The 144,179-nt window shown below is 43.8% G+C and overlaps 1 protein-coding gene across 1 annotated transcript; it reads left to right on the top strand.

The window, feature by feature from the left end:
* Positions 1 to 9,977: 9,977 nt before the first annotated feature.
* znf462 (zinc finger protein 462) lies at positions 9,978 to 101,642 on the top strand. The gene is made up of 13 exons (XM_084159569.1): positions 9,978 to 10,123; positions 47,321 to 47,574; positions 48,683 to 54,006; positions 54,284 to 54,421; positions 71,724 to 72,127; positions 78,727 to 78,845; positions 87,197 to 87,421; positions 95,206 to 95,470; positions 95,753 to 95,889; positions 96,193 to 96,416; positions 97,036 to 97,276; positions 97,855 to 97,984; positions 98,244 to 101,642. Exons 2-13 carry the CDS (start codon positions 47,352 to 47,354, stop codon positions 98,470 to 98,472), a joined length of 7,659 nt encoding a protein of 2,552 aa, XP_084015695.1. The 5' UTR covers positions 9,978 to 10,123; positions 47,321 to 47,351; the 3' UTR covers positions 98,473 to 101,642.
* The last annotated feature ends 42,537 nt before the right edge of the window (positions 101,643 to 144,179 follow it).

Below are 144,179 nucleotides of genomic sequence, written 5' to 3' on the forward strand. Positions count from 1 at the left end.
TCGGGAAAGGGCACAACCTCGGGGCATTATGAATACCTGGTGATGCCCTACGGTTTGATGAATGCTCCATCCGTTTTCCAGTCCTTTGTGAACGAGGTGTTTCGGGACATGCTTGGTCGTGGTGTGGTGGTCTACATCAATGACATCCTGGTGTATTCCGCTACGTGCGACGAGCATGTGTCCCTGGTTCGCAAAGTACTGGTCCGACTGCTGGAAAATGATCTTTATGCCAAGGCAGAGAAGTGTGAGTTTTGCCAGCAGTCAATCTCCTTCCTCGGATATCGCATTACCACCACAGGTGTGGAGATGGAGGGAGACCACATTGCAGCCGTGCGTAATTGGCCGACTCCAACCACAGTAAAGGAGGTGCAGAGCTTCCTTGGCTTTGCCAACTATTATTGAAGGTTTATTTGGGGTTTTGGCAAGGTCGCAGCTCCCATTACCTCCTTGTTGAAGGGTGAGCCATCCCAGCTCCGCTGGTCTGCTGAGGCTGATTTGGCATTCAGTAGATTGCGGGGTCTGTTCACCTCAGCCCGGTACTGGCTCACCCCGATACATCACTACCGTTCGTAGTGGAGGTGGATGCATCCGAGGTAGGGATAGAAGCTGTCTTATCCCAACGCTCGGGCACGCCACCCAAGCTCCGCCCCTGTGCCTTCTTGTCTAAGAAGCTCAGCTCAGCGGAGCAGAACTACGGCGTTGGTGATCTGGAGCTGTTGGCTGTTGTCCGAGCTTTGACGGTGTGGAGACATTGGCTCAAAGGGGCGAAACACCCTTTCCTCGTCTGGACAGACCACCGTAACCTGGAGTACATTCAGGTAGCGAGGAGGCTGAATCCTCACCAGGCCAGGTGGGCCCACTTCTTCACCCGGTTTGATTTCACACTCTCATACATTCCGGGTATGAAGAACGTGAAGGCAGACGCACTGTCTCGGCTGTAAGACACAGAGGAGAGGCCCAGAGACAACACCCCCATACTCCCGGCCTCATGCATTGTGGCACCGGTAGTATGGGCGATGGACGCAGATATAGCGCAGGCATTACGCACAGATCCATCTCCACCGTAGTGTCCAGCTGGGATGCAGTACGTGCCTGCGCTTATCCGTGATCGTCTGATCTACTGGGCACACACGTCACCCTCCTCTGGTCATCCAGGTATCGGTCGTACAATGTGCTGCCTGACCGAGAAGTACTGGTGGCCTACCTTGGCTAAGGACGTGAGGGTGTATGTTTCCTCATGCTCAGTGTGCTCCCAGAGTAAGGCACCTAGGCACCTCCCATCGGGTAAGCTACAACCTTTACCAGTTCCACAATGACCATGGTCTCACCTGAGTATTGATTTTCTCACTGATCTTCCCTCCTCCCAAGGTAACACCACGATCCTGGTCATTGTGGACCGCTTTTCAAAGTCCTGCCGCCTCCTTCCTCTGCCCAGTCTCCCCACGGCCCTACAAACTGCGGAGGCTCTGTTTACTCATGTCTTCCGGCACTACGGAGTACCAGAGAATATAGTGTCCGACCGAGGTCCCCAGTTCACGTCTAGAGTATGGAAGGCGTTCATGGAACTTCTGGGGGTCTCGGTCAGCCTGACCTCTGGTTTTCACCCCGAGTGCAATGGGCAGGTGGAAAGCATGAATCAAGATGTGGGTAGGTTCCTGTGGACCTACTGTCAGGACCGGCCGGAGGAGTGGTCGGTGTTCCTGCCATGGGCAGAATATGCTCAGAATTCTCTCCGCCACTCCTCCACTAACCTAACACCCTTCCAATGTGTTTTGGGGTACCAACCGGTCCTGGCACCGTGGCACCAGAGCCAGACCGAGGCTCCCGCGGTGAATGACTGGTTTCGGCGCGCGGAGGAGACTTGGGACGCTGCCCACGTTCGCCTCCAGCGCACCGTGCATCGTCAGAAGGCCAACGCTGACCACCTCCGCAGGGAGGCCCCAGTGTTCGTATCGGGGGATCGTGTCTGGCTCTCGACCCGGAATCTGAGCCTGTGGTTTGTGGGGCCGTTTAAAGTCCTGAGGAGAATAAACGAGGTGACATACAGGTTGTTACTCCCCCCTGATTACCGTATTAACCCCTCGTTTCATGTGTCTCTCCTAAGGCCGGTGGTAGATGGTCTGCTCCAGGAGTCTGAGGTACGGGAGGTTCCTCCACCTCCTCTGGACATTGAGGGGGCCCTCCCTGTTGAGGGACTTCCACTGTCGCCATCCGACTCGCCCTGCTCCGCGTCTTCCTGGCCGAGGCCAGGGTCGAGGCGGGACATTCTCGATCCCTCCCTGTTGAGGGACTTCCACTGTCGCCATCCGACTCGCCCTGCTCCGCGTCTTCCTGGCCGAGGCCAGGGTCGACGCACTGCTGGAGCAGCGCGTCGGGGGGGGGGGGGGGGGGGGGGGGGGGTACTGTCACAACTTCCGCCGAGGCTGCCCTCCCTCCTGGTTCGGGCAGGCTTCGGCATTCGTCGTCACCGGAGTACTAGCTACTGCCGATCCCATTCTCATCACTCCACTTGTCATGTCTTGTCAATCACACACACCTGGTGCTCATTCCCCTAATTATTAGGTGTATAAGTGTTCCCTCTGTTCCCCTTGTCTTTGTGAGTGATTGTTTTGTTGTGAGAGCGTGTAGCTTGGTTGAGCTACATTTCACTGTGTTATTGCCAAGGTGGATGTTTTCCCTTGTACAGTTTCGTTTGACGCTTGGGGCGTTTGATATATGCAAACGGATTAAACTCTGGACTTCGGTATTTTACTTCCTGCGCCTGACTCCTTCTTTCACACCTCATCACAGTTAGAAAGATATACTGTAGTTATATTGAGATATATATTCTGTATACCCCCCTACCTTGTCACAACACAACTGATTGGCTCAAACACATTAACCTCTACGGGATCGCATTAAGAAGGAAAGAAATTCCACAAATTAACTTTTAAGAAGGCACACCTGTTAATTGAAATGCATTCCAGGTGACTATCTCATAAAGCTGGTTGAGAGAATGACAAGAGCGTGCAAAGCTGTCATCAAGGCAAAGGGTGGCAATTTGAAGAATCTCAAATGTAAAATATATTTTGATTTGTTTAACACTTTTTTGGTTACATATGTGTTATTTCATAGTTCTGATGTCTTCACTACTATTCTACAATGTAAAAAATAGTACAAATAAAGAAAAACCCTTGAATGAGTAGGTGGGTCCAAAATGTTGACTGGTAGAGTAGTTCATATAATTACGTCTCTGTTTTATCAACAATGTATTTTTCCTCCAATGTTCTGCCCCAAAATCCAGTAAGAAATCCTTAACTAAGTAAAAATCCCATTTAATCCAGCTGTGAGAAATTAAATAAGAATTGATTTGACCAGTTTAGTTGCATAGTTCAGTATAGTAATCCAAAGGAAATAGTCCACAGAGCAAAAATCCCAACATATATAAGTGGGCCTTAGAAATAGCCTCCCACCCATTGGTCATTAGAAGTCAATAGTCCAAAATAGGAAACTTCTTTTGATTATCAATATACTTTACAAATCTTTGACAAAGTTCTCACCTGTATTACATGAGAAAACCTGGCCTTTAAAGCCCCTATGCAGTCTTTTTAAATTACATGTTTTAATCATCACTGTACGTCTAATAAATCACTGTGTGTGTTTATTAGACATTATTAAAATATATTTTTTATAATTTATTTCCCTGAGCCTCTTTGTGAAGATATTTACATACACAGCCCTGATTGGCTGATATGATGGTCTAGAGCCCACCCGCTTACCCAGATTGTCACGTTCGTATATAGACGGGACGGACCAAGGTGCAGCGTGATATGCATACATGTTTATTAACGAATAAACACAACGACAAAACAATAAATGAAACGATACGTGAAGTCCAAGGCAGCACAACACAACATACCTTAACACGGAACAAGATCCCACAACTAACTAGTGCTAAAAGGCTGCCTAAGTATGGTCCCCAATCAGAGACAACGAGCGACAGCTGCCTCTGATTGGGAACCACACCGGCCAACATAGAAATAGACATACTAGATACTACACCATAGAACAAACACAACACGGAATATACACACCCTGACTCAACAAATAAACGTCCCCTGAGTCAGGGCGTGACAGTACCCCCCCCCCCCCAAAGGTGCGGACTCCGACCGCGCCACATAAACATAACAGGGTAGGGGCCGGGTGGGCATTCCGCCTCGGAGGCAGATCCGGCTCCGGGCATGACCACCACCTATTATCCGCCTCCCTGTTGCACCCCTGGTCAGGTCTGGACCTCGGCGCGCTGCTTCCCCTCTCCTTCCTCCCACGAAGTACCAAGCCCTGTCTGGACCCTGGTGTGGGAGACCCCGAACCTGGAGAGAGGCTGACGTCTGGGTCTGGACTGGAACCGCTGACTGGAGCTGGACCCGACGACGGTGGAGCGAACTACTCTGGCTCCGGAGTGGAGCCGCTGACCGGAGCTGGATTAGGCAACGGTGGAGCGGACTGCTCTGGCTCCGGAGTAGAGCCGCTGACCGGAGCTGGACTGGACCCCGGTGGAGCGGATTGCTCTGGCTCCGGAGTGGAGCAGCTGACCGGAGCTGAACTGGGCACCGGTGGAGCGGACTGCTCTGGCTCCGGAGTGGATCCGCTGACCGGAGCTGGACTGGACCCCGGTGGAGCGGATTGCTCTGGCTCCGGAGTGGAGCAGCAGACCGGAGCTGAACTGGGCACCGGTGGAGCGGACTGCTCTGGCTCCGGAGTGGAGCAGCTGACCGGTGCCGGACCAGGCACCGGTGGAACAGGCACGGGCCATGCCGGACTGGACACACGCACCACTGGCTTGGTGCGAGGGGCAGGAACAGGCCGGGCCGGGCTGGCGACGTGCACCACTGGCTTGGTGCGAGGGACAGGAACAGGCCGGACCGGGCTGGCGACGCGCACCACTGGCTTGGTGCGAGGGGCAGGAACGGGCCGGACTGGGCTGACGACGCGCACCACTGGCTTGATGCGAGGGACAGGAACAGGCCGTACCGGACTGGCGACGCGCACCACTGGCCTGGTGCGGGGAGCAGGAACAGGCCGGGCCGGGCTGGCGACGCACACCACTGGCTTGGTGCGAGGAGCAGGAACAGGCCGGGCCGGGCTGGCGACGCGCACCACTGGCTTGATGCGAGGAGCAGGAACGGGCCGGACCGGACTGCGAAGGCGGACTGGAGGTCTGGAGCAGAGAGCTGGCACAACCCGTCCTGGCTGGCTGCCCACTTTCGCACTACACATGCGGGGCGCTGGCACAGGACGCACTGGGCTGTGCACGCGCACTGGCGATACAGCTCGTAGAACAGGCACAGGATATGCGGGACCGAGGAGGCGTACTGGAGACCAGGAGCGTTGAGCCGGCACACCCCGTCCTGGCTGAATGCCCATCTTCGCACGACACGTGCGTGGTGCTAGCACAGGACGTACAGGACTGTGACGGAACACTGGCGACACAGTACGTAGCTCCGCATAACACGGAGCCTGCCCAGTCACACTCCTCCTCGCGTGAGTACGGGGAGTTGGCTCTGCTCTACCTCTAGGCTCCGCCAACCACCCTTTTAGCCCCCCCAAAAAAAATTATTGGGGCTGTCTCTCGGGCTTCTTCCTCGGCCGGCGCCTTCCGCGTTGCCGCTGCTCCTCTCTATATCGCGCCTCCACTGTCTCCTCCCAAGGACGGCGATCCATCCCGGCCTGAATCTCCTCCCAATTTTCAGGATCCCTTACCGTCCAGGATCTCCTCCCAGGTCCAGGCTGTCTGCTCCTGGACACGCTGCTTGGTCCTCGTTTGGTGGGATCTTCTGTCACGTTCGTATATAGACGGGACGGACCAAGGCGCAGCGTGATATGCATACATGTTTATTAACGAATAAACACAACGACAAAACAATAAATGAAACGATACGTGAAGTCCAAGGCAGCACAACACAACATACCTTAACACGGAACAAGATCCCACAACTAACTAGTGCCAAAAGGCTGCCTAAGTATGGTCCCCAATCAGAGACAACGAGCGACAGCTGCCTCTGATTGGGAACCACACCGGCCAACATAGAAATAGACATACTAGATACTACACCATAGAACAAACACAACACGGAATATACACACCCTGACTCAACAAATAAACGTTCCCTGAGTCAGGGCGTGACACAGATGAACGGTCATTGGTCTATTATAATCAGATCAGATTGTGACGTCAGAATCTGGGTCGAAAACTCCATCCCACCTGAACAGGCTGAAATTCCAGCCTTTGCACAAAAAGGGCATTATAATCATTTTCACATTTTCAGAGTGTTATTTCGACTTCATAGTATGGAAATACATTTTTAAAAACAGTAAAACCACATTTTTAACTGCACTGCCCCTTTAAACTATCAATGTTTCTTAAACTGTGTTCATAACATTGAGTAAATTCGTAAATACCTGCATATGACTGGGAAAAATCCATTTAAATGCCTCTCCAACTCGTAATTAATAGTGGGAAACTCGTCTATCATCTCTGAGCTCCGACTTCTCCCACATGCTGAACTCTGATGTCACATACCAAGGAAATTACCTTGATAACAGCATTTTTGGCAGTTAAATGCAACAACAAAACTATCTATTAATATGTATTTCGAACACTATTATTTGTTTACAAGCATGATAGTTGTAATTTTTGTTTATGGTTGACAAAGCTGGTTTGCCATTAGCCGATCAGTGTTCTCAACGAGTTCAAAGCATGTGAATGCACACAACTCTTTGTGTTTCCCACTTGTTATGAATGCAGCTTAGGTCACACTTTTTTTTAACAAGATGGAGTCAAGATAGATCCCCCCATTTCCTGGCACACACACTCCCTAAATCAAGTCAAACCAGGTAGTGACTATGGGTGGGGCTAGGGAGTGCCCAAGGTGGAGCCCACAGCCTATACACATCTCAAGGGGTGAATCTCAATCTTATTTTCTTGATTCCTTATGTCCTCTCTCCTTGCCTACTTCTCCAAACACATTGGAGGAGATGGTTCGAATTGAGGAATCTCAGATCGTCTCCTCTAATGCGTTTTACAAAGGAGGCGAGGAGAGAGGACATGAGGAATCAAGAAAAGACAATTGAGACTCACCCAAGGAATCATATAAACCTTGTGGGTTACAATCAGATCCCACCTGTCACCTGATAGATAAGAAGAAAATATATCCTACTCTTGTATCTGCGTATCAGCTGTCAAGGTGCCATTTATTAGTCACTGGATTTTCTGGCATCATCTTGAAATTATTCCAGTCAGGCGCTGTAACATGACATGAATAGCATATTGAATGATGCACAAAGTGAGAGACAGACTGGAATATAATTTCCAGTGTGAATTATTCAATTCTATTCTGTATACAAAATACTGTATGTACAGCATATTTCATAACTCATGAATGACATGAACACATTTCAAACCAAACTTAATGAATTAGAGGTTCAAGCAGCGAAGCCGGGTGAAACCCTATTGTACTTGTTTGGCGTTCATTATTATTCTCCTTCCAGCGATTTGGTGGAAAAAATGCAAACTCTCGTGAGATGGTAAGGCCCAGGAGGGTGCAACTTTGCAAGATGGTAAAGGGCCAAGGAACACACCCTAACATGCAATGCCATGCTATTTGGCCACATAGTGGCGCTATAATAAGCAATTGAAAATGCTAACTGAAATTTGGTACATAGGTCCCTCTCCTCACAAGCAACACATTTGCCTGAAGGACCCCTAAGGTCCACCATGATGGATTTTCCGCCATTTTGAATTTTGTGAAAAACACTTAAAACGCTACTCCTCTTGCACCGAATGACCGATCTACACAAAACTTGATACATGGCATCTATGGACCAAGCTCTCACAGATTATGTTTTTTCCAGAATAGCATCTCAAACAACATGGCCAATGACCAATAAACATTCACGTGGGATTGGTCTGGCACGTAAATGCATATAAATCAGACACGGTTATTCGTATTGAAACAAAACTTGATACACAGGTTCTAAACACTGTCAAGACATAACATATGCAAGAATAATCCGATCCACCTCAATGTGGTGCTATAACAGGCATATATTTATATATCTTGATCTGTTTGACTCAGAGTCATGGAATTTGGCACACATGCTCAGCAATGTGAGTCTAGCTAACCTGTAGAGTATGGTTCAGTTTGGCCTCATGGTGGTGCTGTTGGAGAGGAAAAAAACATTCATGCAAGCTCATTGGCTTATTATTGTTAGAACTAGAGTCTTGAGTTCTGATATTTGGCAAGCGTGGTAAGGAGTACAGAAGTCACTCATCCTAGGTGGATGTGTCCAATTTGTCTTGATTGTGGCACAGTGGGCCCACAGCTTGAACCCTGGCATTAAACAACATAACTTTATGCACATGCTTTATGCACAGTAACAAGTAAATAAAATACTTTATTACATAATGAGAAGAAATTATTAATTACACAGTAATGAGAACACATAATTGTTTTAGGCTTTTGTTGTTTATTATATTGATATTTAACTGCTTGCTACACTATTACTGTACATTTATATTAGTAGCTGGGGGCTCTGACACAACTTGGAACACGATATTGTAACTGAAGCAATAAAAAAGCAGGACAGATTTACTTAGATGAGCTTCACTTTTCTTTGCGTTCCCTTCAACTGGGGACATAGTTCCCCCTCGTTATCTCTCCCTCTCTCTCTCTCTCTCTCTCTCTCTCTCTCTCTCTCTCTCTCTCTCTCTCTCTCTCTCTCTCTCTCTCTCTCTCTCCCTCCCAATATAGAATCAAAACAGGATGTCCCAATCCTTTTGTCCTGGGGAGATTCTCAATTCGGATAAAAGGCTGTCCTCTCCTCGACTCCTCCGTCCTCCTCTTCTCCGTGACCCAGAAACTGAGAAGTGGTTGAGGAGCGTGTCAATTTGTTTGCAGGCGAACAGAGGAGTGTGCTCCCCTCTTTGATTACCTACTTCGGCAGAGGATGCACAAGAGTATCTTCAAGGTGGCTAGCGTGGAAGTGTTTAAAATGATATGCTACTCATCCTTTTATCTGTAAAATGTATTGCGCAACCTAGCTAAATTTGTTTTGATCACTTTACACATTTATTTTGGGATTCCACCCCTGTAAATGTAATTTGCCTGATGACGCGCGAGTGGAGAGAGTCTCCTTTCATACAAGCTCATTTGTTTCCACGTTTCTTCTCCTCGTCTCTGCTCCTCGATTACGTTTGACCTTTTTCAAAAGCAGGCGAGGAGAGGACAGAGAAGAGGATGCTAGGAGTCGAGCAACCAATTGAGATTCTCCCCTGGGCTTTCCCTTTGTTACCATCTTGATGGAGCAGCATTGACTAGATAGCAAGGGAGTAGACTACTAGGCTATGGGTATCATTATGGACCTCATTAGTCATAATCTATCTGCTGTTACTTTTTTATTTTCTCTTGAATCTGTATATTAAACCAGTATATACTTTATTACACAATTATAACACAATGAGATAAAGAAAGGGTGATGGATAAGCCAGTATTCTATTATATTCTGCCTGTCTAATCGATTTTCATGTCTTTCTGTCTGTCGCTTTGTCTGGTCTGTCTATCTAGTATGTATGTTTGTCAGGTTGGATGTGGGGATATTGTACACAGCATCATTACTAAGGTTCAGTCTGTGAACTGCAGATAACCCTAATGACGTGTGCATATGGATATAATACTTCTATATCCACGCAGTCGAGATGTTAACGACATCCATTCAGTCTGACTGTAGCCTACTGGGGTTTAATTGGACTCAATGGAGGATGAGTTCCTCTGGGGATACACACGTTGATCATCATCTTGCTGTTCCTGCTCCTGCTTCTTTCCTGTCGTCTCATAGCAAACTCTTGTGCACCCTCTGGTGCTTGCTAGTCTCCAAAACTTATTTGTGTTGCCTGCTTTGCAGATTGTCTTCCTTGTCTCTGTGGTTGCTCATTATTCAGAGACAGGCGGATCTCAGGTCATCTGCAGCTGCAGCAACGGAGAAGCAGGAAAGATGGCGATCATCCATTAGACCGGACGCACGCATGAAATACAGGACAACTTTTAGGAAGAAGATCGCTTCTCCACCAGAAGAAGACATACCTGTGAGTTTATAACGCAATTTACCAGTTTGTTCAAGATCACGGCTCGCTTGGCTTCGTGGTTCAGGAGCACGTCGTTGTTTGGTAGATGGAATACATTTGGAGACAGAGAGAGTGAGCGCCTCGTGAATGACCTGCAAAGAGCTCATCTCATTTTCTTAGTGTAGGACCAGACGTGGTGATTTGAGATAGCCAGCCGGTGCGAGCGAGAATAAACGGGTGAACGAACGAATAAAGCTTGAGCTGGCGCTGGCGCTGGCACCCATGGTATTCAAAGTCATCAAGGTTCTTCTACCTACTCATAAAATTCTACCAACCTTCCATTCGTTTAGCTTTCTATCTATCCGTCTTTCGTTTAGCGTTTTGTTGAACTAGTCAAACTGGACAAGGAGGAAATAAGAGAGCCGAGGTTGTGAGCTGCGTGTTTCAGCACTAGGTTGGGAGAGTTTTATTTTGGCATGTCTGGTCAGGGGATTTAGCGTCGGTCCCTGGGCAGTGTTGTGCGATTGCTTCAAGGAGAAGCCATTGCACGGATTGCGCTACCTCCTCTTCTAGCCCAGCCAGCAAACCAGCCAGCCAGAGCGGAGAGAGAGAGTCCAGCCTCCATTAGCGACAGTCTGGCTGGCATAGCCCTGGTACACTTCCAGACATTCACTAAAAAGCCATAGCTTGTTCCCTCAATTAAAATGTAATCTGCTGGGGATTTCATATGGTTCTCCTTACGATTTGATCTATCTAGCTACCAGGCAGCTTCATGGATGAATTGGCACCTTTTTATTTTCAGTTTTCAGTTTAGACTTTTTATTTATTCTCTGAGTCTGATCACCCGGGCTCTTGCTCTGGCGCTGTGAGCAGAGCTGTTTTGGATGCGTATGCTGTCAGCCAGGGCTCTGAAGTCAGGTATGTCATTGTGGGGCTTCACCATAAAATGGAGGAAGGCAGATGACTCTCAGAGAAGAGCCTGGAGTCAGACAGGAGCCCTCACGGAAGAACAAAGGTTGACTTTTCCCCCCTGTACAGCAGCCAGTTTTGGGTTGTTATATTCAGTAGTTTGAAAGTCTTTATGGATACTTCCAAAATGGTTTGTTTTATATATAGTGATTTATGAGAACTAGTCAAGGTGAAGTTTATTTTATTTGTTCAATCTTCAGTAATTTTATTTATTTTCCTTTCCACCTGTTACATTATTGCCATTGATGTTAGGGAGAAATGGAGGGTGTTATAGGAGTGTTATTATTGGGGTCCCAGTGGTAGGACAGTGTGATGGCTTGGAGCTGACAATGAGATGGTGAGAGGACAGTCAGACACACATGGATGATATGGGGATTTTAATGCCCCCGATGAGGAGTATGAAGTTGGGCTAGCTCAGGAAAGTTCTTGAGAGTAAAGTAGACAACTTTGAAAAGCAGTTTGCTACATCTCAACCATCTCACAATTTAGGCTACTGTAAATTACATAGACAGAGCTCTCCAAAAGGTAACAATTTACATGCTTTATTACACATATTGTTTTGAGATTTAGAGTTGATTTCAAATGTATTACACGTTTTGAGATTTAGAGTTTGAATACAAAGTGATAGTTGGGCTATTAGTAGTTTGTTAATCGATTTGTTATTTATGTACTTGTTCTCAGCATGTAAAGTAAATGTACTTCTCTTCAACTCCAGTTTAACTGTGATGTATACTCTAACCTATCACTGAAGGAATGGCATTCCTTGTCACTCAGTCAGAAGAAAGCAAGGTGTGTTCCTCCTTGTGCACCTGCCTGCCTTGTGTGCCTGCCTGCGTGCTCCTGCTCTTCTGCAGACTCACTCACTCTGGCCACGGTGAAATCTCGCTGACAAGGAGACTGAGCTAGACACACTCTGCGACAACTGTGAGCTAGGAGGCAATCAAAATGGTGGCGCTAGTCTCAGTCTCTCATGTCATGTCAAGGGAACCAGGTTCTCAAGGAGGAGCTAGCTGGATGTTTGGACTGAAAATATGTAGGCTAGTGGTTGAGAAATGTGTTTCTCAGATAGCTTCAGAGCAGGTTTTGGTGTTTGCTGGGAAATTATGTTCTTGCTAGATATCTTGTTAGACTTCATACTGTAGTTCCTGTGTGATCTTTTACAGATACATCTTGTGCAATGCATAATCACTTCCTCCCTGAAGGATACTGTTACAGCCCAAGTTACCTGCGTTATAATACACTATGATCACAATTCATCACTGCGCTAAACAACTTGTAATTTCAGTCCACTAACAACATGTTTTCTTAGTATTACTCCCGCTAGATTCTTCTTGGATTTCCACAAGAACTAAAATATAATAGATAAAAAAACTTCTGTATTTTCCACCTTTCTTTAAATAACATCTTCTTCCTGGTCTATAATTCAAAGGCTAACTGATAAAACATCTCTTTGAAGTAAACTTCATGTCAATTTTTTACTCACAACTCTCACTTTATTACACAGTACTACTACTAGCCCAACTGGTGGTTTGTTCAAGACCTTCACAGGTTGTGTGTTTAGTCTACAACTATAGAGGTCAGAGGGCATGCCATTATTGAAGTGGATAGGATATTTTGGTTTTTCTTCAGCGTTAATACTGATATATTTTGTTCCTCATTGTACTCATTACTAATAGTACAATGTTTAGTTCAAATATTTGTGGACTGCTGTAGCAAGGATAAGGATTAAGCCACAGAAAGCGCTACAAAGTCTCTCCAAATTAAACAAGTCAACTTTTAGTTCTTATACAAATATTGATATTACCTAGTGTTTTATCCCCATTTAGTTGTAAGCAGAGCCATTTATTTAGAGAGTTAGGCCAACTTTTAGAACAACCGCCATGTTCGCACCTTTGAACATTCCATTCATCCATGCATTATCAGTATTTCTACAACGGGTTGGTCAAAACAAGCATTGATTGGTTGAGACGCGTTTGTTTGACCTGACGAAGATCCGTTTTGGATGGAAACGTTGTCAATAAAGCGGTGAATTGGGAGCTTAAAGAGTGTGCGGGCCTTCCTGTTCTTTACTGAGACGTGTTCTAAGCCATACTAAAAAACCTCTTTAGCACGGGTAAGCCTATGACGCAAAAATGGGAATCTTGTTTTCTGTTACATCTGAGAAATCCCTGCGCATCCAGCATCCCCTTGCTTCTAGCCTAACATTTGATTTGCAACAACGGGGGTTTGTACAAACGTTGCTGTCTGTCTCTCGACATTTGCAACATTGTTTCAATATAAACATTTGATCTCCAGTGTCCTATTGACAATTAACGTGTCAGGACGAGACAGGCATCTTTTCTCAGCCAGTCGAAATCATGAATCAGCATCATTTTTATGGATATATACAAAGAAATGTAAATACAAAAACAGGTCAAACGAAATGAAATGCAGCAACTTTGCTGTTATTCTAGTTGCACTGTTTGGCCTGACCATGTTAGCCGTAGTTGGCTAGCTAGCAAGTAAGGGATAAGTGCATTGCCAGCCAGCATGGCAACGGAACATTTAGAACGAACGACTGGGTCACGTCCATAGATATAGAACAAAAACACTTCACTACTGGGTCGCGTTTCTGGCAACCAAACTGATAGAATGAACGGCCAGCTGGCTTGGCTAGCAACCAGAGATGTGTCGGGACTAGGCCTATATTTTAATTGAGGGATGAAATAGTAGCCTATGAATACATTTATCAAAATTACATTTTTGATTTACATCATTTAGCAGACGCTCTTATCCAGAGCGACTTACAGTTAGTGAATACATATATTTTTTTTTATACTGGCCGCCCGTGGGAATCGAACCCACAACCCTGGCGTTGCAAACGCCATGCTCTATCAACTGAGCTACATCCCTGCCGGCCATTCCCTCCCCTACCCTGGGCCAATTGTGCGCCGCCCATGAGTCTCCCGGTCGCGGCTGGCTGCGACAGAGCCTGGATTCGAACCAGGATCTCTAGTGGCACAGTTAGCACTGCGATGCAGTGCCTTAGACCACTGCGCCACTCAGGAGTAATTGGTAACCCGTTGTAGAAAAGCAATCGTGTACAATTGCTTTATTGGAATCTTGTGCATAGCATTGTTGACATTCTGTGAACTGCTATTGGTCAATATTGCCCATGGGGAGCTAACATGGCTGCCATGGAATGTAGTGTCATGTAAAGACATCATAATGCAGAAACCTCAATGTCCCAACTCTCTAAACACATGGCTCTGGTTGTAAGGGATCTACTGTTGTGAACATTAGTCCAGTTCTTATAACAATAAGATATGCAACATAAAGAAGGATGTTAGAGAACAGCTCAGATACTTTTTAAAATTGCACAACAGGATTTTAAGGTTAGGTATTTAAGGATTACGTCAAAAAGTCTCCATTTATACTGAACAAAAATATAAACGCAACATGAGCTGAAATAAATGATTCCAGAAATGTTCCATACTCACAAAAAGCTTAGTTCTCAGAAATTGTGTGCACAAATTTGTCAAGATAATCCATCCACCTGACAGGTGTGGCATATCAATAAGCTGATTAAACAGCATGATCATTACACAGGTGCACCATGTGCTGGGGACAATAAAAGGCCACTCTAAAATTTACAGTTTGGTCACACAACACAATGCCACAGATGTGTCAAGTTTTGAGGGCGCGTGCAATTGGCATGCTGACTGCAGGAATGTCCACCAGAGCTGTTGCCAGAGAATTGAATGTTCATTTCTCTACCATTTCTCTACCAATGTTGTTTTAGAGAATTTGGCAGTACGTACAAATGGCCTCACAACCGCAGACCACGTGTAACCACACCAGCCCAGGACCTCCACATCCGGCTTCTTCACCTGCGGGATCGTCTGATACCAGCAACCCGGACAGCTGATGGAACTGTGGGTTTGCACAACCGAAGACTTTCTGCACAAACTGTCAGAAACCGTCTCAGGGAAGCTCATCTGAGTGCTCGTCATCCTCACCAGGGTATTGACCTGACTGCAGTTTAGCATCGTAACCGACTTCAGTGGGCAAATTCTCACCTTCGGTGGCCACTGGCACGCTGGAGAAGTGTGCACTTCACAGATTAATTCTGGTTTCAGCTGTAATAATAATAATATAATAATATGCCATTTAGCAGACGCTTTTATCCAAAGTGACTTACAGTCATGTGCGCATACATTTTTACGTATGGGGGGTCCCGGGGATCGAACCCACTACCCTGGCGTTACAAGAGCCATGCTCTACCAATTGAGCTACAGAGGACCACTGTACCGGACAGTTGGCAGACAGCGTGTATTGCGTTGTGTGGGCGAGCGGTTTGCTGATGTCAACGTTGTGAACAGAGTGCCCCATGGTGACGGTGGGGTTATGGTATGGGCAGGCATAAGCTATGGACAACGAACACAATCACATTTGATTGATGGCAATTTGAATGCACAGTGACACCGTGACGACATCCTGATGCCCATTGTCGTGCCATTCATCCGCCGCCATCATCTCATGTTTCAGCATGATAATGCAATGCCCTATGTCGCAAGGATCTGTATTCAAATCCTGGAAGCTGAAAATGTCCCAGTTCTTCCATGGCTTGCATACTCACCAGACATGTCACCCACTGAGCATGTTTGGGATGCTCTGGATCGACATGTACGACAGCATGTTCCAGTTCCCGCCAATATCCAGAAACTTCGCACAGCCATTGAAGAAGAGTGGGACAACATTCCAAAGGCCACAATCAACAGCCTGATCAACTATATGCAAAGGAGATGTGTCGCGCTACATAAGGCAAATGGTGGTCACAGCAGATACTGTCTGGTTTTCTGATCCACGCCCCTACCTTTTTTTTTCTCCATATCTGTGACCAACAGATGCATATCTGTATTCCCAGTCATGTGAAATCCATAGATTAGGGCCTAATGAATTAATTTCAATTGACTGATTTCCTTATATTAACTGTAACTCAGTAAAATCTTTGAAATTGTTGCATTTCTATTTTTGTTCAGTGTATTCTTTTTTAAAGGGGAAGAATTAGACAACAATAATGAATGTGACCTCTTAGTTCAGTGATTGTTTGGAAATGGAGGAGGTAGGAAATGGAGCTCACACAAGTGGTAGAATGATGCACTCTATACTGTAGGTACCTGGGGCAGAAGTAGAAAGCCATCTAAAATGGTCCAGTGAGTGCTTTCTTGACATGATGCATTGGCTCACATTTTTATATAGTAGGCTACATGGCCCTATTTCAGAAGGGCCCCTATGTGTCAATATTGGACATTGGGTGCGTTTTGACTTCTCAAAACACAGCTTCCTGCTTGCTGATTAACTTTCATTTTAATCAAACACTAGCTCACATTACAGCTATACCTATTTTTAACTTAATTTTGTCTTTAGATGAATGGGCACAGATAATGGTAGAAGAAATTAAACTGGATAATGAAGTGGTTTTCTTGTGGAAATGACATTCTGGTTACTGTTGCCATGTTTCGCTTCAGTGCCAATGGCGTCTTCTCACTCTGTATGCTAACTTTGGAAGGGGTTATGAAATAACTTTGCTAAACAGTTTTTTTTATATTTGATAATATTTACTTTGCATTATAGTAGTCCCGTGTAGCTCAGTTGGTAGAGGGTTGTGGGTTAGTTTCCCACGGGGGACCAGTATGAAAAAATACAATAAAAAATGTATGCACTAACTGTAAGTCGCTTTGGATAAGAGCGTCTGCTAAATGACGAAAATGTAAAATTATAAAATACATTAGGGCCAGGGAGGTTTCCCTGGTTACACCAGCTTGTGGAAGGAGCTTCTGTGTTCTATCTGTACAAACCTCTGGACACTATATCCTTTTGTGTGAAATGTTTTAAGCATTTGGCTTTACAGTATGTGACGACTGCACTTACTTACACTTATATTTTGAAATGATGAGGCACGGAAACAAGACACAATGTCCAGGGCCCATCATGGCACATCTATGCTACTCCCTATGGACATCTAGGTCTATTTTGACCCAAATGGAAGAAGACCCATTGTGTGTGTCGATGCTAAGTCGTCTAACAAGTTACCATATTTAATCAGACTGACATATGCTAGCCACCAGCTTTAGCTTTAGCCCATAGGTTAGCTAGTCTGGTTAGTCTCATCCACAACGCTTCATAAGCTTCTCAAACAAGACACAGTATTACTAACTCTGTCAGCTAACTCTGAGCTACTTCCAAGCTGCCTGTGGTGGAAAGAGAGAGACGCCTGGAGACGCTTGTTCCTGAGGCAGTCTGGTGGCAGGGGACAAGGCCCTCTTTGAGAGGGAACAGGAGTGGTCTTGTAGAGGGGATCCACTGGCCCCAGCGTACGGAGCAATGAAGCTGTCCAACGCATATTAAATATTTAAGGAGTTAGAAAGGAGGTCCCACTGGTAAGTTAATATTAATGGGTCTCTCATCTTACCATCACAACTTGTGTTGCTCTTCAAGAGGGGGGTTTGGCTCACCTGAAGAGGGAACTTTAGGCTACGTCTCTACAAGTAAGAGAGACACAAAAAGCAGAAAATGTTTAAAAGACGTTCCAAAAGTTCCAGTCTAGAAAGTCATACTTCTTTTAGGCTTTCCAGTTTCCACCAGTAGGATCTGTGTCTATGTCCCTCTCTGGTCACATCAAGACCTCTGGATCAGCTTGTAACCTCACCCACACATTGTAACTGTAGTATCTGCTATGTCAAGGTTACAAGGAAGACGACGGTAATGGTGAATGTTTTGGCAGACATACACAGAGACATTTGGCCTACACCTCATAGTCCCCTGGAGCTCAGTTGGTAGAGCATGGTGCTTGCAATGCCAGGGTTGTGGGTTTGTTTCCCACGGGGGGCCAGTATGAAAATGTATGCACTCACTAACTGTAAGTCGCTCTGGATAAGAGCGTCTGCTAAATGACGTAAATGTAAAAAGCAATAATGTTTTAAGATTAGTCATGCTCTTGTTTATCTTTAAATTTAGCAGCTATATTAAAGGATTAAAGAAAAAGAGAAGGAGAGATAATTTACAGACCCTGGTCTCAAAATACTTCTGGTGATGACCATCACTGAAGGAAGGTAGAAGAACCATGCACTTATTGAATGGTTTGATTCTTGAGATGACAGCTCTGAACGTAGTGGGCATACCACAACACGTGGAGAGAGAGAGCGAGCTGATGTAATCTTGTAGTAATCTTGTAGTGGGCTAATCTTGTTACAACCTATTCACAACCTTTGTTTCACACCTATGTGGGAGTCTGTCATCAGAGACCAATGATAGTCACGCTTTGTGTACTATGTGTGATCTCTCAAGGGAGAAATGAAATCCATGTGCCTCAAATCTATTTTGAATCGGACACATTGGTAGATTCAGATTGGCTTTGTAGTTTCAGAATGGCTTTGTAACATTGGAAAATGGTGCCAACCAGAGATGGTTTATGGACTGGCTGCATGGTTGCATTGTGGAATGCTGAATGCATCATGAGCTATGGGCCCTGGTCAAAAGTAGTGCACTATATAGGGAATAGGGTACTATTTGAGACACAGACATAGTTTCCTTTCCTGAAGTAATTGTCTTTGTGGAAAAACACTTCCTGGTTACGCTCCAAGACTGTCCTTGGACATCCTTCTTCAGTTTTATGTTTCTTTAACTCCACTTATTAATCCTTGACCCAGCACATTCCTTTGGTAAATACAAAATGAGCCATTTTGAAAGTAGAGCCCTAACTTGAGTTGTGCTTGAATTTGCTTGAGTTTGGGCTTTGCTTTAACCAGACCAAGGGTTTGAGTCTTCTCTCAATTGGTCACTAAATCTAGAATCTTGTTTTAAGGTCTGTGATTACTAGTAATCATTTAAAGTACTCATACGTTTGTTAATGGGCACATAAGTGTTGCCATTTGCTCCGCTTGTTTGTTTTTATACAAACCTTTTGGCCTGGGTCCTTGACCTTGAGGCCTTTCGAAAATCAGACCTTTTGATTGAGATTTCTGGATTTTGTGAGATTTCTTATGACTTTATAATGGTAATTTCCACAGCCTTGTGGTGCTGAGCAGCTGTCAGTTGGGTAAGATAATGGAAATTCCACAATGTGAGATGACCATTTAATTGAGTACTAAAGTGATGGTTTTATGGTAATGGTTTTAGATGTGGGAGGCAGATATTGTTTCATATTGGCCTTGCATACGGCTGGTCTGAGTGATTGCAGAATGGTTGTTTCTTGAGACAGTTGGTGTGTTGGATGTTTTTTGCAACTCTAGTGCACACCGTTTTCCCTTTATTATGTATTACTGAATTTCAAGCAATTACTGTAGCTAGTGAGAGCGTTGAGAAATTGGATACAAATTATGAAATTCTGACACTATGCCAAGCAAAGCATTGGCAGGATATGGCCTCAAGGATTATATTCAATTAATGACATTTTAACAAAATATTATTTAACACTGTGACATCTTGATGGTGCTTAGCCTACCTGTACACCTGTGGATCCCTTTCCGTTGCAATTTAACACTCAAGAGCAGGTGTTTTGAGCAGGAGCAACATCAAAGTAAAGCGAGGTTTGCATCATCTGAGAAGTTGCTTAGGTGCATGTCTCAGCTCAGACCATGGAGAATACTCATTTTAGTCATTTAGCAGACGCTCTTATCCAGAGCAATTAGGGTTAAGTGCCTTGCTTAAGGGCACATCACCTAGTCAGCTCGGGGATTAGAACCAGCAACCTTTTGGTTACTGGCACAACGCTCTTACCCACTAAACTACCTGCCACCAACCCAAAGGGTGGAGAAACCTAGTGAGAAATACCTCCACCTATTTTGTTCATAATAAAATTATAAAAATAATCATGTTCAAGGCTTGCAATTAGTCTTTGCACTTAATAATTTTTTGGGATGCCATATTTAATTAACCTTGTTTCTGTGAGCCTAAAAGCATGAGTTTTGTCAGTTTCTATCAGAAATAGAAACAAATTACCTAAATGTGAAGCACTGCAAATGTGGTCCATTAAACACAAAACGTGGAGTCACCTAGGTAGATTGGTCTATATGTGTGTTACATTGTGTTATCAGTAAACCTTCTCATGGCCTTTCTCATGGCCTCTCATGGCCCTTCTCATGGCTTCTCATGGCCCTTCTCATGGCCTTCTCATGGCCTTTCTCATGGCCTTTCATGGCCCTTCTCAAGTTCCATATGTGGTGGCAGTGTGCACTATGATCCTCAAATCTCTTGAGATCTGTCTGTCTGAAGAAGACCTTGTGGTGATCATGCGTCCACCGACCAAAAAACAACTTCTCCATTCACTGGCAGCTATGACAGCAGAAAACGAGAAAGGAAACTGGTCCAGGTCTTTGCTCTTAGCTAAACAGTCCTATCTGTGTAACAAGAAAGTAGGGTAAAGGCAGCCAGGCAGCAGGGTAGGGAGGGGGAATGGGTTGCCAATGCAGACCTTGAGGATCATAAAATGGTGGATGACCGTCCAATGCCACTGAGCCACTGATACTTCCCTGTTCTCTCTCTTCTGCTCTGCAGTGGGCTGGGACTCGGCTGTGAAATGGAGTCCTCTCTCTGTCTCTGTGTAGCTAGCTCTGTTCTGTCTATGTGTAGCTAGCTCTGTTCACCAAGCCTCTGCTCTGCTGCCCTCTGTGATGCAGAAGATAATTCTGTCAGGCCAGAGGGAACAGCAAGCCAAGTGAGGTGACTCTGCTTAAAACAGGTTGAGCAATAGTCTGATGAGACACCACTGAACCCTAGCCATGCATGGCAGGAAGGATCCTGAGTACTGAGACTCTTATCTAGCCTAGCTGCCATCAAACCAAACCTACAGGGTTTTAAGGATTTACTAAGCCATGTTTTGTTGCTTTTGTTGATTGCTTTTTGCAGTTTGAAGGTCACACAGTCAGTTGGTGAAATGATAATGGCTTCCCTTTGGATTAATCCAGAAATGTTTGTTATTAATATTGAATGTTGTCTATGTTTGCTTCAGCAGGAAATGTTAATGTTAGGAGAATATTAAACTAGCACATTGATCTATGAGTAGATCGTAGCAGCCTTGTCTTTAAGGCTTTATACCATGATGAAATACATTGCTAGCTAAATGACATGAGAGGGACAGCTATGGAGGAGCACTCTTCTTTCTTGAGCTGCAGTTCCATTATCTTCTGCTTGTGCAAGAGGGGCCATTGCTCTTGAGTGCTCTGTGTCACAACCACCCTTTTTAGAAGCAGTGCAGCAACACTATAAGCTTTCTGTAAGAGACAAATGCTACCCTCGGAGCAAGGTTGTACTGTGCCATGACGTGCTCTTTTGATTCAACCCTCTGAACCATGGAGTGGCTTTGATGGAAAGTGGAAATGGGAAATGGTTTGGTTGGCAGGCAGGCAGGCAGGCAGGCAGGCAGGCAGGCAGGCAGGCAGGCAGGCAGGCAGGCAGGCAGGCAGCTCAGACCCCATAAAGAAGAAAAAAGCGATGTGGCGATGTTAAGTACTAAACGCTAGTGAGCGGTAGCTAGCTCGGTTGATGTCAGGTAACCATCTGTCATCTGAGGATGACTGTCGGACAAGGCTCCTTTCTGAACTTGCAGGACTATGGATTCCCAAACATCAAATAGCAAATTATAATTTCTCACAGTGGATTAGCATAACATTGTGCCTAGCTATCCTAATGGTGTTTTTTGAAGTGAAGTCTTGCTTCAAGCTCTCAGTCAGCAGAACAAGTCTTTGAGGTCCAAAGATCAAAATCCTCTTGCTCTATTTATTGTCCTGCATTAATACTGAAGCCATACAGGTCTAGTACAAGCATTTACATTTTTTATGAATTAATAAGCTTATTATTACTCTGAGAGCTATTAAAATGGAGAAGATCAAGATAATTATTTTAGAGAAGAAGCTGTTGCTACCATGTTTACATCTCCATAGTAAACACGGTAATTTTCTGTGAATACCCTGCTGTGACCAGTCTGCATCTCCACTCCCTCAGTCAGATTGTGGTATTAACGAAGGTCAGTCACACAGTGAAACATCTGCCTGTGTAGATGCAGGGCTTAAGTTGGGTGTTAGGTGTTCTCTGTCTGAGAAGATTCGTGTTAGTTGGTTAATGGTTGACCTAGTTCAACTCGGCTGCCATATGCTTCCTGGAACACATTTCATCTAAAAGAAAAAAATGTTTTGTGGTGGACTGTGGTGTAGATTGAAGAAGATTACTGTAATGTACAATCATCTCATTTAGTAGTGTTTCAAGCCAAGGTGTCATAATATTAAAAGATGTTGCAACTAATTTAGAAAACATTGTAAAATATTGGATTATTAGGATCCTGATCCATCCATGCTGGTTGATTGATTAATTATCGTCACAGTGGTCTGCAGTGGGCTAAATCAGTGTCACACATAATGTTTATTGGTAGTCTTAAACAAATCTACTTTGAAATAAAAGTATACGCCTCACACACATGGTTATGGGTTTAAAAAAAAGAAGACACCTGTACCATATCAATTTTGAGTTTGCATCCCAATATTACACTTTATATAGATCACAGAAGACTGAAATATAACAAAACCGTTTGACTTAGAAACACCGGATTTTCAGCAATAGAAACACCTGATCTTTGGCGTAAAAAAATTACAAAGAATGATTATTAATTAAAAATATTAATAACAATCCACCCATGAGGCCACTAGAGGGAGATTTGGTCATTTGACTGCAGGAAAGGGCTACAATCAGCCAGATTAAGACCTTTTATAAATACCTTTTTTACTCAAGTGGTTAACTACTTACACTACATGACCAAAAGTATGTGGACACCTACTCGTCGATCATCTCATTCCAAAATCATGGGCATTAATATGGAGTTGGTCCCCCCTTTGCTGCTATAACAGCCTCCACTCTTCTGGGAAGGCTTTCCACTAGATGTTGGAACATTGCTGCGGGGACATGCTTCCATTCAGCCACAAGAGTATTAGTGAGGTCGGGCACTGATGTTGGGCGATTAGGCCTGGCTCGCTGTCAGCGTTCCATTTCATCACAAAGTTGTTTGATGGGGTTGAGGTCAGGGCTCTGTGCAGGCCTTACACACCGAGCAAGCTTTACACCACTCTAGCCGACGCTTGGCATTGCGCATGGGGATCGTAGGCTTGTGTGCGGCTGCTCAGTTTGGAACTCGGCAGTGAGTGTTGCAACCGAGGACAGACAATTTTTACGTGCTATTTTTTGGCGGTCCCTTTCTGTGAGCTTTTGTGGCCTACCACTTCGCGGTTGAGCCGTTGTTGCTCCTAGTCGTTTCCACTTCACAATAACAGCAGTTACAGTTGACAGGGGCAGCTCTAGCAGGGCAGAACTTTGATGAACTGACTTGTTGGAAAGGTGGCATCCTATGACGGTGCCACGTTGAAAGTCACTGAACTCTTTAGTAAGGCCATTCTACTGCCAATGTTTACCTATGGAGATTGCATAGCTGTGTGCTCGATTTTATACGCCTGTCAGCAACGGGTGTGGCTGAAATAGCTGAATCCACTAATTTGAAAGGGTGTCCACATACTTTTGTATATGTAGTGTATGTCACCACATTTTGGACTACTGAGGAGACATCTCATACTCCCAGCCTGTGTTGATGTCACCACTCACCATGCCTAGCAGCTGCCCCACTAGGCAGGGACTCACTGGAAGATGACTGGCTGATGTAACCTCAAATGGCCCATGATACCAGCAGGGTGACTCTGAAATGGCACCCTATTCCCTATGCAGTGCATTGCTTTTGACCATGTCGCTACCCAATATACCAGGGCTGTGTCTGAAATGACACCCTGTTCCCTAAAGCGCACTACTTTTGTCCAGAGCCATATGGCACCCTATTCCCTATGTAGTGCACTTCTTTGGCCACAGAGCTCTGGTCAAATTAGGCTGCGTTTAGACAAGCAGCCCAATTCAGATTTTTTTCTCACTGATTGGTCACATCAGATCTTTTCACATCAGATCATTTTCAGATCTGATCTGATTGGTCAAAAGACCTTAGTGAAAACAAGATCAGAATTGGGCTGCCTGTCTAAACCAGGGGAGAATGATCCCCCTCTCATTGAAGCCACGGAGGTTCAAGGCAGACACTGAGCTAGCCTGCAACGTCACTTCCTAGAGTAGCTCAAACTGCGCATGTTATGTCTCCATGAGACGCCATCTTAACCGACTTCATTTGGCTTCATGGTGTCATGTGATCGATGGCTTTGTCCATTCAAATATACAGTCATTGGTCTAAACGCAGCCTTAAAGGCGCTGCATGGTCGATCTGACGTCTGCATTGGCCGTGCAGCATTTACGATGATACAGAGGGCATTCATACTTCTTGCGCTTCGCGGAGCAGCACAGAGCTGTTGAGCAGAGCTGTTGTGAAGGAAGTGAGTTTGTGTTTATACAAGACCTTCCGCCCCCCACCTACCGTCAACCAATCATGTCGATGCGGAGCTATATGGAGCCCTCTGCATTGTTACAACATTTGGGAGGCGCACGGCGATGCGGTACGGTGCGCAATTTGGCCTCTGTATGCCTCCAGAAGCTCTGCAATTGCGTCACACCCTCTACAGTTAATTCGGAAAGAATAAGGCTTGTTACGTTACAGCCTTATTCTAAAATTGATTAAATTGTTGTTGTTTTTCCTTATAAATCTACACACAATACTCCATAATGGCAAATCCAAAACAGGTTTTTTGAAATGTTTGCAAATGTATAAAAAAAAAGAAACAGAAATATCACATTTACATAAGTATTCAGACCCTTTACTCAGTACTTTGTTGAAGCACCTTTGGCAGCGATTACAGCCTTGAGTCTTCTTGGGTATGATGCTACAAGCTTGTCACACCTGTATTTGGGGAGTTTCTCCCATTCTTCTCTGCAGATCCTCTCAAGCTCTGTCGGGTTGGATGGGGAGCGTTACTGCACAGCTATTTTCAGGTCTCTCCAGAGATGTTCGATTGGGTTCAAGTCCAGGCTCTGGCTGGGCCACTCAAGGACATTCAGAGACTTGTCCCGAAGCCACTCCTGCGTTGTCTTGGCTGTGTACTTAGGGTCGTTGTCCTGTTGGAACTTGAACCTTCGACCCCAGTCTGAGGTCCTGAGCGCTCTGGAGCAAGTTTTCATCAAGGATCTCTCTGTACTTTGCTCCATTCATCTTTCCCTCGATCCTGACTAGTCTCCCAGTCCCTGCCACTGAAAAACATCCCCACAGCATGATGCTGCCACCACCATGCTTCACCGTAGGGATGGTGCCAGGTTTTTTCCAGACGTGACACTTGGCATTCAGGCCAAAGAGTTCAATCTTGTTTTCATCAGACCAGAGAATCTTGTTTCTCATGGTCTGAGTCCTTTAGGTGCCTTTTGGCAAACTCCAAGCGGGCTGTCACGCCAAGGTTCTCCCATCTTCACAGAGGAAGAGTGACCATCGGGTTCTTGGTCACCTCCCTGACGAAGGCCCTTCTCCCCGATTGCTCAGTTTGGCCGGGCGGCCAGCTCTAGGAAGAGTCTTGGTTGTTCCAAACTTCTTCCATTTAAGAATGATGGAGGCCACTGTGTTCTTGGGGACCTTCAATGCTGCAGAAATGTTTTGGTACCCTTTTCCCGGATCTGTGCCTCTACACTGTCTCGGAGCTCTACGGACAATTCCTTAGAGCTCATGGCTTAGTTTTTACTCTGACATGCACTGTCAACTGTGGGACCTTATATAGACAGGTGTGTGCCTTTCCAAATAATGTCCAATCAATTGAATTTACCACAGGTGGACTCCAATCAAGTTGTAGAAACATCTCAAGGATGATCAATGGAAACAGGATGTACCTGAGCTCAATTTCGAGTCTCATAGCAAAGGGTCTGAATACTTGTGTAAAAAGATATTTCTGTTTTCTATTTTTAATACATTTGCAAACATTTCTAAAAACCTGTTTTCACTTTGTCATGATGGGGTATTTTGTGTAGATTGATGAGGGGAAAATAACATTTTAGCCATTTTTGAATAAGGCTGTAACGTAACAAAATGTGTAAAAAGTCAAGGGGTCTGAATACTTTTCCAATGCAATGTATATCGACCCTCCGACCACATTTTCGGATCAAGCATAAATTGGCTTTTAGTAAACTACATAGGGAATAGGGTGCCATTTCAGACACACACCAGTTGATATCTGATTAATCTTATGATATGGTACCTATTCTAACTGCAGACTATTGATTTATGTCCTCTGTTTTGAATTTGACTCATCGATCAGCCAGGTGGAATCAATGCTTCATCTCTGTTTTTTAGACACTTCCTCAAATGAGTAGAGCCACACGATCAAATAATTTAAGTTTTCTCCTCTTATCACAATGAGTGAATAGAGGTAATAGAAGAGAATAGATGATGGATCATAAAATAGATTCAGCTGCGGGCCGATTTTTTCTTGATCTCATGGTCAGGGGGCAGGAACATAATTACAAATAATTTGTGGACTGCAAATTAACCCTAAGAAGCCCAAACATATATGATATTTGACTAAAACATGATCATTTCAAACATTGCTTACATTTGTAAATAATCACATACCATTCTATTATGCGTGGGAATACTTTGGAACAGATTTCCAGAATTAAAATAACTTGGAGCTGATTTGTTGGTGTTTTTGCAGTTTTATGTTCCCATTTTCTTTAAATAAAAATGTACACTTTTGTTTTTGCTCTGAAAACTTGGGCGGCCAAATAAAATCACCCGCAGGCCGCAAGTTGGGAACCCTGGAATAGATGGTCATTGTTTTCCTCACATTTGTCTGGGGTAAAAAGTGTTTAGAGGCTCATCTCGGGAAATGTGGAATATTGATAAATGAATATAGGAGAACAATGTGTATATCATGTTTGTTTATTTTGCAGTTACGTACGTTTTTGTGTCAAAACAGTCTACCTTCTCAACAATTCCAGGAAGGATTCAGTATGCACAGATATACATGATTTATACAGTGAGGGAAAAAAGTATTTGATCCCCTGCTGATTTTGTACGTTTGCCCACTGACAAAGACATGATCAGTCTATAATTTTAATGGTAGGTTTATTTGAACAGTGAGAGACAGAATAACAACAAAAGAATCCAGTAAAACACGTCAAAAATGTTATAAATTGATTTGCATTTTAATGAGGGAAATAAGTATTTGACCCCTCTGCAAAACAGGACTTAGTACTTGGTGGCAAAACCCTTGTTGGCAATCACAGAGGTCAGACATTTCTTGTAGTTGGCCACCAGGTTTGCACACAGCTCAGGAGGGATTTTGTTCCACTCCTCTTTGCAGATCTTCTCCAAGTCATTAAGGTTTCGAGGCTGACGTTTGGCAACTCAAACCTTCAACTCCCTCCACAGATTTTCTATGGGATTAAGGTCTGGAGACTGGCTAGGCCACTCCAGGACCTTAATGTGCTTCTTCTTGAGCCACTCCTTTGTTGCCTTGGCCGTGTGTTTCGGGTCATTGTCATGCTGGAATACCCATCCACAACCGATTTTCAATGCCCTGGCTGAGGGAAGGAGGTTCTCACTCAAGACTTGACGGTACATGGCCCCGTCCATCGTCCCTTTGATGCGGTGAAGTTGTCCTGTCCCCTTAGCAGAAAAACACCCCCAAAGCATAATGTTTCCACCTCCATGTTTAACGGTGGGGATGGTGTTTCTTGGGGTCATTGGCAGCATTCATCCTCCTCCAAACACGGCGAGTTGAGTTGATGCCAAAGAGCTCGATTTTGGCCTCATCTGACCACAACACTTTCACCCAGTTCTCCTCTGAATCATTCAGATGTTCATTGGCAAACTTCAGACGGGCCTGTATATGTGCTTTCTTGAGCAGGGGGACCTTGCGGGCGCTGCAGGATTTCAGTCCTTCACGGCATAGTGTGTTACCAATTGTTTTCTTGGTGACTATGGTCCCAGCTGCCTTGAGATCATTGACAAGATCCTCCCGTGTAGTTCTGGGCTGATTCCTCACCGTTCTCATGATCATTGCAACTCCACAAGGTGAGATCTTGCATGGAGCCCCAGGCCGAGGGAGATTGACAGTTATTTTGTGTTTCTTCCATTTGCGAATAATCTCACCAACTGTTGTCACCTTCTCACCAAGCTGCTTGGCGATGGTCTTGTAGCCCATTCCAGCCTTGTGTAGGTCTACAATCTTGTCCCTGACATCATTGGAGAGCTCTTTGGTCTTGGCCATGGTGGAGAGTTTGGAATCTGATTGATTGATTGCTTCTGTGGACAGGTGTCTTTTATACAGGTAACAAGATGAGATTAGGAGCACTCCCTTTAAGAGTGTGCTCCTAATCTCAGCTCGTTACCTGTATAAAAGACACCTGGGAGCCAGAAATCTTTCTGATTGAGAGGGGGTCAAATACTTATTTCCCTCATTAAAATGCAAATCAATTTATAACATTTTTGACATGCATTTTTCTAGATTATTTTGTTGTTATTCTGTCTCTCAGTGTTCAAATAAACCTACCATTAAAATTATAGACTGATAATTTCTTTGTCAGTGGGCAAACGTACAAAATCAGCAGGGGATCAAATACTTTTTTCCCTCACTGTACATTGTGAGTAACAGTTGAATTTGGAAACTATTATCTATTTAATTCCTCTGTCTTGTGTCTAATTTACTCATTGCATGGACCCAGATGAGAATCTCTGGTTCTGAATCTTTATGCTCTACTGTTGACAAGTACCCAACTCATTCATGGGTTTTTGTTTATTTTTATTATTTTCTACATTGTTGAATAATAGTGAAGACTTCAAAACGATGAAATACTACATATGGAATCGTGTAGTAACCAAAAAAGTGTTAAACAAATCAAAATATATGTGTGTGCAAAGCTGTCATCAAGGCAAAGGGTGGCTACTTTGAAGAATCTAAAATCTAAAATATATTTTGATTTGTTTAATACTTTTTTGGTTACTACATGATTCCATATGTGTTATTTGAATATGGAACATGAAAAAATATTTCTGCCGAGGCGCACTTTGAAGATGCTAGAACATGAGAGATTACATTTTTAGTTGAGCAAGACTAGTGGCAACCAGGGAATGTGTTTGGGGAAAGAATGTTGACACAAAGTAGTTTCTGTGAGAAGTACAGGCGTTTTACCCTGGGTGGTGAATTTCACCACAGTACTGTACCCTACAGGTAGGCCTACATTATATTCACTGTATTTATGCATGTTTTGGGGGACATAAAATGTATCAATAGGATGCTAACTAGTTAAAATATCACATTTGGGATCTAGCTAATGATTATGACATTTACATTTGAGTCATTTAGCAGACGCTCTTATCCAGAGCGACTTACAGTTAGTGAGTGCATACATTATTTTACATACTGGCCCCCCGTGGGAATTGAACCCACAACCCTGGCGTTGCAAACGCCATGCTCTACCAACTGATCTCCCGGTCGCGGCCGGCTACGACAGAGCCTGGATTCGAACCAGGATCTCTAGTGGCACAGCTAGCACTGCGATGCAGTGCCTTAGACCACTGCGCCACTCGGGAGGCCCATCCATTTCGTATGATATGTTACATCCTGCCAAAATGTTTTATATATACAGTGCCTTCAAAAAGTATTCACACCCCTTGACTTTTTCCACATTTTGTTGTGTTACATCCTGAATTTAAAATGGATTACATTTTTATTTTTTTGTAACTGGCCTACACACAATACCCCATCATGTCAAAGTGGAATTATGTTTTTAGACATTTTTACAAATGAATAAAAAATGAAAGCTGAAATGTCTTGAGTCAATAAGTATTCTACCCCTTTGTTATGGCAAGCCTAAATAAGTTCAAAAGTAAACATTTGCTTAACAAGTCACATAATAGTTGCACGAACTCAGTCTGTGTGCAATAATAGTGATTTTTGAATGACTACCTCATCTCGATACCCCACACATACAATTATCTGTAAGGTTCGTAAGTGAAGCAGTGAATTTCAACCACAGATTCAACCACAAAGACCAAGGAGCTTTTCCAATGTCTCGCAAAGAAGGGTACCAATTGGTAGATGGGTAAAAAAAAGGAGACATTGAATATCCCTTTGAGCATGGTGAAGTTATTAATTACACTTTGGATGGTGTAGCAATACACCCAGTCACGACAAAGATACAGGCGTCCTTCCTAACTCAGTTGCTGGAGAGGAAGGGAACCGCTCAGGGAATTCACCATGAGGCCAATGACATTAACACAGTTACAGAGTTTACTGGCTGTGATAGGAGAAAACTGAGGATGGATCAACATTGTACTTACTCCACAATACTAACCTCATTGACAGAGTGAAAAGAAGGAAGCCGGTTCAGAATAAAAATATTCCAAAACATGCATCCTGTTTGTAACAAAGCACTAAAGTAATACTGCAAAAAATGTGGCAAAGCAATTAACTTTTTGTCCTAAATACAAAGTGTTATGTTTGGGAAAATCCAATACAACACATTACTGAATACCACTCTCCATATATTCAAGCATAGTGGTGGCTGCATCATGTTATGGGTATGCTTGTAATCGTTAAGGACTGGGGAGTTTTTCAGGATAAAAAAGAAATGGAGCTAAACACAGGCAAATTCCTAGAAGAAAACCTAGTTCAGTCTGCTTTCCACCATACACTGGGAGATGTATTCACCTTTCAGCAGGACAATAACCTAAAACACAAGGCCAAATCTACACTGGAGGAGCTTACGAAGAAGACATGGAATGTTCCTGAATGGCCGAGTTACAGTCTTGACTTAAATCTACTTGAATATCTATGGCAAGTCCGCAGCTATAATCGCTGCCTGGATTGACTCAGGGTTGTGAATACTTATGTAAATGAGATATGTCTGTATTTCATTTTCAATAAATGTTCAACATTTTTCAATTTAATCCATTCTGAATTCAGGCTCTACCACAACAAAATGTGGAATAAATCAAGGGGTATGAATACTTTCTGAAGGCACTGTATATATATTTATTTGTAATTTTGATGATATGTTATAAATCCCATTCGTACAATATGTTACAAATTTGTTGTGCTTAAGATCCCAGACTGCATCTTTAACTACTGATGTCATCCACTACGAGCAGATCGAAAAGATCAACTAGACTCCAGAAAGGTTCTAATCTACACAACCAACCCCAACTGTTGGCGAATTAGACAACTGTGTTGTATACAGTGCATGTAGCTGAAACGATCACTTTGAACTAGAGATAGTTATTTTGGTTGCTTGCATAACCTTTGTGTGCACAGTGGGGGTACCAGTCCCAATTTAAACCAAAATAACTCCCAAAGCATGCATTAGGAAATTCTTTGGAGATCCTTTTTAGGTAATGGGCCTTCCTATGAACTTTGTGTGGAACCTGTATAGCTACTAGACCTGGGTCAAATACTAACAAATATTTGAGGTGCGCTTGATTTTACTTGCCCGCTATAATGGAACCAATAGAATAATGTAATGTAAACTCCACTCACCCTGCATGCCCAAGATGCATTAGCTGCCCTTTTTGGCCAGGTCTCCCTTGGGAAAGAGGTGTTCAGACCTCAATGGGACTAAATCAAGCACAACTCAAGTATTTGAAAGCATTTCACACGTACTGTATTTGACCCAGTTGTGATAGCTTAGCCATCTATACTGTCTTATTTTACCTCACTGGGGCCTTGGGTTGGAGGTTAAGGCTGGAACAGCAGCACCAGCAGGAGCAGCCCTATGTCTGATAGTCTGGTCTGTTCAACATAAATAATACATGGGAATGTGATTCTAATTATATCAAGAATGTAAGTGGTCAAGTATGAAACATGTCATCCCATGCCACAACCACCAGCCAACACAACACATTGGAGATGATTCACTGTGATGCATAATCTATGCCCTCCCCTCTTACCTCTCTTATCTCCGTATGACACCAGGGACATCTCTGACACTATAGGCTAGGTCTATCTAATGGGCGTTTGGGCAGTTGTCATAAAAGCTGTGCAGTTTTATATGCATTTAGGCTTACGTTCTTACAGTTTTATATGTACACTATATATACACTACCAGTCAAACGTTTGGACACACCTACTCATTCAAGGGTTTTTATTTATTTGTTTTATTTTTTACATTGTAGAATAATAGTGAAGACATCAAAACTATGAAATAACACATATGGAATCATGTAGTAACCAAAAAAGTGTTAAACAAATCTAAACATATTTTATATTTGAGATTCTTCAAATAGCCACCTTTTGACTTGATGACAGCTTTGAACAGTCTTGGCATTCTCTCAACCAGTTTCATGAGGTAGTCGCCTGGAATGCATTTCAATTAACAGGTGTGCCTTCTTAAAAGTTAATTTGTGGAATTCCTTTCCTTCTTAATGTGTTTGAGCCAATCAGTTGTGTTGTGACAAGGTAGGGGTGGTATACAGAAGATAGCCCTATTTGGTAAAAGACCAAGTCCATATTATGGCAAGAACAGCTCAAATAAGCAAAGAGAAACGACAGTCCATCATTACTTTAAGACATGAAGGTCAGTCAATACGGAACATTTCAAGAACTTTGAAAGTTTCTTCAAGTGCAGTCGCAAAAACCATCAAGTGCTATGATGAAACTGGTTCTCATGAGGACCGCCACAGGAAAGGAAGACCCAGATTTACTTCTGCTGCAGAGGATAAGTTCATTAGAGTTATCAGCCTCAGAAATTGCAGCCCAAAGAAATGCTTCACAGAGTTCAAGTAACAGACATATCTCAACATCAACTGTTCAGAGGGGACTGTGTGAATCAGGCCTTCATGGTTGAATTGCTGCAAAGAAACCACTACTAAAGGACACCAATAATATGAAGAGACCTGCTTGGGCCAAGAAACACGAGCAATGTACATTAGACCGGTGGAAATTTGTCCTTTGGTCTGGGAGTCCAAATTGGAGATTTATGGTTCCAACCGCCATGTCTTTGTGAGACGCGGTGTGGTTGAACGGATGATCTCCGCATGTGTAGTTCCCACTGTAAAGCATGGAGGAGGAGGTGTTATGATGTGGGGGTGCTTTGCTGGTGAAGCTGTCTGTGATTTATTTAGAATTCAAGGCACACTTAACCAGCATGGCTACCACAGCATTCTGCAGCGATACACCCTCCCATCTGGTTTGGGCTTAGAGGGACTATAATTTGTTTTTCAACAGGACAATGACCCAACACAACTCCTGGCTGTCTAAATGCTATATGGTTTGGGATGAGTCGGACCGCAGAGTGAAGGAAAAGCAGCCAACAAGTGCTCAGCATATGTGGGAACTCCTTCAAGACTGTTGGAAAAGCATTCCAGGTGAAGCTGGTTGAGAGAATGCCAAGAGTGTGCAAAGCTGTCATCAAGGCAAAGGGTGGCTATTTGAAGAATCTCAGATATTAAATATAGTTTGATTTGTTTAACACTTTTTTGGTTACTACATGATTCCATATGTGTTATTTCATAGTTTTGATGTTCTCACTATTATTCTACAATGTAGAAAATAGTAAAAATAAAGATAAACCTTTGAATGAGTAGGTGTCCAAACTTTTGACTGGTACTGTATATATACACAAAAATATGTGGACACCTCTTAAAATTAGTTCATTCGGCTATTTCAGCCACACCCGTTGCTGACAGGTGTATACAATCAAACACACAGCCATGCAATCTCCATAGACAAACATTTGCAGTAGAATGGCCTTACTGAAGAGCTCAACGATTTTCAACGTGGCACTGTCATAGGAAGTGGTAGGCCACAAAAGCTCACTGAACGGGACCGCAGAGTGCTGAAGCGTGTAGTGCGTAAAAATCATCTGTCCTCGGGAAATTAGGCCTGGCTCTCAGTCTGCGTTCCAATTCATCCCAAAGGTGTTCGATGAAGTTGAGTTCAGGCCTCTGTGCAGGCCAGTCAAGTTCTTCCAAACTGATCTCAACAAACCATTTCTGTATGGACCTTGCTTTGTGCACAGGGACATTGTCATGCTGAAAAGGAAAGGGCCTTCCCCAAACTGTTGCCACAAAGTTGGAAGTACAGAATCATCTAGAATGTCATTGTATGCTGTAGCGTTAAGATTTCCCTTCACTGGAACTAAGGGGCCTAGCCCGAACCATGAAAAACAGCCCCAGACCATTATTCCTTCTCCACTAAACTTTACAGTTGGCACTATGCATTGGGGCAGGTAGCATTCTCCTGGCATCTGCCAAACCCAGATTCGTCCGTCGGACTGCCAGATGGTGAAGAGTGATTAATCACTCCAGAGAACGCGTTTCCACTGCTCCAGAGTCCAATGGCGGCAAGCTTTACACCACTCCAGCCGACACTTGGCATTGCGCATGGTGATCTACAATGTGATTTTCTGGATTTTTTTTTCTCATTTTGTCTGTCATAGTTGACGTGTACCTATGATGAAAATTACAGGCCTCTCTCATCTTTTTAAGTGGGAGAACTTGCACAATTGGTGGCTGACTAAATACTTTTTTTCTCCACTGTATGTCGCACATGCAGCTAACAAAAAACATATGGAAATGTCTGCTCTACCCAAAATTACAACCAAATAAGTGCAGGATTACCGCAAAAATGGAAGAGGAAAGTGGAAGGGGGAAAAAAGTAAGGAACTTGTCTGTCGGCCCTTCATTAAAGAACATAATTGGTTAAAGAAAATAATAAAGTATACCAGTTTCATTTAAGGACCAAAGGATTGACAGCCGTTCCATATAGATTGCAAAATAGTTGGGAAGAGATTTTTGACCTACCGATTCCATGGCATAGTGTTTATGAACTGATGCGCAAAACGACGCCGGATTTCAATTTAAATTATTATATAAAATTCTTGCTACTAATATAATGGTATTTATATGGGGGATACAGTCTTCCCAGCTCTGCAGATTTTGCTGCGAAGAGACAGAATCATTAGATACTTTTTTTTGGGTACTGTCCATTTGTAGCTTGTTTTTGGACACAGGTCCAGGAATGGCTAAAGGATTGCAATATTTACCTGGAGCTAACCCTGCAGATAGCACTACTGGGTGATCTGAAAAGTCATAGTCAATCGATCAATAATATAACAATACTTTTAGCAAAAATGTTTATTTTCAATTTACAATTTGTAGAAACAATGAGAATAGAAGGGTTCAGAACTTTTGTAAAACATCACAGTACAGTTGAAAAATATATGGTAAATAGAAATCCAATGTGGATGGTGTTACGATATAGATGGGTGGTGTTGAATGGAGTTGAAGGATGGGACTAATAACAACTAACAACAACAAGATAACTAATGTAAAGCATACTGTGTCCATAATAAGTATATAGGTTATAGGTTGAGAGCTTTTGTGAAAGAGCACATTTAGAAAGATATGGCATATAGAAGCAAACCGGATGGACATCATGAAAATGATCGGAGAGGTTGAGGGTAGAGGAAGTTCATGAGTAAAAACAAACAAAATAGAATTATTGTAAAATTGACTGTGTCCATAAAATGTATATAGTATGTATACGCTGGAAGTAGAGGCCTAAGCATTGTTGTTCACTAGTTTACTCCAATTAGGGAAGGGGTGGTGGGGTTGGAAAGTAATAAAGGGAAATATATTTTGTGTATATATATATATATGTATGTATGTGTATTTATATGTACAGTTGAAGTGGGAAGTTTACATACACCTTAGTCAAATACATGTAAACTCAGTTTTTCACAATTCCTGACATTTAATCCTAGTAAAACGTCCTTGTATTAGTTCAGTTAGGATCACCACTTTATTTTAAGAATGTGAAATGTCAGAATAATAGTAGAGATAATTATTTATTTCAGCTTTTATTTATTTCATCACAATCCCAGTGGGTCAGAAGTTTACATACAATCAATTATTATTTGGTAGCATTGCCTTTAAATTGTTTAACTTGGGTAAAACATTTTGGGTAGCCTTCCACAAGCTTCCCACAATAAGTTGGGTGAAGTTTGGCCCATTCCTCCTGACAGAGTGTCACGATCGTCGTATTGAATAGACATAGGCGCAGCGTGATGAACGAACATGGTTAAACTTTATTATCTTTAGTGATAATAGACAACAATAAACAAAACAAGAAACGACTCGTGAAGTCCACGGTAACAATGACCAACACGGAACAAAAACCCACAAACACAAAGGGAAAACAGACAGTTTAAATATGGCTCCCAATCAGAGACAACCAATGACAGCTGACACTCGTTACCTCTGATTGGGAGTCACTCTAGCCAACATAGAAATAAACACAACAGAATGAACACACCCTGGCTCAACATATAGAGTCCCAGAGCCAGGGTGTGACAGTACCCCCCCCTAAAGGCGCGGACTGCGACCGCGCCTCAACTTGAACAAAACAGGGGAGGGCTGGGTGGGCATACCTCCTCGGCGGCGGTTCTGGCTCCGGCCTTGCCACCCACCCTCCAATAAACCCCCCATAGCGCCCCTGGTCCAGTCTGGCCCCGCTGGCTGGAGCTGAACTGGACTTAGCAGGAGCGGTTAGCTTCAGCTCCATAGTGGAGCAGTTGACCGGTGCCTGGTGGCCCAGGCACGGGTTGTGCTGGACTGACGACGCGCACCCCGGGCTTAGTGCGTGGAGGAGGAACGGGCCTTACCAGGCTGACGACGCGCACCCCTGGCCTGGTGCGTGGAGGAGGAACGGGCCTTACCAGGCTGACGACTCGCACCCCTGGCTTGGTGCGTGGAGGAGGAACGGGCCTTACCAGGCTGACGACTCGCACCCCTGGCTTGGTGCGAGGAGGAGGAACGGGCCTTACCAGGCTGACGTCTCGCACCCCTGGCTTAGTGCGAGTGGCAGGAACAGGCCGGGCCGGGCTGGCGACGCGCACCGTAGACTTGGTGCGAGTGGCAGGAACAGGCCGGGCCGGGCTGGCGACGCGCACCGTATACTTGGTGCGAGTGGCAGGAACAGGCCGGGCCGGGCTGGCGACGCGCACCGTAGACTTGGTGCGAGTGGCAGGAACAGGCCGGGCCGGGCTGGCGACGCGCACCGTAGACTTGGTGCGTGGAGCAGGGACAGGCCGGGCCGGGCTGGCGACGCGCACCGTAGACTTGGTGCGAGTGGCAGGAACAGGCCGGGCCGGGCTGGCGACGCGCACCGTATACTTGGTGCGAGTGGCAGGAACAGGCCGGGCCGGGCTGGCGACGCGCACCGTATACTTGGTGCGAGTGGCAGGAACAGGCCGGGCCGGGCTGGCGACGCGCACCGTAGACTTGGTGCGTGGAGCAGGGACAGGCCGGACTGGGCTGGCGACGCACCCCGTAGGCTTGGTGCGTGGAGCAGGGACAGGCCGAACCGGGCTGTGGAGACGGATAGGAGACCTGGAGTGAAGAGCGGCCACAACCCGTCCTGGCTGAATGCCTACCCTCACACACTCTGTGTGAGGCATCCGCACAGGACGTACAGGGCGGTGTACCCGTAACCTGGTGGCCTTCTGAATCCGCCCCTTTTCTGCCTCCGTCAACCCCGTCGTCCATGCCGTGTGCCCCCCCCTAAAAAATGTCTGGGGTTGCCTCTCGCCTGTCCGACGTTGACACTGCTGACGCCGCTGCTCCTCTTTCGCCAGGGCCTCTCCCGGCGCTTCCTCCCATGTCCAGTCCAAGTTCTGCCCCGGGACACGCTGCTTGGTCCTTACTTGGTGGGTTTTTCTGTCACGATCGTCGTATTGAATAGACCAAGGCGCAGCGTGATGAACGAACATGGTTAAACTTTATTATCTTTAGTGATAATAGACAACAATAAACAAAACAAGAAACGACTCGTGAAGTCCACGGTAACAATGACCAACACGGAACAAAAACCCACAAACACAAAGGGAAAACAGACAGTTTAAATATGGCTCCCAATCAGAGACAACCAACGACAGCTGACACTCGTTGCCTCTGATTGGGAGTCACTCTAGCCAACATAGAAATAAACACAACAGAATGAACACACCCTGGCTCAACATATAGAGTCCCAGAGCCAGGGTGTGACACAGAGCTTGTGTAACTGAGTCAGGTTTGTAGGGCTCCTTGCTCGCACACGCTTTTTCAGTTCTGCCCACACATTTTTCTATAGGATTGAGGTCAGGGCTTTGTGATGGCCACTCCAATACCTTGACTTTGTTGTCCTTAAGCCATTTTGCCACAACTTTGGAAGTATCCTTGGGGTCATTGTCCATTTGGAAGACTCATTTGTGACCAAGCTTTAACTTCCTGACTGATGTCTTGAGATGTTGCTTCAATATATCCACATAATTTTCCTTCCTCATGATGCCATCTATTTTGTGAAGTGCACCAGTCCCTCCTGCAGCAAAGCACCCCCACAGCATGATGCTGCCACCCCCGTGCTTAACGTTGGGGAGGGTGTTCTTCGGCTTGCAAGCATTCCCCTTTTTCCTCCAAACATAACGATGGTCATTATGGCCAAACCGTTCTATTTTTGTTTCATCAGACTAGAGGACATTTCTCCAAAAAGTACGATCTTTGTCCCCATGTGCAGTTGCAAACCGTAGTCTGGCTGAGCGGCTTTTCAGGTTATGTCGATATAGGCCTCGTTTTACTGTGGATATAGATAATTTTGTACCTGTTTCCTCCAGCATCTTCACAAGGTCCTTTGCTATTGTTCTGTGATTGATTTGCACTTTTCGCACCAAAGTACGTTCATCTCTAGGAGACAGAACGCGTCTCCTTCCTGAGCGGTATGACGGCTGCGTGGTCCCATGGTGTTTATACTTGCGTACTATTGTTTGTACAGATGAACGTGGTACTTTCAGGCGTTTGGAAATTGCTCCCAAGGAAGAACCAGACTTGTGGAGGTTTACAAATTTTTTTCTGAGGTCTTCGCTGATTTCTTTTGATTTTCCCATGATATCAAGCAAAGAGGCACTGTGTTTGAAGGTAGGCCTTGAAATGCATCCACAGGTACACCTCCAATTGACTCAAATGATGTCAATTAGCCTATCAGAAGCTTCTAAAGCCATGACATCATTTTCTGGAATATTCCAAGCTGTTTAAATGCACAGTCGACTTAGTGTATGTAAACTTCTGACCCACTGGAATTGTGATACAGTGAATTATAAGTGAAATAATTGTTGGAAAAAGTACTTGTGTCATGCACAAAATAGATGTCCTAACCGACTTGCCAAAATTATAGTTTGTTAACAAGATATTTGTGGAGTGGTTGAAAAACGAGTTTTAATGACTCCAACCTAAGTGTATGTAAACTTCCAACTTCAACTGTATGTATGTGTATATGTATGTGTATGTATGTATATACAGTGGGGAGAACAAGTATTTGATACACTGCCGATTTTGCAGGTTTTCCTACTTACAGAGCATGTAGAGGTCTGTAATTTTTATCATAGGTACACTTCAACTGTGAGAGACGGAATCTAAAACAAAAATCCAGAAAATTACATTGTATGATTTTTAAGTAATTAATTTGCATTTTATTGCATGACATAAGTATTTGATCACCTACCAACCAGTAAGAATTCCGGCTCTCACAGACCTGTTAGTTTTTCTTTAAGAAGCCCTCCTGTTCTCCACTCATTACCTGTATTAACTGCACCTGTTTCAACTCGTTACCTGTATAAAAGACACCTGTCCACACACTCAATCAAACAGACTCCAACCTCTCCACAATGGCCAAGAACAGAGAGCTGTGTAAGGACATTAGGGATAAAATTGTAGACCTGCACAAGGCTAGGATGGGCTACAGGACAGTAGGCAAGCAGCTTGGTGAGAAGGCAACAGCTGTTGGCGCAATTATTAGAAAATTGAAGAAGTTCAAGATGACGGTCAATCACCCTCGGTCTGGGGCTCCATGCAAGATCTCACCTCGTGGGGCATCAATGATCATGAGGAAGGTGAGGGATCAGCCCAGAACTACACGGTAGGACCTGGTCAATGACCTGAAGAGAGCTGGGACCACAGTCTCAAAGAAACCATTAGAAACACACTACGCCGTCATGGATTAAAATCCTGCAGCGCACGCAAGGTCCCCCTGCTCAAGCCAGTGCATGTCCAGGCCCGTCTGAAGTTTGCCAATGACCATCTGGATGATCCAGAGGAGGAATGGGAGAAGGTCATGTGGTCTGATGAGACAAAAATAGAGCTTTTTGGTCTAAACTCCACTCGCCGTGTTTGGAGAAAGAAGAAGGATGAGTACAACCCCAAGAACACCATCCCAACCGTGAAGCATGGAGGTGGAAACATCATTCTTTGGGGATGCTTTTCTGCAAAGGGGACAGGACGACCATATTGAGGGGAGGATGGATGGGGCCATGTATCGCGAGATCTTGGCCAATTACCTCCTTCCCTCACTAAGAGCATTGAAGATGGGTCGTGGCTGGGTCTTCCAGCATGACAACGACCCGAAACACACAGCCAGGGCAACTAAGGAGTGGTTCCTTAAGAAGCATCTCAAGGTCCTGGAGTGGCCTAGCCAGTCTCCAGACCTGAACCCAATAGAAAATCTTTGAAGGGAGCTGAAAGTCCGTATTGCCCAGCGACAGCCCCGAAACCTGAAGGATCTGGAGAAGGTCTGTATGGAGGAGTGGGCCAAAATCCCTGCTGCAGTGTGTGCAAACCTGGTCAAGACCTACAGGAAACGTATGATCTCTGTAATTGCAAACAAAGGTTTCTGTACCAAATATTAAGTTCTGCTTTTCTGATGTATCAAATACTTATGTCATGCAATAAAATGCTAATGAATCACTTAAAAATCATACAATGTGATTTTCTGGATTTTTGTTTTAGATTCCGTCTCTCACAGTTGAAGTGTACCTATGATAAAAATTACAGACCTCTACATGCTTTGTAAGTAGGAAAACCTGCAAAATCGGCAGTGTATCAAATACTTGTTCTCTCCACTGTATATATAATATATATACAGTGAGGGAAAAAAGTATTTGATCCCCTGCTGATTTTGTACGTTTGCCCACTGACAAAGAAATGATCAGTCTATCATTTTAATGGTAAGTTTATTTGAACAGTGAGAGACAGAATAACAACAAAAAAATCCAGAAAAACGCATGTCAAAAATGTTATAAATTGATTTGCATTTTAATGAGGGAAATAAGTATTTTACCCCCTCTCAATCAGAAAGATTTCTGGCTCCCAGGTGTCTTTTATACAGGTAACGAGCTGAGATTAGGAGCACACTCTTAAAGGGAGTGCTCCTAATCTCAGCTTGTTACCTGTATAAAAGACACCTGTCCACAGAAGCAATCAATCAATCAGATTCCAAACTCTCCACCATGGCCAAGACCAAAGACCTCTCCAAGGATGTCAGGGACAAGATTGTAGACCTACACAAGGCTAGAATGGGCTACAAGACCATCGCCAAGCAGCTTGGTGAGAAGGTGACAACAGTTGGTGCGATTATTCGCAAATGGATGAAACACAAAATAACTGTCAATCTCCCTCGTCCTGGGGCTCCATACAAGATCTCACCTCGTGGAGTTGCAATGATCATGAGAACGTTGAGGAATCAGCCCAGAACTACACGGGAGGAGCTTGTCAATGATCTCAAGGCAGCTGGGACCATAGTCACCACACCTCACTACGCCGTGAAGGACTGAAATCCTGCAGCGCCCGCAAGGTCCCCCTGCTCAAGAAAGCACATATACAGGCCCGTCTGAAGTTTGCCGATGAACATCTGAATGATTCAGAGGAGAACTGGGTGAAAGTGTTGTGGTCAGATGAGACCAAAATGGAGCTCTTTGGCATCAACTCAACTCGCCGTGTTTGGATGAGGAGGAATGCTGCCTATGACCCCAAGAACACCATCCCTACCGTCAAACATGGAGGTGGAAACATTATGCTTTGGGGGTGTTTTTCTGCTAAGGGGACAGGACAACTTCACCGCATCAAAGGGACGATGGACGGGGCATTGAAAATGGGTCGTGGATGGGTATTCCAGCATGACAATGACCCAAAACACACGGCCAAGGCAACAAAAGAGTGGCTCAAGAAGAAGCACATTAAGGTCCTGGAGTGGCCTAGCCAGTCTCCAGACCTTAATCCCATAGAAAATCTGTGGAGGGAGCTGAAGGTTCGAGTTGCCAAACGTCAGCCTCGAAACCTTAATGACTTGGAGAAGATCTGCAAAGAGGAGTGGGACAAAATCCCTCCTGAGATGTGTGCAAACCTGATGGCCAACTACAAGAAACGTCTGACCTCTGTGATTGCCAACAAGGGTTTTGCCACCAAGTACTAAGTCATGTTTTGCAGAGGGGTCAAATACTTATTTCCCTCATTAAAATGCAAATCAATGTATACAATTTTTGACATACATTTTTCTGGATTTTGTTGTTGTTATTCTGTCTCTCACTGTTCAAATAAACCTACCATTAAAATTATAGACTGATCATGTCTTTGTCAGTGGGCAAACGTACAAAATCAGCAGGGGATCAAATACTTTTTTCCCTCACTGTATACCAGTAGATTTGAGTGACAACCTCGGCTAATTGTAAGAGTGTGGTGGAAATAATTCCACTTCATTCCATTGATGATTCGGCACTGGCTTTTAGGTTGTAGTCTCGTTTTGTTTGTTCCATATTCATTCTAAAAGCCATGATGAAGGCCATTGATTAAGGCCGAAAGGTCAAGCTTTTAATAGCTGCTTAAATAATATATTGTTTTTATTTGTTAGCGAGCGCTGCGCCTTTTACTTTTCAAAAACCATGATTTAAGAAATATGAATGGGCAACATGTTGACTCATTAAGTCTGAAGTCTGAAGTGCCTGAGATGGAGCTGTCCAGTGGTAGTCTAATTTCTTCCATATTCATTATGAAAGGCATATTTTATATATGAAAGGGACAACAGGTCTGAAGAATCTAGATCTGTCCACTGTTGACATAGACGAAGTGACAGAGAGCTGTTGGAGTTTCCATCTTGATCTCCCTCTCTTTTATCTTCTGTTTGTGCAAGAGGCCAACAGAAGAGGCTCACTGCTTGGTGACGCAACCTCCCCTCTGCTGTTGGGACAATAGAAGCTTTCTACTATGACTTCCACTGGCACAAGACTAGAGGTAGGCTATAGTCCCTGTGGGTACAGTCAAAATCTGGTTTTATGTTTGTAATTTCTAGCCTAAACCTTTTCAAATATGGAATAACAGGCAACTTTATTGATTTCTCTCTGGTGGTGTGTTGTGTGTCATCTCTCATGGACAACAATAGATTTCTGGTGGATTGTAGGCCGCTATTATTACTTGTTTATAAAAGGTTGATGTTCTCAATCAATCAAGCATGAATAATTGAGGATCTCTACACGTTCACAACATGTGTCCAATACTCCCAATCCATGTTATCAGATGAATCTGTGTCCCCACCGTGGTCACATAATATAATCTGTGGCCTCCCTCTCCTGTATACTACATGAGATGGTGGACTGGAGCGACCAGCCCGACTAACGGTTAAGGACAAAACCTCTGTACTCTTAATCAGCTTATTGCTGGCTTATTCAAAGGCCCTCTTTCAGACAGAGCAGCTGCTGCCGCCGGGCCGGGCCCAGTTTGAGTAGAGGGTGTGACTGCTGGCAGGCCTCGCCGATGCAGAGAGACCGGTTGGTGATTAACAAATGTCAGTAGACTTTGGAATCTGGGGAGCCGAGTCAGATGGCATTGTCCTCTGTGCTCAGAGGAAGGTCTCCCAGGTGGCCGGGTCATGCTGGCATGCCTTTCCTCACCCCTCCTCTCTGATATTCAAGCCCAAGGCTGCAGATTTTTGAAAAAGGAAGTTCAGGCATGCTTTGCATTATTAGACCCCTTGTGGAGCTTAGAAGGCAATTCCTAAAATTACTTTTTTTTATCTTCCTGATTGTTAAAGAAGCTGGGGTTGTGTCACTCCAAACGTCTGACCCTCTCGATTTTTTGGGTACAGTAATTTTATAAATCCCAAAGTATAAAATATATTGTCCCCAATAAATGAAATTGCTGTCAGGAAGGCTGGCAAAGTGCGAGGTGGTTTTGCTGAGCTATGCAGGCCATGCCGAGGCAGGCAGGCTGAAGGACTTGGGTACAGGACATCGGGCAGATAGATTTCTGTCAGCAGCTCTCCAGTCACTGTCTGGGCTGTGTCAGGCCCCTATTGTAGTGCACTACTTTTGACCAGGGCCCATAGGAGATAAGGTGCCATTTGGGACACAGCCTCACTGTGAGGAGGATCTGATCCATGGGTCCATGTTGTGCAGTGAGAGCACTGGCTGAACACCTAAGCACACATAGCTGGCTGGCTCCTAAAATGGCTGCCCTTGAAGCTCAAAGGATCTGCTGCACAGCTCATTGCCTGACTGTCAAAGCCCAGATAGAGCAGATGAAAGCATTACAAATACCGTGCATTAACTTGGTTAGGCTGACATGTAGTCACTAAACTGACACCAAGGGAAATAGTAGTAGTAAATTCAGGTTGAGGCTGTTTTCTCCTTTCTTTTTTTACCTCAAGGATTCTTCTTGATATCCATGTCAAAGAACCTAGCTTTAGAATGCAACTTTGTTCTGATGAGAGAGCTGCCAACAGATCAGGGATGGGCCTTTCATGGAGCAGTAACCTGACCCTGGACAACAATGGGGAGCAGGGCTAGCTTCTCAGGGACACACTTGGCAGGCAGCAAGTGCTGTTCCAGTGGAGGTTGACTGGTTGCTGAACGTCAACTGTAATGGTTTAAGTCCAGAGGTCTGCAGCCCAAAAATAACTATCTATGATAGGAGTAATACCAAAACAAATGGACATATAACTCAGTTTCTTCCCTTTCTACCAGAGCTCTGTTGGTTTGTATTTTTGAGCTCTGCAACAGGTTGTATACCATGTTTAACAATGTTTTACCTTTGTATGGTGAACATGTACAGGACCAGGCAAAGGGAGATAATGTGCTCAACTAAAATTTCCATTTAGAGGACACCATTTTGTCCAGAGGTCTGTTGGTTAGCTATAGGTGAGGAAGGCTCATGTCATGTGGCTTTCGAGCTCTGCAACATGTTGTTGTTAAGCTAATTTTACCTTCTGTATAGTGAAACTGGTAGGCTACATTTAGAGGACACCATTTTGCCACAGGTGCAGGAGCTTCAGTATTTCAGGAGGAGACCCAGATGCAGACAGTGTCGAAGTAACAAAAGTTTATTACAAAAACAGGGTGCAGGCAAACGACAGGTCAAGGGCAGGCAGAGGTCAGTAATCCAGATCAGAGTCCAACAGGTACAGAACGGCAGGCAGTCTCAGGGTCAGGGCAGGCAAAGGTCAATAATCCAGGGTGGTGTGACAAGGTACAGAACGGCAGGCAGGCTCAGGGCAGGCAGAATGGTCAAAACCCGGGAAACCAGGAACTTGCGAAAGCCAGACGCAAGGGGGAAAATCACAGGTCAGCTTGACGAAACAAAACAAACTGGCAACAGACAAACAGAGAACACAGATAAAAATACACTGGGGATAATGGGGAAGATGGGCGACACCTGGAGGGGGGTGGAGACAATCACAAAGACAGGTGAAACAGATCAGGGTGTGACGTTCAGATAATCAGGAAATACTAGACCTTATGGTGATAGCGCAAATGCTTCTCCTAGGAAGGGAATGCTGGTGGATGGCTATGTAAGATAGGAACACGAGTGAAATAACAGGGTTTCTAAAATGCAACAGTTTGTAAGCTCTCTACTTTCTATTTTTCTGAACAGTGTAGCCTATATTTTAATTGTAGCTGTCTGGCGCTGATTTTATAGGCCATTGCCATAAGGGCTGGTCAAATCCTATAGACATCTTACCAATAAATGACCCCAGAATGTTATGTTGTGATTTTTCATTGGGCTACACTGTGCTAGTAGTGTGAAGCATTAATCCTCTTTGAAAACCTGCAAATATTAATGTCCTTGGCCTAGACAAATGCACAGCACAGATGACCTCTGGCAAATGTATGGCAAATGTATTAAATATTGCCTCTGCTTCTGCTTTCTGCAGAATTAGACCTAGTGTTTTAGATAAGCTTAAAGAAATGTTAAATCCAATAAAATAATATAAAAAAGAGTGCACATTGCATCGTGAACAGTTTAAATGCTAATGAGTTACGTTTCAAGGTAATGCCGTGTGTCGCTCTGTGTCATCGCACAAAGAAGGGTGGACAAGAGGAGAAAACCATTTGATGAAAAAACTGTCATAACTGCCACATAAACAGCCATTTTATGCCCCAGTCATTTTTCACTCTGTCAGTTTTATTAATGCGTTGAAATATATTTTTCCTTTTTAACTGACACTGAATAGAAACTGAGATGGGTAATTAAGATCTTTTTTTTATGCTCTAAAAACTGGCCTGTTTTATTTTACCAATGTATTTGTTTAGCATACTGTACATACTGTATTTGTGGAAACATATTTTAGAATGGAAAGGTTACCATTTGGATTGTTTGTGGTTCCACACAAGTTCTGGATTTATGTTTGTTTCACAACAAGAATACATATGTGGCATTGGTCTACATGAAAACCTATCCATTTGAAACAGAAATATGAATGAGGTGGCTATATATCTGGTGGCTATGAGTAAGTACTGGAAGTCAGTTTGACTAACAAGCAATGCCATTGGTTAGTTAGAATGTCAAGGTCAGAGGTGACAGGTCATACTAGCTCGAAAGTGATGGTGACATTATCATCAGTTGTGTGTTTCATCAAGGAACAGAATAGCACTGTAGTCACAAAGCTTCCTCTCTCTGTCAGTGGATTCATTCAATCTTATTTGAGAGGGAGCTAGGGCTTGATGCAATCTGAGGGAATTGTTTGTATGTGTGATGTAGATACTGGGATGCAGTCTGACGGTTCTGCGTATCAAATTGCACCCTAGTCCCTATAAAGTGCACTTCTTTTGACCAGAGCCCTATGGGCCCTGGTCAAAAGTAGTGCAATAAATAGGGAATGGGGTGCCTTTTGGGATGCAGTCTGATGGTGCTGCACTCCAGCTGTGGCTTATCCCAAGGTAATAAAAATGGAACAAATCAACTCAGTAATCCTTCCTCAGCTCGCCATTGTTCTTGGAACCATGCAACAACAACAAAAAACAGATCTTCTTCTTAGTATGCAATGCAGTAATGTCAGAGCTGAAGAATCCAGCCTTCTCTCAATGTCTCTAATGTCACATTTCTATCACAGGGTTTTAGCCTACACTGGTGCTAGGCCTAAAGACTCAGACCTTTGGGTTTCCACTCCTGAGGCCTAAATGTGACATGTTATTGTGTGAGACTGAGACTGAGGCCTCACCCATTCTCTCTTGTCTTTTTCTCACCAGGTTTCCCTGATTTTCCAGGGAGTCCTCAGCGATGGAGGTGCTACAGTGCGATGGCTGTGACTTCCGTGCTGAGTCGTACGACGACCTCAAGACCCACATCCAGGATGTACACACAGCCTTCCTGCAGCCCACGGATGTCGGAGACGGAGAGGGGGACGGGAGTCCCTGCCAGTCCAGGTCAGACTCTCTGAACTCCCTCAACCAGACAGAGGGGGATGAGGAAGAGCAGAATAAATCTCCACAAACTGAAACGGGTAAGAGCACTGCATCAACTGTGATGTTTATGGATAAATTATTATGATTAAGGTTAGGATTATTATGCTAAAGATAATGATTGTTATTATTATTAATGATATTGATATAATATGTATAGACATATGTCTTATACTTTGCATACAGTGCCTTCAGAAAGTATTCATACCCCTTGACTTATTGCCAATTTTTTTGTGTTACAGCCTGACTTCAAAATGGATCAATTAGATGTATTTTCTCACCCATCTACACACAATACCCCATAATGACAAAGTGAAAACATGTTTTTAGACCTTTTAGCAAATGTATTGAAAATGAAATACAGAAATATGTAATTTACATAAGTATTCACATCCCAATCAATACTTAGTAGTTTTTCTAGATAAAAAAGAAAACTACCTCAAAATCTGGGGGCTCCCGAGTGGCGCAGCGGTCTAAGGCACTGCATTGCAGTGCTTGAGGCGTCACTACAGACCCGGGTTCGATCCCAGACTGTGTCGCAGCCGGCTGCGACCATGAGGCGGCGCTCAATTGGCCGGGTTAGGGGAGGGTCATGTTTTGGAGGACACATGGCTCTCGACCTTTGCCTCTCCCGAGTCCGTACAGGAGTTGCAGCGATGGAACAAGACCGTAACTACCAATTGAGGAGAAAAAGGGGTAAAAAGTAAAACATCTATATAAAAACATCTATGGCAAGACCGGAAAATGTCTAGCAATGATCAACAACCAATTTGACAGACCTTAAAAATAATGAGCAAATGTTGCACAATCCAGTTGTGGAAAGCTCTTAGAGACTTACCCAGAAAGACACAGCTGTAATCGCTGCCAAAGGTCCTTCTACAAATTATTGACTCAGGGGGGTGATTTCTTATGTAAATGAGATATTTCTACAAACATGTTTTTACTTTGTCATTATGCGGTATTGTGTGTAGATGGATGAGGAAAACAATCAATTTTGAATTAAGGCCGTAACACAACAAAATGTGGAATAAGTCAAGGGGTATGAATACTTTTAGATATTTTAATTAACATTGATATTAATATTTAAGGAAAGACTGTTTTAACATCTATTTTTTCCTATTTTTTTCATTGGCCACTCCTTTGAAACAGACTTTTCAAGTTCGAACCAAATGCCATACAACAAGTCAGCAAACCATCCCAACAAAACTGCAAACCAGTTATTCCAGTGCAAGATCTGTGTCCGTTACTTCAGATCAAAATCTTTGTTGTCTGAACACACCAAGAAGGTACATGGAACCTCACTAAGTGGCGGGAACTCACCAGCCTCCCAGACGTCCAAACAGTCCAACTATAACATCCTTATCCATGACAGTATTGGGAAAGTGTTCTCCTGCCATTATTGTACATACAAGTCTCCACGCAAAGCCAGGATCCTGAAGCACCAGAAGATGTATCATAAAGGAAATCTGGACCCCCCAGAATCTCTGTCTGAGGCTGTTGATGACTCTGAGGCATTATCGTCAGAGGAACCCAGTGAGGAACTAGCAGAGGATGTGGTAGAGTGTGGTATCCTAGAGTCCATGGTTAAACCTCTCGGGAAGTCAAGGGGAAACCAAACGCTTCGAAGAGAGTGGTGTAACAACATGATGAAAAAGCACCGCAACATGGTGAAAATGATTTCAACCATCCAGCCGGGTGGAGAAGGAGAAGGAAGCACAGGCTCTTCTAAATCTGATTCCCCCTCCTCCCCCAGAAGCCCTTCTAACTCCAAAATGGTTTTCAATGACCTGAGTGGCAATGAAGCCTCCTCGGTAATCAACTCCTCGGTTTTCAAGCTCAACAAGCCCGCCTCTGGGATATCACCCTATCAGTATTCCCAGATCCAATCGGTAGCGCCCAACAGCACGGGATCCTCCATTTTGTCTGACAGGTCCACCTTCTTCATGTCCGATGTTTCCAACTCTGCCATGGAGATGGATTCAAGCATGCTTGACGACTCCAGGAGCAGCTCTGAGGAAGACGACGAGGAACTGGGTGATGAGGATGATTCCAATTACACCGACCCCTTGTCAGCTGGAGATTCTGCTAAGCAGCTTCTGTCCGAAGAGGATAACAAGATGCTGGAGACTAAAGGGATACCATTCAGAAGGTACATGAATAGGTTCCAGTGTCCCTTCTGCTCTTTCCTCACCATGCATCGCAGAAGCATCTCCCGTCACATTGAGAACATACATCTATCTGGGAAGACGACGGTATACAAGTGTGATGAGTGCCCCTTTATCTGCACCAGCCCTCTCAAGTTAGGCACGCACAAGCAAAGTCACTCCTTAGACTGGGACACCATGGACCTGACCAGTGAAAGCCCAGGTCCTCAGAATAACGTTACAACAGAATCAGTGAACGGAGGACACGTTGCTGCTTCCAAAGTCAATGGGAAAAAGCTAAGTAATGTGGGCAATGATCTAAACCAGCAAAATCCTCACCGCTGTACACTCTGTAGCTTCTCGACCACCACGCTGAAAGGGCTGCGAGTTCACCAGCAACACAAGCACTCCTACTGTGACGACATGCAAGCTGCCAACTTGGAGGGCTCTACAAACGAGCAACAGGACTCAGAAATGGAAACATTCTCCAGTTCTCCGAGCCAGGTACAAAAAACCCAAACTTCAATTCTAGGACTTGGATCCAAAAAGCACTTAACTGGAAAAACTGCAAGAAAGTCCATCAATGATCTGCCTTTGGATCTGTCTCCAGTCAAGAAGAGAACTAGGATTGATGAAATCGCCAACAATCTTCAGAGCAAGATCAGTCAGCAACAGGAGGATCTGGTGATTAATCTGGAAGAAATGGATGATGAAGAGGAAGGAGAGCTCAACATTCATGAAGATGCAGGCAGAGACAAGGAGGAGAACAACAGCGAGAGTAAAAATCATGGCTATGTTTACAACAAGATTTACGAAGGCCGGGTGGGGAAAAGAAAAAGAACCCTCACGTCAAAGCTAAGAAACATTCCCATCGCGATGACACTCTCTGACGATGAGGACAATGAGTCTGCTGATCCTAAAGTGGATCTCCAAGACCAGAGCAGCCAAGACAGCCGGGACACTTCTTTCCAGGAGAACCTGGACTATACAGAGGACTCTGGGATGGCACGCTTCTATTGCAAGCACTGTGACTACCATAACAAGTCAGCCCGCAGTGTGAGCACCCACTACCAGAGAATGCACCCCTACATTAAGTTTAGCTTTAGATACATCCTCGACCCTGAGGATCAAAGTGCCGTCTTCCGTTGTCTGGAGTGCTTCATTGAATACACCAACTTCAACAACCTTCATGAGCACTACATGGATCACCACCCAGAAGCCAGCAACGTGCTGAACTTCAACCAGCCGGATTTGGTGTACATGTGCCGCTTTTGTTCGTACACAAGTCCAAACGTCAGAAGCTTGATGCCCCATTACCAAAGAATGCACCCTGAGGTGAAAATAAACAATGCTATGATCTTCTCGAGTTACGTGGTGGAACAGCAGCACAAGGGAGCAGAATCTCAAACGCTGAGAGAAATTTTAAATTCCGGTCCCAAGAGTTTCACATGTAGCTCCTCCACTTCCACACCCAAGTCCTCGTCCAGTCCTGTGCTCAAAAGTGTTGCAAAGACACAAGATTCAAGCTCCGAGACGGAGGCCCTGAAAGAGGTTGGTAATGTTGTGGTCTATGACTGTGACATGTGCTCCTTTGCTAGCCCTAACATGCACTCTGTATTGGTTCACTATCAGAAAAAGCACCCAGAGCAAAAGGCCTCATATTTCCGCATTCAGAAAACCATGAGAGTTATCACAGTCGATAGGCCACAGTCAGCAGGCAACTCTTCTTACAATGTCAATATACCAACCCCTGCTAAGTCGCCAAGCGCCGCCATGCCATTTGGTACAGATGAGGAGATATACTACTGTAAACATTGTGTGTACAGCAACCGCTCTGTAGTGGGAGTTCTTGTCCATTATCAAAAGAGACATCCAGAAATAAAGGTGACAGCGAAATACATCAAGCACGCCGCTCCCACCCCTGGGTTGATGAAACTAATGGATGAGCTTCAGATTGCACCCCCAAAGCAGTTTCTCAAACAGTTCAACAACAACGGATTTGATGGGTCCAGCAATTCTCACGCTAGAGTTGGCACAGAGAAAGGAGAAGCAGAGATGCTTTTCTTCTGTCAGCATTGTGACTACGGGAACCGCACTGTAAAAGGAGTGCTTATTCACTACCAGAAGAAGCACAGGGATGCAAAGTCCAATGCTGACCTTGTACGCCGACACACTGCAGTGGTCCGCAGTCAACGAGAGCGAGTGCAGATGGGCCAGTCAGGCACTGCCGCCTCTGCCATAGCCCCTGCTGCTCCCACCGAGACTGAGACATCCTCCGGAGCTCTTCGCTCACTGAAGTGCAGGAACTGCTCTTATACATCTCCATATGTGTACGCATTGAAGAAGCACCTGAAGAAGGATCATCCTACTGTGAAGGCTACAGCCATGACCATTTTACACTGGGCTTACCAAGACGGCATCCTGGAGGCTGGTTATCACTGTGAGTGGTGCATCTACTCCCATGCGGAACCCAACGGGCTGCTAATGCATTACCAAAGACGCCACCCAGAGCACAATGTTGACTACACGTACATGGCCAGCAAGCTGTGGGCGGGGCCTGATACTACCGCCTCCCAACCAGGGGGGAACCCTGGGGACAGTAAGCACTACCAATGCAGAGATTGTGCCTTCGAGGCGTGCTCCATCTGGGATATTACCAACCACTACCAAGCTGTCCACCCCTGGGCCGTCAAAGGGGATGAGTCTGTGCTATTGGACATAATCAAAGGTCCAAGGTCCCAAGAGAAACTCCACCCCTCAATGGCTAAAGGACCACCTTTCACTTTTCTTCCGACTGCTCATGATGAAGGACCACTGGATATCCCTACGCCACCTCAAGAGCACCAACACCACCAATACCATCCCAGGCTCTCCCACACAAGCACCTCAATCGCCAACAACCCCTACCAGTGCACTGTATGTCTGTCTGAGTATAACAGCCTACATGGACTTCTGACACACTATGGCAAGAAACACCCAGGCATGAAAGTCAAGGCGGCTGACTTCGCACAGGAAGCTGACATAAATCCAAGTTCGGTTTACAAGTGCCGACACTGTCCATATGTGAACTCACGCATCCATGGAGTTCTTACTCATTACCAGAAGAGGCATCCATTGGTGAAAGTCACCGCTGAGGATTTTGCGGATGACATCGAGCAGGTTAAAGATATAACTGAAGTGGATGACAAGTGCAAGACCCAAAGACAGGGTTACGGTGCGTACAGATGCAAAATGTGTCCGTACACTCATGGGACATTGGAGAAACTGAAAATTCACTATGAGAAATATCACAATCAACCAGCTTCAGATATGTTCAAGCCTTCCCTCATGCAATATTCCACCTTGAAAGATGAGGCGATCGCTGAATGCAGTGCCACAAGTGTACCATCAGAGGTACAAGAGGTTAGCGAATTCAAACTTGCTCTTACCCAGTTCCCTATCAACAAAGGAGAGACCCATGCTGTGTTTAGGTGTCAGCTCTGCAAGTACTTCTGCTCAACCAGAAAAGGCATAGCTCGACACTACCGCATCAAGCACAACAACGTCAGGGCTCAGCCGGAAGGCAAGAACAATGTCTTCAAGTGTGCTCTCTGTTCATACACCAATCCCATTCGCAAAGGCCTGGCGGCGCATTACCAGAAGCGTCATGACATTGATGCCTATTACACACATTGCCTGGCAGGCTCCAAGACTTTGACGGAGAAGCCCAGTAAAGTGGTGGTGCCCGTGGCATCGGAGGCTGAAGGGTCGGAGCTGAGCGAGGAGCTACGATTGGCCGTGGAGAGGAGGAAGTGTTCGCTCTGTGCGTTCCAGGCCTTTAGCAGGAAGAGCATAGTTTCACACTACATCAAACGCCATCCAGGAGTCTTCCCCAAGCGGCAACACACCAGCAAGCTCGGACGCTACTTCACTGTGCTCTATGCCAAAGAACCCGAACCTGTTGAAGAGGTAACAGAAGTGGTGGAGGTTGAACCGAAGCCCGAACCAGAGGGAGAGGTTGCCGAGTGGCTGCCTTTCAAGTGTCTAAAATGCTTCCAGCTATCCTTCAGCACAGTCAAACTTCTCTCCATGCACTACAACGACCATCACAGTGGCAAGGACCACAAACAGGACTTTGTCATCCACCCCAGCCTCACGGAAGATGGGATGGAGACAGAACTCTATCAGTGTTCCCACTGCGAGTTGAAGTTCCTGGGCCTTCCTCTCCTCAGCACTCACCTGATGAACCATAACGAGGAGTTCCAGAAGAGGGCGATGCGGCAAGAGAGGAGGAAGCAGCTCCTTAGTAAGCAGAAGTCGTCCGAGCTGCTGGAGACAAAGCCTGAGAAAGTGAGTAGAAGAGTTTACAAAAGGATGGTGATTTATCATCTCAGTAAAATACTAGATGTGGCCATTGTTTTGGACTCAGAGTAGAATGAGACTGTGCATAATAACCAACAGTATAGGGAGCGTTTTCAGTGTATTGGGCTAACATGGTAATGTTACACATAGTATTGATGTTTAAAGTTTTATCGTTAGAAATTAAATCAGTTATAAAGAATATCAGTGGAATGAGTGTAAGGCTGTTAGATTTACCACCTTTTCTTCCGTTTTTCTTTTATTTTAGCTGGTGAACAATGCTGACAAAGCACCGATCGGCTACAGGTGTAACTTCTGTGTGGAGGTCCACCCCACTCTCAGAGCCATCTGTAACCACCTGAGGAAACATGTCCAGTACGGGGAGGTCAAAGAGGGCCATGTCAAGGTAAGATGATCCCATTGCCAAGAGTTTGGTAACACACAGGGGTAATACATGCTCTTGACAAGTCTTACAGTGCATTATAACCACATCATAATGCATTATACCTTCAGGATTTAACTGGTTAAGTGTAAACTGCCCAATTTCGGGGACTTTCATTATTATTGAATTGAATTGAGTTCGCCTCGGAAGACCCTGGGGTATCAGGGTACAGTTCCGATTACAATTTCATTCGCTGGTCAGACTGTCCATCAATTTGTGGCAGAAGGACACGTCGCACCCTCATATGCCACATATCTTTGGAAAGCTAGGAACCTTCTGCATTGATGGGCAACTAGCCACATCCCACTGGGCGCAAACTGGTTGAATCAACATTGTTTCAACTTAATTTGTCAACTTATTGTGACATGGAATCTATGTGGAAAATACATTGGATTTTGAGGGTAAAATTTCAACCACAGGATTATGGCATCATTGTAACCAATTTTGTATTACATATGTTGAATTTGTACCTTTGAAACAACGTCAGATCTTCAACGTTAAATCCACTATCAGAAAAGAAACTATAGGCTGGGCTGCACCTCCTACTGGAGGGTTGAACTATCTACAGCTATTAATTTAGTCTCCCATCCAAGCCCTGCTTTGCTTTAGTAGTTGTCACTGACTACTACCAATGTGCTATCGTGAGAATGATTATTGAGAGATCTCTTAATAACTAAATATATTCAATGTTGCTATCGAAGTTATTCCAAAGAGTAGGTTTAACAGAGTAAATGAAATGTAACCATACTTTATAAGTCATATATCATCAATGATACTATTTAGGCCTATAGCATTTGCAAAGTCATCAACAGCTGTTTCAATTCAACCCAGGTTTCAACAAAAAATGGCTTCAAGTTAATCATTAATATGTTGGATTCAGTCAAAGAATAGGACTAAATCAAATGAAACTTTATTTGAAGTGCATTTAAAAAATGTCTTTAACTTTGAGATTTAGTTGAGATGGAGATGTGAATCCACTATATCAATTATTAAGTTGTAGACAAACTGGATATTGAATTTTGTTTGGTTTTCAATGCAACCAAATATCAACATTTGAAGGAGATGTATCTTCTGCTTTGATAGTTCCATCTGTGCCACTGACTTATTCTGGCTTTAATTCCAGTTTGTCTACAAACTAATAATTTATATGTTGGATTCATGTCCACATCTCAACCAAAAACCTAAGTTAAAGAATAGGTCTGTGGAGATCTTCACAATTGCTATAATAATCTGTGCAGAATCTCGAACCGCATTGATCACTTCCACTATATACTTTTAATGTAATCTCAACTGCAATCCAGGTCATTTGGTTGTGCTATTAGATGAAGCACAGTGATAACACATTAATCTGTTGTATAAATAAACAACATATCTGACATTGTATTCTCATTTGAACTTTTAAATGGTTGAAAGCGCAGTGATAAGGATGACAACTAAACCAAAAATCAGACATTGTTTTTCCATTGGAATTGGGTTGTGGTTTTAGATGGTTAAAAGCATAGTGAAAACACATTGGAAGTTCAAAACAATTTTGGCTGTCTTTTTGAGTTGGTGAATATAGGTTGTAATCTCATTGATCAACATCTCAACCAAATATGACCCAATTATCACCATTGAAATTATGTTGTGTGCCCAGTGGGATCGTTCTACAACAAACACAAATGATTTTATATTGAGTTTAATAAAAAAAATACCAAATGTGTAGATGTGAAACAAAACCTTTGTGTTCATCACAGATGGACAACTTTTATAGGAGATAAAAGTGGAGATTGTTACAAATTTGTGAGTTTTAGGAGGGGAGGGACACAAGAATGAATGAAAGCCATGACACAAAAATAAGGCTACTTTTCCATAACCACAAGTTATATGTTCATTTATTACAGTAATAAGGCAGCTGATATCTTATAGGATGTAATTTGTAAAGTTGATTGTAAATATATGTAGATTATCCCAAAAGGTACAGTACCAGTCAAAGGTTTGGACACACATACTCATTCCAGGGTTTTTCTTAATTTTTACTATTTCCTACATTGTAGAATAATAATGAAGACATCAAAACTACGAAATAACACATATGGAATCATGTAGTAACCAAACAAGTGTTAAACAAATCAAAATATGTTTTATATTTTAGATTCTTAAAAGTAGCCACCCTTTGCCTTTATGACAGCTTTGCACACTCTTGGCATTCTCTCAACCAGCTTCATGAGGTAGTCACCTGGAATGCATTTCAATTAACAGGTGTGCCTTGTTAAAAGTTAATTTGTGGAATTTATTTCCTTCTTAATGCGTTTAAGCCAATCAGTTGTGTTGTGACAAAGTAGGGGTGGTATACAGAAGATAGTCCTATTTGGTAAAAGACCAAGTCCATATTATGGCAAGAACAGCTCAAATAAGCAAAGAGAAACGACAGCTCTTCAGTACTTTAAGACATGAAGGTCAGTCAATCCGGAAAATTTCAAGAACTTTTAAAGTTTCTTCAAGTGCAGTCGCAAAAACCATCAAGCGCTATGATGAAACTGGCTCTCATGAGGACCGCCACAGGAAAGGAAGACCCAGAGTTACCTCTGCTGCAGAGGATAAGTTAATTAGAGTTAACTGCACCTCAGATTGCAGCCCAAATAAATGCTTCACAGAGTTAAAGTAACAGACACATCTCAACATCAACTGTTCAGAGGAGACTGCGTGAATCAGGCCTTCATGGTCGAACTGCTGCAAAGAAACCACTACTAAAGGACACCAATAAGAAGAAGAGACTTTCCTGGGCCAAGAAACACGAGCAATGGACATTAGACCGGTGGAAATCTGTCCTTTGATCTGATGAGTCCAAATTTGAGATTTTGGGTTCAAACCGTTGTGTCTTTGTGAGACGCAGAGTAGGTGAACGGATGATCTCCGCATGTGTGGTTCCCACTATGAAGCATGGAGGAGGAGGTGTGATGGTGTGGGGGTGCTTTGCTGGTGACACTGTTAGTGATTTATTTAGAATTCAAGGCACAATTAACCAGCATGGCTACCACAGCATTCTGCAGCGATACGCCATTCCATCTGGTATGCGCTTAGTGGGACTATCATTTGTTTTTCAACAGGACATTGACCCAAAACACACCTCCAGGCTGTGTAAGGGCTACTTGACCAATAATTAGAGTGATGGAGTGCTGCATCAGAAGACCTAGCCTCCACAATCACCCGACCTCAACCCAATTGAGATGGTTTGGGATGAGTTGGACCGCATAGTGAAGGAATGCAGCCAACAAGTGCTCAGCATATGTGGTAACTCCTTCAAGACTGTTGGAAAAGGATTCCTCATGAAGCTGGTTGAGAGAATGCCAAGAGTGTGCAAAGCTGTCATCAAGGCAAAGGGTGGCTACTTTTAAGAATCTAAAATATAAAACATATTTTGATTTGTTTAACACTTGTTTGGTTACTACATGATTCCATATGTGTTATTTCGTAGTTTTGATGTCTTCACTATTATTCTACAATGTAGAAAATAGTAAAAATAAAGAAAACCCTTGAATGTGTGGGTGTGTCCAAACCTTTGACTGGTACTCTATGTCAGGCCATATTCACAAATTGTTCATGAATAGGTTGTTCATAGCATATGAAATCATTATATTTTCATACGATTCATACTGTTTGCTATTTACTATATCTTGTGGTTTGAAAAGTGAATACAACTCATAAATAAATAATGAAGAACAAAAAAAGCTGAAAATTAGATATTTCTAGCAGTATACAGCATTACCGGGTACTGTTCATGGCCCTCTCATAATAATTGGCCCTCTCAATTAAGTTGGCATATTTAGTGTATTTAATTTCCTCTCGCATACAAATCTTGCTCATAGAAATGTTAATGATTTATATGCATATTATTCATGTACATGCATTCTGATTGTTAAATACTTTCTCACAAATAGAATTATGATGTATTATTATGTTTTTTTCATCCCATAACTCATTTTAGCCCTTACCCGCTCAAAAACAAGAAATGTAATTAAAAATTATTTCAGCTGAAACTGAAAGGTTACTTCTGAAGCTGCTTTGCAAATAATACAATTCCCCTAAAACTTCTCTCGAAAATACACTGTGTCCCCCAACTCTTTAGTTCAGAGTCCGATTTGACTTTTAACTCTTAGCCCAAAGAGACCCCCACACTGCCAAAGTATGTTTGTATAGATGGCAGGGTTCTGTTTAAAAAAATATATATTGCAACGGTGGCCCCTGGGTAGACAGTCTGTCAACTTCCCCTGGAGAAAACAAGTGAGGTAGTCCCTCCTGACCGTTGCAGGCAGGCAGGGGGAAAAGAGGCCATAACATTGAGGGCAGCAGTTAACCATTTCAACATTAGCATTCCGATGAGGTTGCCAGGGACTTGGCAAAGGGACGGCAGGCCCGAGGATTTAACGTCTCACCCAAGACAGAAGCCAAATTAAGGCCTTGTTGGTTCTGCAGACCAGGGCCAGGCCAGTCCAGGCAGTTGTGTACTGTATACAGAAGATGACATGGCTGAAGTCCTTTTCAGAACACTATAAAATCTCTGGATATAACATGATGAAATAATGGCAATAGGAAAAAGACAAATAATAACTCACGATTTACAACAATCCTTTAAATGTACCACAAAAATTATTAAATACTTAGGATGCTTAATAAGTGACAACAAACAACAAATATATGAAGATAACGTTATTCCATTACTCAACCATATGAAAGCAGATCTAATTAAATGGAATAATCCTCCCATAAATCTTACAGGTATTTTCAGTAATACCAATTACCCCACCGAAGACATTCTTTAAAAAAGTATACTTGGTCATAACAGACTTTATATGGGCTAATAAAATTCATAGAAAAAAAGGAAAGTTTTACATCTTCCTAAGTCTGAGGTGGTTTTAACCTTCCAGACTTGGAATTGTATCAACTCGATACCCAAGGCTTTTACTTGTGACATATAGTTAGTTAAATGCACTAAAGAGTAAAAATGGGTGCAAATGGGTGCATGCTCATCCCCAGAATATTTTTACGCGTCTATTTTCAAAGGATAAAGCTAAGAACCTTAACAACTTCATAATTAAGAACACTATAACAATATGGAAGAAAATGAAACATATTCCACAAGAACCATTATCACTCCCTAAAAACACAACCTTATAGAACAATCCTTGGAAAGCTTTTCAGAATTCACCGATAAATTGGTCCACATGGATACGTAAAGGCATAGAAACCGTAAATGACTTTGTAACACGAAATATATGTATTTCCATGAAAGAATTAAAAAGTAATTTTGGACTGACCAATGTAGATAGTTTCAAATACATGCAACTTAAAAGTTACATATCACAAAATTTATATTTGAAATATTTTGGACATCAGAGCAACCTTGAGGGAATCTTATTTGAGTCATAAAAGGATGTTCATATGATAGGTAAGATATACAAAACCTTGTAGAGAGCATATCCAACTGACAATCTCTTAGAAAAAAATATTAAGTATTGGAACCAAGACTTAAAAAGAACTGACCAAATTCACAAATTCTACAGTACATGCTTTCTGTGAATGCTATAAAGTCCAAAAGTTATGGGCGGAGCTAGAAAATTGGCTGTCAGAAGTATTACAATGCAAACTTACTTTTAATCCGTCTGTCTGCATATTTCAAGACATGGCATATGGGGGTGTAGTGGGATACCCAATGGGCTGGATGATTCCCTTCTCATCTTGAAAAAAACTATATTAAAAAAGTAATCCGCCATCATTAACACAATGGAAAAATCGAATGATTTATTATTGAAATAGCATGGGCGACCGAGAACAACTAATGGGTACAATTTAAGTCCATGTGGCAAACAATAATGCAGGCGCTAGGGATGGGGGTGTGAGCATGCAGGTCTGGGCACAGTAGACATGTAGTCGTTTTCTTTGTACGTCTGTAAGTTGTTGTTTGTATTTGGTGTAAAAAAATAAAAAAATAAAATAGACAAAAAATTACATTTTATAGGAAAGAGAGAGAGAGCGAGAGAAGTCATCTTCACAACAAAACCGCTGGAAATTTGCCCCCAACTAAAGTGAGAAACTCACGAGAAGCGGGTGGGCGGAGCAAGCAGAGCGAGGCGGATAGAAAGGACTGGACAAGCAGAGCAGTGACTGTATGCAGGGCCGGATTAAGAAATCATAGGCCCCACGGCTTTGAGTTAAAAATAGTTAAAAGTAAGAAAAATACGAGGTAGTTGAGGTAATTGAGGTACAGTAGGTAGGGTTAAAAGTAACTAGGCAATCAGGATATATAATAAACAGAGTAGCAGCAGCATATGTGAAGAGTGTTATAGTGTGTCTATGTGTGAGTGCGTGGCATCAATATGTCTGTGTGTTTTGTGTGTGTGAGCTTATTTAGTGTGTTGGAGTGTCAGTGTCAGTGTAGTATGTGTGAGTGTGTGTAGAGCCAGTGCAAGAGTGTCAGTGCAAAATAAATTCGATTAAAAAAATTATATATAAAGGGGGTCAATGCAAATAGTCCTGGTAGCCATTTGATTAACTGTTCAGCAGTCTTATGGCTTGGGGGGAGAAGCTGTTTAGGTACACCGCCTGGTATAGAGGTCCTGGATGGCAGGGAGTTCGGCCCCAGTGATGTACTGGGCCGTACGCACTACCCTCTGTAGCGCCTTGCGGTTGGATGCCGAGCAGTTGCCATACTAAGCGGGGATGCAGCCAGTCAAGATGCTCTCAATAATGCAGCTGTATAGCTTTTTGAGGATTTGAGAGTCTATGCCAAATCTTTTCAGCCTCCTTAAGTGGAAGAGGCGTTGTCATGGCCTCTTCACAATTGTGTTGGTGTGTTTGGACCATGATAGGTCCTTAATGATGTGGACACCGAGGAACTTGAAGCTCTCGACCTGCTTCACTACAGCCCCATCAGTGTGAATCGGGGCGTTCGGCCTTCCGTTTCCTGTATTGCACGATAAGCTCCTTTGTCTTGTCCACGTTGAGGGAGAGGTTGTTGTCCTGGCACCACACTGCCAGGTCTCTGACCTCCTCCCTATAGGCTGTCTCATCATCATCTGTGATCAGGCCTAGCACCATTGTGGCGACTGCAAACTTAATGATGGTGTTGGAGTCGTACATGAGATCCATTTGCAGAGGGAGGTGTTCAGTCCCAGGATCCTTAGTTTAGTGATAAGCTTGGAGGGCACTATGGTGTTGAACGCTGAGCTGTAGTCAATGATCAGCATTTTCACGTAGGTATTCCTTTTGTCCAGGTGGGAAAGGGAATTGTGGAGTGCAATAGAGATTGCGTCATCTGTGGATCTGTTGGGGCGGTATGCGAATTGGAGTGGGTTGAGTGTTTCTGGGACGATGGTGTTGATGTGAGCCATGACCAGCCTTTCAAAGCGTTTCATGGCTACAGATGTGAGTGCTATGGGGCGGTAGACATTTAGACAGGAATCCCTTGGCGTTCTTGGGCACAGGACTATGGTGGTCTGCTTGAAACATGTTGGTATTACAGACTCAGTCAGGGACATGTTGAAAATGTCAGTGAAGACACTTGCCAGTTGGTCAGCACATGCTCGGAGTACACGTCCTGGTAATCCGTCTGGCCCTGCGGCCTTGTGAATGTTGACCTGCTTAAAAGTCTTACTCACATCGGCTACGGAGAGCGTGATCACATAGTCATCCGGAACAGCTGGTGCTCTCATGCATGCTTCAGTGTTGCTTGCCTCGAAGCGAGCATAGAAGTGGTTTAGCTCGTCTGGTAGGCTTGTGTCACTGGGAAGCTCGCGGCTGTGCTTCCCTTTGTAGTCTGTAATAGTTTTCAAGCCCTGCCACATCCGACGAGCGTCAGAGCCGGTGTAGTACGATTCAATCTTAGTCCTGTATTGACTCTTTGCTTGTTTGATGGTTCGTCGGAGGGCATAGCGGGATTTCTTATAAGCGTCCGGGTTAGAGTCCCGCTCCTTGAAAGCGGCAGCTCTACCCTTTAGCTCAGTGCGGATGTTTCCTGTAATCCATGGCTTCTAGTTGGGGTATGTACGTACGGTCACTGTGGGGACGACATCATCGATGCACTTATTGATGAAGCCAGTGACTGATGTGGTGTACTCCTCAATGCTATCTGAAGAATCCCGGAACATGTTCCAGTCTGTGCTAGCAAAACAGTCCTGTAGCTTAGCATCTGCGTCATCTGACCACTTTTTTATTAACCGAGTCACTGGTGCTTCCTGCTTTAGTTTTTGCTTATAAGCAGGAATCAGGAGGATAGAGTTATGGTCAGATTTGCCAAATGGAGGGCGAGGGAGAGCTTTGTATGCGTCTCTGTGTGTGGAGTAAAGGTGGTCTAGAGTTTTTTTTCCTCTGGTTGCACATTTAACATGCTGGTAGAAATTAGGTAGAATGGATCCCCGGCCACTAGAAGCGCTGCCTCTGGATGAGCGTTTTCCTGTTGACTTATGGCCTTATACAGCTCATTCAGTGCAATCTTAATGCCAGCATTGGTTTGTGGTGGTAAATAGACAGCTATGAAAAATATAGATGAAAACTCTCTTGGTAAATAGTGTGGTCTACAACTTATCATAAGATACTCTACCTCAGGCGAGCAAAACCTCGAGACTTCCTTAGTATTTGATTTTGTGCACCAGCTGTTGTTTACAAATATACACAGATAGGAGTGGGCGATATACCGGTTTGATAGTAAAAACCGGTATTGTGCCGCGCCATGATATGGATTTAGCAATATCATGGATACCGCGATTTATTCAGAATTCATAAATTCGAATTTTGCATCAATATTTTTTTGTTCCAAATTTCAACTGAGTGATAGTACTAAGTAGCTACATCTTTTTTTTTTTTTTTTATCCAACCTTTCTTGGTTCTTACGAATAAAAGAATGTATGTTAATATGTTGACCTATTTTTATGAGCGCACGTCGCATGCACTTGTTGCACGCATGTAGTGCTAGCAACAAAGAAGTGTGCAGGCAGCTGCAGTTAGGAGGCAGGTTAACTATTGGGGGAAAACTTTACAATCCAGGATGAGCGAAAACACAGAAATTGATGTTGCTCAAGAGCAGGAGGATAAATTGGTTAAGAAGAAAGGGGGCACCTCTGTTGTTTGGAACTGGTTTGGCTTTAAAATCTCCGACCCCGACCAAAACACTACCCTATGCAAGTTGTGTCGTCGTGTTGTCTTAGCAAAAGGTGGAAACACGACCAACCTGTTCAATCACTTAAAAAACATACATGTCCGTGAGTATGAACAATGCACCAGAATGCGTGAGACAGTAAGCCCAGGAGCTCGCCCGAAGACAAGCCAGACTCGCACTCAACAATCAATTATATCATCATTTGCTGCCGGTACTTGCTATGAGAAGACGAGCAAAAAATGGATAGACATCACAGCTGCGATTACAAATCACATAGCGAAGGACATGGTACCGATTCAAACTGTGGAGAAAGAGGGGTTCAGAAAGTTGATTCAAACTCTGGACCCAAGATATGAGATCCCGAGCCGCAAATATTTTAGCCAAAAATGCCTGCCACAGCTTTACACAGAATGCTGGGACAGAGTTTACAGTGAGATAAATAACATTCCATTCTTCTCCACTACTGCCGATCTATGGTCAAGTCGTACCACAGAACCTTATATAAGCCTCACAATCCATTACATAGACGGTGACTGGAAACTGAAAAGTAAGTGCCTACAGACGTCTTATTTCCCAGACGACCACACCGGGGAAATAATTGCAGGTGGGCTGAGGGACATACTGTCGTCCTGGGGATTAAAAGAGTCGCGTCAAGTTTGTATGACGACCGACAGCGGATCGAACATGATCAAGGCATTGCAGCTGAACAAGTGGGCAAACCTTGGATGTTTCGGACACAGGCTGCACAATGCTATTGGTAAGTTTCAGGACTGTAGCCTAGGCCTACCCTGTATGATGCTTATTATTAAGAAAAAATACAGCTCACATCAGCCATGTACCGTAGGCTAAATCTAAGCACATCAGATTTGTAAAATGTGTAACAGTTGAATGTAAATGCCGTAAATCCTCAAACAAAGATTAAAAGTTATATTGTATTGTGATTTCTATATAAAAATGCATTATTATTAATTATTATTGTATTGTGATTCGATTATTTTTCACCCTATTATTTTGATTTCTTATTCCCAATTTCCAGAGAGGAGTGTCCAAAACGCTCCCGGGCCACAGGGGTGTGCGATTTCCCGGGCCACAGGGGTTTGCAAAAAGGTGGTTAGCACGTTCTCATACAGCTGGAAAAAGCAGAAGGCCCTGATGACAGCACAGAATGAACTAAGCCTGCCCCTGCACAAGCTCATCACAGAATCTCCGACAAGGTGGGGATCTCGTCTGAAAATGATGGAAAGAGTCCTGGAGCAGGAAAAGGCCATTACACAGGTCCTGGCAGGGGACAAAAAGACACGGCACCTTGTACCTACCTGGCAAGACATCCAGGTCTTGGAATCAGTCACAGCAGCACTGAAGCCACTCCAGGACTTTACAGATGCCCTGTCAGGAGAAGCGTATGTGAGCGTGTCCTATTTGAAGCCTGTCATCAATCTGTTAAATGCAGAGGTTCTAAATCTGAGCAAGGACGATACAGAACTGACCAAAGAGATCAAGATCAAGGTTCTTGATTACTTGAATAACAAGTACACTGACCCTGCAACAGATGAGCTGCTCTCCATGGCTACCTTTCTAGATCCAAGGTTCAAGACCAGGTACATGTCCGCTGAGAAACTGGAGGACATTAAGGTATTTATTCATTTGTTCTTGTTTTATTGCTTCAAATGTAAAGCACTTTGGGCTGCATTTTATGTATGAAAGGTGCTATACAAATAAAGTTTAATTATTTTCATTTTTTAAGGTGAGAGCTGCCTCAGAGACCGAAGCCCTCCTGGTGGAGAACACAGCCCTGGGAAAATCGTCTCTTGCAGAGGATCACACTGACAGGGAGAAAGAAGCTTCCACTGCTCATCAATCAGGCAAGAAGCCCAAGAAGAGCCTTGGGAGCTTCTTTAAGCAGACCAGCAGTGCACCTGCCTCATGTTCAGAGAGGCAGATCATTGAGCAAGAGCTGAATAGCTACATTCTGGCAACGGCAGCAGACAGCGAGTCTGATCCTTTGGAGTGGTGGCGATTTCACGGATCTAATTTTCCACGTGTGAGTTGTCTGGCAAAGAAATACTTATGCATCCCTGCCACAAGTGCCCCCTCTGAGAGGGCATTCAGCACTGGGGGCAATGTGGTGACATGTCACAGGGCAGCACTAAAGCCAGAAACAGTCAACATGCTGGTATTCCTGGCACGGAACTTGTGAAGAAAGTTCTAGTGAAGATTTGTTGATATTGTTGATAATTGATGGTTGAGGCTTGAAAGGTTTAGTTTCAAACGGTTAGTTTTTTACATATCTACGGACCGTAGCCAAAACAAACACACGTATTTGAATTTGTAATTACCTTATTTTCTTTATCTCCTGTTATTTTTTATTTAATTTTACTTAATATCTAATTTATATATATATATATATATATATAGGCCTACCTACCTCATGTTTACGGAATGCATGTTTGCACAATACAAATAAAAACTTTTCAGGTCCATACGGTCCAATGCCTCACTCTTTCTGGTTATATAAGGTTCAAATACATATTTTTCCTTAACTAATATAATTTAACCAAGAAGGGATATTAAAATGTGATTCATATTTTTTTACGTCATATATCGTGATATCATATCGATATCGTCTGGACAGTGGAAAATATCGTGATATGAATTTTAGCTCATATCGCCCACCCCTATACACAGACCGCCACCCCTTGTCTTACCGGAGTCAGCCGTTCTATCTTGCCAATGTAGCGTATAGCCCGCTAGCTGTATGTTATCCATGTCGTCGTTCAGCCACGACTCGGTGAAACATAAGATATTACAGTTTTTAATGTCCCGTTGGTAGAATAACCGTAATCTTAGGTCATCCAATTTATTTTCCAATGATTGAAGATTGGCTAATAGGATTGATGGGAGCGGCAGTTTACTCGCTCGCCGTCGGATCCTTACAAGGCACCCCGACCTACGTCCACGATATCTCCGTCTCTTCCTCATGCGAATGACGGGGATTTAGGCCTTGTCGGGTGTCTGTAAGATATCCTTCGCGGCCGCCTCGTTGAAGAAAAATTATTCGTCCAATACGAGGTGAGTAATCGCTGTCCTGATATCCAGAAGCTATTTTTGGTTATAAGAGACGATGGCAGAAACATTATGTACAAAATAAATTACAAATAACGCGGAAAAACACACATAATAGTACAATTGGTTAGAGGGCTGTAAAACGGCAGCCATCTTCTCCGGCGCCATTTCGGATGCGTCTATGTGTGTGGAGTAAAGGTGATCTAGAGTTTTTCCCCTCTAGTTTTTCCCCTCTAGTTGCACAGGTGACATGCTATTAGAAATGAGGTAAAACAGATGTCCGTTTTCCTGCATTAAAATCACTGGAAACTAAGAGCGCAGCCTCTGTATGAGCATTTTCTTGTTTGCTTATGGCTCTATACAGCTCGTTGAGTGGGGTCTTAGTGCCAGCATCGGTTTGTGGTGGTAAATAGACAGCTACGAACAGAACCTTGAGACTTCCTTAATTTTAGCTATTGTTCACCAGCTGTTGTTTACAAAGAAACACACACCGCCCCCCGATCTTACCTGACTCTGCCGTTCTGTCCTGCCGATGCATAGAAAAACCAGCTAGATGTATATTATCCATGTACTTGTTCAGCCATGACTCTGAGAAGCATAGTATATTACAGTTGTTAATGTCCCGTTGATAGAGTAGTCTCGAACGGACCTCATCCAGTCTATTCAACAGCGATTGCACATTCGCCAATAGAACAGAAGGTCGAGGCGATTTTTTTCACTTGCCGCCGTAGTCTCATCATGGTGACCACGCGCTGGCCTCTATAGTGCCGTCTTCTCCTTCTACAAGTGTAGGGAATTTGGGCCTGGTCCGGGATAATCAATATGTCTTTCGCCTCCGACTCATTGAAGTAGAAGTCCAAATTGAGGTTAGTGATAGCTGTTCTGATTTCAAGAAGCTCTTTTTGGTCATTGGAAATTATGGCGTAAACATTATGTACAAAAAAAGTTAAGAGCTTTCCAAAGCAGCTCCATTCTCATTTCATGCAATTCTAAGTCATTTACATGACAGAAGACATTGGCAGAATCTTTTTTAAATACCACACAAATGATCGAAATGAGTGGCTACTCTGACACTGACAAACTGAGATTAATATTAACAATCTGGTCTTGAATTCAAACAATAGCTCAGGCCAATGAAGCGACACACAGATTGTACAATATTAGGAGGAAATATATATTACAGGCTACAGTAGGCTTCTAAATAAACTTTCCAGTGGCACACTGACTTACCGGTGATGGCCGATGCGCTCGTCGTGGCAATAGCCTATCTCAAGATAAGCTACTTTGAAAAAAAGTGTTGCTGTTCGCTCAAAGTTGGGAGTTGTTGAGAAGAAAACCATTTTTTGATTCTACAGACAGATTAGTCTTCTCTTTTCAGCAATAGGCATTTGCTTTCCAAATTACGTTTTAACCACGATTGTATTTTGAAGTTTGCTAAAGGCAAAATGACAGTCACAACCAACCATAGAAATATAATCCATAGATGGCAGTTCCCAGTCAAGTCAGGACTGGCATCCATTTTTAGTTTATCCATGATTTTAACAGTCAAATTGCCAGAGTAAGAGGTTCTAAAACCCTTCAATGGATTATGCTTTACAGTGCATTCGGAATACAATGCTTTACAGTGCATTCGGAAAGTATTCAGACCCCTTGACTTTTTCCACATTTTGTTATGTTACAGCCTTATTCTAAAATTGATTAAGTTATTTTTTCAATCTACACACAATAGCCCATAATGACAAAGCGAAAACTGTTTTTTATTTATTTATGCAAATTTATGAAAACTAAGAAATATAAATATCTTATTTACATAAGTATTCAGACCCTTTGCTATGAGACTCGAAATTAAGCTCAGGTGCATCCTGTTTCCATTGATCATCCTTGAGATGTTTCTACAACTTGATTGGAGTCCACCTGTGGTAAATTAAATTGATTGGACATGATTTGGAAAGGCTCACACCTGTCTATATAAGGTCCCACAGTTGACAGTGCATGTCAGAGCAAAAACAAAGCCATGAGGTCGAAAGAATTGTCAGTAGAGCTCCGAGACAGGATTTGTGTCAAGGCACAGATCTGGGGAAGGGTACCAAAAAATGTCTGCAGCATTGAAGGTCCCCAAGAACACAGTGGCCTCCATCATTCTTAAATGGAAGAAGTTTGGAACCACCAAGACTCTTCCTAGAGCTGGCCACCCGGCCAAACTGACTGTCCTTGAGTGGCCCAGCCAGAGCCTGGACTTGAACCCGATCGAACATCTCTGGAGAGACCTGAAAATAGCTGTGCAGCGACGCTCCCCATCCAACGTGACAGAGCTTGAAAGGATCTGCAGAGAAGAATAGGAGCAACTCCCCAAATACAGGTGTGCCAAGCTTTTAGCGTCATACTCAAGAAGACTTGAGGCTGTAATCGCTGCCAAAGGTGCTTCAACAATTGTGTGTAGATTGATGAGGGAAGAAATTTTAGAATAAGGCTGTAACGTAATAAAATGTGGAAAAAGTCAAGGGGTCTGAATACTTTCCGAATGCACTGTATGTCTATGGCCACAAAGCAACAAGTAGTTCTATATTTGGCATGCTGTCTAGAGCTGTGGCGGTCATAACATTTTGTCAGCCGGTTATTGTCAATCAAAAGCCTGCCAGTCTCACGGTAATTGACTGTTAATTAACATAAACACGTTTAGCATCTCCAGGACTCCATGCATACAAGCCGCCGATGCGCACCTTTGAAACATCTACATTAGTAGAATAAATCAATTTAATATACACCATTACAATAAATCCATTATTTATTTTAGTCAGGTCTAAAGAAACATTATGATACGAAGAAAATGTATTTCAGAATAACATAATGAGTTGGCCTACTGTATGTTATCTGGCTATGCGCCATGCCATATGTAGACTTGTTCATTTAGTAAACAAGATATGCTTATAAGTCCCGTGCCATTATTTTATATTACATGATTTGATAGTAAGAAGAATATAATTGATCTTAGCTGAATAAAATAGAAAGGATATGTTTCCCATTCTGGATCGAGTGCGCATATGAAGTGGCTATGTTGAGCGTAAAAGTGATAATTTGAAACAGGTCCTATACGCTAGATTTAGAGTTATTGGGCAACGTTAGTTGTGAATGATACAAACCTTATAATGTCTTAGAAATCAAAACATATATGGGCTGGCTGATGCGACTATAGGCTTTTGATGATTTGAGAAAGTAGTAAAAAAAAGCTTGCGATCTGTTCCTTGCCTCAGGCTGCACACTCTCATCAAGTGATCATATTTTCACTATTCTCAATTTAATCTTGTCTTTATTAATATGTAAAATTAGTTTTGATTTAGTCATCCATTTGCGCTCGAATAGTGAATGGAGGCCACTTTCCCGCTGGTTCCTTTTTCAGGCTACTCCGGTTATTTCACTCCATTCATCAACCACTGCACGACAGGTTATATTCCGTCCAAACTCTGTATGCCATGGGCTCTCCAACCCTGTTCCTGCATTTACCCAGTGCTTAATTAGGGAAACCTAGCCAAATCTGTTCAGGAACATCGATAGTAACATGTATTCACAACTAAACATATTTCATTAAATTGTTAAACAGACCTGGAGCTAACCCTGCAGATAGCACTACTGGGTGATCTGAAAAGTCATAGTCAATCGATCAATAATATAATAATACTTTTAGCAAAAAAAAATATTTTCAATTTCCCTCATTAAAATGCAAATCAATTTATAACATTTTTGACATGTGTTTTTCTGGATTTTTTTGTTGTTATTCTGTCTCTCACTGTTCAAATAAACCTACCATTAAAATTATAGACTGATCATGTCTTTGTCAGTGGGCAAACGTACAAAATCAGCAGGGGATCAAATACCTTTTTCCCTCACTGTAGGTTATAGGTTGAGAGCTTTTGTGAAAGAGCACAGTTAGAAAGATATGGCATATAGAAGCAAACTGGATGGACATCATGAAAATGATCGGCGAGGTTGAGGGTAAAGGAAGTTCAGGAGTAAAAACAAACAAAATTGAATTATTGTAAAATTGACTGTGTCCATAAAATGTATATAGTATGTATAAGCTGGAAGTAGAGGCCTAAGCATTGTTGTTCACTAGTTTACTCCAATTAGGGAAGGGGTGGTGGGGTTGGAAAGTAATAAAGGGAAATATATTTTTTTAAAGGATATGTATATACAGTGGGGAGAACAAGTATTTGATACACTGCCGATTTTGCAGGTTTTCCTACTTACAAAGCATGTAGAGGTCTGTAGTTTTTAAAACAAATAAAAGGGAATAATTATACTATATTAGTTTAATATGAACATGTAGGCTATTAGATGTTTCTGTACTAATTTGTACTAGATCTCTTGCCATTTACATTGTGACTGGCCCTGGTCTGTCACCTAGCGCTCCCAGAGAGTTGGTGAGAATAGGCTGATGATACAAGGCTGGGCATCTCTGTGGACGCCCATCTTATTTATGGTCCTATGAAGTGCAGGGTCAGGTCCTTTTGCAGAATTAGTGAGTTTCCTGTAGGCCATAAATAAGATTGGCTGTCTGTTAGCTGTCCTGTCTGTGTGTGTGTGTGTGTGTGTGTGTGTGTGAGAGAGAGAGAGAGAGAGAGAGAGAGAGAGCGAGAGAGAGAGAGAGAGAGAGAGAGAGAGAGAGAGAGAGAGCAAAACGTTTTAAAACATTTTTCTTTTGCGTGCCCTAATGAACAGTAACCAGGCTGTTCTGGTCGCCTGGTAGGGGGCCTCGTCAGGGCTAATGTCCACATAATAAACTATAGTTACAGGAAGGCAAAGTTAGTTTTCTATTGCTAATAATTCAGGAATCTAATGACAGCCACAAAGGTGTGACTGGCTGAGTTCGATTCCAGGTCCTCTTTGAATATCAAGACTCTTTTAGCCCACTGAGCTAAAGCCTAGGTCGCAGGCAAGGTTACTCACCTCTGTTACAAGGGCAACATTTCTGAGTACAGTACATGAGTCTGGACTACATGTCATGTTACCTTTTAGAGCATATTTGTGAAATGGAAATTGGGAATAAATATATCTCTTATAATGTTTCAACAGCAGGAAGTCACAGATGTGCCGTTGTCCACCATCCCAGCTGAGAGCAGCCTCACTAACGGGGAGGTGGAAGAGTTGACCGACGACTCTGTCATGGAATCAGTCCCGAAGGACATGACGATGGTGGCTGCCGCGATGTGCCCGGTGGTCGCCGGGGCTGCTGTTGCCATGGAGATGACGGAGATGGCAGTTGGGATGTCACCGGTGGTCGGGGCGGCTGTGGTGCCCGTCGACCAGGTGAAGGAGAGGCTGGTGGGGGGACACCCGTGCTCCCAGTGCGACCGCGTCTTCATGTCCATGCAGGGGCTGAGGTCCCACGAGAGGAGCCACTCAGCCATGGCCATGTTCAACAGAGAGGACAAGTACAGCTGCCAGTACTGTCAGTTCGTCTCCCCCTTCAGACACAAGTAAGAGGACATAATATAGACTCAAAGTGAAACTGACTGCGTTTTAACTACTTTGCAGATGTGAAACAAACAGACAATCATAATATCAGTCAAAAATATCAAATTCCTAGTTTATGCTACAAAACTAACTTTATAAGAGGTTTTACAAATAGGTTCTATTTGACTCAGAATTCCATGATGTACAGTAAGGCATTGTTGGCAGAATAGATGGATGCAGTTCAATGCATGATCAATATAATTCACCAATAGGATAGGGTCAAGCGGGCAGGTTGTTGGGCGGCCAGCCGTCACAAGTCGCAACATTTCATCTGGAGAGAGAGGGGAGAAAGAAGTCAAAGCATAGGGCAGGGCAGTGTGAGCAGGACCAGTGGTGTCATTTGACTTAATAAATGAGGATCGGATGTCGTCAACCTTCTTTTCAAAATGGTTGACGAAGTCATCCACAGAGAGGGAGGAGGGAGGGGGAGGAGGAGGAGGATTCAGCAGGGAGGAGAAGGTGGCAAAGAGCTTCCTAGGGTTAGAGGCAGAGGCTTGAAATGTAGAGTGGTAGAAAGTGGCTTTAGCAGCAGAAATAGAGGAAGAAAATGTAGAGAGGAGGGAGTGAAAAGATGACAGGTCCGCAGGGAGTCTAGTTTTCCTCCATTTCCGCTCGGCTGCCCGGAGCCCTGTTCTGTGAGCTCGCAATGAGTCGTCAAGCCATGGAGCAGGAGGGGAGGACCGAGCCGGCCGGGAGGATAGGGGACATAGAGGAGGGTTGAGGAGGCAGAATCAGGAGATCGGAGGGAGAAGGATTTAACAGAGGGAAGAGATGATAGGATGGAAGAGGAGAGAGTAGCGGGAGAGAGAGAGCGAAGGTTGCGGCGGTACATTACCATCTGAGTAGGGGCAGAGTGAGTAGTGTTGGAGGAGAGCGAGAGAGAAAAGGATACAAAGTAGTGGTCGGAGACTTGGAGGGGAGTTGCAGTGAGATTAATAGAAGAACAGCATCTAGTAAAGATGAGGTCAAGCGTATTGCCTGCCTTGTGAGTAGGGAGGGACGGTGAGAGGGTGAGGTCAAAAGGGGAAAGGAGTGGAAAGAAGGAGGCAGAGAGAAATTAGTCAAAGGCAGACGTAGGGAGGTTAAAGTCACCCAGAACTGTGAGGGGTGAGCCATCCTCAGGAAAGGAACTTATCAAGGCGTCAAGCTCATTGATGAACTCTCCAAGGGAACCTGGAGGGCGATAAATGATAAGGATGTTAAGCTTGAATGGGCTAGTGACTGTGACAGAATGGAATTCAAATGAGGAGATAGACAGATGGATCAGGGGGAAAAGAGAGAATGTCCACTTGGGAGAGATGAGGATTCCTGTGCCACCGCCGCGCTGACCAGATGCTCTCGGGGTATGCGAGAACACATGATCAGACGAGGAAAGCAGTAAGAGTAGCAGTGTTTTCTGTGGTAATCCATGTTTCCGTCAGCGCCAAGAAGTCGAGAGACTGGAGGGTATGCATAGGCTGAGATGAACTCTGCCTTTTTGGCCGCAGAACGGCAGTTCCAGAGGCTGCCGGAGACCTGGAACTCCACGTGGGTCGTGCGCGCAGGGACCACCAGATTAGAGTGGCAGCAGCCACGCGGTGTGAAGCGTTTGTATGGCCTGTGCAGAGAGGAGAGAACAGGGATAGACAGACACATAGTTGACAGGCTACAGAAAAGGCTACAATAATGCAAAAGAGATCAGAATAAAATTAACTAAACATCTGGGGAGAAGAGAGAGCGGGGCCTCCCTCACTTACCTTTCACTGAAACACTCAAATATAACTCTTCCAACTTCCACTTTTAGAAATTATAATTGTTGTAAACTACAGCGGTTCAATGTTTTCTAGGAATAGACTCTAACTTAGTTTATTCAGCTAGCTAAATTGGTGCAGTATTCTTCCGTGAAAACCACCTAGGGCACCGTATCCTATGACGCCATAGCTAACTAGCATGCTAGCATCCAATAACACACGGTTTAGCACCAATAATTGGTTACAACAAACTACCAATAGTGTGTTAACACACTAAACAGATCATTCGTGTCCGTGTCTAGTTCCTTTCATAACGCAGAAATAATTAAACGTTGGCTAGCTAGCACAAAGTCAGTCATGCTAGCTACACAAGTGGACTACACATCTCGAATGTTCAGAAAGTGAAGCTTTACGTTGCAAAATTCTCATTGACTAAAATGATATTGTATTTACTTGCTACAGTACTGCTAGCTGGTAGTGTTGGCTAGCTAGCAATGGCTGCGGTGTTGACTTTGTTTGAAAAACGGCGTCGCTGCGAACGAATGTAGCTGGCTAAAATGATATTGTATTTAGTTGCCACAGTACTGCTAGCTGGTAGTGTTGGCTAGCTAGCAATGGCTGCGATGTTGACTTTGTTTGAAAAACGGCGTCGCTGCGAACGAATGTAGCTGGCTAGCTAACCTCAATAGTTTCTCTATACTACACCTTTATCTTTGATACAAAGTATCTATGTAGCTAGCTAACATTACACTAATCAAATCGTTCCATTGTAATGTGTGTCATATTACCTGCGGAGCGAAGTACAGCATGACTACTCACTCCAACGCCTTCAATGGGATTACCTACTCTGCGTCTCACAAAGACACAGCGGTTTTAACCAAAAATCTCCACCGGTCTAATGTCCATTGTTCGTGTTTCTTGGCCCAAGCAAGTCTATTCTTCTTATTGGTGTCCTTTAGTAGTGTTTTCTTTGCAGCAATTATACCATGAAGGCCTGATTCATGCAGTCTCTTCTGAACAGTTGATGTTGAGATGTGTCTGTTACTTTAACTCTGTGAAGCATTTATTTGGGCTTCAATCTGAGGTGCAGTTAATTGAACAGAGGTAACTCTGGGTCTTCCTTTCCTGTGGCGGTCCTCATGAGAGCCAGTTTCATCATAGCATGTGATGGTTTTTGCGACTGCACTTGAAGAAACTTTCTAAGTTCTTGAAATGTTCCGTATTGACTGACCTTCATGTCTTAAAGTAATGATGGACTGTCGTTTCTCTTTGCTTATTTGAGCTGTTCTTGCCATAATATGGACTTGGTCTTTTACCAAATAGGGCTATCTTCTGTATACCACCCCTACCTTGTCACAACACAACTGATAGCATTAAGAAGGACAAAAATTCCACAAATTAACTTTCAACAAGGCACACCTGTTAATTGAAATGCATTCCAGGTGACTACCTCATGAAACTGGTTGAGAGAATGCCAAGAGTGTGCAAAGCGGTCATCAAGGCAAAGGGTGGCTACTTTGAAGAATCTCAAATATAAAATATATTTTGATTTGTTTAACAGTTTTATGGTTACTACATGATTCCATATGTGTTATTTCATATGGAGAAAATATGCAGAAAATAGTAAGAATAAAGAAAAACCCTTGAATTAGTAGGTGTGTCCAAACTTTTGACTGGTACTGTGTACACTACCATTCAAAAGTTTGGGGTCATTTAGAAATGCCCTTGTTTTCGGAAGAAAAGCAATTTTTTTGTACATTAAAATAACATCAAATTGATCAGAAATACAGTGTAGACATTGTTAATGTTGTAAATGGCTATTGTAGCTGGAAACGGCTGATTTTTTATGGAATATCTACGTAGGCGTACAGAGGCCCATTATCAGCAACCGTCAGTCCTGTGTTCCAATGGCACGTTGTGTTTGCTAATCCAAGTATATCATTTCAAAAGGCTAATTGATCATTAGAAAACCCTTTTGCAATTATGTTAGCACAGCTGAAAACTTTTGTGCTGATTAAAGAAGCAATAAAACTGGCCTTCTTGAGACTAGTTGAGTATCTGGAGCATCAGCAATTGTGGGTCGATTACAGGCTCAAAATGTCTAGAAACAAATAACTTTCTTCTGAAACTCGTCAGTCTATTCTTGTTCTGAGAAATGAAGGCTATTCCATGCGAGAAATTGCTAAGAAACTGAAGATGTCGTACAATGCTGTGTACTACTCCCTTCACAGAACAGCGCAAACTGTTTCTAACCAGAATAGAAAGAGGAGTGGGAGGCCCCGGTGCACAACTGAGCAAGAGGACAAATACATTAGAGTGTCTAGTTTGAGAAACAGACGCCTCACAGGTCCTCAACTGGCAGCTTCATTAAATAGTACCTGCAAAACACCAGTCTCAACGTCAACAGTGAAGAGGCGACTCCGGGATGCTGACCTTCTAGGCAGAGTTGCAAAGAAAAAGCCATATCTCAGACTGGCTAATAAAAAGAAAAGATTAAGTCTGGGCAGTCTGAGAAATGGCTTTTTCTTTCCAACTCGTAATGCCAGGCTAGTGGGTTTTATTCCCGGGACCACCCATATGTAAAATGTATGCACGCATGACTGTAAGTCGCTTTGGATAACATATTCTGCTAAATGGCATATATTATATTACACTGAGTGTACAAAACATTTGGAACACCTGCTCTTTCCATGACATAGACTGACCAGGTGAATCCAGGTGAAAGCTATGATCCCTTATTGATGTCACCTGTTAAATCCACTTCAATCAGTGTAGATGAAGGCAAGGAGACAGGTTAAAGAAGGATTTTTAAGCCTTGAGACATGGATTGTATATGTGTGCCATTCAGAGGGTAAATAGGCAAGACAAAATATTTAAGTGCCTTTGAACGGGGTATGGTAGTAGGTGCTAGCGCACTGCTTTGATTGTGTCAAGAACTGCAACACTGCTGGGTTTTTCACTCTCAACAGTTCCCCGTGTGTATCAAGAATGGTCCACCACCCAAAGGACATCCAGCCAACGGCAGGCCAGTGGTCAAAAACGGGTCATTGATGAAAGAGGACTAATGAAGCTGACACGAATTGTGCAGAGCAACAGACTGGCTACAGTTAGTCAACTGACTGTCCAGTACAACATTGGTGCCCAAAGACCCATAAAAGAATGCACAACTCGTCGTACCTTGACACGAATGTGGTATGGCAGCTGATGACCTTACAGTTGCACTTCTTTCAGCAAAAAACAAGAAACTGTGGTTGCAGTGGGCTAAGGAACGAAAACACTGGACACTGGAGAATTGGGAAAACATTGCCTGGTCTGATGAATCCCGGTTCCTGCTGTTTCATGCTGATGGGAGGACTAGGGTATGGAGAAAACCACATGAGTACATGCATCCATTATGCTGCATGTCAACATTGCAGGCTGGTGGTGGTGGTGTGATTGTGTCAGGTGTGTTTTCAAGGCAAGTGGAGCAACATTTGAATGTCACAGGATATCTGAACATCATTGCCAATCAGGTGCAGCCCTTCATGGCAGCAGTGCAAATATATTTTTTTTCAGCAGGATAATGCCCCATGCCACAAGGCTAGGATTGTCCAGAAATGGTTCCAGAAACATGACAGTGAATTCATCTTACTGCGGTAGCCTGCCCAGTCACCTGGAACGAGCTATTTGGAGTAGAGATCCACTACCAGCCAACTTGACACAACTGGAGTCAAAATGGCCCAGCATCCCTCTGGAACGCTTTCGACACCTTGTAGAGTCCACGCCCCAACAAATTGAGGCTGTTCTCAGGACAAAAAGGGTGCAACTCAATATTAGGTTCCTAATGTTTTGTACACTCTGTGTATATATTATAGTGTCCTCTAATGTCTTGGTGTGCGTGGCTCTGTTCTGTGTAGTGTTTACTCTATTACATCTGTCATCTGAGCTGTGCTTTATATCGAACATACACTCTGGAAGGAATGTAGCCTAAGTGCCAGTCTGTTTGTGATTGACAATGACGGAGCAATGGGGTAGAAAAGAGCACAAAGAGATCTGGCACCAGGCTAGATGGAATGCACATTTCCTCCAAAACTCACTCCAGTCCAATCTAGTGAGACAGTGCAGACATGGCAGACATTTTGGTAGTGTCATTTTTCTTCTTATCCAAAGCTGAAAGACCTCATCTCAGCTCCCTTGTGTAATCCCACTGTACTGCTGACCCAGAAAGTAAATGTGTTCCTATGCCACCCAAGAGGCTGGGATGAAAACACATTCATATTCCCCAGATACCTTCTATGTGGTTTGCAGTCAGACACACAGAGATGCACTAGGGATACTGGGACCATGGTAGATGGTTTTCCCTTATGGCCTCTCAATAGTAATTGGAAATTATCTGCTAGTTGTGGTTCAGAAAATCAAGTTAGGTGCAAACAGATTCCATCTGCTCCCTTGGAAGTATTCTGTTGTGATGTGTTGAGCAAACATTTTGTCTCAAGGGCCACATCAGGATTTCGAGCACCACACAGATCTTTTTTAATCGGTTTGTTTGTCAAAATCAATTTGCGGTTCAGGAAAAGGGCAGTTATTTGAAAAGTCTGTTATAATTTCTACATACTTTCTATCTAGTTATAGACGTTCAAGAGTTATTTGTTAAAAATTTTTTATCAAACCTCCCGTGGGCTGGATTGAATGGGCCATAGTTTGCCCACCCCTGGTGTAGACGTTTCTTTCTCTATATCTCTCTTTCTCTCCATCTCTGAACCCCCCCCCCCTCTGTCTCCCTCTGTGTCCCTCCCTGTCTACCCCTCCTCTCATTCACTCTCTCCCCTCTTTGTCTGTGTCTCTCTCCTCAGTCTGGACAGACATGTGCAGTCTCACCACAGGCACAACAAGCCGTTCAGATGCAAGCTCTGTCCCTTTAAGTCTGCTTACCTGAGCCGATTGAAGAGTCATCTGCACAAAGCACACGCAGGTAAAAACCACACACCTCACTGCTCTGTGCTCACCACGACTTCACGAGTGGTCAGTGTTTGTTATGGTGCAAAACTTCTACTTACAGTGCCTTCCAAATATTCACACCCGTTGACTTTTTCCACATTTTAATGTTTTACAGCCTGAATTTAAAATGGATTCAATTTAGATTTTGTGTCACTGGCCTACGCACAATACCCCATAATGTCAAAGTAGAATTATGTTTTTAGAAATTTTTACAAATTAATAAAAAATTAAAAGCTGAAATGTCTTGAGTCAATAAGTATTCAACCCCTTTGTTATGGGCAGTGGTGGAAAAAGTACCCAATTGTCATACTTGAGTAAAAGTAAAGATAAGTTAATAGAAAATGACTCAAGTAAAAGTGAAAGTCACCCAGTAAAATACTACTTGAGTAAAAGTCTAAAAGTATTTGGTTTTAAATATACTTAAGTATCAAAAGTAAATGTAATTGATAAAATGTACTTGAGTATCAAAAGTAAAAGTAAAAGTATAAATCATTTCAAATTCCTTATATTAAGCACACCAGATGGCACCATTTTCTTGTTGTTTTTTTAAATTTATGGATAGCCGGGGGCACACTCCAACACTCAGACATAATTTACAAACAAAGCGTTTGTGTTTAGTGAGTCCGCCAGATCAGAGGCAGTAGATGACCAGGGATGTTCTCTTGATAAGTGCGTGAATTGGACCATTTTCCTGTCCTGCTAAGCATTCAAAATGTAACGAGTACTTTTAGGTGTCTGGGAAAATGTATGGAGTAAAAAGTACATTATTTTCTTTAGGAATGTAGTGAAGTAAAGGTAAAAGCTGTCAAAAATAAAAATAGTAAAGTAAAGTACAGATACCAACAACAAAAAAATACTTAAGTATTACTTGAAAGTATTTTTACCTAAGTACTTTACTCCACTGGTTATGGGAAGCCTAATAAGTTCAGGAGTAAAAATTTGCTTAACAAGTCACATAAGTTGCATCGATTCACTCTGTGTGCAGTAATAGTATGTAGAATGATTTTTGAATGACTTCCTCATCTCTGTACCCCACACATATAATTATATGTAAGGTCCCTCAGTCAAGCAGTGAATTTCAAACACAGATTCAACCATAAAGACCAGGGAGGTTTTCCAATGCCTCACAAAGAAGGGCACCTATTGGTAGATGGGTAAAAATATAAAAGAAGACATTGAATATCCCTTTGAGCATGGTGAAGTTATTAATTACACTTTGGATGGTGTATCAATACACCCAGTCACTACAAAGATACAGGCGTCCTTCCTAACTCAGTTGCCGGAGAAGAAGGAAACCGCTCAGGGATTTCACCATGAGACCAATGGTGACTTTAAAACGGTTACAGAGTTTAATGGCTGTGATAGGAGAAAACTGAGGATGGATCAACAACATTGTAGTTACTCCACAATACTAACCTAATTGACAGAGTGAAAAATAGGAAGGCGGTACAGAATAAAAATATTCCAAAACATGTATCCTGTTTGCAATAAGGCGCTAAAGTAAAACTGCAAAGAAATTAACTTTATGTCCTGAATACAAAGTGTTATGTTTGGGGCAAATCCAACACGTCACTTAGTACCACTCTTCATATTTTCAAGCATGGTGGTGGCTGCATCATGTTATGGGTATGCTTGTCATCGGCAAGGACTAGGGAGTTTTTTTAATAAAAAGAAACTGAGGAAATCCTGGTTCAGTCTGCTTTCCAACAGACACTGGGAGACAAGTTCACCTTTCAGCAGGATAATAACCTTAAACACAAGGCCAAATATACATTGGAGTTGCTTACCAATACAACGTTGAATGTTCCTGAGTTTTGACTTAAATCGGCTTGAAAATCTATGGCAAGACTTGAAAATGGCTGTCTAGCAATGATCAACAACCAACTTGACAGAGTGGGAAGAATTTCTTAAAGAATAATGTGCAAATATTGTATAATCCAGGTGTGCAAAGCTCTTAGAGACTTACCCAGAAATAATCACAGCTGTAATCAATTGCTACCAAAGGTGATTCTAACATGTATTGACTCAGGGGGTTTACTACTTATGTAATCAAGATATATATACAGTGCTATGAAAAAGTATTTGCCCCCTTTCTAATTTTCTCTACTTTTGCATATTTGTGATAATGAATGTTATCAGATCTTCAATCAACACCTAATATTAGATAAAGGGAACATAAGTGAACAAATAACACAACAATTACATATTTATTTCATAAACAAAGTTATGCAACACCCAATTCCCCTGTTTGAAAAAGTAATTGCCCCCTTACACTCAATAACTGGTTGTGCCACCTTTAGCTGCAATGACTCCAACCAAATGCTTCCTGTAGTTGTTGATCAGTCTCTCACATCGCTGTGGAGGAATTTTGGCCCACTCTTCCATGCAGAACTGCTTTAATTCAGTGACGTGTGGGTTTTCAAGCATTAACTACTCGTTTCAAGTCCTGCCACAACATCTCAATTGGGATTAGGTCTGGATTTTGACTAGGCCATTCCAAAACTTCCAATTTAATGCTTTTTAGCAATTTTCATGTAGACTTGATTGTGTGTTTTGGATCATTGTCTTGCTGCATGACCCAGCTGCGCTTCAGCTCACAGACGGATGGTCTGACATTCTCCTGTAGAATTCTCTGATACAGAGCAGAATTCATGGTTCCTTTTATTAAGGCAAGTCGTCCAGGTCCTGAGGCAGCAAAGCATCCCGAAACCATCACACCACCACCACCATGCTTGACCTTTGGTATGATGTTCTTACTGTGGAATGCAGAGTTTGGTTTTCGCCAGGCATTATTGGAACCAAGAAGTTATACTTTTGAATCATCTGTCCATAGAACGTTCTTGATGATCATCCAGGTGCTTTTTGGCAAACTTTAGTCAACTTTTTGGACGAGATGGGTCCCATTATGCCTGGCAAAAACCAAACACTGCATTCCACAGTAAGAACATCATACCAAAGGTCAAGCATGGTGGTGGTGGTGGTGTGATGGTTTGGGGATGCTTTGCTGCCTCAGGACCTGGACGACTTGCCTTAATAAAAGGAAGCATGAATCCTGCTCTGTATCAGAGAATTCTACAGGAGAATGTCAGACCATCCGTCTGTGAGCTGAAGCGCAGCTGGGTCATGCAGCAAGACAATGATACAAAACACACAATCAAGTCTACATGAAAATTGCTAAAAAGCATTAAATTGGAAGTTTTGGAATGGCCTAGTCAAAGTCCAGACATAATCCCAATTGAGATGTTGTGGCAGGACTTGAAACGAGCAGTTCATGCTTGAAAACCCACACGTCACTGAGTTAAAGCAGTTCTGCATGGAAGAGTGGGCCAAAATTCCTCCACAGCGATGTGAGAGACTGATCAACAACTACAGGAAGCATTTGGTTGGAGTCATTGCAGCTAAAGGTGGCACAACCAGTTATTGAGTGTAAGGGGGCAATTACTTTTTCACACAGGGGAATTGGGTGTTGCATAACTTTGTTTATGAAATAAATATGTAATTGTTGTGTTATTTGTTCACTGATGTTCCCTTTATCTAATATTAGGTTTTAGTTGAAGATCTGATAACATTCAGTATCACAAATATGCAAAGTAGAGAAAATTAGAAAGGGGGCAAATACTTTTTCATAGCACTGTATTTATTTTTCATAAATGTTTTTAAAAATTTCTAAATGTTCTTCCACTTTGACATTACAGAGCATTTTGTGTAGATCGTTGACAAAAAATTATAATTAAATCCTTTTAATCCCACCTTGTAACACAACAAAATGTGGAAAAAGTCAAGGGGTGTGAATACTTTCTGAAGGCACTGTAAGTATAATTTTTACTTGGTCATGCATTGATGTCAATGGGAGACTAAGTCAAAATCGATTTAAGGGGAGTTACGATTCATCCTTTGTACTTTAACAGGGTGGGTTATTAGCCTGCTGGTCCAAGATCTGTTCATGCTGCCAAACATGACCAAATACGAGTTGGCTAAACAGCACAAACTGATCTGGAAACAGACTAGTGGGTTATTGTCCACAGCTGTGTATTGGGCTGTGGGTTAGTCTGAATGTCTGGCTTTACCACAGCTGTTTGAGGATCTTAAATCAACACTAATATCATAATTCCCTTAGGATGTCCCCTATGGGAATATCTTAAACTGAGTCTGTCATTGAGTGCATTGAATATCTTTGGTTGAGTCCAAAATGGTCAAAAGTAGTGCACTATATAGGGTAAAGGGTGCCATTGCAGACGCAGCCTGTATATTTGCTCTGTGTTCAATGTTATGTTTCTTTCATTAGATATTTTGTATTTTCTCAAAGGATTCTATAGTCTACAGAAATTGATTCCACAGATGCAGCCAGTGAACCAACGCCAGAGTAGAGGAATAGATAGTCAATCATCACAAATGACAATGAGAGTAGAAAGACTAGTCATGAATGTTGTCTCAGTTATGATAGGAAAATAACACAGAAAGATGAGTCAACAACAATCAACAGTTGATTCAGATTATCGACTCCGAACCAGAGCCATTTAGAATTTGATTACATTTCGAAAGTGTTCTGACATGGTCTGTTGGTGGTGGTGTCGAAACACCATGTTTTCTGCTTCTGTTGTATATTGTATCAATCTCACAATCAGCCAGCCACTTATTTGCCTGTGGGTTTTGATTGCTGCCTTGGTAATGTATCATGTATATGCTGTGGAATCCATACACACTGGGCACAAACTGGTTGAATCAACGTTGTTTCAACGTAATTTGTCAACTCATTGTGACGTGGAATCTATGTGGAAAATACATTGGATTTGCAAAAAATCATAAAAACGGTTGTTTTGAGTGTAAAATTTCAACCACAGGATTATGTCATCATGGTAACCAATTTTCAACATAGATGAACCTTGTATAAAATATGTTGAATTTGTACCTTTGAAACAACGTCAGATTTTCAATGTTATATCCACTATCAGAAAGAAAAAGACAATAAGCTGGGCCGCACCTCCTACTGGAGAGTTGATCTATCTACAGCTATTCATTTAGTCTCCCATCCAGGGTTTAAACCAAGTCCAGCTTAGCTTTGATATTTTTAATTGACTACTACCAATGTGCTATCATGAGAATTATTATGTAACAAATGTATCATTTGTACAGTTTTTTATAAAAAATGTAGTTATTTGTTACATTTGACTGTGTAAAACCTAGCAGTACTACTTAGTTCTCTGAGAGTGAGGCAGATGTATAGCATTTTGAAAAAAAACATGATTATTTGTCTCTCTGAAATGAAACCATCAAGTGATAGATTTTAAAGAAATACATTAGATAGTGAAAAAACACACCAATTATTTATTTAAACAGTAAATGGTAATTTACCATCATTTCTAAAAATGGATATACAGCGTTTTGGAATTAAACTCTTTATTTATTAAACCTTAAAACAAGTAACACATCAATGGCCACATTTTGAGGTTACAGTAACTATAAATGTCTGCTTATGCAATCATAGAAAGCGTGCATGTTCAAGATAGCATGCTAAAGTCGCAGGTCTGTGGAGATCTTCACATTCTCAAATACAATCCAGGTCATTTTGGTTGTGCTATTAAAAGAAGTACAGTGAAGATGTATAAATACAGAATATCTGACACTGTATTCCCATTTGAACCTTGGGCCAGAATCTATCAGATCCGTGCTAGCCGACACCCGCATATCGGTTATTTTGGCGGTGTCTGAGGTGGACCTGCGTTAGACCTGTCAAATCTACAAGGGCTTTCGGCATTATACCTAAAGCGGACATTGGCATTGGCTGCACGAAGTCGCATTAAGAGAAATCACTGGAAGTTCAAACACTGGAATTTGAGATGTAATCTACACCTCGATTAGGCTGATAGAAATCCTCATTATTTTGTTTAATGATTTTAAATTTGAATGTCATTATTTCTATATAGCCTACACTTTCTCGTTCTAAACTTCTAACACAAGTGGGACAGGTGTGGCTTCGTGATAATGACCACACGAGCAGCCGCTCTGATATGACAGCTCTACCTCAGACACCGCCAAAGCACCAGCTATGCTTAATCTGATCTAGGCCTTTGTTGTGCTTTTAAATGGTTGAAAGCGCAGTAATAACACGTTTAAGACAACTAAACCAAAAATCAAACATTGTTTTTTTTATTGGAATTTGGTTGTTCTTTTAGATGGTTGAAAGCATAGGGATAACACATTGGGAATTCAACAAACTACTTGCTGTCCTTTTGAGTGGGTGAATAAAGGTTGAAATCTCATTGATCAACATCTCAACCAAATATTACCAAAATGTCCACGTTGAAATGACGTGGTGTGCCCAGTGGGTAGCTTGTGGCATGTGATTGGTTCTCTCGATAAGGTGCAAAAGTCATTCAAGGGTAGATTAGCAGAAAATTAGTGTAAACACCCCTCTTTTCAGATCTGTCGGCAGGCACTGGCTCTGTCTATCTGGCTGAAAGCTTTTGGCCTTACAATATAGTATCAAGCCAATCGATTTGCCCTTGAATGGACTCGGGGTGGTCATCATAAAAAGTGTAAAAAATAGAAAATTGGGGACAGAGGCAGATTTTTGTGTCTTGTGCTACTCAAAGTCTGAACACTGACTGACATGCTCAACTCTATACTAAGTTGGATAAAGCAACTCTCAAAAGAGTTTCTTTCTGACCAAAGTTTCTGATCCTTTGCCAAAGAGAGATAGTCCTTTCTTTTGCACTATCAGTCTTTTCTTTTTAGTTGGTTTGAACTGTGACTTGGGCTTTAATGAAATTATATTAAGTGCTCATAACATATATATATATATTTTTTGCCTTTATTTTAGCAAGGAGTCCCATTGAGACCAAGCCCTGCATGAGCACAATTCATAAAATGTACAACATTCATTAACAACTTGAACTGCCCTAGATGCACCAGAGCATCAAAGTGCAGAAAGATTGACCTAATTCTGTAGTGATCAACGGAACCTCTAGAGTTAGCCATCCCTGCGATTGGGTCTGGTGACACGTACGCTACCGTTCAAAAGTTTGGGGTCACTTAGAAATGTCCTTGTTTTTGAAAGAAAAGCAATTTTTTTGTCCATTAAAATAACATCAAATTGATCAGAAATACAGTGTAGACATTGTTAATGTTGTAAATGGCTATTGTAGCTGGAAACGGCTGATTTTTTATGGAATATCTACGTAGGCGTACAGAGGCCCATTATCAGCAACCGTTAGTTCTGTGTTCCAATGGCACGTTGTGTTTGCTAATCCAAGTTTATCATTTTAAAAGGCTAATTGATCAAAACCCTTTTGCAATTATGTTAGCACAGCTGAAAACTCAGCAATTGTGGGTTCGATTACAGGCTCAAAATGGCCAGAAACAAATAACTTTCTTCTAAAACTCGTCAGTCTATACTTGTTCTGAGAAATGAAGGCTATTCCATGCAAGAAATTGCCAAGAAACTGAAGATCTCGTACAATTCTGTGTACTACTCCCTTCACAGAACAGCACAAACTGGCTCTAACCAAAATAGAAAGAGGAGTGGGAGGCCCCGGTGCACAACTGAGCAAGAGGACAAATACATTAGAGTGTCTAGTTTGAGAAACAGACGCCTAGATGGGCAGTCTGAGATTTGGCTTTTTCTTTGCAACTCTGCCTAGAAGGTCAGCATCCCGGAGTCGCCTCTTCACTGTTGACGTTGAGACTGGTGTCATCTGCATACAGGTGTATGTAAAAAAAATATGCAGAAAGACAAATATTGTTTACATAGACAGTAAAAAGTACAAGACCTCAAATCGACCCCTGCGGAACACCTTTCGTAATGTCAAGGAAACCTGACTTAACACCATCAGAAGAAACCCATTGTGTCCTGTCTATCAGGTAATTTTCAAACCAATTGCAGGCTGCCTGACCCAGGCCAATTTCAGACAGTCTAAGAATGAATAATGGACGGTCAACAGTGTCGAAAGCCTTCGACAGGTCTATAAAAAGGGCAGCACAATGCCGCCTTTTGTCAATGCTATTTACAATGTCATTTATTACCAAAGAAGCAACAGATATACATAGTGCTATGACCTGGCCTGAAACCAGACTGATGGACACTTAGATATTTTCTAGCTTCAAAATGTATTCAAAGTTCTGAGTGTTGATTAAAGATTCAAAGAATTTTGCCAGGCAAGACAGTTTAGACATCGGGCGATAATTATTAATGCCCGAGGGGGTCATAATAAAACTGCGAGATTCATGAAATATTGATTTCATTCCTGTTTACTCTTGACACACACAGGCGTCTTTAGGTCCTTAAAAAGCGCTTTATAAAACCCTTCTATTATTATTATTTTACAGGCGAGAACACGTATAAGTGCTTGTCCTGCCCCTTCTCCTCAATGACTATCAGCCAGCTGAAGGAGCACTCTCTGAGGGACCATGGGCAGGCCCTGACCCTCCCCAAGCTGCGTGCTGGCGCTACCACCCACACCCAGGTTCCACAGGCCGGCCACGACCCCCAGATCAGGCCCTTCAGGCTGGGCTCAGATCCTCACCAGACACCCCTGACCTCTGACCTTGACGGTAAGAGCTCCATCTGTAGCATTTAACAGATTGGGGGACTTTTATTGATCTTAGAGTTTTTGGTTTGATTGATTTATTATTTATTTATTATTTATTTACCAGGAAAGTCACATTGAGATTGACATCTATTTTTCAAATGAGCCCTAATTTATCATTTATTCGCTGATATGCAGTTTAGGAGCTGTTGACACAAATACACATTTTCAATTACTACCAGTACAAGGCTTGTTCGTTTGAAGGCTGGAGAGCATCAGAACTCAGCAGGGCAGCCCATTTCACCGCTTTCGGAAATATTGTGATAGGAGTAAAAGCATGGTCTTCCTCTGAAATCACAGGATTCACGTTGTTAGACCTGATCAAACAGCATCTATCTTTCTGATTGTACCCATGACTGGTTCGCAGAAGGTGTTAAACTAGCGTGTCAGGTGCCTGACTCTCCATGTGTCCAACCGACCGTCTTCTCTGTTCTAGAATGTTCTTGGCAGCTGTCATCTGCTGCTGGCACAATGGAATTTTCCCTCTAGGTGGAAGTGGAACACAGAACATGGAACACATTAAGAGCAGAGCAGAGAAGCATTATGGAATGCAACCGCCATGTCACCGTTGGCTACAGCAGACAAATGAAGCATTGAGGAGGACCAGAGCATATCAAATATCTCTCTCTCTCTCACTCTCTTAATCTTTGTGGCTTGGTAACATGGTAAAGCTGGTGGATTGCTTGCTAACCTTTTAATTAGGTGTAGAGTTTTAAGCTATGAACGATCTTGTCTGTTGCTTGACTGTATGTGATCGTAGTGATACTAGTGTAAATTGATTTTTAAGATGACGAGCTATCGTGCCAGGTTTCGGATTTCCCCCCCAAAATTCTGGTTTTCCCACACTTTCTTTTCACACTTTTTTAAATAGAAAAACAACCAAATTGGGGACGACTTTTGAGGTCTGGGAAAAATCTAAGAAACTTCAATTTTTGAGTCTAGTTGCCCTTTAATTCAGTGCTCATGCCTTGCACTGTTGTGTGGTTAGCGGTGTTTCTGTAGTGCAGTAAGCACACATGTGATGAGTTTGCAAATCAAATGTCCACTTGTGGTGCCACTGGACTGTGAAAAACTAGTAAATGTACCTTTATTTATTGTAATTTAAATTAGTTTGTAGTAGTTAAGTGTTGAGTTAGATTACATAGCTACCTCAATCGTTATTGTCAAGTGTCAATGTGCAGCGGTAGGACGGAGTCAGGCGCAGGACACAGAACTGAGTAAATGACGTACTTTACTCGATCCGGGTGGAGACGGTGAAATTCCTGCAGTAAGGGTCCAGGATGTCCTCCACCGGAACCCAGCATCTCTCCTCCGGACCGTACCCCTCCCACTCCACGAGGTACTGAAGGCCCCTCGCCCGACGCCTTGAGTCCATGATGGCTCGTACAGTATACGCCGGACCCCCTCGATGTCCAGAGGGGGCGGAGGAACCTCCCGCACCTCAGACTGCTGGAGCGGACCTGTCACCACCAGCCTGAGGAGAGACACGGAACGAGGGGTTAACACGGTAATCGGGGGGAGCTGTAACCTATAGCATACCTCGTTCAGTCTCCTCAGGACTTTAAATGGCCCCACAAACCGCGGACCCAGCTTCCGGCAGGGCAGGCGAAGGGGCAGGTTTCGGGTCGAGAGCCAGACCCGGGTCCCCCGGTGTATCACTGAGGTAGCGGTCGGCGCTCGCCTTCTGTCGCCTGATGGCCCGTTGCAGGCGCACATGGGCAGCGTCCCATGTCTCCTCCAAGCGCCGAAACCATTCATCCACCGCAGGTGCCTCGATCTGGCTCTGATGCCACAGTGCCAGGACCGGCTGATAACCTAGTACACACTGAAATGGAGACATGTTAGTGGAGGAGTGGCGGAGGGAGTTTTGGGCCATCTCTGCCCAGGGGATGAAAGCCGCCCACTCCCCCGGCCGGTCCTGGCAATAGGACCGCAGAAACCTACCCACATCCTGGTTAACTCTCTCCACCTGCCCATTACTCTCGGGGTGAAAACCTGAGGTCAGGCTGACCGAGACCCCCAGACGTTCCATGAACGCCCTCCAGACCCTTGATGTGAACTGGGGACCCCGATCAGACACTATAATCTCAGGCACCCCGTAGTGCCGGAAGACGTGGATAAACAGGGCCTCCGCAGTCTGTAGGGCCGTTGGGATTCCGGGCAAAGGAAGGAGACGGCAGGCCTTCGAAAACCGATCCACAACGACCAGGATCGTGGTGTTACCTTGTGACGGAGGAAGATCCGTCACGAAGTCCTTGTTAAGTGTGACCACGGCCGTTGTGGAACGGGTAGGGGTTGTAATTTCCCTCTGGGCAGGTGTCTAGGTGCCTTGCACTGGGCGCACACCGAGCAGGAGGAAACATAAACCCTCACGTCCTTAGCTAAAGTGGGCCACCAGTACTTCCCACCAAGACAGCGCACTGTCCGACCGATGCCAGGATGACCAGAGGAGGGTGACGTGTTGGCCCAACAGATCAATCGATGTCCGCGTCAACCTCCCATACCACCGTTGCCACCAGGCAAGAAGCCGGAAGTATGGGAGTGGGATCCGTGGACCGCTCCTCTGTGTCATACATCCGAGACAGTGCGTCTGCCTTAGCGTTCTGGGAACTTGGTCTGTAGGATAGGGTGAAAACAAAACGGGTGAAAAACATGGCCCACCTTGCCTGGCGAGGGTTCAGTCTCCTCGCCGCCCGGATGTACTCCAGATTGCGGTGGTCAGTCCAAATGAGGAAAGGGTGTTTAGCCCCCTCAAGCCAATGCCTCCACGCCTTCAGAGCCCTGACAACAGCTAACAGCTCCCGGTCCCCCACATCATAGTTTCGCTCCGCCGGGCTGAGCTTCTTCGAAAAGAAAATACAGGGGCGGAGCTTTGGTGGCGTACCCGAGCGCTGAGACAGCACAGCTCCTATCCCAGCCTCGGACGCGTCCACCTCTACTATGAATGCAAAGGAGGGTTCAGTATGAGCCAGCACGGGAGCCGAGGTAAACAGAGCCTTCAGGTGACCAAAAGCCCTGTCCACCCCAGCTGACCACTGCAGTCGCACCGGTCCCCCCTTCAGCAAGGAGGTAATGGGAGCCGCTACCCGAACAAAGCCCCGGGTAAACCTCTGGTAGTAGTTGGCAAACCCTAAGAACCGCTGCACCTCCTTTACCGTGGTTGTAGATGGCCAATTACGCATGGCTGAAATGCGGTCATTCTCCATCGCCACCCCTGACGCGGACAGGCGGTACCCTAGGAAGGAGACGGACTGTTGGAAGAACAGACATTTCTCCAACAGTCGACCAAGCACCTTGCACACCAGGGACACATGCTTGGCGTGTGTAGCGGAGTATATTAGAATGTCATGCATATACACCACTACACCCTGCCCGTGCAGGTCCCTGAAAATCGCGTCTACGAAGGATTGGAAGACTGATGGAGCATTCATCAACCCGTACGGCATGACGAGGTACTCATAGTTCCCAGAGGTGGTACTAAATGCCGTCTTCCACTCATCCCCCTCCCGGATACGCACCAGGTTGTAAGTGCACCTGAGATCCAATTTGGTGAAGTTGCGCGCCCCGTGCAATGACTCTGTCACACTGGCTATGAGAGGCAGTGGGTAACTGTACTTCACAGTGATCTGATTTAGACCTTGATAGTCAATGCACAGGCGTAAAGCTCCATCCTTCTTCTTCACAAAAAAGAAACTCAAGGAGGCAGGTGAAGTGGAAGGCCGAATGTATCCCTGTCCCAGAGATTCGGAGACATATGTTTCCATAGCCGCCGTCTCCTCCTGAGACAGAGGATACACGTGACTCCTGGGAAGTGCTGCACCTACCTGGAGATTTATCACACAATCCTCCTGTCGATGGGGTGGTAGTTGAGTCGCCTTCTTTTTACAGAAGGCGAGAGCCAAATCGGCATATTCGGGGGGAATGTGCATAGTGGAGACCTGGTTTGGACTCTCCACCATAGTTGCACCTATGGAAACACCTACACACCTCCCTGAGCACTGACGTGACCATCCCTTGAGAGCCCTCTGTTGCCACGAAATAGTGGGGTCATGAGAGGCCAACCAGGGAAGCCCCAACACCACACGAAACGCAGGAGAATCGATCAGGAAGAGACTAATTCTCTCCTCATGACCCTCCTGCGTTTTCATACATAGTGGAGCTGTGACCTCCCTAATCAGGCCCGACCCTAAAGGACGACTATCTAAGGCATGTACAGGGAAGGGCACATCAACAGGAACAATAGGGATCCCTAATCTACGTGCAAATGAATGGTCAATAAAGTTCCCAGCTGCGCCTGAATCTACTAGCGCCTTATGCTGGGAATGCGGGGAAAATTCTATGCATACACACATGTGCGCAACAGGGAGCTCTGGGTGAGTCGGGTGCCTACTCACCTGGGATGATCCACCAGTGCCCTGCCTGCTGCCTCGACTCCCTGGCGAACCTCCCCAGAACCGACCAGCAGTGTGCCCTCTGCGGCCACAGTTGGTGCAGGAAACGACCCCCCTCCGGTCACCCTTAGAGCAGCACCTCAGAGCTCCATAGGGGTAGGGTCCGAGGTGCTGGGGGATGGAATGGACGGACCCTGACCCGGACGTCCGCGGTTGGCCAACAGGTTATCCAGCTGTATAGATAAATCCACCAGCTGGTCGAGGGTAAGGGTGGTGTCCCTGCATGCCAGCTCCCGACGAACGTCCTCACGTAGACTACACCGGTAATGGTCGATCAGGGCCCTCTCATTCCATCCGCGCTGGCAGCCAAGGTCCTGAAGTCCAGTGCGAAGTCCTGTGCGCTCCTCTTCCCCTGTCTGAGGTGGAACAAGCATTCTCCCGCTGCTCTCCCCTCAGGTGGATGATCGAAGACTGCCCGGAAGCGGCGGGTGAAATCCTCATAGCGAACCAACGCTGAGTCTATTCCTCCCCATTCGGCGTTGGCCCACTCAAGCGCTCTCCCAGGGCGGACACGCTCTCGTATCCCGACGGAGCCGGGTGGATGGTCGCCAGGTAGAGCTCCACCTGGAGCAGGAACCCCTGGCACCCAGCAGCCGTCCCATCATATGCCCTCGGGAGCGAGAGCCGAATCCCACTGGGTCCAGGTGACGGAGGGGTGGACATCGGTGTGGGTTGATCTGAAGTTGATGGGGTTGTGGGAACACCCCCTCTCTCCCATCGCTCCATGGTCTGCAACATGCGATCCATGGCTGTGCCAAGATTCTGGAGCATTGTCGCGTGCTGCTGGACGCGCTCCTCCACTGGTACCGGAGGACTGGATGCACCTGCTGACTCCATATGTGGTGCGTGTTTCTATCAAGTGTCAATGTGCAGCGGTAGGACGGAGTCAGGCGCAGGACACAGAACTGAGTAAACAACGTACTTTACTCGAACAAATAAACAACACTAATTTCCACGCAGGGAAAACACACCAGCTCACATAAGTCTCAGACACAAAACAAAGACTAAACATGCACATAACCATGTGGGAACCAGAGGGTTAAATAGGGAAATCATATAATGTAATGGGAACCAGGTGTGTACAATCAAGACAAAACAAATGGAAAAAGAAACGTAGATCGGTGGCAGCTAGAAAGCCGGTGACGACGACCGCCGAACGCCCCCCGAACAAGGAGAGGCACCAACTTCGGCGGAAGTCGTGACAATCGCTAAATAGCTAGCTAACGAAATGTATCTAGCAGGCTCAGCTACTGTAAATAAAAATCCCCCTAGACTCAGCCATGTCTCATAGTCATGTCATGGAATCTGTAAATGAAGAGGAATAAAATAACATGAATCGAATGGAGTTTCCCATCTCACCTTTTAGAGTATTTCTGGCGCAGCACAGAAATGTCCTTATCCATATGGTGTGACAAAGGCATTTCCTAACAGACCTACTAACTTTCTAAGATTGGAACCAACATGCAGTAGCTACCTCCAGCATGCAGTGTCAAGAACCATTCGTCCGCCAGCTCAGGAACAAGCTACACTGTTCACAGCCCTGTGTGATGTTCAATGAAATTACATTGCTGGACTTTTGGAAATGTATGTGTATTGTTTTAAAAATAAAAGGAAATGTATGGTTTAAACATGTCTTTAATGTTTATTTGTTTTAGCTGTTAGTGATAATTCCCTAAGTGTTAATACATTTGTGTTTACATCATTAAGCCTTTATGTATGTGTTATGAATGACAAAAAGTGTCTGACTTTATATACTTAAGAAGTGTATGTCCCATGTTTCATGAGCTGAAATAAAAGATCCCAGAAATTTTCCATACGCACAAAAAGCTTATTTCTCTCAAATTTGGTGCAAAAATTCGTTTACATCCCTGTTAGTGAGTATTTCTCCTTTGCCAATATAATCCATCCACCTGACAGGTGTGGCATATCAATGAGCTGATTAAACAGCATGATCATCACACAGGTGCACCTTGTGCTGGGGACAATAAAAGGCCACTCTAAAATGTGCAGTTGTGTCACACAGCACAATGCCACAGATGTCAAAATATTTAAGGGAGCGTGCAATTGGCATGCTGACTGCAGAAATGTCCACCAGAGCTGTTGCCAGAGAATTGAATGTATATTTGGCAGTGAAATCCTCATAGTGAACCAACGCTGCGTCTATTCCCCCCCTGCCCTAGGAAGAGTTGCAAAGAAAAAGTCCAGTGTTTGTGTTCTTTTGCCCATCTTAATCTTTTCTTTTTATTCGCCAGTCTGAGATATGGCTGTTTCTTTGTTGTCAATGTTGGCCTTAGAATTATATGGTCACGCCCACTATGGGAGTGACCTTACTGAGTAAAGTATTTGTCATAATTTCCGCTGGTCGTCTTTATTTAACACAGCCACAAAGTAATAATTATGGCCACAATTTCTTTTCTTAAAATGGAATTTAAAACTTAACCTTAACTAATGAAGGCCAAGTTTGATGCGTTGGTCCACCAGACCTTCCACGCATTTGGGCGGAAGGGTCTGGAAACGGGATTAGGTGTAATGTGACTAACATGACTTCACTTTAGAGAGTGTGCCATCCTTCAGCACAACATGTCACCCTTTATAAAGCACATGTTTATATCATATTCGACATCGAGGGTTATGTCACATTTGACATTGGTGATTATGTCACACAGTAATGATACATTTATGAACCCTTTATAAAGCATGACATACGGTTATAGATGCTTTGTAACACATTTACGTAGTGCTTACGAAGGCTTTATGAAACCTTTATAAGCTGAACGTAATTTAAAGCGGGACCCAATTTTCGTTCCAAAGTAAGAAAGTAAGAAATGCATTTTAAAAAGTCATACAACAGTCTTTCTGTGCTCGCTTCATCTTGCCACTGTGCTGAATGAAGTATTTTTCACATGCAGACATCCTATTACCGGCACTTGGTTTTATTTATTGATGTGGTGTACTCTGGAAGTAGGACAAGTAGATGAGGTTGCTCATTGACAATCACAGGCACAGTTCTGGGAGGATACAGTAGAGCTGTGGTGGGGTTTGAATTCCATTCCTCTGGAATTCTAGAAGCAAAACCCAACACACTTCAGATCCTCACACTTCTCAGATTCTGTTCCTGGAAGTGTGTTAGGAAGTTACTGTATCCTGGTTAATGCTAATATTTCCTCATGATTATCATTCACCGTGTCTACACTTAGCCCTTCTCTGTAATATATGATATGAGTATTTACCAGACCCTTTTATCCAAAGCGACTTACAGAACTGTCAATATTGACAGTGACACACTTCTCTCTCTCAGACGCTGGGTACCTGCATGAGACGGCGGACGTGAGGCAGCAGCTCAGTCACTACCAGGTGGCGTCTCGTAGTCATGTGACATCCTCCAGCCCCACCGCCCGGCCCCAGGCTGCGACCTCTGACACCCGGCCGGACGGCATCCTGACCTGTGAGTTCTGTGAGTTCAGCTCGGGATATATGCAGAGCCTGAGACGCCACTACAGAGACCGACATGGAGGCAAGAAGCTGTTCAAGTGCAAAGACTGCTCCTTCTTCACCTGTTCCAAGTAAGGAAATTAATGTTACTGTGACAACATCTTTTTCAATTTCAATCACGTACTCTTTCTTCCTTCTCAAACCGCATTGGAGGAGAGGATCCAAGGTTCGTCGTTTCGGACCTTCTCCTCCAAAACATTTTGAGAAAGTGGAGAGGAGAGTGGACGTGAGAAATCAAGGAAAGACAAATTGAGAAATAGCCTATATCTTCCTTTTCTTATTTCGATGACGGTTGGGTTGTTGTTTCTTCTTATGTCCATTCGGCCTCACTACATCTATTCTGTTCTTCTCAGGTCGACATTCACCATGCACGTGGAAGCAGGACACACCGTGGTTCCTGAGGAGGGTCCCAAAGACCTACGCTGTCCCCTCTGTCTCTACCACACCAAATACAAGAGCAATATGATCGACCACATTGTCCTGCACAGGGGTAAGCCAAGCCAAAACCTGTGATTACTTGTTTTATGTGCTCAAATTTTGTTAAGACAATTCAGAGGGAAATAACTGTTAGTGCCAGGCGGGAGGATCTCATTGAGTCCTCCTAAAAGTCAAAGCTGTACTAGTCTTGCAGTGCTAGAGATCACACCGTATTGTCGCACACCAAAGTGATTAGCTATACTTACTAAGTTACAACTTCACAGTTGGAGGTGCTGTGATGCTGTTGACACAATAGTAATATCTTTCTCTCTCCCCCCCTCCCTCCCTCCCTCTACCCTCTCCTTCCTTCCCCCAGAGGAGCGTGTGGTGCCCCTGGAAGTGTCTCGCTACAAGCTGTCTCGCCACCTGGCCGGCGTGGTGTTCCACTGCCACAAGTGTACCTTCACCTGCTCCAGCGACCAGAGCCTGCAGCTGCATATCACCAAGCACAATGAGATGAAACCCTACCAGTGCCAGCTGTGCTACTATGACAGCAGGCAGCGCCACCAGCTGGAGACACATCTCCGAGACGAGCACAAGGTAGGTCAGACTCAGAACTACAAGTCCTAGCATGCACCCTGTCTGGCACATATGCTCCCCCTGTCCTCTTCCTGTCCATAAACATGTGTTGATATATCATAACCCTGTTTTTACTCTGGGATACATAACCCCCTACGGTCAGCTGTTTTAATACAATTGCCCGGAGAGCTTACATTTGGTAGGATGGGTCGGCTTTAAAATAAAATTATCCAACATTACCTACTTACTGTTTAAAGCAGGCAGTTTTCTAAGGATGTCATCCTGAGACAATCATGAGATCGTATCAACTTGTATACAGTTCCGTTTTGGCACACCTTACCCTCAGAGATGAAAACCCAAAAGGCTTGGATACCTTGATTGTAAAACAATGGCTTCAATTGGTCTTAGTGTATTTAATCATACTCAGTGATGTAGTGGGAAAAGAAATCGCCATTCACAGTGAATAAAGTAACTCTTCCTATACTTTCAATGCATTTTTACTCAAAATGTGGGAAAACCCTTGCGCAAAATAAAAAAAGGCACGTAAACTGCGTTTACCCTCCACTGCAACACTGCTCATACTGATAAATCAATTAATTAATTAATCAATCAATCATACCTCTCTTTTTTTGTTGATCAGGTGATCCGTAACTTTGAGTTGATGGGGCGGGTCAACCTGGATCAGCTGGATGCTATAAAGGAGAGGAACAGTAGTGCCGAGGAGGAAGAGGAGCGAGAGGAGGATGGATTAGGAGCGATGGAGGAAGAGATTGTGGAGGATGAAGTGGAGATGGAGGAGAGTAGAGATGAAGAGCTAGAGCAGAAGAAGGAGGAGGAGAAAAGGATTGAAGAGGAAGAGGCAGAAAAGCCAGCTCCAAAAGGTAAACAAGGATCTTCATCATCATTATTGATATGACTAACAACTCAGTGGCCTTGTGGTTAGTGTCCGCCCTGAGATTGGATGGTTGTGAGTTCAATCCCTGGCCGAGTCATACCAAAGACTGTAGAAATGGGACCTGATGCGTCTCCGTTTGGAACTCAGCATTAAGGAGATAGATTGGGGGTAAGGCCCTGCGATAGACTAGCGTCCTGTCCAGGCGGTGTACTTGTACATAAAGCTGCCTCACGCTACAGAAACAGGAGACAGGTTCCTGCCCTATGAGCCATTCCGGCTCGCAAAAGCCAAGGCTCGTGCAAGGCTACTTACTTACTACTAACAATATGACTAACAATGCCAAATCAATCTCTGTCGGCTGTTACCGACAGGGTTGGGGTCAGTCCCATTTTAATGCAGTCAATTCAGAGAGTAAACTGAAATTCCGATTCAGTTACTTCCTGAATTTAAATGGTATTCACTCCAACCTTGTAATCTGACATGACTGGGTCTCTGCTGTATCTGTCTGGGCTGATGTCGTATCATGTGCCCCTCTCATCATGCTGATCTCTGTCTGTTCCCCAGATAACCCAGTAGTTTCCCCCAGCAGCAGCAGTGTGACTGCCTCCATTGAGAAGCGCTTCCCCTGTGAGTTCTGTGGTCGCTGCTTCACTAACAGCATAGAGTGGGAACGACACGTCCTCCGACACGGCATGTAAGTCTCTTTCTCTCTCTCTCTTCCTACCTCCATCTCTCCTTCTTTCTCCATCTCCCGTTCCCTCTCTCCCTCCATATCTTCCTAGATCTCTGCCTCACACACATACTTTCTCTCTCCCTCCCGATCTCCCTCCCTACCTCTCCCTCTCTCTCTCTCCTTACCCCTCTTCCTCCCTTCCTCTTTCTTCTGCCTGTTTTCCCCCAATATGTTCCTGTGGTGATGGACATTGACCTTTCTCCCTCTCATCGCAATACAGGACTGTTACCAACAGCAGAACTGACACTAGCACTACCCCAGCAATAGACGCATCAGCCTCAGCTCTGCCTCCTATTGGCTTGTCGACCATTGTGACGATGACGGACAGACGAGTGGACCTATCTAGCAACGGCATGGAGGTGGAGAGAGAATATGCCTCCGACCTATCACAGAGTAGTAACAATCTGAATGAGGAAGACAACAAAGAAATGCTTGAGACCAAAAAATGAAGATGGAAGAGAAGAGTACTCTGGCCTAACATTGTAGTCACTTTGCTAGAGACCGTACATTTGGTTGGATTGATATTGATATTGGGTTGGGTATCCAAAATAGGCTGCTAAAGAAATAAAATAAAATTATGGAAACAAAAAAGCATTGTCACCTTTTGGAGCATTGTTAGATTTTAAGTGTTACATATTGGAAACTATAGGTTGTGTTACATCCTACATTTTTTAAATGGCTAAACCTTAAAATGAGTCACTAGTCCCGTAGGACAGATGTTAATATATTGGTAACCAATAGTGAATGGTACTGTAAAGCACACATTAAGGTCAAATCTGCAGTTTCTACAGTTTAAAGTTCATGTCTACTAACTACGATATTTTGGAGAAAGAAAGAGTGGGTCACATTTCCCAAAATCATGTTCTAAATTGGGGGAAGGAATGTTGGGGAAATAATGTTGAAATTGGGGGAATATTCTTTTTAGATATACGTAGGCCTACTGACCCCTTGGAAGTTCCAAACGAGGGGTTCATTAAAGATAGATAACCTACTGTATGAGCTACCGCATTTAGTTCACTGACCGCTTTTAACCTCACTGCTACCAACTAGATCCTAATATCCTTATAATCCCATCATCTAGTGTTGTAATGTTGAGAGACTCATCATGACCTGGGCCCATATTCATAAAACATCTCAGAGTAGGAGAGCTGATCTAGGATCAGTTTAGCCTTTTAGATTATATGGACAGGGGGGACCTGATCCTAGATCAGCTGTCACTCTCCACCCCATCCATACTAGCTGTAAAACATACAGTATAACGGTTTCTGTGATTTGACCCGGATGATAACTTTACATTAGTTTATGTTTTATTTTTAGCCTTGTGTTATTAATCAAGTAGAATAATTCCTTGAGGAATAGTTGCACCTTATTTATCTATAGTATATTCCAAACTTTGATTTGTTACATTTTTTGAATATTGACTTGACTTTTGCCCCAAAGTTTATATATAGCAAATTGTTATATACAGTAGTACCCTTGAATATGATAAATATGCCTTCAGCCTTAGGCATTCCCAGCACTTCCACTCTTTAATACTGCTTTTATTGTCTATTGTCCATCTTCTGACAGTTGTAAATTTGAAAGTGAACTGACACAAGTGTCCCCACAACATGATAACCAGCAGCTTGAATCAATTATGTTTATTATTGTGGCATTGATTTCCTTGCTATTTTTGTCTATCGATAACAAGTTGGATGTTGTTTTAAACCTACACTGTAGTCTGTGATACAGTACATGTCATCAATGTCAGAAGAAAATAGAGGGAATACTGTACATCCAGAAGCTGTAGTTTTCTTTCTGACATTAATGTGAGGAAAATGGCATGATGTAAGCAGCTAATTCACCTCATCAACAGATAATTGTGACAGCATTTGTAAGAGAACTTGTAAGTATGCTAGAGAAAAGGATTATAAATGTGACTGACCAGCAATGTGAAAGTAGAACACTTGGGTGTTTAACTTACATTCTGCAGTATAAAATGCTGTATTCTATGATTCTATCATTGTGTATGGAGCTGATTCTGAAGAGTCTGTTCTTCTGTATGCTTCCTTTTAGACTACGCTGTTTTGACAAATAAGGCAGAGATTGTATATGTTGGAAGTTGCTGCTCAAATACCCCAAAGCCTTATTAGCAATTATTTCAAGCTTCATCAATAGAAATGCTTTCTTTCCAACACTGGTTGGTTGGAACCATTACAAACAAACCAATACAAAGTGATTGACAGTGTATCTGTAATATAACTCCTTTGAGCCATCAAAGGAGAAACGCAAAAAATGGAAACGTGCTCTTGGTACCAAAATATTTAGCTGGCTATTTAGACGGCTTCTTTCCTGAGTAACGAACCATTGTTGCAAAGGGGGTTGGAACCCAGAGACATAAATACATGTATATATGGCTCTGGTAGAATCCTAGTCCCCTATAGGGTGCATTCTGAGAGTCATGCATGCACATATGTGATATGCAGCTGTGTATAGAAAAACAAACTACTTGTCAAGTGTTTGAAACTGTGGTGTTTCAGAAAGGAAATGTTTACCTTTTTCCTTTAGGTGTTGGTCTCATATTAAACAAACAAACAAAAAAATATCAAGTAAAAACATAAAAACCTTTGGAGTGAGCTGTTTTTCAGACTCCCAAATCCAAATGTTATAATAAGCTGTTGTACAACGTCTGGTTGATAAGAAATATGTCTTCTTTTCTTTTTACCTTTAAAAACAACAACGTGGGGGTGATTTGGTGCTGAATCTTTTACCCCTCCTCCTCCTATCCTTTAAAAGGACTAGCTTAGCTTTTTAAACATTAACCCATTAGAGAAATGTTTGTTTGAAGAAATAAGCTTTTGAAGTGGGGTTAATTTGGGATTTTGTAAGGTGGTTGGAACTGTCCTGTCTCTCTGTCCCCCAAATTGGTTGCTTTTCCATGGTCCATTTTTAATAGAAGTCTATTAAATACTCACTGTATACAGTGTCCACTGTACCCTAAGGTGGTGGGACTCTGTTGGTTGTTGGTCTCACCCCTTCCTCCCACCTCCCAATTTAACCCCTGCTCGTCATAACACACTGGATACTTGTATGTATAAATTTAGTTTGTTTCCTTTATGTTTCTCTCCTCTTCTCTTCAGACTGTTCTCTATTGTTTGACTACTTTAGATTCTCCATCTTGCCTTTCTCCTGTGAAAATGATTCCTGATGGTGGGTTGTGATATTACCTAGAATGATTGTTTACAATTGTATTCCATTTTATCTCTGGATATTCTGTAAATATTGTAATTCATTGTCTTTTTTTAACTTGTTAATAAAGTTATCAGATAACGGTACTCTGTAGTTGTTGTTGTCAGGGATCATAGTTGCGCTTTGTTTGTCTGTTGTTTCCAATCAGATATATCTGTTTATGTGTCTCTGATACCACAGGATCAGTGCATTCTCCATTGTCACAAATTCCCAGAAATCGCAGGTCAATCCGCATAATATTTTTTATTTTGAATTTAATGTAATATTTTATGTTGTTCTTGTCTATAACTGTTCTGTACTTTGTCATGTATTTGTATGTTTTATGTGGACCCCAGGAAGAGTAGCTACTGCATGTGCAGTAGCTAATGGGGATCCTAATAAACTAAACTAAACCATTGTTTCAGGTTACTGACACTCAAAAAACAATTACTTGTACAGGCCATATCTATTAGTATGCCTATCCCAATAGATGTCATGAATCGTAAAGCTCGAAGGTAAGCAAGCTCCCAGGAAAGCAGATTACAAACATTAATGCTTGCTTTCAAGGACATAATGGATGAAATTCTCAAAGATAAAATAATACAAAAGCGTTTCACAATCACTGCTATGCCAGTCATTAAGTAAAAAAATGGATCATTAATTATTTATGTATTATTTATTACTCATCCCATTCCTCATGGTCGCTAATAATTATTATTTTGGATGATTCCACAGAATGAGAAATAGATACAGTGGGGAAAAAATATATTTAGTCAGCCACCAATTGTGCAAGTTCTCCCACTTAAAAAGATGAGAGAGGCCTGTAATTTTCATCATAGGTACACGTCAACTATGACAGACAAATTGAGAAGAAAAAAATCCAGAAAATCACATTGTAGGATTTTAAATGAATTTATTTGCAAATTATGGTGGAAAATAAGTATTTGGTCACCTACAAACAAGCAAGATTTCTGGCTCTCACAGACCTGTAACTTCTTCTTTAAGAGGCTCCTCTGTCCTCCACTCGTTACCTGTATTAATGGCACCTGTTTGAACTTGTTATCAGTATAAAAGACACCTGTCCACAACCTCAAACAGTCACACTCCAAATTCCACTACGGCCAAGACCAAAGAGCTGTCAAAGGACACCAGAAACAAAATTGTAGACCTGCACCAGGCTGGGAAGACTGAATCTGCAATAGGTAAGCAGCTTGGTTTGAAGAAATCAACTGTGGGAGCAATTATTAGAAAATGGAAGACATACAAGACCACTGATAATCTCCCTCGATCTGGGGCTCCACGCAAGATCTCACCCGTGGGGTCAAAATGATCACAAGAACGGTGAGTAAAATCCCAGAACCACACGGGGGGACCTAGTGAATGACCTGCAGAGAGCTGGGACCAAAGTAACAAAGCCTACCATCAGTAACACACTACGCCGCCAGGGACTCAAATCCTGCAGTGCAAGACGTGTCCCCCTGCTTAAGCCAGTACATGTCCAGGCCCGTCTGAAGTTTGCTAGAGTGCATTTGGATGATCCAGAAGAGGATTGGGAGAATGTCATATGGTCAGATGAAACCAAAATATAACTTTTTGGTAAAAACTCAACTCGTCGTGATTGGAGGACAAAGAATGCTGAGTTGCATCCAAAGAACACCATACCTACTGTGAAGCATGGGGGTGGAAACATCATGCTTTGGGGCTGTTTTTCTGCAAAGGGACCAGGACGACTGATCCGTGTAAAGGAAAGAATGAATGGGGCCATGTATCGTGAGATTTTGAGTGAAAACCTCCTTCCATCAGCAAGGGCATTGAAGATGAAACGTGGCTGGGTCTTTCAGCATGACAATGATCCCAAACACACCGCCCGGGCAACGAAGGAGTGGCTTCGTAAGAAGCATTTCAAGGTCCTGGAGTGGCCTAGCCAGTCTCCAGATCTCAACCCCATAGAAAATCTTTGGAGGGAGTTGAAAGTCCGTATTGCCCAGCGACAGCCCCAAAACATCACTGCTCTAGAGGAGATCTGCATGGAGGAATGGGCCAAAATACCAGCAACAGTGTGTGAAAACCTTACAGACTTACAGAAAACGTTTGACCTGTGTCATTGCCAACAAAGTGTATATAACAAAGTATTGAGAAACTTTTGTTATTGACCAAATACTTATTTTCCACCATAATTTGCAAATAAATTCATTAAAAATCCTACAATGTGATTTTCTGGAATTTTTTTTTCTCATTTTGTCTGTCATAGTTGACGTGTACCTATGATGAAAATTACAGGCCTCTCTCATCTTTTTAAGTGGGAGAACTTGCACAATTGGTGGCTGACTAAATACTTTTTTTCCCCACTGTAAATATCAAATATGTTTGCTTGCTGCAGTTGTGGTCCTACAATGCGGCTTGTTTGAATGTGTCTGTCATAGACGGTGGCAATCTTCTGTTAGATCAAATGTCTTTATGCATCTTCAATTGTCTGTTAGTGGAGTGATGCACCCATCCCTTGGTGGCAGAGGACAAAGATACATTTCAAAGGAGAAGCCATAGTGAGGTAGCATCCCAAATGGCACCCTATTCCCTATCTAGTGCACTACTTTTGACCAGGGCCCATAGGGCGCTGGTCAAAAGTAGTGCACTATGTAGTGCACTATGTAGTGCACTATGTAGTGCACTATTTTTACATAACCTTTGTCTCTCATGTCAGTCACAGATACAATAATGTGACAGACATTCGTTTAGGCTGTGAAACCAACGGACAAAGTCAGGCTATATTCACGGCTTGAACTCCCTCCTCATCTGTCCATAGGTCTGAGAAGAGAAAAAGGACAAAAACAACTGTCAGTACTGTAGCTACCAGAGAGATGATGTGATGGGCGAGTTGAAGGAGTCAGGCGCAGGAGGGTAAATCACAGAATAACAGGATTTATTCCGGAAAACAGTTACGCAGTAATGCGTCAAAACAGGCGCACTGGAACCAACAAGGCGCACGGGGAAAATAACCCGGCGATACAAAATACAAGGAGCTCCACAGAGCTTCACTATCTTCACAATAAACAATCACACACAAAGACAAGGGGGCAGATGGAACACTTATACAGGTACTGATGAGGGGATATGAACCAGGTGTGTGTAATGAACAAGACAAAACCAATGGAATGATGAAATGAGGAGCGGCAGTGGCTAGAAGGCCGGTGACGACGAACGCTGAAGCCTGCCCGAACAAGAAGAGGTGGCAGCTTCGGAGAAAGTCGTGACAGTACCCCCCCCCCCCTTGACGCACAGCTCCAGCAGCACGCCGACACCGGCCTCTGGGACATCCAGGAGGACGTGGAGCAGGGTGAGCCGGATGGCGACGGTGGAAATCCCGCAATAGGGAGGGATCGAGGATATTGCTCACCGGAACCCAGCACCGCTCCTCCAGACCGTACCCCTCCCACTCTACAAAGTACTGAAGGCCCCCCACCCGACACCTCAAATCCAGGATGGAACGGACGGAGTACGCCGGGGCCCCCTCGATGTCCAAAGAGGGCGGAGGAACCTCCCGCACCTCAGACTCCTGAAGCGGACCAGCCACCACCGGCCTGAGGAGAGACATGGAACGAGGGGTTAATACGGTAATCAGGAGGGAGTAGTAACCTATATGTAACCTCGTTTATCCTCCTCAGGACTCTGAACGGCCCCACAAACCGCGGGCTCAGCTTCCGGAAGGGCAGGCGGAGGGGTATATTCCGGGTTGAGAACCACACCCGATCACCCGGTACCAATACCGGGGCCTCACTGCGGTGGCGGTCAGCGTTGGCCTTCTGGCAACGCACGGCGTGCTGGAGGTGGACGTGAACAGAGTTCCACGTCTCCTCCGCGCGCCGAAATAAGTAATCCACCGCAGGAGCTTCGGTCTGGCTCTGATGCCACGGTGGCAGAACCGGCTGATAACCTAAAACACATTGAAAGGGCGATAGGTTAGTGGAGGAGTGGCAAAGAGAGTTCTGGGCATATTCTGCCCATGGCAAGAACACTGACCACTCCCCCGGCCGGTCCTGGAAGTAGGACCGCAGGGACCTACCCACATCCTGATTCACCTGTTCCACCTGCCTATTACTCTCGGGATGAAAACCAGAGGTCAGACTGACCGAGACCCCCAAATGTTCCATGAACGCCTTCCAGACCCTGGATGTAAACTGGCGACCCCGGTCAGACACTATGTCCTCTGGCACCCCGTAGTGCCGGAAGACGTGAGTAAACAGGGCCTCCGCAGTCTGCAGGGCCATGGGGAGACCGGGCAGAGGAAGGAGATCAGTGAGAAAGTCAATACACAGGTGGGACCATGGCCATTGTGGAACTGGTAAGGGCTGTAACTTACCCGCTGGGAGGTGCCTAGGTGCCTTACTCTGGGCGCACACCGAGCAGGAGGAGACATACACCCTCACGTCCTTAGCCAAGGTAGGCCACCAGTACTTTCCGGTCAGGCAGCGCACTGTACGACTGATACCTGGGTGACCAGAGGAGGGGAACGTGTGTGCCAAATAGATCAGATGGTCACGGACAAGAGACGACACGTACTGCAGTCCAGCTGGACACTGAGGTGGAGATGGCTCTGTGCGTAACGCCCGCTCTATGTCCGCGTCCATCGCCCATACTACCGGCTCCACAATACAGGAGGCCGGGAGTATGGGGGTGTTGTCTATGGGCCTCTCCTCTGTGTCGTACAGCCATGACAATGCGTCTGCCTTCATGTTCTTCGTACCCGGGATGTATGAAAGAGTAAAATCAAACCGGGTGAAGAATAGGGCCCACCTGGCCTGGCGGGGGTTCAGCCTCCTCGCTGCCCGGATGTACTCCAGGTTACGGTGGTCCGTCCAGACGAGGAAAGGGTGTTTCGCCCCCTCGAGCCAGTGCCTCCACACGGTCAGGGCTCGGACAACAGCCAACAGCTCCCGATCACCAACGTCGTAGTTCTATAAGTAAGCATTTCACTGTAATGTCTAATCCTGTTGTATTCGGCGCATGTGGCAAATAAAATTTGATTTGATTTGATTTGCTATGCCGGGCTGAGCTTCTTCGAGAAGAAAGCACAGGGGCAGAGCTTGGGTGGCGTGCACGAGTGTTGAGATAGGACAGCGCCTATCCCTACCTCGGACGCATCCACCTGCACTACGAACGGTAGTGATGGATCGGGATGGGCCAGTACCGGGGCTAAGGTGAACAGAACCCTCAGGTTACTGAAGGCCCTGTCAGCCTCAGCAGACCAGCTGAGCCAGGACAGCCCACCCTTCAACAGATTTATGGGAGCTGCAACCTTGCCAAAGCCCCAGATAAACCTCCGATAGTATTTGGCAAAGCCAATAAAGCGCTGCACCTCCTTAACCGTGGTTGGAGTCGGCCAATTACACACGGCTGAAATTCGATCTCCCTCCATCTCCACACCTGAGGTGGTAATGTGGTATCCGAGGAAGGAGACGGACTGTTGGTAAAACAGACACTTTTCTGCCTTGGCATATAGGTCATGTTCCAACAGTTGGGCCAGCACTTTGCGAACCAGGGACACATGCTCGGCGCGCATAGCGGAATACACCAGAATGTCATCGATGTAGACCACTACACCGCGACCAAGCATGTCCCGAAACACCTCATTCACAAAGGACTGGAAGACTGATGGAGCATTCATCAAACCGTACGGCATCACCAGGTATTCGGAATGCCCCGTGGTTGTGCTGAATGCTGTCTTCCACTCGTCCCCCTCTCGGACACGCACCAGGTTGTACGCACTCCGGAGATCTAATTTTGTGAAGAAGCGTGCCCCATGCATTGACTCGATCACAGATGGAATGAGGGATAGAGGATAACTATAACGAATTGTCCCCTTGTTCAGTGCTCGGTAATCAATGCAAGGGCGCAGACCTCCGTCTTTCTTTTTCACAAAAAATTAACTAGAGGAGTCGGGCGAAGTGGAGGGACGTATGAACCCCTGACGCAGGGACTCGGAGACCGTAGGGACTCGGAGACCGTTTCAGCCTGCGACAGGGGATACACATGACTCCTGGGAGGCACAGCGTCTACCCGGAGATTTATCGCGCAATCCCCCGCCCGATGAGGTGGTAATTTGGTCGCCTGCATTTTGGAAAACGCGTGCGCCAAATCGAGGTAATCGGGGAGAATGCGCACGGTGGAGGTATTGTCTGGACTTTCCACCGTGGTTGCACCAACGGAAACACCTAGATACCTACCCTGACACTCTCGCGACCACCCCGTGAGAACCCTCTGCGGCCATGAAAAGGTGGGGTTGTGTAGTGCTAACCAGGGAAGACCTAACACAACAGGGAAATCAGGAGACTAGATAATAAAAAAGGTGACTTGCTCTATGGGTCTCGTGCGTAACCATAGTGACTGGTGCTGTAACTTCCCTAACGAACCCGGACCCTAGTGGTCGACTGTCAAGTGCTCTGATGGGGAGTGGAATGGATAGGGGAACCAATGTAATGCCTAGACTATGTGCAAATGACCTGTCCATAAAGTTCCCAGCTGCGCCTGAATCAACCAGCGCCTTACACTTGGGAACTACTGTGTAATCAGGAAAGTGGATGTGTAGGGTACAGTGCGCAGCAGAGGGCTCTGAACGAGTGTGGGTGTTCGATACCTGGAGTGACACGAGAGTGCCCTGCCTGCCGCCTCCAGACCCAAAAGAATGCAGTCAACAGCATGCAGGAGAATATCCTCTCGTGCCACTAGAGTGACACTGGCACTGTCATCCTCCGCTCTCCCGGATCGCAACTCCATCCAGCTCCATCAGCTCGTGATCCGGGTTGGGGGGGGGGGGGACTGGAACGGGCAGGCCCCCTCCAGGACAATCACTATGGATGGCCATGTCCACCGGTTGATTGAAGGACAACGTGGTGTCCCGGCAGGCTAGCTCCCTTCGGACGTCCTCTCGTAGATGGCACCGGAAGTGGTCGATGAGGGCCCGCTCGGTCCACCCGGACCTAGCCACTAGAGGCCGAAACTCCAGGGCAAAGTCCTGCGGTCCTCGTCCCCTGCCTCAGGTGGACCAGCCGCTCGCCCGCCTCTCTACCTTCGGGCGGGTGATCGAAGACAGCCCGAAAGAGGCGAGCGAAATCCCTGTAGTTGGCCCACTCCTGGGCTTTCCCTGAGAGGCAACAGACGAGGGCGGACACCTTCTCCCGCTCCGATGGAGCCGGGCTGATGTTCGAATAGTACAAATCCAGTTGTAGGAGGAATCCCTGGCAGAGAGCAGCTGTCCTGTCGAAATCCCGTGGTCGGGATATATGGATCCCTCTGGGTGCTGGGGTGTGGGTGGCTGGATCCGGTCTGCCAGCTGGTCCCGAAAGATCGGTTCCTCTCCTCTCCAGGCGTTGGACGACCTGGAGAACCCGATCCATCACTTCTCCCAAGCATGTTAGCATCGTTGAATGCTCCCGGACCCGTGCCACGACTCCAGGCATGTGCTCCTCTCTTGCTGACTCCATGGCGGGTGTGTGATTCTGTGATGGGTGAGTTGAAGGAGTCAGGCGCAGGAGGGTAAATCACAGAATAATAGGATTTATTCTGGAAAACAGAGTTATGCAGTAATGCGTCAAAACAGTCAGCTGTTTTGCGCACTGGAACCAACAGGTATACAGAAAATAACCCGCCGATACAAAATACAAGGGGCTCCGCCGAGCTTCACTATCCTCACAATAAACAATCACACACAAAGACAAGGGGGCAGAGGGAACACTTATACAGGTACTGATGAGGGGATATGAACCAGGTGTGTGTAATGAACAAGACAAAACCAATGGAATGATGAAATTAGGAGCGGCAGTGGCTAGAAGGCCGGTGACGACGAACGCCGAAGCTTGCCCGAAAAAGGAGAGGTGGCAGCTTCGGAGGGAATCATGACAGATGAGCTGTTCTAGGGCAGGGTAGTTCTAGAACTACCTCGTAGGATGTCTGTTTGGTTAAAACAGCTATGGTTTACTTTCAGTGTCAAAGATTATACTGACGTGACCTAATCAAATCTGACAGTGATAGTCGATATAAGAGTGAAGTCTCGATATGAGTGAAGATCTTTTATAAAGATATCATAGGAGTTTTTACGAACCCTTTAGATGAAATACCATGCCAATGCCAGTCCCTACCCCAAGTTGACAATGTATGTTCTGCTCTACAACTTATTAATTTTACCATCCTCTATACAGGTGGTCCTGTTGGATGGTTGCCACAGAGAAATAGAGTCCTCAGAGCAGCCCATAATAGTCACAACAGCTTGTCCACAGGAAATAGCTACGGAGTGAGGAGACATCCCAGTGGTCCGCACTTCTATGTTCCACCCTTCCACCCAGTACCTGCCCAGCTAACAACACGTTCCCACAACTTTAGAAAACGTTCCCATAAGATTCTCATTAGGTCATTAACTAACGTTTTCATAAGAATGTTACCGTGATGTGCAAGGAATGTTTCCAAGAGACCATTCCCTTAATGTCAAATAGAACTTACCCAGAACGTGGTTACCATGTTCTCAGAATTTAAGATATGAATGTTCTAGACACGTTTCATGGGAACGTTGCAAGAACATTCATGTGTCCAGTTTTCTGTGGGTTAGGAGAATATTCCATCAACGTCCCACCAAACATACACAGAACTTGGATGCCATGTTCTCAGAATATAGGATATGAATGTTCTCGACACGTTTCATAGTAACGTTGCAAAAACATTTCTGTGTATCAGTTGTCAGTAAGTCGCCTGATTGTCCCAAAGAAACGTTCTCCCCCCAAAAAAGGTTTCATTACACATCAAGCCTTGTTACTGTTGCCGAGTCAATTAACTATAACTATACTGGCCCAATAAGCACATGCTCTAGATATTGTATATCTCTTATTGGGACAGTGGTTAAGGCATTAGTCATTGGTGCTGGTGGCCCGAGTTTGAGACCTGCTAGGGGAGTCACCCTACACTCACATTTTTAGCAATATTAATGTAATTATTTGGCAACAGTTAAAACACACCTATCTGATCTAATTAATTTATCATTGACACATGTTTGTTCTACATGGTAAAAGACTATAGTGTTCTCTTTGCGATGCTCAGCTATATATCATTAATAAATACTGATAATTGAATGTGGTCATAATTCGTGCTCAAGAGGAAATCTTATGGATTCCCATCTTTCAATGAGAAACTCATTTTATTAGATCAGATAGATGTGTTGTGTAACTGTTGCCAACTAATGACATTAAAGGGCCAATGCCCCTAAAAACAGCCTATGTGGCATCGATAGGAGTCAGAAACATGTATTCTACTGTCAAAATTAACTACAAAGTGTAAATAGGATTGTTTTTGGTCATAAAATCAGTCTCGTCCAAAACAGAGTTTTGTGAGACTTGTGGTCGTGACTGAATCGCAACATAAATGAAGTTTGGGTTTGCTTCAATCCTACCCACATGCCCACAGCTGGCAGCACACAAGTAATCATCAATACGGAGTGCAGCTGCATGCGACCCGATATTAATGCCTGTGGTAAATGTTGATATTCCTATGGGGCTAGTTAGGGACCATCAATAAATTACAAAATGTACATAGAACAATATGTTAAAATTCCAAAATCTCAAAGTTTCGATGACTTAAAAACCTCAAACCAACTATAAATTGTAGAAATTCATATAGAAATATTGAAAGGATTTAATGAGAAAACTAAAAGGTGTGCAACATGAATATATTGTCTCATTTACATTGTGTAATGTATTGACGGTCCCTAACTAGCCCCGGAGGTAGGCTATCCAAAGTCAAACCAATTTTGCCACGGTACACACCAGCCGGCTGAAGCTAATTGGAGCCTAACGAAGCTAATCATTTGTCTAACTCTTCCCACTTGTGAACACACACACGAGACACCCATATCGAACCACAACCTGAAACCAACTCACGTTTGAATTCAGTCATGGCCGCTAGAATTTCTTAATGAACCAAATCTAAAACGATGCCAAATTAGGAAGTGCAGTCCTCCTTTAACATGTTTTACTAAGAATGTGAGAGTACAGTGAATCTCCTAGCGGGTCTCAAACCTAGGCAACCAGCACCAATGAAGAACACCCTAACCACTGTCCCAAAAGGGATATCTCTAGGACATGTGCTTATTGGGCAAGTATAGTTAGGCCCTGTCCAGAAAAAACCCTATAGCCTCCTTCCTAGGCACTTGTCAAGAGCTTCAAGTTCCTCGGTGTCCACATCACTAAGGAACTATCACGGTCCACACACATCAACACAGTCGTGAAGAGGGCACGACAATGCCTCTTCCCCCTCAGGAGGCTGAAAAGATTTGGCATGGACCCTTATATCCTCAAAAAGTCCTACAGCTGCACCATTGAGAGCATCTTGACTGGCTGCATCACCGCTTGGTATGGCAACTGCTTGGCATCCGACCGCAAGGCGCTACAGAGGGTAGTGCGTACGGCCCAGTATATCACTGGAGCCGAGCTCCCTGCTAACCAGGACCTCTGTACCAGGTGGTGTCAGAGGAAGGCCTTAAAAATGGTCAAAGACTCCAGCGATCCAAGTCATAGACTGTTCTCTCTGCTAGCGCACGGCAAGCGGTACGGATGCAAAAAGGCTGGAACCAACAGGACCTTGAACATCTTCTACCCCAAGCTATGAGACCTCTTACATAGTTAGTTAAATAGTTAACCAATAGCTACCCAGAATATCTGCATTGACCCTTTTTGCACTAGCTGTTAATGTTTATTATCTATCCTGTTGCCTAGTCACTTTATCCCTACCTATGTGTACAGTTGAAGTCGGAAGTTTACATACAGCTTAACCAAATACATTTAAACTCAGTTTTTCACAATTCCTGACATTTAATCCTAGTAAAAATTCCCTGTCTTAGGTCAGTTAGGATCACCACTTTGTGAGAATAATAGTAGAGAGATTGATTTATTTCATATTTTATTTCTTTCATCACATTCCCAGTGGGTCAGAAGTTTACATACACTCAATTAGTATTTGGTAGCATTGCCTTTAAATTGTTTAACTTGGGTCAAACGTTTCGGGAAGCCTTCCACAAGCTTCCCACAATAAGTTGGGTGAATTTTGGCCCATTCCTCCTTACAGAACTGGTGTAACTGAGTCAGGTTTGTAGGCCTCCTTGCTCGCACACGCTTTTTCAGTTCTACCCACAAATGTTCTATAGGATTGAGGTCAGGGCTTTGTGACTCCAATACATTGACTTTGTTGTCCTTAAGCCATTTTGCCACAACTTTGGAAGTATGCTTTGGGTCATTGTCCATTTGGAAGATCCATTTGCGACCAAGCTTTAACTTCCTGACTGATGTTTTGAGATGTTGCTTGAATATATCCACATAATTTTCCTTCCTCATGATGCCATCTATTTTGTGAAGTGCACGAGTCCCTCCTGCAGCAAAGCACCCCCACAGCATGGTGCTGCCACCCCCGTGCTTCACAGTTGGGATGGTGTTCTTCGGCTTGCAAGCGACCACCTTTTTCCTCCAAACATAACAATGGTAATTATGGCCAAACAGTTCTATTTTTGTTTCATCAGACCAGAGGACATTTCTCCAAAAAGTACGATCTTTGTCCCCATGTGCAGTTGAAAACCGTAGTTTGGCTTTTTTTTGGCGGTTTTGGAGCAGTGGCTTCTTCCTTGCTGAGCGGCCTTTCAGGTTATGTCAATACAGGACTCGTTTTACTGTGGATATAGATACTTTTGTACCTGTTTCCTCCAGCATCTTCTCAAGGTCGTTTGCTGTTGTTCTGGGATTGCTTTGCACTTTTCGCACCAAAGTACGTTCATCTCTAGGAGACAGAACGCGTCTCCTTCATGACGGCTGCGTGGTCCCATGGTGTTTATACTTGCATACTATTGTTTCTACAGATGAACGTGGTGCCTTCAGGCATTTGGAAATTGCTCCCAAGGATGAACCAGACTTGTGGAGGTCCACCATTTTTTTTCTGAGGTCTTGGTTGATTTCTTTTGATTTTCCCATGATGTCAAGCAAAGAGGCACTGAGTTTGAAGGTAGGCCTTGAAATACATCCACAGGTACACTTCCAATTGACTCAAATTATGTCAATTAGCATATCAGAAGCTTCTAAAGCCATGACATCATTTTCTGGAATTTTCCAAACTGTTTAAAGGCACAGTCAATTTAGTTTATGTAAACTTCTGACCCACTGGAATTGTGATACAGTGAATTATAAGTGAAATAATCTGTCTGTAAACAATTGTTGGAAAAATTACTTGTGTCATGCAAAAAGTAGATGTCCTAACCGACTTGCCAAAACTATAGTTTGTTAACAAGAAATTTGTGGAGTGGTTGAAAAACGAGTTTTAATGACTCCAACCTAAGTGTATGTAAACTTCCGATTTCAACTTGTACATACCTACCTCACTTACCTCGTACCCCTGCACGTCAGCTCAGTACTGGTTCCCCGTCTATATAGCCAAGTTATCGTTACTCATTTATTCCTAGTGTTATTATTTTCCTTTTTTTCTCGTTTTTTTTCTCTGCATTGTTGGGAAGTAAGCATTTCACTGTTAGTCTACACATGTTGTTTACGAAGCGTGACAAATACAATTTTATTTTGTAGATCTGATAGGTGTAAGGCTGTAAGCAATAGGGTGAATGCACTTCAAAGTAAATCTCAGCTCTGTTAAAAGTACACACAAAAAATACTTTTGTTGATTATAGTCATTCAGGAGTATCATTAAAACAGGTTAATATTCCCCATCAACATTAGGCAACTATGCAGAAAGCCCTTAAATTGCTGAAATAAGTGAATTAAATCAATGATGAGAGAACAGTCAAATTGACTGATAACTGACATGTTCTATGTATGTTTGGTGGGACGTTAATGGGATATTCTCCTAACCCTCAGAAAACTAGACACAGGAATGTTCTTGCAATGTTTCCATGAAACGTGTCTAGAACATTAATATCTTATATTCTGAGAACATAGAACCATGTTCTGTGTATGTTTGGTGGGATGTTGATGGAATATTCTCCTAACCTTCAGAAAACTGGACACATGAATGTTCTTGCAACCATCCATGAAATGTGTCTAGAACATTAATATTGTATATTCTGAGAACATGGTAACCACGTTCTGGGTAAGTTTTGTTTGACATTAAGGGAATGTTCTCCTATCTCTAATGCCAAAACATGCAAAAAAGGTTCTGAGAAAGCTTTTGCTAACATAGATTAATGTTCCCCTAACTAACGGAAAACTGGACATTCAAACATTAGGGGAACATTATGGCTAACATTACAAAAATGTTCCCTCTCCCTAGACTTGTTAGCTAGGTGGCTTCTCTCACTTATCCACTAACATCTCGGTCATCAACTCTGTGGAACTGGGAACTGAGTTCAACTGATCCAAACCACAAACCCAGAGGAATGCTCGACTGCCAGTCATGTACAGTATACACACTTGTGACACAGAAACAGTGGGGTAATGTAGGCCTATGTAAAAATAATATTAGAATATTACATTTTATAATATCATATGTTTGTATTGTAGTGTTAAAAGACAGTAGCTTGTCAGTGAGTTACTCATTTAGAGTTGGGTCTCTCTTGTCTTAGTACATCCAAGTCAAAATCTTACTCTCAGTCTTACTCTCAGTTCAGTATTTCCTAATGCCTATTTTGGAAGCGCTTTATTTCACAGTTTTAACATCATCTTTAAAAAATATATTCAAGACGTGGGATCAGGAGTAGTAATCTCTGAAGCTCACCACTTCTGAGGGGCCAATGGCAGACTCACAACCCCTAGAGACAGAAAGACTGAGCAGTCATGGCAGGCAGCTAGACTAGAGCTCTCTCACAGGAGTAGAAGGAATGCCTGATATGTGAAGGCACTGCTCTCCAATGACTGGACCAGAGAGAATGAGGGGAGTGGAGATAGGGACTTAGAGAGAGAGTGTGTGTGTGTGTGAGAGAGAGAGAGAGAGAGAGAGAGAGAGAGGAGAGAGAGAGAGAGAGAGAGAGAGAGAGAGGAGAGAGAGAGAGAGAGAGAGAGAGAGAGAGAGAGAGAGAGAGAGACAGAGAGAGAGGAGAGAGAGAGAGAGAGAGAGAGAGAGAGAGAGAAGAGAGAGAGACAGAGAGAGAGACAGAGAGAGAGAGAGAGAGAGAGAGAGAGAGAGAGAGAGAGAGAGAGAGAGAGCGCAGCAGCTGCAGGCCAAGGGCATTGAGCTCCAACATATTATCACTGTTAGTAAAATTTGGGTGCGGGGGATCTACTCCTGTGGATCCCCTGTGGCTCAGTTGGTAGAGCATGGCACTTGCAACACCAGGGTTGTGGGTTCGTTTCCCACGGGGGGCCAGTATGAAAATGAATGCACTCACTAACTGTAAGTCGCTCTGGATAAGAGCGTCTGCTAAATGACAAAAATGTAAATCTGTATTTTCTTTTATTAACAAAAGGTAAACAAATACACCATATATACAAAAGTATGTGGACAGGGCCTCCTGAGTGGCGCAGTGCTTGAGGCGTGACTACAGACACGGGTTCGATCCAAGGCTGTGTCACAACCGGCCGTGACTGGGAGTCCCATAGGGTGGCGCACAATTGGCCCAGCGTCGTCCGGGTTAGGGGAGGGTTTGGCCGGGGGGGCTTTACTTGGCTCATCGCGCTCTAGTGACCCCTTGTGGCGGGCTGGGCGCCTGCAGGTTGACTTCGGTCGTCAGTTGAACGGTGTTTCCTCCGACACATTAGTGTGGCTGGCTTCCGGGTTAAGCGGGTGGGTGTTAAGGAGCGCGGTTTGGGGGGTCATCTTTCGGAGGACGCATGACTCGACTTTCGCCTCTCCCGAACCCGTTGGGGAGTTGCAATAATGAGACAAGATCATAATTGGATATGATGAAATTGGGGAGAAAAAAAAGGGGGGGGGGGTAAAATTCAAAAAAATACAATAACAAATAATAAATAAAGTAGTATGTGGACACCACTTCAAATTAGTGGATTTGGCTATTTCAGCCACACCTGTTGCTGACAGGTGTACAAAATCGAGCACACAGACATGCAATCTCCATAGACAAACATTTGAAGTAGAATGGCCTTACTGAAGAGCTCAGTGACTTTCAACGTGGCACCGTCATAGGATGCCACCTTTCCAACTAGTCAGTTCGTCAAATTTCTGCCCTGCTAGAGCTGCCCCGGTCAACAGTAAGTGCTGTTATTGTGAAGTGGAAACATCTAGGAGCAACAACGGCTCAGCCATGAAGTGGTAGGCCACACAAGCTCACAGAACGGGACCGCCGAGTGCTGAAGCATGTAGCGCGTAAAAATAATCTGTGCTCGGTTGCAACACTCATTACTGAGTTCCAAACTGCCTCTGGAAGCAACGTCAGCACAAGAACTGTTCATCGGGAGCTTCATGAAATGGGTTTCCATGGCTGAGCAGCCGCACACAAGCCTAAGATTACCATGCGCAATGCCAAGCGTCGGCTGGAGTGGAAACTGTTCTCTGGAGTAATGAATCACGCTTCACCATCTGGCAGCCTGATGGACAAATCTGGGTTTGGTGGATGCTAGGTGAACGCTACCTGCCCGAATGCATTGTGCCAACTGTAAAGTTTGGTGGAGGAGGAATAATGGTCTGGGGCTGTTTTTCATGGTAGGCCCCTTAGTTCCAGTGAAGGGGAATCTTAACGCTTTAGACGATTCTGTGCTTCCAACTTTGTGGCAACAGTTTGGGGAAGGCCCTTTCCTGTTTCAGCATGACAATGCCCCCGTGCACAAAGCGAGCTCCATACAGAAATGGTTTGTTGAGATTGGTGTGGAAGAACTTGACTGGCTTGCACAGAGCCCTGACCTCATCCCCATCGAACACCTTTGGGATGAATTGGAATGCCAACTGCAAGCCAGGCCTAATCACCCAACATCAGTGCCTTACCTCACTAATGCTCTTGTGGCTGAATGGAAGCAAGTCCTCGCAGCAATGTTCCAACATCTAGTGGAAAGCCTTCCCAGAAGAGTTGAGGCTAGATGCAGCGAAGGGGGGACCAATTCCATATGAATGCCATGATTTTGGAATTAGATGTTCGATGAGCAGGTGTCCACATACTTTTGGTCATGTAGTGTACGTTTGCTTTACAGAACTTGTTTTTGCTGCAGTTTTACAGCTAATTTCTTGCAATTCCACACATTTTTCCATGGGGTGGGGAGACATTTTTGCAGTTTTAAAAGCAAATTTCCTGCAATTCTACACATTTTGATTTATGACATGTTACTATGATATCTGAGTGAGAGTGATTAACAAAATCAATGGGGCCTGTGTGCCTGGTCTGTAATTCGGTCATGATTACTACTAGTTTACCTGTTGTCCATATGATGTGTTGGTGAGGCACGTAGTATAGCAATGTAAGACCTTTGAGCACAAGCACATGTTTCTTTTGGTAATGAAAGCAAAGATGTTGGTTCTATCAAATTGAGTTATCCTAGCTGGCTAGACTAACTAGACTAATTTACCAGTCTAAAATGTTGAATGACTGTCAATAGCTAGGTTTCCATACAATTGGCGACAGATCTTCATGCGAATATTCTCAAATCTGCATAAAAACAATATGCTAATTTTCCCACCAGAGAGGTGTTTCCATCAAATTGACTTGCGGATTAAATACTGTGCGTGATGAGGTAGTGTACATAAAAATAACGTTTGCAGTTAAATTCTCATGTACCAAATAAGTAATATAAGTAAAATGGGTTTCCAACGCATAATCAACTCTACTGATCGTTTTGTCACAAAAAATGTTTGCGTTATATAGCGAATGTGCCCACTCTGGTCTTGGCACGTCCGCTCTAGCCAACAGTTTGCAGATACAGTTCAGGTAGGCTACCTACATGCTGAGATTATTATGGACAAAAGAGCAAGATTATTTTTATTTGTCAAACGGCAGCCATGCATCGATCATCATGTCACCAGAATAAGACCCTCAATATTTATTGGAAAAGACCCACTAGGCAAAAACGGTTTAAATCAACCTTGTTTCCACATCATTTCAACCAAAAAATGCAATGTGATGACTTTGAATCAACGTGGGGAATGATTGTATTTGCAAAAAGTAATCAACGTAAGGGAATTGTCTTATTTTTTTTCACTCAACTTTTGATCTAAATCCAATGACATTTTTTGTTGATTTCACATTTAATTCACATTAGTTGACAAGTCAACCAAATTTAAATCAAAACTAGACGTTGAACTGACGTCTGTGCCCAGTGGGGAGCATCAAGCTCATCATGTGCACTTTCACCACCCTGTGAAATTCATCATAATTTACAGTATATCATCTGTAGCCTAATAAACCTCATGCTTTCGCAAGTAGTAGTGGGAGGACCACAAATTCATCGCGTGACTCCAAGTTTACCTCAATATGATGGTTATTATATCAATATTTGTGGATAAAGGCGTTTCCACTGCCGTTTTTCGCATAATTCATTTTACCGAAACAAGAAGATCCCACCTGGTCTAGCATATTTTGTTTTGTCAACATTTGGAACGTTTACCAACACATTTGCTGTTTCCATCAGGCCTGTCATTATATTTTTTCTATTCGACATGTACTTTACTAGCATAGAAAGGTTGGATAGAAATCTGGTTAATAACTGACATATAACAAGAGGAATCTGCTGATGCACATCCATGTTTTGAAATTGCATATTGTGTATTCTACTATTGTAATTCTCAACAGTAAATTGAGACCCCAACTGAGTTCTAAAAATATACAGTACCAGTCAAAAGTTTGGACACACCTACTCATTCAATGGTTTTTCTTAATTTTTACTATTTTCTACATTGTAGAAAAATAGTGAGCACATCAAAACTATGAAATAACACATATGGAATCATGTAGTAACTAAAAAGGTGTTAAACAAATCTAAACACAGGTGGAAATTTGTCCTTTGGTCTGGAGTCCAAATTTGAGATTTTTGGTTCCAACCGCCGTGTCTTTGTGAGACGCGGTGTGGGTGAATGCATGATCTGGGCTCCTGAGTGGCGCAGTGGTCTAAGGCACTGCATCTCAGTGCTAGAGGCGTCACTACAGACCCTGTTTAGATTCCAGGCTGTATCACAATCTGGCCGTGATTGGGAGTCCCATAAGGCGGCGCACAATTGGCCCAGCGTTGTCCGGGTTTGGCTGGGGTAGGCTGTCATTGTAAATAAGAATTTGTTCTTAACTGGTTTGCTGAGGTAATAAAAAGGTTAAATATAAAAAAAGTAAAAAATATCTGCATGTATAGTTCCCACCGTAAAGCATGGAGGAGATGGTGTGGGGGTGCTTTGCTAGTGACACTGTCTGTGATTTATTTAGAATTCAAGGCACACTTAACCAGCATGGCTACCACAGTATTCTGCAGCGATACGCCATCCCATCTGGTTTGCGCTTAGTGGGACTATCATTTGTTTTTCAACAGGACAATGACCCAACACACCTCCAGGCTGTGTAAGGGCTATTTGACCAATAATTAGAGTGATGGAGTGCTGCATCAGATGACCTGGCCTCCAAAATCCCCCGACTTCAACACAATTGAGATGGTTTGGGATTAGTCGGATGGCAGAGTGAAGGAAAAGCAGCCAACAAGTGCTCAGCAAATGTGGGAACCCCCTTCAAGATTGCTGGAAAAGCATTCCAGGTGAAGCTGGTTGAGAGAATGCCAACAGTGTGCAAAGCTGTCATCAAGGCAAAGGGTGGCTATTTGAAGAATCTCAAATATAAAATATATTTTGATTTGTTTAACACATGATTCCATATGTGTTATTTCATAGTTTTGATGTCTTCACTATTATTCCACAATGTAAAAAATAGTAAAAATAAAGAAAAACCCTTGAATGAGTAGGTGTGTCAAAACTTTTGACTGGTACTGTATATTTAGTTTTTTTGCTATTCTTATATGTTACGAATTTGTTGTGCTAAAGATCCTGGAGTGCATCTTAAATTAAAAGAAATACACCTCATTTCCATTGTGAAATAAAAGCAGGCTGAGATATTGATGTGTGTATTTCTTCAGCTAAATCTGACCTTTCCTTTGCCTTGTGTAATGTATCTTGCCCTGGACATGACCACAGCTAACAATAATAAGAGAAATAGACCCATTGTTACAGGTGAGAACATAATTGAAGAAATACATTACCGGTATGTCAAATAGAACTCATAACTGACTCAACAGAGCATGGAGACGCTGTATCCGCTACTAAAGGACACCAATAAGAAGAAGAGACCTGTTTGGGCCAAGAAACACAAGCAATGGTGCCGGAGAAGATGGCTGCCGTTTTACAGCCCTCTAACCAATTCTGCTATTATGTGTGTTTTTTGGCGTTATTTGTAATTTATTCTGTACATAATGTTTCTGCCACCGTCTGTTATGACCAAAAATAGCTTCTGGATATCAGGACAGCGATTACTCACCTCGTATTGGACGAAGATTTTTTCTTCAACGAGTCGGACGCAAAGGATATCCTACAGACACCCGACGAGGCCCAAATCCCCGTCATTCATATGAGAAAGAGACAGAGATATCGTGGACGTAGGTCGAGGTGCCTTGTAAGGATCCGACGGCGATCGAGTAAACTGCCTCTTCCATCAATCCTATTAGCCAATGTTCAATAATTTGACAATAAGGTAGACGACCTAACATTACGGTTATCCTACCAACGGGACATTAAAAACTGTAATATCTTATGTTTCACAGAGTCGTGGCTGAATGACGACATTCATAACATACAGCTGGCGGGATATACAGTGGGGAAAAAAAGTATTTAGTCAGCCACCAATTGTGCAAGTTCTCCCACTTAAAAAGATGAGAGAGGCCTGTAATTTTCATCATAGGTACACGTCAACTATGACAGACAAATTGAGGAAAAAAAATCCAGAAAATCACATTGTAGGATTTTTTATGAATTTATTTGCAAATTATGGTGGAAAATAAGTATTTGGTCACCTACAAACAAGCAAGATTTCTGGCTCTCACAGACCTGTAACTTCTTCTTTAAGAGGCTCCTCTGTCCTCCACTCGTTACCTGTATTAATGGCACCTGTTTGAACTTGTTATCAGTATAAAAGACACCTGTCCACAACCTCAAACAGTCACACTCTAAACTCCACTATGGCCAAGACCAAAGAGCTGTCAAAGGACACCAGAAACAAAATTGTAGACCTGCACCAAGCTGGGAAGACTGAATCTGCAATAGGTAAGCAGCTTGGTTTGAATAAATCAACTGTGGGAGCAATTATTAGGAAATGGAAGACATACAAGACCACTGATAATCTCCCTCGATCTGGGGCTCCACGCAAGATCTCACCCCGTGGGGTCAAAATGATCACAAGAACGGTGAGCAAAAATCCCAGAACCACACGGGGGGACCTAGTGAATGACCTGCAGAGAGCTGGGACCAAAGTAACAAAGCCTACCATCAGTAACACACTACGCCGCCAGGGACTCAAATCCTGCAGTGCCAGACGTGTCCCCCTGCTTAAGCCAGTACATGTCCAGGCCTGTCTGAAGTTTGCTAGAGTGCATTTGGATGATCCAGAAGAGGATTGGGAGAATGTCATATGGTCAGATGAAACCAAAATAGAACTTTTTGGTAAAAACTCAACTCGTCGTGTTTGGAGGACAAAGAATGCTGAGTTGCATCCAAAGAACACCATACCTACTGTGAAGCATGGGGGTGGAAACATCATGTTTTGGGGCTGTTTTTCTGCAAAGGGACCAGGACGACTGATCCGTGTAAAGGTAAGAATGAATGGGGCCATGTATCGTGAGATTTTGAGTGAAAACCTCCTTCCATCAGCAAGGGCATTGAAGATGAAACGTGGCTGGGTCTTTCAGCATGACAATGATCCCAAACACACCGCCCGGGCAACGAAGGAGTGGCTTCGTAAGAAGCATTTCAAGGTCCTGGAGTGGCCTAGCCAGTCTCCAGATCTCAACCCCATAGAAAATCTTTGGAGGGAGTTGAAAGTCTGTGTTGCCCAGCGACAGCCCCAAAACATCACTGCTCTAGAGGAGATCTGCATGGAGGAATGGGCCAAAATACCAGCAACAGTGTGTGAAAAACTTGTGAAGACTTACAGAAAACGTTTGACCTGTGTCATTGCCAACAAAGGGTATATAACAAAGTATTGAGAAACTTTTGTTATTGACCAAATACTTATTTTCCACCATAATTTGCAAATAAATTCATTAAAAATCCTACAATGTGATTTTCTGGATTTTTTTTTTCTCATTTTGTCTGTCATAGTTGACGTGTACCAATGATGAAAATTACAGGCCTCTCTCATCTTTTTAAGTGGGAGAACTTGCACAATTGGTGGCTGACTAAATACTTTTTTTCCCCACTGTATGCTACATCGTCAGGATAGAACGGGTGACTCCGGTAAGACAAGGGGTGGCGGTCTGTGTATATTTGTAAACAACAGCTGGTGCAAAAAATCTAATACTAAGGAAGTCTCAAGGTTCACAATTAATTTTCTCCTTTCCCCCTTCTGATAACCAGGTGGCGAATCGCATCTCTGCATGTCTGGCAGACATATCAGTGTGGATGTCGGATCACCACCTCAAGCTGAAGGAGCTGCTCTTCCTCCCTGGGAAGGACTGCCCGCTCCATGATCTCGCCATCACGGTTGACAACTCCATTGTGTCCTCCTCCCAGAGTGCAAAGAGCCTTGGCGTGACCCTGGACAACACTCTGTCGTTCTCTGCTAACATCAAAGTGGTGACCCGATCCTGCAGGTTCATGCTCTACAACATTCGCAGAGTACGACCCTACCTTACACAGAAAGCGGCACAGGTCCTAATCCAGAAACTTGTCATCTCCCGTCTGGATTACTGCAACTCGCTGTTGGCTGGGCTCCCTGCCTGTGCCATTAAACCCCTACAACTTATCCAGAATACCGCAGCCCGTCTGGTGTTCGACCTTCCCAAGTTCTCTCATGTCACCCCGCTCCTCCGCACACTCCACTGGCTTCCAGTTGAGGCTCGCATCTACTACAAGACCATGGTGCTTGCCTACGGAGCTGTGAGGGGAACGGCACCTCCTTACCTTCAGGCTCTGATCAGACCCTACACTCAGACGAGGGCACTACGTTCATCCACCTCTGGCCTGCTAGCTCCCTTACCTCTACAGAAGCACAGTTCCCACTCAGCCCAGTCAAAGCTATTTGCTGCTCTGGCACCCCAATGGTTGAACAAGCTCCCCCACGACGCCAGGACAGCGGAGTCACTGACCACCTTCCAGAGACACTTGAAACCCTACCTCTTTAAGGAATACCTGGAATAGTATAAAGTAATCCTTCTTTAACGTTAATAAAAAAGTGGTCAGATGACGCAGATGCTAAGCTACAGCACTGTTTTGCTAGCACAGACTGGAATATGTTCCGGGATTCTTCAGATAGCATTGAGGAGTACGCCACATCAATCACTGGCTTCATCAATAAGTGCATCGATGACGTGGTCCCCACAGTGACCGTACGTACATACCCCAACCAGAAGCCATGGATTACAGGCAACATCCACACTGAGCTAAAGGCTAGAGCTGCCGCTTTCAAGGAGCGGGACTCTAAACCGGACGCTTATAAGAAATCCCGTTATGCCCTCCGACAAACCATCAAATAGGCAAAGAGTATATACAGGACTAAGATTGAATCGTACTACACCGGCTCTGACTCTCGTCGGATGTGGCAGGGCTTGAAAAGTATTACAGACTACAAAAGGAAGCACAGCCGCGAGCTGCCCAGTGACATAAGCCTACCAGACGAGCTAAATCACTTCTATGCTCACTTCGAGGCAAGCAACACTGAAGCATGCATGAGAGCACCAGCTGATCCGGATGACTATGTGATCACGCTCTCCATAGCCGATGTGAGTAAGACTTTTAAGCAGGTCAATATTCACAAGGCCGCAGGGCCAGACGGATTACCAGGACGTGTACTCCGAGCATGTGCTGACCAACATGTCCCTGACTGAGTCTGTAATACCAACATGTTTCAAGCAGACCACCATAGTCCCCGTGCCCAAGGACATTAAGATAACCTGCCTAAATGACTACCGACCCGTAGCACTCGTGTCTGTAGCCATAAAGTGCTTTGAAAGGCTGGTCATGGCTTACATCAACACCATTATCCCAGAAACCCTAGACCCACTCCAATTTGCATACCACCCCAACAGATCCACAGATGATGCAATCTCTATTGCACTCAACACTGCCCTTTCCCACCTGGACAAGTGGAAGACCTACGTGAGAATGCTATTCATTGACTACAGCTCAGCATTCAACACCATAGTGCCCTCAAAGCTCATCACTAAGCTAACGATCCTGGGACTAAACACCTCCCTCTGCAACTGGATCCTGGACTTCCTGACGGGCCGCCCCCAGGTGGTAAGGGTAGGTAACAACACATCTGCCACGCTGATCCTCAACACGGGGGAACCTCAGGGGTGCGTGCTCAGTCCCCTCCTGTACTCCCTGTTCACCCATGACTGCATGGCCAGGCATGACTCCAACACCTTCATTAAGTTTGCCGACGACACAACAGTGGTAGGCCTGATCACCGACAACGATGAGACAGCCTATAGGGAGGAGGTCAGAGACCTGGCCGTGTGGTGCCAGGATAACAACCTCTCCCTCAACGTGATCAAGACAAAGGAGATGATTGTGGACTACAGGAAAAAAAGAGGACTGTGCACGCCCCCATTCTCATCGACGGCGCTGTAGTGGAATAGGTTGAGAGCTTCAAGTTCCTTGGTGTCCACATCACCAACGAACTATCATGGTCCAAACACACCAAGACAGTCGTGAAGAGGGCACGACAAAGCCTATTCCCCCTCAGGAGACTGAAAACATTTGGCATGGGTCCTCAGATCCTCTAAAAGTTATACAGCTGCACCATCGTGAGCATCCTGACTTGTTGCATCACCGCCTGGTATGGCAACTGCTCGGCCTCCGACTGCAAGGCACTACAGAGGTTAGTGCATACGGCCCAGTACATCACTGGGGCCAAACTTCCTGCCATCCAGGACCTCTATACCAGGCGGAGTCAAAGGAAGGCCCTCAAAATTGTAAAAGACTCCAGCCACCCTAGTCATAGACTGTTCTCTCTGCTACCGCACGGCAAGCGGTACCAGAGCACCAAGTCTAGGTCCAAAAGGCTTCTCAACAGCTTCTACCCCCAAGCCATAAGACTCCTGAACAGCTAATCATGGCTACCCGGACAATTTGCGCTGCCCCCCCACCTCCACCCCGTCCCCCTTTTTTACTCTGCTTTTTACTCTGTTTATTATTTATGCATAGTCACTTTAACTCTCCCCACATGTACATATTACTTCAATTACCTCGACTAGCCGGTGCCCCTGCACATTGACTCTGCACCGGTACCCCCCTGTATATAGCCTCCCTACTGTTATTTTATTTTACTGCTGCTCTTTAGTTATTTGCGTTAATTTTGTTTGCTTAACACTTTTTTTATTTGTTTTACTTTGCATTGTTTGTTAAGGGCTTGTAAGTAAGCATTTCACTGTAATGTCTACACCTGTTGTATTTGGCGCATGTGGCAAACATTGTTTTGATTTGTTTTGATTAGACCGGTGGAAATCTGTCCTTTGGTCTGATGAGTCCAAATTTGAGATTTTTGGTTACAACCGCCGTGTCTTTGTGAGACGCAGAGTAGGTGAACGGATGATCTTCACATGTTTGGTTCCCACCATGAAGCATGGAGGAGGAGGTGTGATGGTGTGGGGGTGCTTTGCTGGTGACACTGTCAGTGATTTATTTAGAATTCAAGGCACACTTAACCAGCATGGCTACCACAGCATTGTGCAGCGATATGCCATCCCATCTGGTTTGCGCTTAGTGGGACTATCATTTGTTTTTCAACAGGACAATGACCCAAAACACACCTCCAGGCTATTTGACCAAGAAGAAGAGTGATGGATTGTTGCATCAGATGACCTGGATTCCACAATCACCCGACCTCAACCCAATTGAGATGGTTTGGGATGAGTTGGACCGCAGAGTGAAGGAAAAGCAGCCAACAAGTGCTCAGCATATGTGGGATCTCCTTCAAGACTGTTGGAAAAGCATTCCTCATGAAGCTGGTTGAGAGAATGCCAAGAGTGTGTAAAGCTGTCATCAAGGCAAAGGGTGGCTACTTTTAAAAACTTTTTGGGTTACTAAATGATTCCAAATGTGTTATTTCATAGTTTTGATTTCTTCACTATTATTCTACAATGTAGAAAATAGTAAAAATAAAGAAAAACCCTTGAATGAGTAGGTGAGTCCAAACTTTTGACTGGTACTGTATATATTTTTTTATTATTTAAAAAGATTACCGAGGTCCAGACCTCGGTGTCCTCATATGTAGCTATGGCCCTGGTTACACAGGGTACTGACTGAAAACAGAATGTTGAATGATATAACTGGTCTAATATGTTTCTCATTGAAAGATGGGAATCTGTAGGATTACCGCTTGAGCACAAATTATGACCACATTTCCAGTACCTCTCAATAATGATCAGTATTTATTAATTCTATAAAGCTGAGCATATTTCCATCATCTTCTTGAAATGCACTTTGAAGTAAGTCTCAGCTCTGTTAAAAGTACACTCAAGAAAAACTATTTTATTGAACATAGTGATTCAGGAGTAAAATTAAAACAGGGTAAAATGCTGAACCAACATTAGACCACTATACAGAAAGCCCTAAAATTGCTGAAATAAGTAAATCAAATCAAGAATGAGAGAACAGTCAGATTAACTGATAACTGGCACAGATATGGTAGCATTGTAGAAAGATCGGAATGCTGTGAACCGAGAGATTGTGAGTTCAAATCCCAGGTGAGGACATGCTGAATAATAATTACTATGAACATGCACAATGTAATCGTGTGGATGAAATATTCTCCTAAGACTCAGAAAACTGGACACAGGAATGTTCTTGCAACGTTCCAATGAAATGTGTCTAGAACGTTAATATTGGATATTCTGAGAACATGGCAAACACGTTCTGGGTAAGTTCTGTTTGAAATTCAGGGAATGTTCTCCTATATCTAACACCCCCCAAAAATAAAAAATGTCTACCTCAGACATTTCTTTATTTACTTACTTACATAGGCCTTTGTATGCTGCAATTTAGCTTTTAGCTGGAAATGTGTACAATTCAAAATAAACCTTAACTATATATAAAACATGCTAAATAGGTTCTCAGGAGGTTTTTGCTAACTTACATAGGATGTTCCCCTAACTAACGGAAAACTGGACTCTCAAACATCTGGTGAACACTACGGTTAACATTACAAAAACATTCTCTCTCCCTAGAATTGTTAGCTGGGTAAATAGGGCCATAACCTGTAGCCTACTGGTAGGTCTATTTGGGAGGTGCGTAAGGCGTTCACATGTAGATCAGGATACAGGAACGAGGGTAGCGTAGCCTAAAAGTTTAAAAGTTTATAAACTGATATAAGATAGTGAAATAATAAAACTAGAATGGCTTTAAAACTTCAGAGAAAATAGCACCTTTAAATCAGCTTAAAATCAAAGTCACGAACAGAGAACAAACAACAAGCAGTCGTTCCTCAACCGGAAATGATGATCGATGCACTGATGATGATGATCGATGCACCGATGATGATGATCTGCTTCTGTGATGCACTGCTACCAATGAATGAATGGATGAATGGATGGATGGAATAATGAGAGAAAAAAATCCCAGATCTCGTGCACGTCACACTCGCATCACCAGTTGACGTATGCTTACTCGTCTTTTTATGCAAAGTCAGGTTTGTTTATGGTTAGAGCTGAAAAGGCAAAAATCTAATCAAATCAAAAGTGTAATGGTGGCAGACAGCCTCTGATGGGAGCTAATGGCGGAAGCGGAGCTGATGTTTGAGTCTTTTGGCACGTTCAGTAAAGTTGATGGAAGTGAGTTGAAGTCTGTGACTGGAAAATTGAGAAAAAATGGATAAAGTTGCAAATTAAGATCAGCCTCGGTCCAATCCCACTGGCAAAGAACTGGTTGCATCAATGTTGTCTCCACGTCATTTGAACAAAAAAGTTCAAACTGATTGGATTTGCAAAAATTCCTCAACGTAAGGGAATTTAGTCTTATTTTCACCCAACTTTTAACCTAAATCCAGTACCGTGGTACATTTTTTTTTTCACGTTGAATTCACTTTAGCTGACAACTCAACCAAATGTAAATCAAAACTAAATGTTGAAATGACATCTGTGCCCAGTGGTATGTTGCCTCATTCCTTGTTCGAGTTCGATTCATGGACAAGGATGCATTTTTGGGAGACCCAATTGCTGTTGCGCAGATGGTGGATGACGCATTGGGAAAGGTGGAGTCGGCCAGAGTTACCTGGAGTGGTATGGTGTTGATGTATTGTGTATCATAAAAACAAAAGGAAAGTGCATTGCGGCTGGGGAAATTATGGGAGTATGAAGTGGAAAGCTTTGACTTTCTGAGCAGGGCACTAGCAAAAGGTGTTGTCGTAGAAATATTTGACTCGAAAGTAGTCAACTCAAAAATATCTCTCAAGAAACTGGAGCTTGTGAATCCAAAAATTAGACTTTATTATTGCGTAACAAAGCCGAGCTGCTCCATGGAACACCTAGCTCTCCTTGGCTCAAAGATCTCCTTTTATACAAATACAAGTGCACAATCATGCTTACATAGCATATACAGTTACTCCCCTTAGGGCAAATGATTAACTTATTTTAGTGCCACTCTACCCATATCTTTCAACGTCCAGATGTCACATGTGGTTTACTCCAAAAGGCCATGGGCGCTTTTCCATATGAGGCCTCTTTCCCTTATCTCATTATATTGGTGGCGTGGCTCAGACACTTTCTTAAAAAATAATATACATACATTCATTAAAGCACGGTTACACACTGCATTGATTATATTCCTTATTTAGGCATGCATCTGGATTATAAAATGTCAATCATGTTTACTATATTTTACCTTTGACATTTCCCAACATTTTGCCTTAATGATACATAAAATATTTATATATATTCCCCCCTTTGGGACTTCCAACAAAGTCCCAACAGTACAAAATGAATGTAAGCCTGTGCATTTACTTATTCTTAGCCTTGCCACATGTGGTTACCTTTACATGTATATTTTAAACCAATATATCTTCCTCATTGTTAGACCCATCCTGATGAGGACCCAGAGCCCAGTCAGGTATTGGATACAAGTCTAAAAGGTTTTCCTCTAAATTAACCTCCAAATTAACCTCCAAGCATGTAGCGCGTAAAAATAATCTGTGCTCGGTTGCAACACTCATTACCGAGTTCCAAACTGCCTCTGGAAGCAACGTCAGCACAATAACTGTTCATCGGGAGCTTCATGAAATGGGTTTCCATGGCTGAGCAGCCGCACACAAGCCTAAGATTACCATGCGCAATGCCAAGCGTCGGCTGGAGTGGAAACTGTTCTCTGGAGTAATGAATCACGCTTCACCATCTGGCAGCCTGATGGACAAATCTGGGTTTGGTGGATGCTAGGTGAACGCTACCTGCCCGAATGCATTGTGCCAACTGTAAAGTTTGGTGGAGGAGGAATAATGGTCTGGGGCTGTTTTTCATGGTTCGGGCTAGGCCCCTTAGTTCCAGTGAAGGGAAATCTTAACGCTTTAGACGATTCTGTGCTTCCAACTTTGTGGCAACAGTTTGGGGAAGGCCCTTTCCTGTTTCAGCATGACAATGCCCCCGTGCACAAAGCGAGCTCCATACAGAAATGGTTTGTTGAGATTGGTGTGGAAGAACTTGACTGGCTTGCACAGAGCCCTGACCTCATCCCCATCGAACACCTTTGGGATGAATTGGAATGCCAACTGCAAGCCAGGCCTAATCACCCAACATCAGTGCCTTACCTCACTAATGCTCTTGTGGCTGAATGGAAGCAAGTCCTCGCAGCAATGTTCCAACATCTAGTGGAAAGCCTTCCCAGAAGAGTTGAGGCTAGATGCAGCGAAGGGGGGACCAATTCCATATGAATGCCATGATTTTGGAATTAGATGTTCGATGAGCAGGTGTCCACATACTTTTGGTCATGTAGTGTACGTTTGCTTTACAGAACTTGTTTTTGCTGCAGTTTTACAGCTAATTTCTTGCAATTCCACACATTTTTCCATGGGGTGGGGAGACATTTTTGCAGTTTTAAAAGCAAATTTCCTGCAATTCTACACATTTTGACTTATGACATGGTACTATGATATCTGAGTGAGAGTGATTAACAAAATCAATGGGGCCTGTGTGCCTGGTCTGTAATTCGGTCATGATCACTACTAGTTTACCAATATGGTCTTTCCGAGTTCCTTATATGACAAAAGTTGTGGTTGAATCATAGCACAGTCCTAGTAACTGTGGAGATGTTGAACTACTGTTAATTATCTAAAACGGAGATGTGGTGCATATTAGACTATTTTCTTTATTTAATTTTAATGTAATATATTGTACTCATCTATACCAATCATTGTTTAACGGCACCTTCAATTCCCTTTCTTCTCTATTTGGTATGGCTCTAACATGTACAGGGTTTAGTGCACTTTCCCAAGGAATAACTACTCCAAAAACACTTCACCCTGGAAATCTAACACTAAATACTACATCAAATTGTTTATCTAAGTCTTGGGCTGTTCTCCTTATGTCTATGATTCACCTGTCTCTTTCTTTCACTATCTTAAGGTCACACTACCCCATGTGACTTCCCCATACTCTTTGTGCTGGTTCCTCCCACACCAATAATAATTTAACCCTTGTATTTTAATAGTGATCCCTTCCTGCATTTTAGTGATCCCTTCCTGCCTGTGCAAGAATATACATTTTAATCCTGTCTATATCCCTTCTATGTCTTGTTCTTCTGCTCTTTACTATTATCAGTACCCCATTCCCCTTATTATCAGGGAACTAGTCAAGTGCAGAGAAATCAATGATGGGGATATCTGGTGCATCTTGAATGTCTGGAATATCTCGAAGATCTAGAAGGTCTTGAAGGTCTTGAAGATCTGCCCCTCCACTGAGGGAATCAGCAAGAACACGTAGCTCATCAGTAATTGCCATCCTGACCCATCTGATTCTCGCCAGCATCCTCAGCTCTCTCATCTCTCAGTCATCGGTTCCCTCACTCTGGTACAATGGTTTAGATGATACCAGGTCACGCTCCCCTCTATCTGTACCGCCGTTGGTGTAACCTGGACGACGATGTATGGTCACTTTATCTGTTAACCTTCTTCCATCACTAGGGTCTCCGGATCAGCCAGAGTCCCTCTCAATCTATCGACATCGGTCTGCGAAGAGTGTCCTTCTACCAGCCTACCCATAGGAAAGCTCGGAGTTACTGCTGCAAAGACACACAAGCACAGACAAACACAAAAGACAACAATGCTACCCAATGGGGGGCCGTCTTCCTCTCCTGGGGTTGGAACACTCCTATAGTGGGAAACATGGATCTAAGTATCGGTCTCTCCCACTTTTACCATCATTGAGGTAGCCAACAACACCTGGTATGGGCCCCTCCACATAAGGTCTTTCCAGCTCTTTCTTCTGTAGTCTTTGCCATCACATAGTCTCCAGGGCGCAGAAAATACTCAGATTCTCCTACTCAATTGGGCAGAGTTATCTTCACCCATGAAACAAAAATTTTAAGAACATTGTTAGGTTAGGTGAGACACAGTATGCTACTTATGTGCTCTCATCCGTCAAGAGAAGCCTTGAGATTATGAAGCGCACCTACTTCCAGCTTGTTGTAGTCCACTCATTTCATAGACAGACCCCCTCTACACCCTGCCTCCTATCACAAAAACAAAAAAGGTTTAACCTAACCCATAACACATTATTACTACTGCTCATATCCTTAATACACCTTGCATATTTCCCCACAAAACCATTATAAAACATTAAAACCTCTGTAAGCCCAACTTCCCCCCTTAGACACATGCATCACATCGTGATTTATGTGTTCAAAAAACAAAACAACAACAATATTGCCTATCAAACCAAAAAATAATAACTAAACTTAAAATGACAACCCTTGAGCATATCTTTACTTACCTATATCCCATAACACTATTCAAGGAATACCTCTCCTTCAGGACTAGCTCTCTCACTTCATCCTTGTCCTGTTTGGACTAATATATAGGATTTTTATATTTATTTTATATTATAAACTTCTTCACAATTATCCTTATTATATCTAACCCCCAATTCAGCATGCCTCTAGGATTTACAGTGCGGGTGATTAGGTCACACTATAAAGCCAGTACAGATTTCAGAGGTCATTGAAATCATTCAATGAATTATTCCATCCAATAGTATACTACTCATTAACAACCATCAAAACATTTCATAAATGTTGTATCCCGAGTGTACAGTAAGTCCTTAGTACAGCTCTTTTCAAAATAAAAAAAGTATTTACTTACCCCTCAGTAAATAAAAACCCAAATTACATGTGTTTGCCCCTTTAAGATATTTCACTTCTGTCCCGTGAAAAAAACTAAAATACAAAAAAAATCCTATACAGCTAACATTTCATACTAAGTGGGTTGTTTGTGGTTATTTAAACACCATATAGTAAAACAATAAACAAACAAAAAATGGCCAGGCCCTATTTATAGTCTCGGAAAGTTTTTCAAAGAAAATAGAAAATCACTCCCCCCTTTTTCCTGGAAGAAAATGTACACATTTAGTTACTTTACATTTTGATACCTCCTAACCAGTCCAAACAATCTAAATTCGAAATTCTCACTCTCTATTCCCACATCTCCTAATTCTCCTACTCAGAAAACCCTCAAGAACATCACTTGTGACTGCTCCCTTCCCCAATGAATTTCACAATCCAGTGCACATAAAACGACATAAAGTCCCATAAGATTTAAACCCCGAAGCTTTTCCGTAACCACAAATACAGTCAATTTCTCCATGTAAGGAATCAGTGATATTTGATCCCAAGTATCTATTAAAATGTTGTTTGAGACGTGGGTCTCCTACATCTCCTTCATCATTCATTCTGTAGGGGATTTCCATCAATCCCAGAAAAGACTCCCAACCAAGACACATCAGACATTTATCATGTTTCATTAAGTGGAATATACACCTATAACATAACAAACCCATAACCACTTTCCAGTAATCTAATAATTTCAACCTGTTGCATTGTTTTTAGTAAAAATATAAATTGTTGTGTAACCAATCCAGAACCCACAAGAAGTTAGTGCTGTCTCCTGTCCTCTAGTCCAAAATAAATGCTTCTCTAGCTATCCTGATTTGGTCCTTCCCACAAGTTCTAAGACTGCTGCCATTCAGCCAAGCTGGGCCCATTCCCTTGCCAATTACCCTGTTGTGGTTGCCTAGGCCACCACGGCTTGGTAAGACAATCCCCCTGGTCTTCTTGGTCCACCATTCTGGTTTTGCCACTGTCCAAGGGATTGTTGTGTGTACACATTCACTACTGGTAAGGTAGGAGCTCTTTGGCCTTGCTGCTGAGGCAGTGGTTGTTGACCTTCCTGGACAACAGGTGTAGCTTGTGTTTTCTTTTTGTCCTTTCTTGTCACCTCTTCCAGCTGCAATTGTCCCAGTTTTCTCAGAATCTCTCTCCATTGCTCCGCCAATTTCCGTTCATCCCTCCTGTATTTCTCCATTGCGTGGATAATATGGTCGCAGAATTCCTTGCGTGATTCTGCCGTTAGTCCCACCACATCTTCTAGTTGGCTTCTGACAGGCGTTGTCATTGCTTCCATCAATGATGTCCTGAACAGTGTTGTCATCAGTGGATCCCCCTCTGGATCTCAATTTTTTTTTTTTTTTTTTTTACTTGTTCAGAGTTAGCATACTGTTCAAGTTCTTCATCCTCCTCATTACTTGTCTTCTACACATCCTTTTTCCTATCATACTTTTGTTCATCCATCCCATATGTTAACAGTTTCGTTACCATACCCCTCAGTCCTCCATAACAGTCTATATCTAACTGTGATTGTTCTACTCTTCCTGGTGTGAAAACCTCCTGCTTCCTTTTTTCTGCTTCCATCTCTACATTCCCTGTTATTGAGACTAGACCCGTAACCTGAGAATACTGCCCCCCTTCTGTGTATGGTGGTGGTGTAATTAAGCCAGCCTTTTTTGGGTCACTCTCCCTCTATTGTTATCCTTCTAGCTTTGTATAATTACTGGATTAATGACTTATGTAATAACTGTTTCGTATTAGATTGTGCCTATTGCATTAATTTAGTTTAAAATACAAACTTGTTGTTGAACAAGTCTAGAACCTACATTAAGTCCGTACTATTCCATCAGCATAATAGTTAAAACTACCTACACTCCACTGGTCCACGTAGCGAAAACAAATTATCGTTTTAGAATTAATTAACTATTTGCATACATCACTGGTGTCACGCAAACTATAGAATAAAGTAATAACAATTAGAATTTGTCAAATAAATGTTTTCCATCCAACTATTCAGACTTGCTTCAAATATCTCTTTCAGCTCGATACAGTCAAGCAAGTACGACTCTCTTTTACCCGAGAACTAAAACATGGCATTATTAAAGTCTATTCACAACCCAACAATAACTAATAGTATATTTGTATTCATATTATTAAAATACGTTACTTTTATTCCAGTCTACCTAAACAATTCAAATCATGGCCACAACTCTATCGCAATTGCCAGTCCGCTATTCAAATGTATGTAACTGTCCTTTCTGATTAGACTATAGTCACTCCTCCCTCTTTCCCATTGAATAAGTGAGTCCTTCAGTCTGAAAAGACGCAGGCTGCTAAATCGTCCAGTCTTATCCTGACTGTTCCGTCAATCTAAACAACCCACAACCATAGTTGAACTATACTTAGAAAACCTAGATTCTAATCAGCGATGTAGAATCTATGCTTTATTGAAATTACAAGTAAATCCTCCTTTATTCCAATGATAATGGTCAGTAGTTTTTGTATTTAGCACATACCACACTTTATCAGAAAATAGCTTTACAGGACTAAGATTTCACAAGCTAGAAGCTTTAGCAGTCAACAAGTCAAATCTACATTCATTAATTTGGAAACAGATCTAATGAATTCAATCAAATGGATTATGTTCTTTCCCCCTATTATACTAAAATTCCTTTACTATCTCACCTCTGCTTCAAAATGATAGATAGTTATCATAATGCCTACTCTTATTTCTATCAAATGATCTATGTACTTTCTCCCACCCCTCACGTACGTCTACGTTTTTGGGTGTGCAAGTCAGCACCTATTATTTTATCCAATCCCTCGTAGGAAATTACACTCACATAAAATTCATTATATTCTAATATATTCACATCTACCAAACCATTCATGTTTCTAATGATTCTTTATTGCCACAAATCAGTTAATCACAATCTAGTCTCAGCGGAACGGACAACAAATTACCCAAATCCTTCCCCTCAGTCATAGAATCCTCCCAGAATCGTATAGGCTGGTCACTATTCACTGATCTTACAAAATTCTATGACAGGCATTGTTGTACGAAACTCCAAGATATCATTTACATGAAAAGCTTATTATTCAAACTTATATATAATTATCATACACACCTCTATATCTCATCATTCAAACTTCAGAGTGCGACTCATTTACACCATTATACCACTCTCATTCCACATTCATACAATGTTGTTCTCAAACGCGCTTAATTACTATTTGTATAACCTACAGGAATATTTTATTCTATCAAAGGGCCCAAATTTGGAATTTTAACCCTATTCCAGTTATTTTTAACTGTAGTCAATTTATCATAATCCTACATCACCTCTAAAGTTTCCAAATATAATGTCAGAAACACACCCTGAAAGATTGACCAAAATACAATGCATAGACGTCATATGATCACACCGGTACACGTGACCTGTTCCTCCAACAGGATTTCTCATACCCCTCCTAGTAATGTGAATTTTCCACTCAGTTGATAAATGTATATCCACATAACATTAATTATTCTCTTTCCTAATGCGAGATTGGGCATGCCCTTTCTCCACCAGGCAGAAGCTTCAAATGACCTCAAATATAGTTCCTTTCCTTACAGAAAAGGCTATTACTTGCAGGATTTCTTATTATTCTCACTCACACAAATGAGCAGCCACTTGTGCCCAAATGAATCAGACAGTTGAATGACTCACAGTAGCCCAAGCAAACCACTCATCCACATGAGATGATCAGACCTACTCTAACACTTTCTCTATATTTTGAAGCCTTAGTGGCTGTTTAACCCGTTCACCTACTCAGGATGAGCGGTGTTAACTCCAATTTATGTCACCTACTCCGGATGACCTATCTTTTTACCTGATCGACCCTTTCTGATTCACTTCCCCGACACAAGAAATACGATTTTATACAGGATTTATATCTACCTATATAGCCCTCTAGGTGATTCACTTCCTCGACACACCCTTACTGGACTTCTATCTTACGCTTTCCTAAGCGACCTGTAAATTCAGCCCTTTTTTCTGAGACACTTCCTCGACACAGAAAAAAGCGGTATTGCACAGGATTTTTGCCTATCTAAGCAGCCCTCTAAACGATACACTTCCTCGACACGTTTAGAGCGGTATCTGTAGGGCTTTGACCAATTTATTATCTGATCGTTCAAACAGATGGACAGCCGCCCGTGCCAAAGCAACCCAGACAAAGCGATCAGCAGGATGAGTCAAATGAATCAAATGAATTGAACAGACGGTTCAGACGAACAACAGAGTGACATCGACATGTATTCTTAAATCCAAAAGCTCCCAGTCTCTAATTTTCTGGTTCTTAAATTTGGAGAGACCTACTTGGTATTCTGCGGCTGAGACCGAGAACTTGGCTTACCTTTTTTAAAAGCGGCCGCTTTGTTTGTATAACAGTACTCTTCTTGCGTTGTGTACAATCAATCATCAACACAAACTCCATCTTGTAACACCAGTCATGGAGCTTTATTCTGATAGGAACAGCACAAAATTGCACGTCATGCAATGCACGGCTCACCATCCAACTCTGCACTCACGCACGCTGGTTTGGTGCTTGTTCACTGGGCATGTAGTTACCAAATTAATACACGCACTGTACAAAATATACAAACCCCCCACCAGACACAGTAAGTTGCTAGCTAGTATTAGCTAGAATTCTCTACAACAAAATGCACAACAAATATTCAACAAAAAACACTGCATCTTATGTGTGATGTTCGAATAACATTTACAAACAAATTATTGGTCCAGCACCGGTCAGCTGTAAAAGATGTCAATACCATTCACATACTAACCTTCAAGAGCTAACTTTCTGCTGATTCATAATCTCAATAAGTCTAGACACTGGTTTAAATATTATTCCTGCCCTTGACCTAATACGACCCTGAGTACCTTCAACTGCATAAGGGGTAACAGTGTTGTGTACTGTTGCAATAGTGGGTCTGTCAACACAGTCAGTGCGTAACTGATCAGGTAAGGAATGGTCCGAGTTTGGTAGGTTAGTACGGATATCGTAAGCAGACTGGTCAATTATCTCACTCACTACACTGTTACGGTCTCGGTCAGATTCTTGAAGACTCTCTGATGGAGGCAGACCTTCCAGCTGCAGTATATCTTCCACAGAATCCAAAGGTGGAATATCCTGAGCTTCCAAGGATCGCACATCACCCTCCAGGCTTGTGACACCTATTCCTTCAGAAGGAAACTCTGACACCCACACTGTTGTTCTGTACTCAGCATCATCATCCACTGCAGTGTCCATGGCAGCCGAGACCACAAAGCTGTCATTCATGTCCTCAGACTCTGTTAATCCAGACATGTCTGTTCCCTCATCAACAGCAGCATGGGGAAGAGGAAGAAAGTTGACTGGCATTATCAGGTTGCGATGTACCATCTTCTCCTGTCCAGTGGAGCTGTTCTGAATCTTAAAAGTGTGACTGTCAGCATTCAATCCAGTGACAAGGTAGACAGCATCCTCCCAACGGTCAGCGAGCTTCCGCTTTCCTCGCCCCCCCTTGTTAGCCAGCAACACTCGATCCCCAATCTCCACTGGTGCTCCTCTGACTCTTCTGTCATAAAGGTCAGCGTGCCTCTTCAACTGCTTCACTGCAGATGCCTGTGCTGTATTCATGGCTTTTTTCAGATCTCTCCTCAAAGACTGAACGAATTGATCAAAGTCGACAACTTCTGGGTTCTCTATGACAGAGCCAAAGACTATGTCAACAGGCAGTCTTGGCGTCCTCCCAAACATTAGCAGGAAAGGGGCAAAGCCTGTGGTCTCGTGGATGGTACAATTGTACGCAAACGTGAGGGACTTCAGCGCCTGAGGCCATCTGTGCTTTGCTCTCGTCGGCAGGGCCCGGATCATGTTTCCCAACGTCCTATTCATCCTTTCACAGGACCTGTTCCCCATCGGATGGTACGGCGTCGTGTGAGACTTCTGAACACCTACAACACTCAACAGTTCGGCTATTAAAGCGCTCTCAAAGTTGGCTCCCTGGTCTGAGTGTATACGGCGAGGCATCCCGTAGACACAGAAATAGTTGTTCCACAACTGATAAGCTACTGACTTAGCAGACTGGTTCGGGCACAAGAAGGCATGAGCCAATTTGGTAAAGTGGTCAGTAACAACGAGCACATCCAAGGACTTGTTTGAAGAATCTTCTGCAGACCAAAAGTCTATGCACACTAGTTCAAGAGGCTCAGTTGTTATTATGCTCTCAAGAGGAGCTCTTGCTTCCGGATCAGGAGTCTTGCTCACGACGCATCTCCTGCAGCACTTCACATATGCTTTTACCTCCCTCTTCAGGCCATGCCAGAAGAACCTCTGTCTTGTCAGGTAGACTGATCTCTGTTAGCCCTGGTGGCCAGCTTCATCATGGACACCCTTCAACACCATTGCTTCATGGAGGCTGGAACCACTTACAGATACATCTTCCTCTTTGTAACCACATTCTTCGAAGCACGATACAGTACACCCATCTTCATGGTCAACTTGTCCCAACTTCTGAGAAGACACAAAACCTCAACACTCTCATGGGCACGCTCTCTCCGGGATGGTCTTCTCCCCCTCTCCACAAAGAAGATCACTCTGCTGATCACGTTGTCATCACGCTGCTTACTCATCAGTAGGTCGTGTGGCAGAACATCGACATCGGTCTGCTCTGATGGCATAACAGCCTGTGGAAGCTGTGGCAACAGTAGTGCATGTGAGCCCACTTCACCCACCCAGCACCTGTGTGAATGAAGAACAGCTGCAACTTCATGTCTTGATAAAGCACCAGATGGGGGGTCAACAGTAGCCTGACAGTTAATGACCACTTCGTTGGAGTCAGAGGCTTTGTCAAAATGGTGGCTGGACCAGCGAAACACATCTTGCACTCTGTCTGTGCGCACAGCGTTAGCTTCAGCTAGTAAGGTCTTGTACGGGACCCTTGTCAGGCGATGGAATGCACTGGGTCATACGAAGGGCTCTCTGCTCAAAGCATCTGCAACAACATTTATTTTTCCAGGGATGTACTTGATGTCAAACTCGTACAGTGCCAGCTTGGCGACCCATCTCTGTTCACAAGCATCAAGCTTTGCTTTGGTCAGAATGTATGTCAAGGGATTATTATCCGTCCATACCGTGAACTGCTGTCCCCGTAGCCAGTGGTGGAACTTGTCACAGATAGCCCATTTCATGGCAAAGAACTCGAGCCGGTGCGCAGGATACCTCGACTGCGCATAACTGAGGGACTTGCTCGCGAAGGCTATAGGTCTCGCTGTAGCTCCCTGTTCCTGCACCTGGGACAGCACCTAAACCGTTGCTGGACGCATCCACCGAGAGTAGAAAGGGTTTGTCGAAAGTTGGGGTGGGCCAACAAAACCTGGTCCATTAAGGCTTGCTTTAGCTGGAATAAGGCCTGTCTGCATTCTCTTGTCCAGTCGGCAGCCGTCAACTTCCTGACAGGTGAGCGTCGCTTCTTTTTCCAGCGTGGAGCCTTGTGTCCAGTAGTCAATCCAAAGAGAGGCTTTGCGATGGTCGAGCAACCTTCAATGAATTGTTGATAATACACCACCATCCCAAGGAATGACCTCAATTTCTTCTGAGATGGAATGTCAGTGCCATCTTCCATCAGATCAGCTTCTGTTACTCCTGTAATGGCCCTCACCTTCTCAGGGCTGTAGCTACACCATCCACACTAATGATATGCCCCAGAAACTTCACAGACCTCTGCAGAAAGTTACACTTTTTAGGCGCCAACTTCAGGTTGTGAGCCTTGAGACGCTCAAAAACCATTTCCAGGCGCTGTATAGCCAGATCTTCAGTGGATGCATAGACCAAGACATCGTCAAGGTAACACAGCAGGCTAAGAAAGTTCTGATCCCCAAAGATGTTTAGCATTATCCTCATAAAGGTTGCAGGACTATTACATAACCCCTGTGGCATACGATTGTATTCGTACAATCCAAATGGCGACGTAAAAGCTGTGAATCTCTGGTCATCCTCATGCACTTCCACATTATAGTAGCCAGAGGTAAGGTCCATTGTTGAGAAAAAGGCATTTCCACCAAAAGCAGCCAGCACATCAGCCTGGTGAGGGAGTGGGTGTGCGTTCTTGATGGTGTGAGCATTGAGCAAACGAAAATCAGTTCAGAGTCTCAGGTCTCCAGATTTCTTCCATACAAGGACAAGGGGAGAGGCGAACTCACTACTAGACTTCCTTATGATTTCACGTTCTTCCATCTCATTCAATGCTTGCTTGAGCTTCTCATAATGATTTGGTGAATGGCGTCGGTAGGGCATCCGAAAGGGTTTCTCATCACTCAGTTGAATGCGGTGAAGACATCCAGAAGCTTTTCCACAATCCAACTTGTGCCTGGAAAAAATTGACTGGTACTCAGCTATGAGCTGGATGAGTTTCTTCTTACCAGCAGGAGACACTTGACAGGAGTCGACATCAATATCAGTCAAACCTAAGTCACGTAAGACCTCAGGATTGCTTGAACTGTCAGGTCCGTCATTATCGTGAAGTTGGCTGGAACCGTCATCAGTCAGTGTCAAGTCATCTTGGCAGTCAGTGAGTATATCAGCCGTTCTCTGCACTTGCTGCTGAAAAGCTGCTGATGAATCATCATTCACACACGAACAGTCAAAGTCCTCTAGAGCCATGCAAGGAAAGACACCGGATAGTGGCGTTTCGTCTCAATGTCACTGTCTTCTGAGAAGGGATTATCACTCTAACAGGGAGCCACCCATCCCCCCGCAATAGAGCTACTGTCCTCCCTACCAGGATTGACCTTGGTGTTGACCTTGAACTGCTGGGCTCAATGAGAACAGCACTGCCCGCTGATAGATTCTGAGTGTTTCGTAGTCTGCCCCAGACTAAGTGCTCCTGTATAGGCTCTAGATTCACAGCCCCTTTTAATCTAACAGTTCCAACTTTGTCAGGTACTTCACTGTCTCTCCATCTCTCCACATTAGCCATCATGTTGATTAGCTTGCTCTCCTCACCCCCATCACACACAGGAGTATAAACCCTCTTCCAGAGATCTCCATTAGTCTTCAGGTGGCGAATCAAGTGCTTTAGGAGATTGCTGCCCAAGATGAGGTCATCACTCTGGCCTTCAACCACCAGTGTAGGCACGGCAACTCTACAGCCGTACACCTCCATCTCCAGCTCACATATCAAATCAAATCAAATCAAAATGTATTGGCCACATGCGCCGAATACAACAGGTGCAGACATTACAGTGAAATGTTGACTTACAGCCCTTAACCAACAGTGCATTTATTTTTAACAAAAAAGTAAAAATGAAACAACATCAAAAAAAGTGTTGAGAAAAAAGAGCAGAAGTAAAATAAAATAACAGTAGAGAGGCTATATATACAGGGGGGTACCGGTGCAGAGTCAATGTGCGGGGGCACCGGCTAGTTGAGGTAGTTGAAGTAATATGTACATGTGGGTAGAGTTAAAGTGACTATGCATAAATAATTAACAGAGTAGCAGCAGCGTAAAAGGATGGGGTGGGGGGGGCAGTGCAAATAGTCCGGGTAACCATGATTAGCTGTTCAGGAGTCTTATGGCTTGGGGGTAGAAGCTGTTGAGAAGTCTTTTGGACCTAGACTTGGCACTCCGGTACCGCTTGCCATGCGGTAGCAGAGAGAACAGTCTATGACTAGGGTGGCTGGAGTCTTTGACAATTTTGAGGGCCTTCCTCTGACACCGCCTGGTATAGAGGTCCTGGATGGCAGGAAGCTTGGCCCCAGTGACGTACTGGGCCGTACGCACTACCCTCTGTAGTGCCTTGCGGTCGGAGGCCAAACAGTTGCCATACCAGGCGGTGATGCAACCAGTCAGGATGCTCTCGATGGTGCAGCTGTAGAATTTTTTGAGGATCTGAGAACCCATGCCAAATCTTTTCAGTCTCCTGAGGGGGAATAGGCTTTGTCGTGCCCTCTTCACGACTGTCTTGGTGTGTTTGGACTATGATAGTTCGTTGGTGATGTGGACACCAAGGAACTTGAAGCTCTCAACCGGTTCCACTACAGCCCCGTCGATGAGAATGGGGGCGTGCTCAGTCCTCTTTTTTTTCCTGTAGTCCACAATAATCTCCTTTGTCTTGGTCATGTTGAGGGAGAGGTTGTTATCCTGGCACCACACGGCCAGGTCTCTGACCTCCTCCCTATAGGCTGTCTCATCGTTGTCGGTGATCAGGCCTACCACTGTTGTGTCGTCTGCAAACTTAATGATGGTGATGGAGTCGTGCCTGGCCATGCAGTCATGGGTGAACAGGGAGTACAGGAGGGGACTGAGCACGCACCCCTGAGGGGCCCCCGTGTTGAGGATCAGTGTGGCAGATGTGTTGTTACCTACCCTTACCACCTGGGGGCGGCCCGTCAGGAAGTCCAGGATCCAGTTGCAGAGGGAGGTGTTTAGTCCCAGGATCCTTAGCTTAGTGATGAGCGTTGAGGGCACTATGGTGTTGAATGCTGAGCTGTAGTCAATGAATAGCATTCTCACGTAGGTGTTCCTCTTGTCCAGGTGGGAATGGGCAGTGTGGAGTGCAATAGAGTTTGCATCATCTGTGGATCTGTTGGGGCGGCATGCAAATTGGAGTGGGTCTAGGGTTTCTGGGATAATGGTGTTGATGTGAGCCATGACCAGCCTTTCAAAGCACTTCATGGCTACAGACGTCAGTGCTACGGGTCGGTAGTCATTTAGGCAGGTTATCTTAGAGTCCTTTGGCACGGGGACTATGGTGGTCTGCTTGAAACATGTTGGTATTACAGACTCAGTCAGGGACATATTGAAAATGTCAGTGAAGACACTTGCCAGTTGGTCAGCACATGCTCGGAGTACATGTCCTGGTAATCCGTCTGACCCTGCGGCCTTGTGAATGTTGACCTGCTTAAAAGTCTTACTCACATCGGCTATGGAGAGCGTGATCACATAGTCATCCGGAACAGCTGGTGCTCTCTTGCATGCTTCAGTGTTGCTTGCCTCGAAGCGAGCATAGAAGTGGTTTAGCTCGTCTGGAAGTCTTGTGTCACTGGGCAGCTCGCGGCTGTGCTTCCCTTTGTGGTCTGTAATAGTTTTCAAGCCCTGCCACATCCGACGAGCATCAGAGCCAGTGTAGTACGATTCAATCTTAGTCCTGTATTGACTCTTTGCCTGTTTGATGGTTCGTCGGAGGGCATAGCGGGATTTCTTATAAGCGTCCGGGTTAGAGTCCCGCTCCTTGAAAGCGGCAGATCTACCCTTTAGCTCAGTACGGATGTTTCCTGTAATCCATGGCTTCTAGTTGGGGTATGTACGTACGGTCACTGTGGGGACGACATCATCGATGCACTTATTGATGAAGCCAGTGACTGATGTGGTGTACTCCTCAATGCTATATGAAGAATCCCGGAACATGTTCCAGTCTGTGCTAGCAAAACAGTCCTGTAGCTTAGCATCTGCGTCATCTGACCACTTTTT

Source organism: Coregonus lavaretus, assembly GCF_964263955.1.
Source record: "Coregonus lavaretus genome assembly, chromosome: 4".
Classification (NCBI taxonomy): Eukaryota; Metazoa; Chordata; class Actinopteri; order Salmoniformes; family Salmonidae; genus Coregonus; species Coregonus lavaretus.

Excerpts from the sequence above, each read along its gene's own strand:
- znf462 (XM_084159569.1), top strand. The coding sequence starts at position 47,352 with ATGGAGGTGCTACAGTGCGATGGCTGTGACTTCCGTGCTGAGTCGTAC. Across the intron at positions 54,007-54,283 it reads TGGAGACAAAGCCTGAGAAA|CTGGTGAACAATGCTGACAA; the intron begins GTGAGTAGAAGA and ends CTTTTATTTTAG. Across the intron at positions 54,422-71,723 it reads TCAAAGAGGGCCATGTCAAG|CAGGAAGTCACAGATGTGCC; the intron begins GTAAGATGATCC and ends ATGTTTCAACAG.